This window comes from Monodelphis domestica, chromosome 7, assembly GCF_027887165.1.
Source record: "Monodelphis domestica isolate mMonDom1 chromosome 7, mMonDom1.pri, whole genome shotgun sequence".
Taxonomy (NCBI): domain Eukaryota; kingdom Metazoa; phylum Chordata; class Mammalia; order Didelphimorphia; family Didelphidae; genus Monodelphis; species Monodelphis domestica.
In genome coordinates this window covers 180,246,627-180,390,805 of record NC_077233.1, presented here as the reverse complement: position 1 = coordinate 180,390,805, position 144,179 = coordinate 180,246,627, and the positions used below count along the sequence as shown (strand labels likewise).

General features: G+C 37.4%; 1 protein-coding gene and 2 long non-coding RNA genes across 3 annotated transcripts; 1 reads left to right on the top strand and 2 right to left on the bottom strand.

Annotated features, from left to right (window-relative positions):
* Nucleotides 1–77,360: 77,360 nt before the first annotated feature.
* On the bottom strand, nucleotides 77,361–124,346 carry LOC130455559 (uncharacterized). Its single transcript, XR_008913621.1, has 2 exons — nucleotides 123,657–124,346; nucleotides 77,361–79,897 (listed from the first exon to the last, which is right to left on the bottom strand). It is a non-coding gene; the product is annotated as an uncharacterized LOC130455559 (long non-coding RNA).
* HAPSTR1 (HUWE1 associated protein modifying stress responses) lies at nucleotides 82,975–123,285 on the bottom strand. The gene is made up of 4 exons (XM_001366927.4): nucleotides 122,566–123,285; nucleotides 121,498–121,578; nucleotides 111,659–111,934; nucleotides 82,975–88,551 (listed from the first exon to the last, which is right to left on the bottom strand). Exons 1-4 carry the CDS (start codon nucleotides 122,786–122,788, stop codon nucleotides 88,307–88,309), a joined length of 825 nt encoding a protein of 274 aa, XP_001366964.1. The 5' UTR covers nucleotides 122,789–123,285; the 3' UTR covers nucleotides 82,975–88,306.
* Nucleotides 124,347–127,039: 2,693 nt separating the features above from the next.
* On the top strand, nucleotides 127,040–140,306 carry LOC103106322 (uncharacterized). The gene is made up of 4 exons (XR_001623470.2): nucleotides 127,040–127,131; nucleotides 130,025–130,092; nucleotides 135,718–135,920; nucleotides 139,170–140,306. It is a non-coding gene; the product is annotated as an uncharacterized LOC103106322 (long non-coding RNA).
* Nucleotides 140,307–144,179: the final 3,873 nt, after the last annotated feature.

Below are 144,179 nucleotides of genomic sequence, written 5' to 3'. Positions count from 1 at the left end.
TATTGAGTATTTTTAAAGAAAACAAACTGAAATCTCAAATACATGTAAGGTAGACACAAGATTTATCCTCTCCACAAAAATATATGCAATACATAGGCACTAGATGTGGAAAAGGACCATCATATGAAACACTTTTTTTTTTAAAGAACCCTTACCTTTAATCTTGGAATCAATACTGTATATTGGTTCCCAGGCAGAAGAGCTGTAAGGGTTAGACAATGGGAGTGGTTAAGTGACTTGCCAAGGGTCACAGAGTTAGATAGTTTCCAAGGCTGGATTTGAACCCAGGACCTCACTTCTCTTGGCCTGACTTTCAATCCACTAGCTGCCCCAAATGAAATACTTTTGTTCCATACCAGAATGTTTAGATCTCACAGTGACAATTTTTCTACCAGAGTAGCTCAGAGGCACAATCCCTATATGAGCCACCAAGATCAGGAGTGAAACAAGGATGCCCATTATTACCTCTACTATTTGACATTGTACTAGAAACACTAGCAGTAGCAATTAGAGAAGAAAAAGAAATTGAAGGCATTAAAATTGGCAATGAGGAGACCGAGCTATCATTGTTTGCGGATGATATGATGGTCTACTTAAAGAATCCTAGAGAATCAACCATATGAAAAAGTGTTCTAAATCTCTTATAATCAGTGAGATGCAAATAAAAACAACTCTGAGGTATCATCTCACACCTAGCAGATTGGCTAACATGACAGCAAAGGAAAGTAATGAATGCTGGAGGGGATGTGGCAAAGTAGGGACATTAATTCATTGCTGGTGGAGTTGTGAATTGATCCAACCATTCTGGAGGGCAATTTGGAACTATGCCCAAAGGGCACTAAAAGACTGTCTGCCCTTTGATCCAGCCATAGCACTGCTGGATTTGTACCCCAAAGAGATAATAAGGAAAAAGACTTGTACAAAAATATTCATAGCTGCGCTCTTTGTGGTGGCAAAAAAATTGGAAAATGAGGGGATGCCCAATAATCGGGGAATGACTGAACAAATTGTGGTATATGTTGGTGATGGAATACTATTGTGCTCGAAGGAATAATAAAGTGGAGGAATTCCATGGGGACTGGAACAACCTCCAGGAATTGATGCAAAGTGAGAGGAACAGAACCAGGAAAACATTATACACAGAGACTGATACACTGTGGCACAATCGAATGTAATGGACTTCTCCATTAGTGGCAATGCGGTGACCCTGAACAACTTGGAGGAATCTACAAGAAAAAAACATTATCCACATTCAGAGGAAAAACTGGGAGTAGAAACACTGAAGAAAAACAACTGCTTGACTACATGAGTCGAGGGGATATGGTTGGGGATGTAGACTCTAAATGAAAATCCTAATGCAAACACCATCAACATAGAAATAGGTTCTGATCAAGGAGACAAGTAATACCTAATGAAATTGCATGTCGGCTGCAGGAAGGGTGGCGGAAGGGGGGGGGGGGGGAAATGTGATTCTTGTAACCAAGGAAAAATGTTCTAAACTGACTAAAAAATTTAATTAAAAAAAAAAGAGTTGGATCACAAAAAAAAGAAGCTGTTGAAGGTAAACAGGTTTCTAATCTTAACTCCCCAGGAATTAAAGCTTTTCTCAAAAAGATCTGAGTTCTCAACTTCACTTTCACCAAAAGAATCTATGTGCCCCCCAGTCCGTTCACAAAATAGAGTCATCAGGCATGCCTGCCCCAACTATATCATTAAGGTCACAAAGAGGGGGAAAAAAGAATAGAATCACCATGTGATAAATGGAAATTCCTCCTTTACCAGTATTACAGTGGAGACAGCAGCCACTTCACGTCCAATCATCCAGAGAACGTAGAGTCCAATAATCGATGGAAATTTTTTCTGATGCATCCAGCACCTTCCTCTGTTGTCCCAGCATCCCAGAGCCCTGGATCAAAGTTGGCATGAATTACTTCTCATGCTTTTTCTCAGGCATGCTTTTCACAAAGCCCCATTTGGGGCTTCTTCTGGGGTAATTCTCATAAAACCCTGCAGAGCGATATTAATGGCTTCAGAATATTTATTTTATGGTAAGAGAACTCTTAAGTTTTCACTTCTTCCTGTTGTATAAAAATGGTAGCAAAATGAAAGCGAAGACATCAAGCTCGTGAACAAGTAGGGAGTTGCCTTAATAAGGCCTCAGAAGACCTAGAAATCTTGTCTCTGCTCCCTTGCTACCTCTGTGACCTTAGGTAAGTCACTCAATCTCCCTATACCTCATTTTCTGTATCTGAAAAATGAGGGGGTTGGAGAAAGGAAAGTAGCAAACACAGTAGAGAAGAAAAACAGTAGAGTACCAATAATTTACAGAAGATATTCAAGAAGAGAATCACCAGCAAAACCCAAGGTGTCATATGTCTATATATATAAATGTATAAAGTATGGCTGAATGAGACACCTAGGTAGCACAATTGATAGTTTACTAAACCTGGAGTTAGGAAGACCTGAGTTCAAATCCAGCTTTGTGACCCTGGCCTGGGTAAGTCATAATCCCTATCTGCTTCAATTTTCTTATCTCTAAAATGGGGATAATAATAGCACCCACCTCTCAGAATTTTGGGAAGGCTAAAGTAAGATGATATTTATAAAATACTATGTAAATGGTAGCTATTATTATTATTATTAACTAGAAGAAGCAAATTTGACCTCACAGATAACATTGAAATTTGGTAGGATAAGATTCAAGACTAGACAAAAAAAGAAAAATGAATGAAAGAACTGTGGAAAGGCAATTAAGATATACATATCAGTCAATAAATATATATTAATCACCTACTGCCTGCAATGTACTGTGCTAAGCACTAGGGATATCCCCCCCAAAAAGTAATATGTGTCAAGGAATGCAAGAACATGAAGAAATGGAGGGAATTAAATGGATGGCATTTAGGTGAGGATCTAATGAAAGAGAAAGAGAAGCAATATTATAGGAGGCTTATACTTACAGACTTGGACAGAAAGAGGATTTGTACAAGAAGTTTGGTGCATAGATCACAAATCTAGCACAGAAGCATTATATCATACTGCTGGAACTTCAATTATCCAGACATATGCTGGAATTCTCTCTTTTCAAGGCCAAAAGCAAAGAAGTTGATAAATCAATCACTTGTCCTAATGATAATTTCTTTCTCCAAAAGATAGAAGAAACTATGAGGAAAATGTCTATTTCAAACTCAATTCTGATCAACGAGGATGATCTAGTTACTGAAGTAGAAAATGACAGGAACACCTGACAGGGAAATGACCACTCCATCAAAAGCTTTGTGACAAAATAAATGATAATAAAATTAAGCCATACATAGTCTGATGTGTAACCTATAGTATAGGAAGACAGATTTTAAAGATTACAGAGAAAATATAGATAGGATCCAGTGGCCTAATGTTTTATAAGGGAGATTAGACCAAGAGGGAAAAGAAATTCTCAAGGATGAAGATTCAAAAATGAATGAATAGGGGGTCCTAGGTTCAAATCTGACCTCAGACACTTCCCAGCTGTGTGACCCTGGGCAAGTCACTTAACCCCCATTGCCTAGCCTTTACCACTCTTCTGCCTTGGGACCAATACACAGTATTCACTGCAAGATGGACGGTAAGGGTTTAAAAAATAATGAATGAATAAGGGCAGCTGGGTAGCTCAATGGATTGAGAGCCAGACCTAGAGAGATGAGAGGTCCTAGGTTCAAATCTGGCCTTAGGCACTTCCAAGCAGTGGTAAATTATTTAATCTTCATTGCTAGTCCTTGCCCTTCTATCATAGAATTGATACTAGGAGAGAAGATTAGTATTCAAAAAAGGGAAATTTTTCAAGAAAATTAATAAATAAACTAACAAAGCATTTACTAAATGCTATAACTGAGCACAATAATAAGTGTTAGAGATGCAAGTAGAAAAGCAAGACAGACCTTCATCTATCATACTTATTTCTTTGTTCTAAGGAACTCTAAGGAATGTTTCCCTCCTCCCCATAATACCCAATTAATTGATAACTCTTCCTGCTAAGTGACTACTCACCATCATCTATGGGTGATGAGTCTGCATGGACCACCTCCTCAATAACTATTCACCAGTCAGAGATGTCTTGGGATATCCAATGGAGGAGCTGAATAATGAGCTACTAAATTGTATTTATAGTTCTGAAGGAATGAATTTCCTTATCTTTGATTATCAAGAGGATAATAGATCAACAATATATTGGCTGATGCTAGCCTAATCAATAAATCAATATTACTATCCAGAAACCAGTCTTTTGAAATTTTTGTCACTCCATTTGAGGTTTTCTTGGCAAAGATACTGGAGTGTTTTACTTCTTCCTTCTTAAACTCATTTTACAGATGAGGAACTGAAGCAAACAGGGATTGAAGTGACTTAGCCAGGATCACATAGCTAGTAAGTGTTTGAAGCTATATTTGAACTCATGAACATGAATCTTCATAATTCCAAGCCCAGAGCCCTATCTACTGTACTACCTATTTGTTTAGTACTGTGCCCAGCACTAAGGATACAAAGAAAGAGAAAAAAAAATCCCTGTCCTCAAGGAGCTTGAATTTTAAAGAGAAACAATATGAAAATAGACAAATATATTCCACATATGTAAAACATAGGTACAAGGAAAAGGAACCCAAAAGGGCAGCCTGAAAAAGGTGGTACCTGAGCTGAGACTTGGAGGAAGATAGGGTTTCTAAGATATGGATGCAAGAAGGGAGAGTATTATAGGCTTAAGGAACAGACAATGCAAGGCATCAAGATGGAAGATGGAACATCATGTGTGAAGAAGAGTAAAATGCCAGTATGGATGGATGGATTGAGGCATAAATAGAGATGGAGAAGAGTAAAATGTAAGAAGCCTGGAAAGTCAGGTAGGCACTGTGAAGATGTCCGAAATGTCCAAAAGAGATACTATTACCTAAAGGTAATAAAATGTCACTGGAATTTCTTGAGTAAAGGAAGGTGGGGTGACATAGATCAGTGCTTTTTGAAAATCAGTTCAGTAGCCATGTGGAGGATGTTCTGGAATGTAATCATTTAGCATAGTCATGTAAGCATAGTACCAGGATTGGGCAGCTAGGTGACTCAGTGGATAGAAAGCCAGATCTGAAATTGGAAGGATCTGCATTCAAATCTAGTCTCAAACACTTCCTAGCTGTATGACCCTGGGCAAATCACTTAACCCCCATTGCCTAGCCCTTACTGCTCTTCTGCCTTGGAACCAATACTTAGTATCAATTCTAAGATCAAAGGTAAGGATTTGAGAGAAAGAATAACTAGATGCCTCTGACCAAGCATAAACTGCAACTTGGGATATTGGAAGAATTTTGTGGCTCTAAGCGATCTTTGAAAAAAGAATATGGAAAATAGGAGAGGGATAACAGTACTGATAGAGACAGAAATGGCAAAGCACTTCAGGATCTTTGCCAAGAAAACCCTATAGGAGGTAGTAAAGAGTCAGACATAAAACTGAAACAACTGAGCAACAACAAAAAACAATTCTGAAGAAAGTAATGTATTGTCCCAATTTTCAAAAAAAGAGAGATAATGGTGTATATGACTATTCTAATAACACTTTGTTTTTTCCTATCTCCAGAGTAGGGGCCCTAATTAATAAAAGGCACATAAAAATGAAGACTTTCTCATGGTCACATAACTAACAAATGGCAGAGCTGAGACTCAAGCTTGCTGGTCTTGGACTCAGAAGGTCTTTTTTTTTTTCTTAACCTTTTCCTTCCATCTTAGAATCAATACTAAGTATTGAAGAGTGGCAATGACTAGGCAATTGTGTTAAGTGACTAGTCTAAGGTCATACAGCTAGTAAGTGTTTGAAGTCAAATTTGAACCCAGATCCTGCCGACTCCAGGCCAGATTCAATGTGATACCTAGCTGCCCCACTCAAAAAGTCTTGACTGAAGTCCTACCTCTGCCATCTGTTAGCTATGTGGCCATGAGCAAGTTCACCTCTATAAGATTCTATTTACTCATCTGTAAAATAAGGATAATAATATAAGTATAGCTTAACTCATGAGGCTATTTTTAATAAATTTTATTTAGAGTATTTTCCATGGTTACATGATTCATGATTTTCCCACCCCCTTTCCTCCCTACTCCCAACGCTGACAAGCAGTTCCACTGGGTTATATATATAGATCATTGTTTAAAACCTATTTCCATGTTAATCATATTTTCAGTAGAGTGATCTTTTAACATCAAAACCCTAGTCATATCCATATTGAGCTACATGATTGATCATATGTTTTTTTTTTCTGGGTTTCTGCTCCCACAGTTCTGTCTCTGGGTGTGGATAGCATTGTTTCTCTTAAGACTCTCAGAATAGTCTTGGATCATTGCATTGCTGCTAGTAGAGAAGTTCATTACATTCAATTGTTTCACAGTGTATCAGTCTCTGTGTATAAAGTTCTCCTGGTTCTGCTCCTCTCACTCTGCATCAATTCCTGGAGGTCATTCTAGTTCCCATGGAATTCCTCCAGTTCATCATTCCTTTCAGCACAATAGCATTCCATCATCATTCACAAGATTATTGGAAGAGAAATATTTTGATATAATCATAACTAGTAGATACATATAAATAGCAACTTGCTACATAATTCTTGTTGCGGTTGTTCAGTCATTTCAGTCGTGTATTACTCCCCTTATTTGGGCTTTTCTGGTAAAGATACTAGAGCTGTTTCCCATTTACTTCCCTGGCTCATTTTTTCAGATGAGGAAACTGAGGCAAACAGGGTGAAGTGAGTGTCCAGGGTCACTGCACCTGAGTTCAAATTTGACTCCAGCTATTTAACACATAGACTTATAAACCACATCATATCTCATTTTATTCTCACAGTCCTGGGAGGTAAGTGCTATGAATAATATTCATTTTACATATGAGGAAACTAAGACTGATAAAAGTTAAATAACTTGCTTAGCAATCACACAACTAGTATCTGAGACAGGCTCTAAAATCAAGTCTTTTTGATTTCCAGTTCAGCTCTCTATCCACTAGGCCACCTAGCTGTCTTATAACCATAAAGTGCCATACAAGCATAAGCTTTTAAAGCAAGTCATATGAAAGCAAGAAAGGCCATCAGCCTCTAAGTAATTAAGAACCGTTTAATGAAATCAAAAGCCAAGCATTTCCTGGGACGTCTCTGGCTCAGCTGCCAAGTTATTCATGCAGATGAGCTGGCTAATCGAGAAAGTGTTTCATGAGCTGCACCTAATAGCCCTTCAAATCATTTCATAAAAGTTGTAATGATGTCTACAGTTAAATTCAAGTCACACTGGGAAGGCTATTAGGCTAATCAAAATATAAGGAGAGCTCACCATCTACTATTAATTAATAAATTAGGTGTTTCTGCTGAACCAGCAAAACCAAGCTCAAACCTATGACCTTTTGAAATATTCCAAAAACTCCACACTGCCAACTATTCAAAACTTCAACATACACTTTGTAGACATGACCAAGCTGGCTTTATTTTTAATATAATTTTATTTTTAAAAAAATTTTTCCATGGTTACGTAATTCATGTTCTCTCCCTCCCCTCTTCCCTCCCTGCCCCCAGAGCTGACAAGCAATTTCACTGTACTTTTTTACATGTATTATGACTCAAAACTATTTCCATATTATTCATTTTCATAACAGAGCAATCTTTTAAAACCAAACCACCAACTCATATATCCATTATAAGTGATAAATCATATGTTTTCTTCTGCATTTCTACTCCCACAGTTCTTTCTATCGATGTGAATAGCATTCTTTCTCATAAGTCTCTCCTGATTTTCCTGGATCATTGCATTGCTAATAGTAGCAAAGTCTATTACATTTGATCATCCCACAATGTTTCCATTACTGTGTACAATGTTTTGGTTCTGCTCATTTCATTCTGCCTCAGTTCATGGAGGTCTTTCCAGTTCATAAAGAAATCAAGTAGTTTATTTTTCCTCATTGCACAATAGTATTCCATCACCATCATATACCACCATTTTCAGCCATTCTCCAATCGAGGGACATCCCCTCATTTTCTAATTTTTTTTTTGCCACCACAAAAGTGCAATTATAAATATTTTTGTGCAAACAGATAAATCCCCATTTTTTATCTCTTTGGGGTACAAACCTAGTAGTGGTATTTGCTAGATCAAGGCATTCTTATAAAGTCCTTTGGCAAGATAATTTTATTTATTGATCAAGTAGGTGAAATAGTTCATGTATATATAGTTCTTTGTGATTTAAAAAGTGTTTTGTAGGATTTGAGAGGTGCCAAAAAGATACCCTACCCCAAATGTCTCCCCATCAGTCACTGATTTCTGAAATTTCATTATTAGAGATTCATTCTTTTAGTTGACAGCATATATATGTAACATCTCAAAGCCCTGTAGGATTAATTAGATGCCAAGGTACCAGAAATAGAAATCTAAAGGTTGTTTGGACATTACAATAAGCATGAAATTTTTGTCAATATATCTACTACCTAAATCCAGAAAATTTTTAAATAGGTAATAACTATTAACTATTCATTTTAGTAGTCATAGGAGCCAATAAGACAGCAGATACCCAAAGTTTCCATCCTCAAATATAAATATATTACACAGTAAACTTTGTATCAAGCCTATCTCCTTTCAGGCTCTCTGTGACTTTTTTTCTCTTACACATATAAACATGCATTCGCGCCCGCACACACACACCAACTCTCACAACAATGGGATATCTTTTTTTTCAGTATTAAGTAATTTTTATTTTATTTTTAGTTCTATATTCTCTCTCTCCCCCACTCATTGATAAGACAAAAAAATTAAGAACCCATTATAAATATGAAGTCATACAAAACAAGCTTCCACATTATCTGTGTTCTGGGATAACAAAGAAAGAAAGAAAAAATATACTTCATTCTGTACTTTGGATCCATCACATCTCTATCTGGATATGAACAGCATTTTTCATTATAGATCCTTTGGAATTGTGATGGATCATTGTGTTGATCAGAGTTACTAAGTATTTTCACAGTTAATTATCTTTTTAAAATATTGCTATTAATGTATAAATTGTTCTCCTGGTCCTGCTCACTTAACCTTGCATCACTTCATATGTCTTCTCAAGTTTTTTTAAAACCATTCCCTTCATCATTTCTTACAGTACAATAGTATTTCTTCATATTTATGTATGATAACTTATTCAGTCATTCCCCAATTGATAAGAATCCTTTTAGTTTCCAATTCTTTGCCACAATAAAAAGAGCTGCTATAAATATTTTTGTACATTCATTATTGTCCCTTTCCCTTTGATCTCTTTGAGCCAAAGAGCTACTAACAGTACTGCTGGTCAAAACTTGTGCAAAATTTAATTACTTTTTATACTTTTTCAGCATAGTTTCAAAATGGAGCATCTTATGCATGTCACTCGACCCAAATGCAGAATCTTTTTTTGGTTTTATCTTTAATGGAGAATATATCTATATACAGATATATATATAGATATATATATATACATATAAAGTATATGAGTCTTTAAAGTAGGGGTATGCTAGAACCACTTCAAACCAGCTAGAAGAGAGCTGATTGTTAAATTTTTGCCATGTGCCTCTTCATTTTCCCTCCATTCCCCTTAGTAACTTTATCAATTCCTATGGGGTTAATTATCCTCTCTATGTAGATGACTCATAAATCAAATATAGATACACATAGATAGATAGATAGATAGATAGATAGATAGATAGATAGATAGATAGATAGATAGATAGATAGATAGATAGATAGACAGACAGACAGACAGACAGACAGATAGATAGATAGATAGATAGATAGATAGATAGATAGATAGATAGATCTGAGCTTCAGACATTTTCAGTTATCTGTTGGATATTTCAAACCAGATGTCCTGGAGACATCTCAAATTGATATGCCCAAAACCAAAATCTTTATCTTTTCTCCAAAAGATTCCTCTCTTCCAATCCTTCCATTGAGGGTTCCATCATTTTTCCAGGTTTGCAAGTTCATAATGCGGGCATTATCCTCAACTCCTCACTCTCTCTCATACCACATCTCTGGTCAATTTGAAAGTTATACAAACTTGCCATTTCTACTTCCACATCTCTCATATAAGATTGCTTCCCTCCACTCACACAGTTACAATCACCTGTCATCTAACATTGCAGCAGCCTCCTAAGAGATCTCTTTGCCTCGGTTCTCTCTTCCACTCCAGGTCAACTTACATACAGCTAGCTGCCAAAGTAGTTTTCCTAAAGCACAGATCTGACCCCGTTACCTTGCTACTCAAACTCCAGTGACTCCCAATCACCTCCAGGTTCAAATATAAAATCCTCTTATTTTCAAAGCCCTTCATAATTTTCCCCATACACAACACACATACGCCCCTTTCCCATTTTCTTACATCTTACACCCTCCATTCCCCATGTGTTGTTTGAACCACTGACATTGACTTCTTTGCTATTCTTTGAACAAGGTATTCCATTGCCTGACTCTGGGCATTTTCAATGGCTATCCCCACACTAGGCATACTCTCTTCCTCATCTCCACCTCTTTTATTCCCTGGCTTCCTTCCTTCCTTCCTTCCACTAAAATATTACTTTCTACATGAAGCCTTTTCCAATCCTTCTTAATTCTAGTGCTTTCCCTCTATTATTTCTAATTCATTCTATGTAGAGCTTAATTGGACATAGCTGATTGTTGTCTTCTTCATCACACTGTGTGATCCTTGAGAATGAGAATTTTGTTTTGTCATTCTTTATTTCTCCAGCATGCACAATGCCTGGCACAAAGGAGGTACTTAATAAATGTTTATTGACTGATTGGTTGACTGACAAGATAACAGCATTCAACCAAGACATGACTAGACAAGAAATTATTTCCAAATGATAAATGTTGGAGGGGATGTGGCAAAATTGGGACACTAATACACTGCTGGTGGAGTTGTGAATTGTTCCAATCATTCTGGAAGTGTAATAGATGATATTTGAGGTATATTTTGATGGCTACTAGAAAACTAATGGATCATGTAGTTATCTTCTTTTTTGCCTAACCTCCTCCCTTTTGTACCTCCCTCTTCAGAAGCCTTTCAGCCTCCCCTTCCCTCCCTTTTTCAGTCTCCTTCAAGTCACTCAGTGTGAGCTGTGAGGTTTCAATGAAATAGTTCTTAATCTTCTTTGTCAAACAAGGGGTTTATTTGGGGAAGACAGGACAAGGGTAGAGAATGGAGGTAAGAGGGGTGGGATATCCCTATTCTCCACAGTGAGTGTTAGGTTGGAAGATACTGAGAGAAATGGCAATTCAGTCACTAGCATGAAACAGAGCCAGTCAGAGAGAGATATAAGGACTATTGTCCTTTTCTTCTTTCTTCAAATCAGCCAAGCCACCTCCAACTTGATTATCCCAAGTCCCCGAGATAAAACCCAGCTTCTTTCTTCACATTAGCCAGAAAGCCAAAAACCCAGAAAAAGTCCAGCAGTTGGCTTGGCTCCAAACTGCTTTTCCCGGTCACATTCCAAATGGAATCTTCATTTGACTGACAGCTGATCCATCTCCAGCTTCTGTCCTTTGCATGCATGCCTCTTCTACAGAAGGCAATTTGGAAATATGTCCAAAGGGCTTTAAAAGAATGCCTACCCTTTTACCCCACCATTCCACTGCTGGGTTTGTACCCTAAAGAGATAATAGGGGAAAAAATGTTTAAAAAAAATATTTATAGCCACACTCTTTGTGGTGGCAAAAACTTGGGAAATGGGGGAGTGTCCATTGATTGGGGAATGGCTGAATAAATTGTGGTATATGATGGTGATGGAATATTATTGTGCTAACGTGAATAATGGACTGGAGGAATTCCATGTGAACTGGAATGACCTCCAGGAATTGAAGCAGAACAAAAGGAGCAAAACCAGTGGAACATTGTACACAGAGACCGATACACTGTGGCACATTCGAAAGTAACAGACTTTTCTACCAGTAGCAATGCAATGACTCAGGACAATCTAGAGGAATTTATGAAAAAGAACGCTATCCACATCCAGAGAAAGAACTGTGGAAACAGAAATGCAGAAGAAAAACATATGACCAATCACATAGTTCGATATGGATATGATTAGGGTTTTGATGTTAAAGAATAGTTCTACTGCAAATATGAATAACATGGAAATAGGTTTTGAACCACAATACATGTATAACCTAGTGGAATTGCTTGCCAGCTCTGGAAGGTGGGAGGAAAGAGAAAGGGAATCATGAATCATATAACCATGGGAAAATATTCTAATTTTTTTAATTTTAAAAAAGAACGTATTTCTACCACACATGTTGTAAGACCTTGATGAGAAGGTTATATTGGAAAATAGAAAATCATCATCATGAGAATTCTAGAGCCAAGCCATGTTATGATAGGACTAATTCTCACCTGTACTACTTTTGCATCCTTCCCTCTTGTTTTCCCTTTGTCAAATCAGATTGAATTGGTTGGAACAGTTTTGAGCATTTTTGACCTAAGTGGGGTAGTTTTCAACCAATCAAAACTGTTTTGAATAAGCAAAGCCATATCAGATAGCTGGAACCATTTTCCACTAGGTAAACAAATGTGGAAGAACCAGAATCAATTTTAACTAGACCCTGAGCCAAACAGAACAAAAGTCCAGTGTCATTCTATATTATTGTACCCCATTACCACTCACTTTGCCTAACACCACCTCACCATGGTAGGAAAACATTAAAAAATTCCTTCTGATTAATCATTTGTGGACTATTGCCTTTAGGCTGGAAATATCTGCTTTGCTGAAACTACATAAGAATAACAAGTCCATTCCTCCCAAAGGGAGAATAAGATATGAGATATACCATAAGATTAGGTTTGCCTTCTGAATATCTGAATATCTCCTCAGCCTCCCTGCTCCCTGTGTTTTTCATTGCCACCATTAGTCCCTCTTATAGTGTGAGGCCATGTTCCCAGAAGACCCCAAATAAGCATGCAAGGAGGTGGTTGTCTGATCGATTTGAGCCTACTTTTGCCCCTAAAGAGTACTATGCACAAAATGGCAACATGTAATGGCTTCCTTTGGGCAAAAGTACAGAAAAATCACATGAACTTGTCCATATAGCTTGATAAGAGCTCCGGAAAGTGGACTTTTCAGTAGCCATGACATCAATAGATTTCCAACAGAACTATTTATGAACACTCTTCCTCAAAGAGGAGCTTATGGAAAATATTCCTGAATCCCATCCTCCTCTACTGATACCTCTTTGAGGAAAATGTCCATATCATAGGCAGCATGCTCCCCAAATATAGCCTGCTAGTCCCAAAAAAAGAGATTTCCTGAACAATACCTGTGTTGGGTGTCCCTTATGAATGATCCAAAGTTGGAGAATTCAAGATTAGATATTCTTGAGAAAAGAGATTCATAGAACTGCACCACCTCTTGGAGAAAGATAAGGATTGTCTACATAGTCCCAGCAGCTGGAGGACCAGTGAAGTTGTAAAAGCAAGGGACTTGGACCTTGTCAAATCCTACTATTACTTAAGCATTCAAATGGATCTGACAACATTAATTCTAATTCATAAGTTCCTTCCAATGATGCAGATTGCAACCCATCCTATGAGATGATGGCCCATGCCCTACCTTAAGTTTGCCACAGAGGGATCTGCTTAACATGCTGAAGGCTTTCTTCACTTTCTCCTATCATTCATTGCACTTTGCTATCAATATGTTGTCCTTCCTTCTTTCCACATAATAACTCACATTTTCTTCCTTTCATACTATTTCTTGGTGATTTTCTTTGCTCCTGTTCTTTTCTTGGACTTTTTCATATCCCTCTGAGTAATTGCAGATCCCTTCCAGGAGACTTCACAATAATTCATGCAGTGTAAGCCTTGCTTGCTTTATAGCCCAAACACTTGATCACATACCAGGAAGAGTTCATGGGTTACATGAACATTTTGTAACCGGAATGATGGGGGAAGGGGGAAAAGGGATTCTGGCCTATAAGGGTCCAGTCCTTGGAGCATGTGTAGTGTACTCTTTCTGGTATCAATCTACATGGAGAATCGGTGAGCCTGTTTCCAGAAATGAATAAAGGAGGAACAATTTCAGAACATACACAACCATTTTTGGCTACTGGCTTACTGTGTGAGAATGAAAAAGCCTTTTACTTTTAACTATTGAGCCAGAACTGAATATGCATATTTGGGAAGACATTAAGTGAGTGAATTATATTAGGAGAAAATACTCAACAAGGGCTCATGAGCCCACATATTAGAAAACACCCCACAAACCCTCCATGCACTCCTAAGCCCTTAGGAAGTGAAAGCAGTGCCACATGGTGGACTTGACTTGCCAGTGAGAGTGGTAAGGGGTGGAGAGTGAGAGAATAAATTCATAGCCTGAATGTGCTACATGTGAGCTTATCCAGTATCTCCCCATTATCAGCCAATCAAGTACCATTTGGTACAGTATCAATTGCCAGTTGATTTCTCCTCACTATCAATTAATCAGTTAACATCAATTAGTCTTTTCATAAAGAAAGCAGAAAGCAAGAATTCAAGTACAAAAACATTCCTCCTCCCACCCCCAACCAAGGCACACTCTCCTCTTAATACCTACGTTCCTGTGGAAAGAAAACTCAGACTTAAAGTGATATCTAGTAGACATTCACCCTCAATAAGCTCACTTCTGGTTGTGGCATAATGGATGGATGAGTTGCTCTCTTGTTTATAGAATGAAGTTTCTCAGCTGCTGGTCTGAATCAAACCCACTACCCCACCAAGTTCAGGATGCAACTTCATCTCCCATACTCCATCATACACTTTCAGAAGTTGATTCAATAGACCATCTAGGTCGATATATGGAAAGAGCAAATTGTACATGATCTTAGGACTGAGTCCCTATTGGCCAGTCTTCCTCTTATCCCCATTACAGGTATTTCCTGTTACTACTTATGAACTTCTGAATCCTTTTGAGTACCTTGAGTATTTTCTTACATCTGTTTATGGGGCTCCTGTAAGTGACTTTAATTTCTTCATTTATTTTGATAGGGTGAAATAAGGGCTATCCAATGACTGATACTTATATTGTTACTCTGAATGATTCTATCAAAGCTGGAATCTGTCTTACTATATCTGTGGAAACTTCGGTACAAGCTATCAGCCCAGATTAATCCCAAGTGGAGACATAATTTGGCAAGGAAGAAAACTGGTCCTTTTAGGGGAAATCTACATCCCCTTCCCTTTCTGTCACTCCTATCCTTCCCCATGACAGACATGAGAGCACAGTGCTTTGGAGAACTTGGGCTAAGTTATAATTATATGTCCATTTACTCATTCATTCTGTTGTTCACTCATTCAGCAAATAATAATAAATATTTGATTAATGAATAGTTATGTTACTGAAGACAGATAATATTCTAGTGAGAATTAGTTTATCAAATTAACCAACAGCCTAGAGATATATAAGACTAGGACAGAGAAGCTTTAGTGGGGGTAGGTGGAAAGTCTGCAGCATTAGGCATTGTTGAGAGAGACAAGGATTATAAAATGTCACAAGGGAACAAATAGGATTGCCTCCATTTCTCCTATTTCTTTGCTATCAGCCTAGAAAATTACAAATCCAGACTTCTCCCCTCCAAACTCAACAGCAAAAATACCTCACTGTCCTCTTAGAAAACTGAGAAGTAGAGGAGCCCACTTAAATTAGGAGATAGTGGAGAATAGTAATCCTGTCACTGCACAATTAAGGGTTGGTTTAGTTTACAGTCTAGCCTCTGCAAGAACAAGAGGTTAGAATATGGAAGCAACAGCTGCCAGTAAATCTCTGATATAATTTACATTATGGTTTATAACATTTAGCAGTTTCATTTTCTTGATGGTTTAAAGGTGAAAGACATATAAGTCATGGCTCTCATATCATAGGAAGTAAAATTTGGCATTTTTCAAGGTAGAAATTCAGCCTACCCCCCCAATATTTTTTTATGTTTGATGGACTTGTTTTTAATTAAATAAAACACTGGTTCTTTTCATTAATCTTTAAATAAATATATGCATACTAACTAGAGGGGGTAAAAGAATGAAATTATAATTTAAAATTCTGGTATTGATATAGGTTTTTGACAACTACATGTGACAACTTCAATATTACTTTTTATCCAGCTCCCAAGAATATATACTCTCAAATATAATTTGCTACTATCAGTTGATACCAGTCTTTCATAGAAATTTACACGGTCAGAATAATTCTCCTCACTTTTTTGCCCAACTTTATTAAATACACAAACACACACACTCTACTGTGACCCATTGCCCACAATAGAAAGTTTAGTTTTACATAAACTGTGTTCAAACTCAAGGGCTCCTCCCAAAGTGTCACTGTGGCTCAAGTCACCATCTAGTGTTTCTCCTGGGGGAAAAAAAAATCAAAATATGTTATTGTGTTTAGGTCTCCATCAAAAGGAAAAGTGAACGATTCTTTAGTTCCCACACAAAGACAGGTCTTATTTATCCTTAAAAAAAAAAAGGTAACAACTCTAAAGGACTTGAACTCAGGCCTATATACTGTCAAGACAAATTTTTTTTTTCTTTTCTGATGAGTCCTACCTCATCAGAAACCTACAATCTTCCAAATGTATATTATTTACTAATGTGCCTTCCACATACACACCATGGAAAAACCTGAAGATGCTGGAGAGTCAACTGGCCTCTCCATACAAGTGATCCCTACCTGCCAGGAACATATAAAGCCCTCCTAATTCCCTATAGAAAGAATGAGCTTGGAATTATTCTGTTACTACAGGAAGAGATCGTGGATGTAGATTCCCACCTACTTTTAAGGCAAATTTGGTCTATCCAATTGTGGAGTTTTAAGAAGACTGGCTGAGTGGTTGCTTACAGGCTAGGGGAAAGATTTCATGTTAGATAACTATGAAATTTTATAGCTCCCATCCTGGGCACCCAGAGCTTTGGCACATAGGGAAATATCACTCCTGTTACATTCACTGACTATTATGGCCTATTTAATTATTATAATGGAGATCTTTCAATAAAAAATATCTTAAGAAAGAAATTCACCTACTTGACTACCTACATTGATCAAACTAACCAAATTACTAATTATTAACAATTAGCTACAAGTCCACTCTGTACCTCAAGACATACACAGGAATTTTTTTTAAATGATGAAATATTTAGTCACATTGCTCTCAAGAGCACAAAAAGGTTTGGTATCATTAATGAGTAAAATTTTAATAGCTTTTTCCTCTACATTTCATCCTTTTTCATTTCTATTTTGTGTTTATTTTATAATGTAAATAATACATTAGTATCATAGTACAATATAATATATCATTTATGAGTAAATGAATATATCTCTATTAGGGTGGCATGCTCAAAATACATACATATATATATATATTTTTTTTTTTTTACTGATGGAGATACACAGTCAAAAAATTTAAGGACCACTGATCTAACCCAACTCTCCTTTCTTGTACATAAAAGGAAACTACCTTCCAAATTGGAAATGGACTTCTAAAGTCACACAGTAAAGAAATCAAAGCCTCGAAGTTTAGTCTTTTCAAATGTTATGCCCAGCTCTATGTCATCCCTGTAGTTCCAACAGAAATTTTATTTTATTGTGACTGAAAATAGAGTTACAATCAGGAGAAAGCTTTTTTTTTATTATTCCAAGGAATGAGAAGATCAGAACAGCTAGGTAGCAGAGTAGAGTGCCAAATTTGGAATCAGGAGGACCTGGGTGCAAATCTGATCTTGGACACGTCCTAGCCATGTGATGCTGGTCAAGTCACTTGACCCCATTTATCCAGCCTTTGTTCTTCTGTATTAGAATTGTTACTAGAATAGAAAGAAAGGGTTCAAAGGAAAAAAAGCATGAGAGGATTTCTACTCAATAGTCCAATATGTATGTTCTTTTTAAATTCAATTTTAGAAAAATCTAAACTTGTATATAGATTTATATAGATGCATTGGTAAGTAATTTTTCACACTGCAAAAGGAATTTTTCCCTTTAGACCAAAGAGCCACAGGTGGCTTTATTTTACTGCAGGGTTCCCATTATACATGGAACTCTCTCAGAGCATTCATATTGTGTTCCAATATACATGCAACTTTTCTGGGAACATAGATTGTAAAACAGGAAAAAATATGCCAAGTATAATGAAATATTTATAACAGCATCTTTGGTGATAGCAAAAAAATGCCCTGGAAACAAAGTAGGTGCCCATCTAATTTACACAGTGCATGACATACGGTGGGTGTTGAATGGATGGATCTCATGCTTGACATGGATTAGATTGGATTGGATTGAATGGCTGAAGAAATTACATATATGAATCTGATGGAATACTATTGTGCCATCAGAAATAATGAATGTGAAATATTCAGAGAAAAAATAGAAAACTTTGAAGCATCTAGAGAAACATGAGAACGCTTTTGTGAACTGATGAAAAATCCAGAAAGTGAAAATTATGTCACTCTCATCATTTGATTTGAGGAGCTGTGGAAAGATCCTCTGTCCCAATGTTTGCAGTGCTTGGGCTTCCCTTTCTCAATAACACAATATCTGAAAATAATAATAATAATTGATATCTAAATAGGACTTTGAGAATTACAAAATACTTTATAAATATTAACTCATTGAATCTTCACCATCAAAGCAAAATCAAAGAAAGATAAAATCAAGAGAATAAATGCATATTGACTACAATCATGTAAATAAAAAGAAAAGCAAAAAGCAACTGAACTCCAAGTAAAGACAAAAATTATTTTATGTGTGACAAAACTGGGGTTAAGTGGCTGCTCAAAATTATACACTTAGTTTCTGAGGCTTAATTTGAACTTAAGTCTTTCTGACCAAGGCTCTATCCACTGTTCCATTGACTACCTCTAAATTCATCTAAAAGTCTTTCCTTTGAGTTAACCATTTCCCTATTTAAACTGCTTTTTAAAAATGCATATTTCCCAGCAGGGAGTGAAAATGTCACTAACATTCAATTCATTTCAGCAAATACTTATTATATGTCTTCCATGTGCTAACCTTGGGACTAGACATTGAGAGTAAAAGTTTCTAAGTCAGCAAGTCTATGAAATCAGTTATAAGATTCATTTCCTTTGTAGATAGGAAGTCTAGCAAAAAAAAACAACAAACAAGGGAAGAAATAATATGCAGAAAGGAAGAAAAGGGGGGGAGAGGAGAGGGATTATAAAGACAAACTTTTACTGTTTCTTAACTTTGCACATACGTTGGATAAAACCAACGTTTTGGGAGGCTTGTTGCCAGCTACATATACATATTAAAAAACTGGAATTTCAAACCAAAAAAAAATCAAAGTTCAAGGCAATTGCCACCCCAGCTAAATATTTTTGTTTGTTTTGTTGTAAATTTTCCATATATATTCATTTTGGGGGGAGATCTAAAGGATGCTGGACTAGACAAAACTGAGGTGGCTAGGCCTAAAAAAGAGTTCCTGTGAAAAAATTTCTTTTTCACAGCATGTCCCACAAAATTGATTTTGAGACTATAAGGTCTGCATAAGGGATAAAATAGGAACAAAAAAATTTTATAACCCTAAGTCAGAAAGTTGTCTAGGATAGTAATCTGAAATACAAACACAGACACAAGTTTAAAAGACAGGCTTAATGCCTCCAGGTTCTCATTAACTGATTCCAGAAGAATTTGCCTTCTGAAGGATAAGATTCTGAGAACTGACAGATAGCCGCCCCCCCTTCAAAGAAAAAGATCTCATTCCCACATTCTGATCACTTGATATGTGAAGAGTTTTCCTTCCTTCTAAAAGTGCTGAAGCTTAGGCTCCAGACTCTAGATATTCGTGCCCATTCCTTTAAAGGAAAAGATGAGCAACTCACTTGAGTATTTCAAATGAAACTCATTAGATTGCAGCAACAAGAACAACCCAATAAACAGTGTATCACAACACCCAGGAAATAGCAGCAGAAAGCAAATGTCACACCCAAGGGTGGGCCCTGTAGAATCAGAAGTATGAGTTGTCCCTCATGTGCTTCATGACCATCTATTTTTCCTCCATGTGTGTTCCCTGGCCATATGTGTTTCATATTGTGCACCTGCCAAGCATGATGCCTATGTGTGTTCACTCTCCCAGTAATTGTGTATATCTCTGTAGTTTACTTGCTTAACTTTATAGGATGAGAGGAGGGTAGGAAATATCAGGAAATGTTTCTGGCATAAAAAAGGAAATCAATAAAAACTTTTACATAATAAATAAATGACTAAAAGAAATCCAAAGCATTTATCCATCCATCAAATGAACATATTGGCCTAGATAACCTATAAGGTTCATTTCATCTTGAATTTCACGATTTAGACTCTTCTTTTCCTAAGCAATTCTTGAGTTTGTTCCTAAATGATTCAGGTTTGGGGAGGAAATAGTCTATTGCTACATTTCTAATTAGATTATTTCATTAATGCCCTTATTTTGTGTCCTTCATTAGACAAGTAAAAAGAAACATATGAGTGGAGACTCGTGAGCTATGATTGTAACTTGCTGTGAATCTATAGAGCTCCTTGAATCTAGCGGGGCTTGTGGAAGACAAATGTCTAAGAATGGTTACCTCCATAGAAAAGCTGAGCTTATTCCTACTTACCTTCTCTTCAGAGTTCCCAACCAAAAACGACAGGAGAAGGAAACAGTAGCTTTTCCCCAACTTTTGATGTCCAAAATAGGTTCCCATAGGGTAGGGTCAGAATTGGTGGCTTGAGCCAGGGACGGACTACTTTCTTTATCCAGCTGAGAATATGGTAAGAATCTGGACCCTGGTGGATAGGATTTATTATAGTTGTAACTCCAGGTAATTGGACAGAAACTGGGCTGTCAGTCTCCATTCCCTGGTGCTATATTTCTCAGCTAATAACTATCTTTTAACTGCCAGATGTGGAGACCCTCCCTCCCTCCCAAGCCCTACCTTTGGTGTTGGATAGAGAGAGAAAAGTGAAAGTGTTTACACTCAGAAGGAAACTTTCAAAGCAGATTTTCTAACCCCTGCCTGACAGAATCATTGGTGTCCCTCTGGAGCTAATAAGCTGTGCCTTACAGCAGCCCACCTGAATTCTTAAGAGTGGTCACTCAACAGCTTAAAGTAAAAAAAAAAACATCCAACTCAAAGAAATCTCTGGAATTTTTAAGAGAAATAGTGGGGTGTAGCATAAAAGATATGGAAGGAGGTAAGGCAAGGAATCACAAGATAAAATAAACATCCAGAGCAGGACCAAGAACCTGTGCCAGTAGGTACTATACCCATCTAATCATCTCAGCCTATATAGTACCTAGCCCAGCCATGCAAGTGACACTCATTATTCCAGCCAGTTTGGTAGGGATATAAATGTCCCTTTTACCTTTCCATTTTAATTCTGCTATAGCAAAGTTGATTCAAATTATTCAACACTCTCGCCTCAAACCAAAGCAGTTCTGGATATATATCAATGATGAAAGGATAAGAAGAAAAAACAGTGTAGACAAGTGATGTATTCCAAATTTTCTACTAGATTTTCAGCCAATAGTCATGACCCTGAGGCCATGAATATATCTAAAGACTTATTCTCACACTGCTGCCCTTAGACCCTTGTTGACCCATAGAACCAATGACATGTATATTAGAGGGGGGAACTCAGAGCCCTCTATGTGGGTAAAAGCGCTGTTGCCCCAGCATGAGTTCACTGGAATTCTTTACTAGAAAGCCAGAGGGATGTGGGGCAGGGCTGTCCCTCTCCCCTTTTCCTCACAGTTTGCAGTTTGGGCACTCAGTCTCTAAAAGGTTTGCCATCACTCCCCCAGACCTTCCTAAAAGGTCTCTTTGTCTTTTCTTTGTGTGGATAATGCTTCATTAGATTTTTCCTGGAAGTTTTTAATAAAAAGGATTTTATAAGAACTTTCTCTTATTATCACTCAAAGTGAGTTGGGGGGAGGGGCTATGGTAGCAAAGAAGAGGGAGGAAGAGTCACTAAGCAAATTACAAAAAAAAAAATCAAGAAGTTGATGAGCTAGAAAACTACATATTCCTACTCTTGAAAGGGGGCTTCAGAGTAAACACAATAATTTATGTTCCTTGTAACAGACCATATTATAGTATTATAATCTCTGAAACATGAATTACTGGCATGTGAGGATCTCCTTGGGAACAGACTGTTACATGTCACATCTTCCATCCTCAGTGACATGCTTTTAGTACAAATGACAGCATATATTGTTGAGAGCGAGAGAGAGAACGAGAACAAACACAGGTATGAGCTAAATGGAAAGTCCTTGCCTTGGCTCGAGCTTAGGCAAAGGCCTATACATAACTCTCCTGGGAAAAGGAATCAAATTAGGGAAATTGGTACCCTGGGAAATCCTTGATTGGGAGTGTAGGATGAAGGGCATATTATGCACTCAACAACATCCATTTGGATCATTCTTACAGTTATCCTGGGGGAAGGAGAGGGAGGGTTTGTTTTATTGGCATGAGAATAGTCTGATTTGAGAGCCACTGGGAAACTATGCCAACCCCTGAATCTCTTTTGTTTTATCCTTCTTTCTTGTATATCACAAAAATTGTCTTTATATTGATAGATCTCATTTGGGTAGATCTCATTGGTGCCACAAACTGCTCTGGAGTAAATATCTTATGCCTTAAAATTATTTTTAAAAATCTTCATGTCTTGAAAGATGTTTCAAACATGAAGTATCCAAAATAAATAAAATCTTACTAAAACAGTAGCAGGGTTCAGAACAAAGAACACTTGACTTGAATGTGAGAGACTTGGCTTCATAGTCTCTCATTAACTAAGCCCTGTTACTTTGGCCAAGTCATGTCAGCTCTCTGGGCTGACACTTCCTTATCTATGCCATAGGGTCAATAATACTTGCACTACTTACCTCACAGAGGTAAAGCATTTTGAAAACTCTAAATTGTGAAAGGGGGAAGAGCAATTCCAGACCTCAAATTATACTATAAAGTATAATCATCAAAGTCACTTGGCAGTAGTTAAAAAATAGAAAAGTAGATCAGTAGAACAGACTAGAAAAGGAAGAATCAAAAACTGAAATCAATAATAGTATTTGATAAACCCAAGAACAAATATTACATTGGAATTACTCCTTATTGGACAAGAATTGCTGGGAAAACATCATACAGCATTTAATACAAAAAGCTCAAAAATGAATATGTGATCTGAATTTAAACTATATTATAAAAAATATAAGAAAATCAGATCAGATACTTTTCATAGCAATGGCTAAGAGAAAAATTCTTAACTAAACAAAGGACAGGGTTAATAAAAATGGTTTTTTAAAGATAATTTTGATTAGACAAAAACTGAAAAACTTTCACACAAAGAAAATTAACCCAATAAGGAAAAGAAGGAAATTGATCAAATTTTTAAAATTACATCAGTATCTCTGGTAAGGGTCTGATATTTAAACTATATAGAGAATTAACACAAATATGTAAGACCAAAATCTATTCCCCAATGAGTAAGTGATTCTCAAAAGAAGAATTACAAAATATTAACAAACTTACAAAAACTCTCCAAGTCACTAATAATAAGAGAAATGCAGGTCAAAACAACTCTTAGATTTTCCCTCAAGCCCAGCAAATTGGCAAAGATCACAGAAGCTGGGAATTGTTAATGCTATTTTGTTGAGGTCAGGTATACTAATACATTGTTAGTGGACCTGTGAATTAACCCAACCACCCTGCAAAACCATTTGGAACTATACTAAGAAAATAAATGAAAGTTCCATATATTCTATACCTTTTACTTATTGCCAAAAACATATCTTAAGGAGGTCAAAGAGAGGAAAGTCTCAAATACATACACCAAAATATTTATAGTAGCAATTTTTATAATAGCAAAGAATTAGAAATAAAGTAGATCCTCATTGATAGGGGAATGACCAAACAAAAATTATGGTACATAAATGTAATGGAACATTACTATGCTGTAAGAAATGATGAACATAAAACATTCCAAGAAACATGGAAAGACTTTTATGAAATGAAAAGCAATGTAAGCAGGATCAGAAAACCAATTTATATAATTGACTGCAACAATATGGAAACAACAAAAATAAAAGCCCTAAAACTGAATGCTGGGAAATAATGATAAAACTTAGCCCCCCATAAAGAAATATGAAAATGATCCTTTCTACCTCTCTTCTTTGCAGGATTAGGACACTATAGTATGGAACACTGCATATTAAATCATATTTAATTTATACATTGATTATTTTTGCCTAACTTCTTTGTGGCAGTGAATGACCCTCCAGGAGGAGGAAGAGGGAAAGGATATTAGCAAATGAGGTAATATAAAAAGCAAACAATAGAAATAAAACTTTTCATTTAAAAAAACAAATAAAATAAGTTTGTTTAAATCAATTATCAAGGTGAAATGGAGGGTTACAATGTAACATAATGAATTATATACTACACCACAAATGCAGAAAATGTAAATCCTCTGGCACTTACCAGCAGCTGTGTTTCTTTGGGAAGGTGTCCTAGTCACAGTTTTCTCATCTACAAAACTGAAATAATATCTATACTGCCACCCTTCCGGAATGTTGTGAGGTACAAATGAAAGAATGTATGGAAAGCATTTTGAAAATATTAAAATGATACATTTGTCACTGTTACTATTACTACAGCTATCTTTCACATTATCTTACTTAATTGATTAATCCCTGACATTTGCATAATATGTTATAGTTCAAAAGAGCATCTCCCATGCATTATATCACTTGATCCTAACAACAGCCCTATAAATAAGATAGGGCAAGTATAATTAACCCCATTTAACAGATTAGTAAAATTTGAGTATTAGAGAAACTAAAAGACTTTTTCATGGATATTTGCCTGGCAAGTAGCACAATCACAGATTCCCAGAGCTGGAAGGGAATTTGGAAGTCATTTGATCCACCTTTACCTAAATGATAACTTCTACCACATACTTTATAAATGACCATTTACCTTTTGTTAAAATATGATCAGTAGACCTTTGGGAAGGGAAAGACTTTAAAACCAAGCAAGACTTGAAAGAGTTACAAAATGCAAAATAAATAATCTGGAATACATCAAATTAAAAAGTTTTTGTACAAACAAAACCAATGTAACTAAAATCAGAAGGGTAGCAACAAATTGGGAAACAATCTTCATAAAAACCTCTGACGATGGTTTAATTACTCAAATTTACAAAGAGCTAAATCAATTGTACAAAAAATCAAGCCATTCTCCAATTGATAAATGGGCAAGGGACATGAACAGGCAGTTCTCAACCAAAGAAATAAAAACTATTAATAAGCACATGAAAAAGTGCTCTACATCTCTTATAATCAGAGAGATGCAAATCAAAACAACTCTGAGGTATCACCTCACACCTAGCAGATTGGCTAACATGACAGCAGAGGAAAGCAGTGAATGCTGGAGGGGATGTGGCAAAGGAGGGACACTAATTCATTGCTAGTGGAGTTGTGAATTGATTTCTGGAGGGCAATTTGGAACTATGCACAAAGGGCGATAAAAGAATGTCTGCCCTTTGATCCAGCTATAGCACTGCTGGGTTTGTACCCCAAAGAAATAATAAGGAAAAAGACTTGTACAAGAATATTCATAGCTGCACTCTTTGTGGTGGCCAAAAATTGGAAAACGAGGGGATGCCCATCAATTGGGGAATGGCTGAACAAATTGTGGTATATATGTTGGTGATAGAATACTATTGTGCTAAAAGGAATAATAAAGTAGAGGAATTCCATGGAGACTGGAACAACCTCCAGGAAGTGATGCAGAGTGAGAGGAGCAGAACCAGGAGAACATTGTACACAGAGACTGATACACTGTGGTACAATCGAAGGTGATGGACTTCTCCATTAGTGGCAATGCAATGTTCCCGAACAATCTGCAGGGATCTAAAAAATACTATCCACAAGCAGAGGATAAACTGTGGGAGTAAAAACACCGCTGAAAAGCAACTGATTGACTACAGGGGTTGAGGGGATATGACTGAGGAGAGACTCTAAATGAACACTCTAATGCAAATACCAACAACAGAGAAATGGGTTCGAGTCAAGAACACATGTGATAACCAGTGGAATCGTGTGTCGGCTATGGGAGAGGGAAAGGTGGTGGGAGGGGGGTGGGGAGGAAAGGAAAATGATCTTTGTTTCCAGTGAATAATATTTGGAAATGACCAAATAAAATAATGTTTAAAATTAAAAAAAAAAAAGAAAAGTAGTTGAAAGAATAAACATGGAGAAAGAGAAAAAAAAGCAGAAGGAAACAGACACAAAAAAAAATATGATCAGTGAGGACTCCATTACCTTCTATGGTGCTCCATTCCATATATGAATAGTCCTTATCATTTGAAGTTTCAAATCTAAATTGGACTGTTTGCAACTTCAATTCAAAAAGCATTTTAGTGCCTCCAATATTCCGAGACCTGTCCTAGGTACTGAAGTGTGTGTGTGACATGTGCGCAAAATGTCGAGAGGCAAAAACTGAAGTAGTCCCTGCTCTCAAGGAGTTTACTTTTTCCTGGGAGAAGGCAACATACAAAAATAAGTAAATGCAAAATAACTAGATACACTAACCACTTGGAGACTCAGAATAGACCTTTTACACTAGGTGAAAGTTAGGGGAAGGCTTAGGGTAACTAGATGGCATAGTGGATATAGTACTGGGCTAAGAATCAAGAAGGTTCATCTTCCTGAACTTAAATATAGCTTCAGATACCAGCTATGTGACTCCATGCAAATCATTTAAGCCTGTTTGCCTCAGTTTTATCATCTGTAAAATGATCTGGAGTAGGAATGGCAAAATATTCCAATATCTTTGTCAAGAAAACTCAAAAGTGGTCACATTGTCATGACCAAAAAACAACTAAACAACAAAGGCAAGGCTTGGAGAACAATAGGGATTTTAAGAGGAATAAAGGACAAGAACACTCCAGGTCCAGAGGACTTTTGCAAAGGCACAAAGGTGAAAGATCAAATGCCCAGTACCCAGGAACATATAGCAAATCAGCTTGGCTGGACTATAAAGTGCTTGAGGGAGAATATTATGTAATGAACCTGAAAAGTTAGATTGGAGTCCTTTTGAAGGGTTTTAAAACCCAAACAGAGAAATCTGCATGGAAGCAGTTAGGAACTGAAATTCCTTGAGCAAAGGGATGCTATGGAAATATCAATTGGTCAGATAACTAGAAGACAGATTGGAGAGGGAAGTGACTAGATACAAGGAGACCAATTAAAAGTATTTCAATAGTCTAGATGAAAAAGAAAGCAGAACTTCTACTGGGGCTATGACTATGTGAGTAGAAAAAGGGAACTGACAAATGCAAAAGCTTTTTGTAGAGGCAGATTCAATTAATCATGAGAGGAGGAATATGAGTGAGAACAAAACTAAGGATGATTCCTAAGGTGACAATCCAGGTGATTCCAAGGATGTCAATATCCCTGACAGAAATAGGGGGAATAGGAGAACAATTAAGTCTACATGGGAAGATATTGTCTTAGCCATGTTGAGTTTGAGATACCTATGGGACATATAGGAAGAAATTTTCAACTGTCAGTAGGTGATATTTGGTGAAAGAGGACTGGGAATCTGGAGAACAATGGGGTCTACATATATAGATTTGAGATTCATCTGCATAGAGGTGATAGTTGAGTTGAAAGGATGGGATGAAAAGGTATAGAAGTTGAAAGGGGAGGGAGGAGAAAGGTGGACTCTTCAGGTGTGCACTCCAATGTGCACCCTTTAAGCTATGATTACAGAAGTAGGGGTGAGTTTCCACTATGAGGATTGTTTCCCATTCTCTCAGGGTTGTTTGTCTATTGATTAATGGTTTGTGCCTTTGGGCTTTTTTGTTTTGTTTCATTTTTTATAATTGGGTCTCCCTAACTCAGCAAGGCTTCAAGTGTGGTGGTCACTCATGGGCAAAATACAATTGCTCATAGAACAGAACCTTTGGCCTGCTCCATTTCTGACCTTGGCCAGTTCTCATCCCTCCTTGAGCATCCTTATATTATAAGCATACTGTTCATAAGCAACTGCTTTTAGCCCTATTACAACTCAGAACTCTTGAGTTCAAGTAATCTATCAGTCTCACCCTACCCAGGAGCAAGGATTACATATGTGTAGCACCACATCTAGCCAATTTATGCATTTGTGAGGGAAGAGTCAGTCTGCTGGATCTAGAATAATAAATTTTTCCATGTGTAATGCTCACTGGTCTCACAAGAGTCAAAACCAATTCCTTAGCCTTCTTTGCAATTTTCTAATCCCAGTACTGGCCAGCAATAGACCAATCTGAATTTTAATTTGATAGGCCTATTTGTGATCATTTGAGACCTTAGGAACCAGAGACATCTTCTTTGGGGCCCAAATCTCCAACTTACCTATCTCCCTTGATTGCAATCTCAGGAATATAAGACACTGAGATGGCCCTCTGTCTTTCTTCAATTGTCATTAATATTTCTCTAAACCCAAATGCCTTTCCTGGCCCTATTTATTGCTCCTGCCCAGTCTTCAGAGCTTATTCGTTATAGGTCAGTGTGACTAGGGAAAATAAGAGTTAATAACAGGAATTATAGTGATAATAATAGTAATAGCTCACATATAGATATAGAATGTTTTAATATTTACAAAGTGTTTTACAAATATTGTCTCATTTTGTGCTCATAATTCTAGAAGGTAGCTGCTATTATTATCCTCATCTCACAGAGGAGGGAACTAAAGTAAACAGAAGTTGAGTGATTTGCCCAAAGTCATGTAATGAGTATCTAAAGTTTAAATTTAAGTATATGTAGCTTGTTTTATATATATATATATATATATACATATATATATATATGTATATATATATATATGTATGTATGTATGTGTGTGTATTTGTTTGCATATTGTCTCCTCCATTAGATTGTTAAATCCTTGAGGGCAGAACTATCTTTTGCCTCTTTTTATATCCTTAGCACTTAGCATAGCATTTGGCACACAGGGGCACTTAATAAATGTTTATTGATCTATTGACTCCAGGCCCAGCATACAGGATACATTGTTCCACCTCACTAAAGAATCATCAATCTCAGCAAGATACTGTTCGATAAACCCAAAGACCCCAGCTTTCGGGACAAGAACCCACTATTTGACAAAAACTGTTGGGGAAATTGGAAAACAGTATGGGAGAGATTAGATTTAGATCAAGATCTCATACCCTATACCAAGATAAAGTCAGAATGGGTAAATGACTTAAATATAAAGAAGGAAATCATAAACAAATTAAGTGAACATAGAATAGTACCTGCCAGATCTATGAGAAAGGAAAAAATTTATCAAACAAGAGATAGAGAACATTACAAAATGTAAAATGAATAATTTTTACTACATTAAATTAAAAAGGGTTTATACAAACAAAACCAATGCAACCAGAAATAGAAGGGAAGCAAAAAATGAGGGGGGGATTTTTATAATAAAAACCTCTGAGGTATAATTTCTCAAATTTATAAGAAGTTAAGTCAATTGTACAAAAAAATCAAGCCATTCCCCAATTAACAAATGCTCAAGGGACATGAATAGGCAATTTTCAGATAACAAAATCAAAGCTATCAATAAACAAATGAAAAGGGATTCTAAATCTCTCATAATTAGAGAAATGCAAATCAAAGCAATGCTGAGGTACCACCTCACAGCTAGCAGATTGGCCAATATGACAATAAAGGAAAATAATAAATGTTGGAAGGGTTGTGGCAAAATTGGGACACTAATGCAATGCTGGTGGTCATGAATTGATCCAACCATTCTGGAAGGCAATTTGGAACTATGCCCAAAGGGATTTAAAAGAATGCATACCCTTTGACCCAGAAATACTACTACTAGGTTTGTACCCTAAAGAGATAATGAAAAATGTTTGTCCAAAAATATTCATAGCTGCATTCTTTGTGGTGGCAAAAAAATGGAAAATGAGGGATGTCCCTCAATTGGGGAATGGCTGAACAAATTGTGGCATACGATGGGGATGGAATACTACTGTGCTATAAGGAATGAGGAACTGGAGGATTTCTATATGAACTGGAATGATCTCCAGGAACTGATGCAGAGTGAAATGAGCAGAAGCAAGAGAACATTATACACAAAAAAATTGAAACGCTGTGGAAAAATAAAATGTAAAGGACTTTGCTAATACAAGACAATCCCAAGGGACTTATGAGAAACAATGCTATTATCCATGTCAAGAGAAAGAACAGTAGGAGAAAAAATATAGAAGAAAAACAAATGGCATTTATTTATATGAATATATGATTCGGGGTTTGAATTTTAAAAGATTGCTTTATTGCAAAAATTAATAATATGGAAATAGGTATGAGTGATAACATTTGTATAACCCAGTGGAAGTGCTTATTGAATCTGAGAAGGAGGAGGAAAGAGGAGAGGGAAAGAAAAAAAATATGCAAACAGGGAAAAATATTTTTAAATTTAAAAAAAATTTTAAAGAATCAAGTTTTATTGGATTTATATCTATTGAATTAAGGAGATGGATGAGATGGTTTTACTTATGATATGATTCTGTGATTCAATTCCCCACCTGTGGCCAATTTTTTAATGAATTTGACTTTCCTGCCTGCTGACAAAATAATCTTCTGAGGTTGGCAATGAATATTTCTGATTTTCCCATGGCCCTTGAATATGTAGAGATTATAGTCATTATGGCTGTTAATGGAAATCAAAGCAAGGATCTCCAGCTCAACAAACCCCAAATGATATTTTTCAGTATTGCTTTCAAATATACCTATGTGGAAACAAGGTATGAGGGAAGATGTAAAGAACATCTTCAGTAAAGCTCAATTCAATAACCCTTTGAAGATTTGCTATGGAGCATCCCCAGGATAATTTGAACATGATGAGAGTTAAAGGGAATTTAGGGGCCATAACACAAATAAAAGTGCAAATGTCAAAATCCTGAATGTCAACAAGTCAAAAGAAGGTCAAAAAGACAGACTAATAAATGAATAGGTTTTTTTTTTAAAGACAGATTACCTGGGTAGAGCAAGCTAATCAAATAAAAATGCTAATCCTACCCAAATTAATCTACTATATCAAACTACCAAAAAACTTTTTATAGGATTATAAAAAAATTATAAGAAAGTTCATCTGAGAGAACAAAAGATCAAGAATATCCAGGGAAATAATGGGGAAAAAATGTGAAGGATAGGGGCCCAGCAATACCAGATCTTAAACTGTACTATAAAGCAGTGGTCACCAAAACAATATGGTACTGGCTAAGAGACAGAAGGGTGAATCAATGAAATAGACTAGGGGTAAATGACCTCGGCAAGCTAGTGTTCAATAAACCCAAAGGTCCCAGCTTTTGGGACAAGAACTCTCAATCTGATAAAAAAAATGCTGGGGACCTCCGGGTAATCATGGCTGCAATCTAGACGCCGCACGCTTCCTTTCCCCAGCACCGAACGAAATAGACTACATCAAAGGAGCATAAAATCACCTTTGGAGGAACAAAAGGACTCCCCAGTACCCCACAGAGGCAAAGGTACGTGGGGCTTGAACATTTCCACACTAAAATAAGAAGGAAAAGCTTGCACAGAAAAGTGAACTGAGCCGCCCTTCCCCCACCCCACCTCCCCCACTAAACCAGAGTGAGCTACCTGAGCGCTCACTGGGACAGCGAGTGAGTGGGGAGCGTCTCTGTCTGGGGGGGCACTCCAGGGTCCTTGGGATCTGGGGACTGCCAGGAAAAAACGTCTCAGGGCGCTTTCACTGGAGAATCCAGCGGACCTGGACTTGGGGCGGGCTGCGCTGAACAACGCGCGCTGATTATCTGGGCGGAGCTGAATACCTGGGCTCGGAGGCTGGGAAGAACTAGTCTGAAGCAACCTAAATTCACAGAAAAACCGCTCTTATAACCCAGACCCCAGACCAAAAAGGAAAGGGGAATAAAACCACCAAAGGGATGGCTCACATGGCCCAAAATCAAGCCTCCAGAAAAAAGTGACTATTGAAAACTTTTATGGTGGAAGTGCCCAAGGAAAAGAGGAGAATGAGGAGGAAATCCAAAAAAATTCAGAACACACCTCCCAAAATGGAAACTATCAACAAGCTCTGGAAGATCTCAAACTGGAACTTATCCAAAAGATGGAAACCTTCTGGAAAGAAAAATGGGAGAAAGAGATCAGCTGTCTGACAGATAAGACTGCTCAATTGGAAAAAGAACTCGAAGCATCCAATAGAAGGGCAGACAAGGCTGAAAAGCAAAACCAGTCCCTAATGACCAGAATTAAGCACCTCGAAGAAAGTGAGATGATAAAACAGCAAGAATCAATAAAGCAAACCCAAATAATTAATGAATTGGAAGAAAACATAAAATATCTCACTGAGAAGGTCACGGACCTGGAGAACAGAGGAAGACGAGAAAATCTCCGTATTATCGGTCTCCCAGAAAAACCAGAGGTAAACAACAAATTGGATATTATTCTAGAGGAGATTATAAAAGAAAATTGCCCCCACGTTCTGGAGCAAGGGGGCAAAATAGAAATAGAAAGGATTCATAGAACACCTTCTATACTAAATCCCCAAAAGACAACGCCTAGGAATGTAATTGCCAAATTCAGGAGCTTCCAAGTAAAGGAGAAAATCCTACAAGAAGCCAAGAAGAAGAGCTTCAGATATAAGGGGGCTCCCATAAGGATCACACACGACTTAGCGGCTAACACACTAAGAGACCGCAAAGCATGGAACACGATATTTAGAAAGGCAAGAGAGCTGGGTCTCCAACCAAGAATCAACTACCCAGCAAAACTGACTATATACTTCCAGGGGAAAGTATGGGCATTCAACAAAATAGAAGATTTCCAAGCATTTGCTAAGAAAAGACCAGAGCTCTGTGAAAAGTTCGATATCCAAGCACAGAAAGCAAGAGAAACATGAAAAGGTAAATATGAAAGAAAGGGAAAAGGAGATAAATCTTATCTTTCTCTTTAAGTCAAACTCTCTTCTATAAGGACTACATTTACATCTAATTATATATATTAATATGTGGGGAAAATGTTTTGTGTAACTCTCATAAATTGTATCATCATAAGAGTAGTTAGAAGAAACATGCATAGGGAAAGAATGGGGAATTAAGAAGATTTGGGGAAAGTTGGGGCAAAAAAAGGAAAAGGGAGGGGGGAACCGTGATAATACTAAGATTAACTTCAAGAAATAGGGGGGGAATCAATAGAATAAACTTTCCCATATAAAGATACACATGGGAAGGGGAGGGGAAGAACTCTCATATGAGAAGGAGAGGAAGAGAGCGTGAAGTGGAATTACTTAAACCTTACTCTCAGTGAAATCAAATCTGAGAGGGAAGAACATCTAGATCCAGTGGGATCCTGAATTCTATCTTATCCATTAGGGCAAGAAAGAAAGGAAAATTAAGGAGGGGGAGGGGGGAGGGAGTACAAAAAGGGAGGGAAGGAGAGGGGGGAGGGGAAGGGAGCATAAAAAGGGAGGGGCTAGAAAGGGAAGCATCTCAAGGGAGGGGACTAGGGAGACTGACCTAAAGTAAATCACTGGTTCAAAAGGAGAAAGCTAAAGAAGAAAGGTCAGAACTAGGGGAAGACATCAAAATGCCAGCGAATCCACAAATAACAATCATAACTTTGAACGTGAATGGGATGAACTCACCCATAAAACGCAGACAAATAGCAGATTGGATTAGAACCCAAAACCCTACCATATGTTGTCTTCAAGAAACACATATGAGACGGGTTGACACTCACAAGGTTAGAATTAAAGGTTGGAGTAAGACCTTTTGGGCCTCAACCGATAGAAAGAAGGCAGGAGTTGCAATCATGATATCTGACAAAGCCAAAGTACAAATAGACCTGATCAAAAGGGACAGGGAAGGTAAATATATTCTGCTAAAAGGAAGTATAGACAATGAGGAAATATCACTAATCAACATGTATGCACCAAATGGTATAGCATCCAAATTTTTAATAGAGAAACTAGGAGAATTGAAGGAGGAATTAGACAGTAAAACCATATTAGTGGGAGACTTGAACCAACCACTATCAAATTTAGATAAATCAAATCAAAAAATAAATAAGAAAGAGGTAAAAGAGGTGAATGAAATCTTAGAAAAATTAGAATTAATAGACATATGGAGAAAAATAAATAGGGACAAAAAAGAATACACCTTTTCAGCACCACATGGCACATTCACAAAAATAGATCATACACTAGGTCATAGAAACATGGCACTTAAATGCAGAAAAGCAGAAATATTAACTGCAGCCTTTTCAGATCACAAGGCAATTAAAATATTGATCGGCAAGGGTACATGGAGACCCAAATCAAAAATTAATTGGAAATTAAATAACATGATACTCCAAAATCGGATAGTTAGAGAAGAAATCATAGAAACAATTAACAATTTCGTTGAAGAAAATGACAACGGCGAAACATCCTTTCAAACCTTATGGGATGCAGCCAAGGCAGTACTTAGAGGAAAATTCATATCCCTGAGTGCATATATTAACAAATTAGGAAGGACAGAGACCAAGGAATTGGAAATGCAAATAAAAAAACTTGAGAATGAACAAATTAAAAACCCCCAGAAGAAAACCATACTAGAGATCCTAAAAATTAAGGGAGAAATTAATAAAATAGAAAGTGACAGAACTATTGAGCTAATAAACGAGACTAGAAGCTGGTACTTTGAAAAAACAGACAAAATAGACAAAGTACTGGTTAATTTAATTAAAAAAAGGAAAGAAGAAAGGCAAATTAATAGCATCAAGGATGAAAAGGGGGATCTCACCTCAAATGAAGAGGAAATTAAGGCAATCATTAAAAACTACTTTGCCCAACTATATGGCAATAAATATACCAACCTAGGTGATATGGATGAATATTTACAAAAATATAAATTGCCTAGACTAACAGAAGAAGAAATAGTTTTCTTAAATAATCCCATATCAGAAATTGAAATCCATCAAGCCATCAAAGAACTGCCTAAGAAAAAATCCCCAGGGCCTGATGGATTCACCAGTGAATTCTATCAAACATTCAGAGAACAGTTAACCCCAATATTATACAAACTATTTGACATAATAAGCAAAGAGGGAGTCCTACCAAACTCCTTTTATGACACAAGCATGGTACTAATTCCAAAGCCAGGCAGGCCAAAAACAGAGAAAGAAAACTATAGGCCAATCTCCCTAATGAATATAGATGCAAAAATCTTAAATAGGATACTAGCAAAAAGACTCCAGCAAGTGATTAGAAGGGTCATCCACCATGATCAAGTAGGATTCATACCAGGGATGCAGGGCTGGTTCAACATTAGGAAAACTATCCACATAATTGACCACATCAACAAGCAAACCAACAAGAATCACATGATTATCTCAATAGATGCAGAAAAAGCCTTTGATAAAATACAACACCCATTCCTACTAAAAACACTAGAAAGCATAGGAATAGAAGGGTCATTCCTAAAAATAATAAACAGTATATATCTAAAACCATCAGCTAATATCATCTGCAATGGGGATAAACTAAATCCATTCCCATTAAGATCAGGAGTGAAACAAGGATGCCCATTATCACCTCTATTATTTGACATTGTATTAGAAACACTAGCAGTAGCAATTAGAGAAGAAAAAGAAATTGAAGGCATCAAAATAGGCAAGGAGGAGACCAAATTATCACTCTTTGCAGATGACATGATGGTCTACTTAAAGAATCCTAGAGAGTCAACCAAAAAGCTAATTGAAATAATCAACAACTTTAGCAAAGTTGCAGGATACAAAATAAACCCACATAAGTCATCAGCATTTCTATATAATTCCAACACAGCTCAGCAGCAAGAACTAGAAAGAGAAATCCCATTCAAAATTACCCAAGACAAAATAAAATACTTAGGAATCTATCTCCCGAGACAAACACAGGATCTATATGAACACAACTACAAAACACTTTCCACACAACTAAAACTAGACTTGAACAATTGGAAGAACATTAACTGCTCATGGGTAGGACGAGCCAATATAATAAAAATGACCATCCTACCCAAACTCATCTATCTATTTAGTGCCATACCCATGGAACTTCCAAAATTTTTTTTTACTGACTTAGAAAAAAACATAACAAAGTTCATTTGGAAGAACAAAAGATCAAGGATATCCAGGGAATTAATGAAAAAAAATACAAAGGAAGGGGGTCTTGCAGTCCCAGATCTCAGACTATATTATAAAGCAGCGGTCATCAAAACAATTTGGTACTGGCTAAGAGACAGAAAGGAGGATCAGTGGAATAGACTGGGGGCAAGCAACCTCAGCAAGACAGTATATGACAAACCCAAAGATCCCAGCTTTTGGGACAAAAATCCACTATTTCATAAAAACTGCTGGGAAAATTGGAGGACAGTGTGGGAAAGATTAGGCTTAGATCAACACCTCACACCCTACACCAAGATAAATTCAAAATGGATGAATGACTTGAACATAAAGAAGGAAACTATAAGAAAATTAGGCGAACACAGAATAGTATACATGTCAGACCTTTGGGAAGGGAAATACTTCAAAACCAAGCAAGAATTAGAAAGAATTACAAAATGCAAAATAAATAATCTGGATTACATCAAATTAAAAAGTTTTTGTACAAACAAAACCAATGTAACCAAAATCAGAAGGGTAGCAACAAATTGGGAAACAATCTTCATAAAAACCTCTGACAAGGGTTTAATTACTAAAATTTATAAAGAACTAAATCAATTGTACAAAAAATCAAGCCATTCTCCAATTGACAAATGGGCAAGGGACATGAACAGGCAATTCTCAGCCAAAGAAATCAAAACTATTAATAAGCACATGAAAAAGTGCTCTACATCTCTTATAATCAGAGAGATGCAAATCAAAACAACTCTGAGGTATCATCTCACACCTAGCAGATTGGCTAACATGACAGCTATGCAAAGTAATGAATGCTGGAGGGGATGTGGCAAAGTGGGGACACTAATTCATTGCTGGTGGAGTTGTGAATTGATCCAACCATTCTGGAGGGCAATTTGGAACTATGTCCAAAGGGCGATAAAAGACTGTCTGCCCTTTGATCCAGCCATAGCACTGCTGGGCTTGTACCCCAAAGAGATAATGGACAAAAAGACTTGTACAAAAATATTCATAGCTGCGCTCTTTGTGGTGGCCAAAAATTGGAAAATGAGGGGATGCCCCTCAATTGGGGAATGGCTGAACAAATTGTGGTATATGTTGGTGATGGAATACTATTGTGCTAAAAGGAATAATAAAGTGGAGAAGTTCCATGGAGACTGGAACAACCTCCAGGAAGTAATGCAGAGCGAGAGGAGCAGAACCAGGAAAACATTGTACACAGAGACTGATACATTGTGGTACAATCGAAGGTGATGGACTTCTCCATTAGTATCAATGCAATCCCTGAACAATCTGCAGGGATCTAAAAAAAAAATACTACCCACAAGCAGAGGATAAACTGTGGGAGTAAAAACACCGCTGAAAAGCAACTGCATGACTACAGGGTTGGAGGAGATAAGACTGAGGAGAGACTCTAAATGAACACTATAATGCAAACTCCAACAACAGGGAAATGGGTTCGAGTCAAGAACACATGTGATAACCAGTGGAATCATGCGTCGGCTATGGGAGAGGGAAAGGCGGGGGGGGGAGGGGAGGGGAGGAAAAGAAAACGATCTTTGTTTCCAGTGAATAATGTATGAAAACGACCAAATAAAATAATATTAAAATTAAAAAAAAAATGCTGGGAAAATTGGAAAACAGTATGGGGAAAATTAGGTTTAGATGAACATCTTGCATCCTATATCAAGATAAATTTAAAATGAATAAATGATTTAAATATGAGTGAAATCATAAATAAATTAGGTGAACATAGATTAGTATACTTGTCAGATCTGTGGGAAAGGAAGGAATTTAACACCAAGCAAGAGATAGAGAACATTGCAAACTGTAAAATGAATGACTTTGATTATATCAAATTAAAAAGGTTTTGTACAAACAAAACCAATACAATCAAAATTAGAAGGAAAGCAACAAACTGGGAGAACATTTTTATAACAAAACTCTCTGACAAAGGTTTAATTTCCCCAATATATAAGAAACCAAGACAAATGTAGAAAAAATCAAGCCATTCCCCAATTGACAAATAGTCAAGGGACATGAATAGGCAGTTTATATATGATGAAATCAAAACTATCAATAAATGACATGAAAAAGTGTTCTAAATCCCTCCTGTTAGAGAAATGCAAGATAAAACAACTCTGAGGTACCACCTCACACCTAGAAGGCCAATATGACAGCCAAGGAAAGTAATGAATGATGGAGGGGATATGGCAAAATTGGGACATTAACACACTGCTGGTGGAGTTGTGAATTGGTCCAACCATTCTGGAGGACAATTTGGAACTAAGCCCAAAGGGCTTTAAATGAATTCCTGCCCTTTGATCCAGCCAAACCACTGCTGGGTTTGTGCCCTGTCGTGATAAGAATTTATTTAGTTTTTATTAAGAACATGTTTTAGGTCACAGAAACGGTTTGTCCACACTGTTCCCTTTAAAGAGGGAGAACCTACAGAACTTGCAGAACTTTAAGAGGATTGGGATAAAAGAGAGGCAGTTGGAGCATTCTGTGCCTGTCTCTTGGACTTCCACTTGAGAGTAGGTGGCTGGGTCTTTTCTCTAACAGAAAAATAAGATGTTAATGACTTTAGATACTGTTTATTTGAGAGCAGAGATACATACTAAACTGAGAAGTGTTTTTACTGAGAGCTTTTCCCTGCTTCACCAGAGAGGGAGGAGGGGGGAGCTGAAGAACAGTTTTTATCAACTGAGTGGAGATAGACTGTCAGAGGCCTGTTTTCTTCTTTGACTTCTGAAGAGAAAGAAACTGCTTCTATTTCTCTCTCTTGATGATACACTTTACTTGAGGAGTTTACTTTATATTTAAAGTTCATTGTTGAAGCATAGCTTAGTAAGATAGAAGTTAATTTTTGCTCAGTTAGTGTAAAGTGTACTATCTACCTTGGTAGACAAAGCAGAAGCTCTGTCAGGAGCCAGTTTTGGGGGGGGTTGTGTTATTTAGACAATTGTAGCATTAGGGATTAATAGATAATAATAAATAATAACTTATTCCTAACTCCTATTCCTACTTTTTATTTCCTTTTCCTACCTCAACTAAATAAATTAGGGTTGGATCAAACTGCTTCCTGACATAAATCTACTGCCAGTAAATAATTTAACAACTGATAGCTTCAATTACTATAACAGCTAATCAGTAATAGTTTGGTTATCAATATACCAATTTTAGTTTAGTTTAGTTAGTTTTGTACCCCAAAGAGATAATAAGGAAAAAGACATGTACAAAAATATTCATAGCTGCGATCTGTGAAGTAGCAAAAAAGTGGAAAATGAGAGGATGCCCTTCAGTTGGGGAATGGCTGAACAAATTGTGGTATATGTTGGTGATAGAATACTATTGTGCTCAAAGGAATAATAAAGTGGAGGAATTCCACGGGGACTGGAACGACCTCCAGGAAGTGATGCAGAGCGAAAGGAGCAGAACCAGGAGAACATTGTACACAGAGACTGATATGCTGTGGCACAATGGAATGTAATGGACTTCTCTACTAGCAGCAATGCAATGATCCAGGACAATTCTGAGAGGCTTATGAGAAAGAGCACTATCCACATCCAGAGAAAGAACTGTGGGACCAGAATTGCATTATAAAAATATATGCTCGATCATATAATATGATAGGGATGTGACTAGGGTTTTGATGCTAAAAGATCACTCTACTGCAAATATGAATAACATAGAAATAGGTTTTGAACAATGATACATGTATAACCCAGTGGAACTGCTTTTTGGCTTTGGGAGGGGGTGGAAAGATCGAATGTGGAGGGATTATGAATCATATAACCATGGGAAAATATTCTAAATAAAAAATTAAAAATAAATAAATAAAAGACTAATTCCTAAAGACCTCTATAGTTATCTAAGTGGAAATGAGTGACTGAAATCTGTATCTCCAAAGAGCTAAAGAAAGTTCCTAGGGCCATTGTCTTACTATGACACTGAATCTGTGCTAAAATAGCTTTTAGCAGTGGAATACAATATTAACTCAATGAAGAAGCCATATCACAGATAAAGACCTATAGATGACAGCAGTGAGCTATCTCCACTACCCCAACAGAGACCAGGTCAGCAGAGAGCAGTACAGTAGGAGCATCTGTGAAGGAGCAGCATAGTACCATCACCAAAAGGCAGTCCTGGCTTTGGAGTGTTGGAAGCATGAGTTGTTCTAGCTATCTGTGTTCCTTAGCCATACTCATTTTCTGTGTGTGTGTGATCATACATTTCCATGACTACATGTGATCCTTCTATATGTATCCTTTCATGTATATTCTTTGGTCATAAATAGCTCCTTGCATGTGCCCCTTGCTACAGTGGTAGCTGGGCAACCTGGGGAACAGTATATAACATATATACCTGAGCAAAGTCTTCCTTTTTACTTAATATGCTATACTGTTTGATTAAATGCTTTTTTCTTCCTTATATATAGGCACTATTAAGTTATATATCTCACTGAGGATGAGATGAACTCATCCTCATAAACTATGGATTTGAATAGACACCAACCCTTTAAAGTACCTCAAACTTGTTTGTGGAGGCTCCTGGTGCCATATATAATATTCTAATATAAACCTGAACTTTGGATTAGTCCTACCTAGGAAGTATCCTTCTCTAGGAGAGGTTGATCTAATTCAGGGGTTTTTAACCTATGGTCCATGGACTTCCTTATTTGTTAATAACTGAATTTCAGTATGAGTGGTTTTGTCTGTAATCCTATATGCTTTAGTTTGTGCATTTAAAAACATTATTCTGAAAAAGGTTCTTTTAGAAGACTGCCAAAAGGGTCCATGACACACACAAGAATAATTTTAAAGCCTCCAATCTAATCAGAATCACCCAGGCCCCATACTAAATCAATGGCTAGAAATTATCTATTTCTCCTTTCCTAGTTCCTTCTATGACCTGTTCTATAGTTCATCTTCTCTCCCAAACACTTAATAAACACCTAGCATGAAACAGAGATTGCACATAGAGATTCCTGCCTTCAATTTCAACAAAGTAAATTTTACACTTTCTCTTTATCACTCCCTGACCCTGGGCTGAGATGACCCTGGAGTCTGCTTTGTATGCCAACTGTCAGTTGTGATGAGTTGCTTTCCAAGAGGACTGCTCTTTCAAATCATAGGCACATTTGATTTAGAACCAGAAGGAATGTTAAAGATCATCTAGTCTAAACCTCCTCTTGAATGTGAGGAAATAAAATAAGATGGGAGAGATTCAGTACTTTCTACTACTTATTTCCTTTCTTATAATCATAGTCATAAAATGAAGAGAGGGACAAAAAGTCAGTAAGAGAAACAGAAGGATCACAGATTCATGGACAGCATTTGGTGGTATCTTTTATCTAACAAAGCCAAGAATTCTGTGTGTATTTTTGTGTATGTTGGGGAGAAGAGGAAGGGGAAAGTATTATGATAACACAGTCCTTAACTTAGATTGCAAATTTTATAAAAATGAAATAAAATTTAGATAAAAGATTTGAATAATAAAAAAGTGTTCTCCTTTTAAAGAATATATTATCTGTAGACATCTCAAATGCTGGCAGAGAATACTGAGTAGGAGCACTACTCAAAATGATAAATGAACTAAATTCAACATTATTATGAAAAACTCTGTGTACACATTAAAAAAAGAAGGTCCGGGGTTATATTGGTTTTAAATCAACCCCCAGAAAAATTCATTTCCAATAAATAAAGTTGATTTCTTCTGCAAACAAAACCCTCTTCTTTACTAAGTACTGTCTCAAGTTCCAAGTCTCACAAGAAGTATAAAAACCTTGACCCACATAGGAAAAGGTCTACTATGAGATGGAAGTGACTTTGGATTCTTAAAGACTCTAGTAGCAAAGGGAAAGCTTTGGTAGGCCCCACCAAGCTGTAAAAGCTTGAAGTAATGACATGGTGACATGGCTATTGTCTGAAGCATAGCCTAGGCTAGATAATGAGGGGTTTATCGCCACAAAGTTGGATAGCAGGTAATGATTATTAGAGGGAAGAGAATAGAAACTCATAAAAACTATCGACTAAGATGAAATGAGGCCAGAATTTGCATCAGTTCAGAACAAAGAGTTTATCAACAAAATCAGAAGTTCTTGAAAAGTTGAGGTTTAGTCCAAAATCTAAAATTGTGAACCAGACATTCTTAAAGTTCATTTCTTCCCATATGTGTTGGAATGAATTACAGAATAGTTTGAATTCTAGAAGCTACTACCATTGCTCTTCCTTTCAAATCAGACCAGCCTAGAGGAACCTTCCTGAGAGAAGCTTTGCCACTGAGCTGTGCATTCCCTGAAACTAGGAGTCTTCATCTTCATGACAGTCATTTTCTACCCTGATATCCCTTTTCCCTGTTCTTCTCCCCCTTCCAACTTTTGTCCTGATAATTATAATCAAAACAACACTATCATTGCCTCCAGAAAAGGTATTTCAATAGACTGCCCAATTGTTTCATTAACCATCTTTGATTTCCTAGGTTATAATTCCTTTTTCTGGCTACCACTTCACTAGAGAATATAAGCTCTTTGAGGGCAGGGACTATCTCCTATTTGTATTTCTATCCTCAGTACTCAGCACAGAATTTGACACATAGTAAGCACTTAATAAAACTTTTCATAGTTGATCAATAAGAGCACAGTTCTTTTAAGAATGGGAGGAAGCTCTGCCTAGTACAATCCCCTATATGAATTCCATCAATTTAGGAACATATACAATTATCTTATCACTGCTTCCTTTTGACTTTTTAAGTAGAAAAGAAAATGTTGATTGGCTATTGAGCAAGAACTGGGTGTGCTTGAAAAAGAAACTACACAAGGTGTGGAGCCAAAATGGCAGAGAAGGTGCACAGATCCATGTAATCTCTGCCAAATTGCCCTCCAAACAACTATAATGCCTCAAAATGAATTCTGTAGCAGCATAACCCACAAAAAGACAGAATGAAATAAATTTTCAGCCTAAAACAGCTTAGGACAGCACAAAAGATTTACCACACTACAGTGGAAGAGGAGTGCAAAGCAGCAAGCCAAGGCAGTTCCTTCCATCACAACAGGGTTGGGGGTGGCTGAACCAGGAGCAAAGGCTTCCAGAGCTTTTAGCCAGAGACAGTATTGGAGGTCAGACAATTGCTCAGAAAAATATTACAGGGGTCCCTTTGCTGGCTCTGAGTACAAGACTCTTGTCAGATTGCCTATATGCAGAAATAGACCACAGTCCCGGGTTGTGGTTTCTGGAGGAGGAGGAACCCTAGCACACACCAGCAGTTGTGGCTGCAGGTGAGCAGGAGACTGTGGTCACAGTTCCATGGCAGAAAAGTGTGCTTGTGGTTGCCCACAGACCAGAGCACAGGGCAGGAGAATATTAAGCCCACCTCTCCTTAGATCACATCACTGTTGAAAGAACTGAAAACTAATAGATTCCCAGAACTAGCTCTGAAGGCAGCTGCACAAAAAAACTTGAAGCTTGGAACAGTGCTCCCTTCATCACAGGAAGAGAGCCCAGCTTCAGCATTTTTTTAAATTAAAAGATAAGAAAAAGGCTGAAAAATAAGTGGGAAAAAAGAAACAACCCAGAAAGTTATTTTGGTGACAGGGAAGACCAGAAAACAAACTTGGAAGAAGACAGAAAAGTCAATACTGCTGCATCCAAAACCTCTAAGAAAAACATGAATTGGTCTCAACCCCAAACAAAATTAATAGAGGAGCTCAAAAATGACTTTAGAAATCAAATAAGAAAGGTAGAAGAAAAATTTGAAAAGGAAATGACAATGATAAAGTAAAATCATATAAAAAATCAACATCTTGGTAAAAGAGACACAAAAATACTGAAAAAAAAACAATATATTAAAAAATAAAACAGGGGGAAAGCTGAGTAGCTCAGTGAATTGAAAGCCAGGCCTAGAGATGGGAGGTCCTAGGTTCAAATCTGGTCTCAGATACTTCCCAGCTGTGTGACCCTGGGCAAGTCACTTGACCCCCATTGCCTAGCCCTTACCACTCTTCTGCCTTGGAGCCAATACACAGTATTGACTCCAAGATGGAAGGTTAGGGTTTAAAAAATAAAATATAATAAAATAAAACAGGTCAATTGATAAAAGAGGCACAAAAATCCAACGAAGAGAACTTCCTAAAAAGCAGAATTGGCCAAATTGAAAAAATATATATACAAAAATTTGCAGATGGAAAGAACTTCCTAAAAGACAGAATTGGCCACAAGGAAAAAGAAGTACAAAAATTTGCTGGGGAAAAGAATTTTTTACAAAAATAGAAATGGCCAAATGGAAAAGGATTTATGAAAAGTCACTGAAGAAAATAATGTCTTAAAAGTTAGAACTGGGCAAGTGGAAGCTGATGACTCCATGAGACATAAAGAAACAATCAAAGTCAAAAGAATAAAAAAAAATAGAAGAAAATGTAAACTATCTTATTGGAAAAACAACTGACCTAGAAAATAAATCCAGGAGAGATAATCTTTTAAACTACCTGAAAGTCATGACCAAAAAAAAGAGAGACTTTAGACATCATCTTTCAAGAAATTATCAAGGAAAACTGCCCTCATAATCTAGAATCACAGGGTAAAATAGAAATTGAAAGATTCACTTATCACCTCCAGAAAGTGGTCCCCAAAAGAATATTCCTAGGTATATTCTAGCCAAATTCCAGAATTTACAAAAATCAAGGAGAAAATACTGCAAATGGACAAAAAAGTAACAATTCAAATATCATGGAGTCACAATCAAAATAGCACAAGATTTAACAGCTTCTACATTAAAGAATTGAAGGGTCTGGAATATGATATTTCAGAGGGAAAGGAGCTATGACTTCAACCAAGAATCATTTACCCACCACATGAACCTTACTCTCATCAGAATTGGCTTAAAGAGGGAAGAATGTACACAATCAATTGGGTATAGAAATCTATCTTATCCTAAAGGAAAGTAAGAGGGGAAAGGGATAAAAGAAGATGGAACTGATAGAAAAGAGGGTAAATTCAGGAATATGATGGTCAGAAGCTAAATATTTTGAGGATAGACAGAATGAAAGGAGGAAAGGATAAATATGGGGTAGAGTACACAGTAATACCCAGTAATCATAATTATGAAAAAAATCTACAACTAGTCTAATAAAGGCCTCATTTTTCAATATGAGTGTAGTGTAAAATATTCCCCAAATGAAATGGTCAAAGGATGTAAATAAGCAGTTCTCAGACAAAGCAATTAAACCTCTCTATAGTCATGTGGGAGGAAAAGACTCTAAATCACTATGTACTAGAGAAATTCAAATTAAAATAATTCTGCGGCACTACCTCATACCTATCAGGTTGACAAATTAAGACAGAAAAGGAAAATGGCTAAACTTTGAGGGGTTATAGGAATATTGAGACACTAATGCATTGTTAAGGAAGAGTTGTGAACTGATTCAACTGTTCCAGAAATCAATTTGAAACTATGCCCAAAAGGTTATGAAACAGCACATATCCTTTGATCCAGTAATATTATTACTAGATTTGTATCCCAAAGAAATTTAAAAAAAAAAAGGGAAAGGACCTATGTTCAAAAATATTTAAGAAGCTTTTTTGTGAGGTCAAAGAATTGGAAAGTGAGGGGATACCCACCAACTGGGGAATAGCTAAATTATATTATATTATTGTAATGGAATACTATTGTGCTGTAAGAAATGATGAGCAGGAAGCGCTCCAAAAACCATGGAATGACTTACATGAACTGAAGCAGAGTGAAGTAAACAAAACCAGAGAAAATAGTACACAGTGATAATAATATTGTGTGACGAACAACTGTGGATAATTTAATTATTCTCAACAATACAATGATCTAAAGCAATCCCAAAGGACTCATAAAAAAGAGAAGATAGCATCTTCTACTAGACAAAGAACTGATGGAGTTTGAATCCAAACCAAAGCAAATTTTTTTCACTTTCTTTCTTAACTTTTTTCTTCAACTTTTCATTCATGAAAGGACTAATATGGTAGTGTTTTATTTTAATTTTATTTAACTGATTAAATTAGAGTATTTTTCCAGGATTGCAAAAATCATGTTCTTTTCCTCTCCTCCCCCCAACTCCCTCCCATAGCCAATGCACAATTCCACTGGGTTTTACATATGTCATTGGTCAAGGCCTATTTCCATATTATTGATATTTGCACTAGGGTGATCATTTAGGATCTATAACCCCAATCATATCCCCATTGACCCATGTCATCAAACAGTTGTTTCTCTTTTGTTTTTCTACTCCCACAGATCTTCCTCTGAATGTGGAAAGTGTTCTTTCCCATAAGTCCTTCAGAATTGTCCTGGATCATTGCATTGCTGCTAGTAGAGAAGTCCATTACATTAGATTGTGCCACAGTGTATCCGTCTCTGTGTACAATGTTCTCCTGGTTCTGCTCCTTTCACTCTGCATCAATTCCTGGGGGTCATTCCAGTTTACATGGAATTCCTCCAGTTCATTGTTTCTTTGAGCACAATAGTATTCCATCACTAACAGACATCACAATTTGTTCATCCATTCCCCAATCGGAGGGCATCTTCCCATTTTCCAATTCTTTGCCACCACAAAGAGTATGACTTTAAATATTTGTGTACAAGTCTTTTCCTTATTATCTCTTTGGGGTACAAACCCAGCAATGCTATGGCTGGATCAAAAGGCAGACAGTCTTTTAGCATCCTTTGGGCATAGTTCCAAATTGCCTTCCAGAATGGTTGGATCAATTCACAACTCCACCAGCAAAGCATTAATGTCCCAATTTTGCCACATCCCCTCCAACATTTATTACTTTTTTTGCTTTCATGTTAGCCAATCTGCTAGGTGTGAGGTGGTACCTCAGAGTTATTTTGATTTGCATTTCTCTGATTATAAGAGATTTAGAACACTTTTTCATGTGTTTATTAATGGTTTTGATTTCTTTAACTGAAAATTGCCTATTCATGTCCTTTGCCCATTTATCAATTGGGGAATGGCTTGATTTTTTGTACAACTGATTTAGCTCTGTATAAATTTGAGTAATTAGACCTTTGTCAAAGGTTTTTGTTATGAAGATTTGTCCCCAATTTGTTTCTTCCCTTCTAATTTTAGTTGCATTGGTTTTGTTTGTACAAAACCTTTTTAATTTAATGTAATCAAAATTATTTATTTTACATTTTGAAATTTTTTCTAACTCTTGCTTGATCTTAAAATCTTTCCTTTCCCAAAGATCTGACAAGTATACAATCTATGTTCACCTAATTTACATATAGTTTCCTTCTTTATATTCAAGTCATTCACCCATTCTGAGTTTATCTTGGTGTAAGGTGTTAGAAGTTGATACAAACCCAATCTCTCCCATACTGTTTTCCAATTTTCCCAGCAGTTTTTATCAACTAGTGGATTTTTGACCCAAAAGCTGGGATCTTTGGGTTTATCATAGACTGTCTTGCTGAAGTCACTTACCCTGAGTCTATTCCATTGATCCTCCTTTCCATTGCTTAGCCAGTACCATATTGTTTTGATGACCACTGCTTTATAGTATAGTTTGAGGTCTGGTACTGCTAGGCCACCTTCCTTCACATTTTTTCAATATTTCCCTTGATATTCTTGATTTTTTGTGCTTCCAAATGAACTTTTTTATGGTTTTTTTCTAATTCAGTAAAAAAGTTTCTTGGTAGTTTAATGGGTATGGAACTAAATAAATAATTAGTTTGGGGAGGATTGTCATTTTTATTATGTTAGCTCATCCTAGCCATGAGCAATTAATGTTTTCCAATTATTTAGATCTAGTTTTAATTGTGTGGATGGTGTTTTGTAGTTGTGTTCAAATAGTTCCTGTGTTTGTCTCAGAAGATAGATTCTTAAGTGCTTTATATTGTCTAGAGTGATTTTAAAGAGAATTTCTCTTTCTAACTCTTGCTGCTGAGATGTGTTGGGAATATATGGAAATACTGATGATTTTTGTGGGTTTATTTTGCTAAAGTTGTTGATTATTTCCACCAGCTTTTTGGTGGATTCTCTAGGATTCTTTAAGTAGACCATCATATCATCTGCAAAGAGTGATAGCTTGGTCTCCTCATTACCTATTTTAATACCTTCAATTTCTTTTTCTTTTCTAATTACTACTGCTAGTGTTTCTATCAGATCTAGACAAATCAAACCAAAAAAATAAATAAGAAAGAGGAAAGAACTGTGAGTGAAATCTTAGAAAAATTAGAGTTAATGGATATGTGTAGAAAAATAAATAGGGACAAAAAAGAATACACCTTCTTTTCAGCAGCACATGGTACATTCACAAAGATTGACATAAAAATATATAAATATAAAAATATGGAAAACAAGTGCAAAAAAGCAGAAATAATAAATGCAACCTTCTCAGATCACAATGCAATGAAAATAATAATTAGTAAGGGTACATGGAGAGGCAAATCAAAAATTAATTGGAAATTAAACAATACGATTCTCCAAAATCAGTTAAAGAACAACTCATAGAAACAATTAATAATTTCATTGAATAAAATGATAATGATGAGACATCCTTTCAAAATCTATGGGATGCAACCAAAGTAGTACTCAGTGGGAAATTTATATCCTTGAGTTCATATATTAACAAATTAAGGAGGGCAGAAGTCAAAGAATTGGTTATGCAAATCAAAAAACTTGAAAGGGGATAAATTAAAAATCCCCAGATGAAAACTAAATTGGAGATCCTAAAAATTAAGGGAGAAATTAATGATACCAAAAGTGAAAGAGCTATTGAATTAATAAGACTAGAAGCTGGTACTTTGAAAAAACAAATAAAATAGACAAAATACTTGTCAATCTAATTAAAAAAAGGAAAGAAGAAAACCAAATTAACATTATCCAAGATGAAAAGGGAGACCTCACCTCTAATGAAGAATAAATTAAGGCAATTATTAAAAACAATTTTGCCCAATTATATGGCAATAAATATGGCAGTCTATGTGATATGAGTGAATATTTACAAAAATATAAATTGCCTAGATTAACAGAAGAAGAAATAAAATACTTAACCCCATATCAGAAAACGAAATTGAGCAAGCCATCAAAAAACTCCCTAAGAAAAAATCTCCAGGGCCTGATGGATTGAAATCTATCAAACTTTTAAAGAACAACTAATCCTAATATTATACAAACTATTTGACATAATTTGCAAAAAAGGAGTTCTACCAAATTCCTTTTATGACACAAATATAGTACTGATTCCAAAGCCGGGTAGGTCAAAAACAGAAAGAAAACTATAGACCAATCTCCTTAATGAACATAGATGCAAAAATGTTAAATAGAATACTAGCAAAAAGACTCCAACAAGTGATCACAAGGGTTATTCATTATGATCAGGTAAGATTTATACCAGGAATGCAAGGATGGTTTAATATTAGGAAAACCATCCACATAATTGACCATATCAACAAGCAAACCAATAAATATCACATGATTCTCTCAATAGATGCAGAAAAAGCCTTTGACAAAATACAAAATACTCATTCCTACTGAAAACACTAGAAAGTATAGGAATAGAAGGGTCTTTCATAAGAATAATAAACAGTATATATCTAAAACCGTCAGCAAACATCATCTGCAATGGGGATAAACTAGAAGCCTTCCCAATAAGAACAGGAGTGAAATAAGGATGTCCATTATCACCTCTGTTATTTAACATTGTACATGGTAGGGTTTTACATGATTGCCTGTGTCATACTGCTTACCTTCTCAGCCAAAGGGAAGTGGAGGGATAATTCAAGACTCAAAATTCTTTTTAAAATATTGAAAACTGTTTTTACATGTAATTGGGAATGGTGGTTAAATTAATTTTTTTAAGTATAGGTTACCAGGATAAGATTGTGCACAGTAACAGCAGTGTAATGATGCTTAACCGCGGAAGACTTGGCTATTCTGATTAGAACAATGATCCAAGATCATTCCAAAGGACTCAGAATGGAAAAATGCTATCAACATCCAAAGAACTGATTTGAACTCTAAGTGAAAACTGAAGCATACTTTTTTCACTGACTTTATTTTTCTTGATTTTTTTTTGCAACATGACTAATATAGAAATATGTTTTGCATGATTTAACATGTATAATTGATGTGTTGCTTGCCTTCTCAATGAGTGTTAGGGACGAGAAGGTGGGAGGGAATTTTTAACTCAAATTAAAAACAACAACAAAACCTTATCTTCTGTATTGGCTCCAAGGCAGAAGAATGGTAAAGGCTAGGCAATGGGGGTTAAGTAACTTGTCCAGGGTCACATAGTTAGGAAGTGTCTGAGGCCAGATTTAAACCCAGAACCTCCCATCTCTAGCCCTGACTTTCAATCCACTGAGCCACCTATCTGCCCCTGTGACTCAATTTTTTAAAAAAAATTAATGTTAAAAAAATAAGATTTTTTTAAAAATAAATTAAAAGTATAGGTTAAACACCTGAAGGAAAAAAAGAAAAGGACACTAAGCCAGGCAAAGAAACCCCTCTCTCTCTCCCTAGTAGCAAACTAAGAAAAACTGCTTATCTTTCATTAAGATATTCATTCATTAAGATATCATTTATGTGCTTTTATCATTATTATAGCATGAAGTTCTAGGGGGCATGTGGAAGAGGAGAGCCCTAAGTGGTCCACATTTTGTTTTTGTATGGTGGAAGTTTATCGGCTGACTGTGGATCCAAAAGTCCAGTCTTTTTTGTAAACACCAGCTGTGCAAGCAAAAAAAAAAAAGGGAGGGGGAGGGCTGGAATGCTAGAGGCACATTGTAAACTCTACCCCTGAGTCTGTGTCAATACTGACAGAGACAAATTGTGCATGCCAATCATTTCTGACCACCTAATGAGAAATGTAGAACTCTGTGTACCCATAATGATATGTAACTTAACACAGGGAATAGTGTCCTATGTGTTCAGAAACTAGAGTGAGCTCAGAATGGCCATCTTGAAAACCAGCCAGCTTCCCTATCCTGGGAAAAACTGCTCATCCTATTGCTGTGTGTGAACAAGGTCCCCAGAGGTTGATGTGAGCCCCTCTATTCCTCTTACCCAGTGACAAACACTTGAATGAACTGTTCTTTAAAAAGAGCAAAAAATTGAAAAGTATTATCAACACCAAAAGGATAAAATCAAAGAAAGCTTTCAGATTTCCTTCACATACTCAGTACATTTCCTATATTCAATTAAATATTTTCATGCTATTGCCCCTGTGAAAAGGTGAGTTCCTTGAATCAGAAGCTGTTCTTTGCCTTTCTTTGAATCCCCAGTACTTAACCCAGTGCTCAGCATATACTAAATGTTTGTTGATTGACTGAATGAATCCCTAGTGATCGAAGAACCAGGCTGGATAATAATCAGAGCTAGAATTTATACAGTACCTACTATGTGCCAGGCACAATATTATAAATATTGTATTATTTGATCCTCTCAAGAATCCTGGGTGGTGGAGGCTATTTTACAGTTGAGGAAACTGAGGAAGACAGAAGTTAAGTGACTTTACTTAGAATCAAATAGTAGGTATCTGAGGTCAGATTTGAACTCAGGTATTCCTGATTCAAGATTCATCACTATATCCCTTTTGCTACCTTGCTACCTCAAGTTGGAGGTAAGGAATATTGTGGTCAAAAAGGTTGCTGCCTAAAAAGGGGAAAATGTCTTATATTATCAAAGCATTTTATATTTTGTCTCCATTCAATTCAAAAAGAAGATTCAATAAGACCTTCTCTTCATCACTGACCCTATATTATTTAGCAAGTTGATCAGAAAACAGGACAAAAGGCTAGAGTTTATAAGGCCATGGAATTAGAGGCAGAAAAGTCAACTGGTCCAATCCCTTCATTTCACAGATAAAGAAACTGAGGCCAAGACAGGTTAAATAACTTTCCCAAAGGCACACATGTAATAGTAATGTGTCAAGTCAAGAATTCTAACCAATATTCAATAATCCCATGCTCTTTGTTTCTTGTCTCCTTCACTAGGATGAGATAGTTCAGACTTTGTCTCAGGACACCAAAATTCAAAGATATTAAAGATACTTGCTTTTTAGCAACTGGGGGAGAGGGGGTGTATGACGTTATTTTTAACAAGAATAATTAATTTTATTAGTAAGCTACTACAAAAGGAAAGTTAGTCCAATAGCATAAAAAGTTCAATTTTCCAAAAGTGGTTCAGGGGAATTAGCCCTGGATCAAATCAGAAGGAAGGGGGGGAGGGGGAATTTGCCCACAAGAAGGGGAGGAAACAAATCTTCCTCCAGATAATTCACAAAATAGATGATTCAAAGTTCATTGCAAACTAGTTCTATGCCAGAAATGACCAATCTTGTTCTGGGCTTTGTAGCATCTTAAAAAGGAAAAAAATTAAATAAAGCTATTTTTCACCTTTATCACCCAAAAAAATAAGCTGTTATACTTCTTCCTTTGGGTGATCTACATCCCAAATGAGCTCCTCCCTGGCCCTGCCTAGACACATCCATTCCCTAACACCTTCTCTGTTCCCAATTTTTTTTTACTAAATCAAAAAGTGATACTATAAATATTTTTGTATATGTAGGTCTTTTTAGTATGACTTTGACCTCTTTGGAGTTTATGCCAAGTAGCAGTATCACCAGGTATAAGGATATGCAGTTTACTTTTTTGGATAGAGTCCCAAATTGCTTTCCAAAATGGTTGTGACAATTCAGAGCTCCACCAACAATACATTAGTGTGCCTGTCCTCTTACAACCCCTGCAACGATTGCTATTTGCTCATTTTGTCATTGCCAATCTCAAAAGTGTGAGACTTGATGTGACCAAAGTAATTGGAGCTCCTCCAAAGAATTGATGGCTCAAATGGACTCCATTTCCAGGAAACTTGCTTTATTGTAAGAGAATATAGTAACAAGTGTAGCTAGTACAGTAAGTAATATTATAAGAGAATATAGTAACAAGGGTAGCTAGTACAGTAAGTAGCAATAGGAAGGCAAGGACCTATGATAAGAGGGACTAAAAGGATTAAGAATGGACAGGGATTTTCAGGGATGTCTTTTATTAGCTACTAAGGAAGGGGGTCATTTGTTTGAGTAATTGTTGCCCTGTCTCCAGGGAACTGACATCACTTTACTCATGGTCCACTCTGGTCGGCCTAGCTTCATCCATGGTTCACTCTGTTTGCCCACTGGTTGGCTGGGAGACAAACCACAATATAAAATGAATGCTAAAGATCTGTTAAATACTCTGGGGAGACTTTCAGTCAATTTTTTCTTTTCTGCAGACTGTAAGAAAGACAGTGAGTGGGGAAACTGAGTATTGTTTGAACCTAGTCCTATGTGACTGGAAAACTGAACTAGCTGTGTTTGCTATTCAGAGACCAAGGACCTAGATTATATCTAAAGATTGATGTGAGGAGTTTCCTCATAACTGTGAATCTAAGCAGTTCATATGTCTTATATGAAAGGTAGCCCCATACTAATCAACTAGTTATTGTCTCTATATTCTTTTGATTGGGTACAGTTACTTGGCAGGGCTTATGAGACATTTCAGCCCATATCGAGATTGACTCCCATGTTGTTTTGATTTGTTATTTTAATTATTAGTGACTTGGAGCATTTTTATATAATTGTGTCTTCTATTTCTTCATTTGAAAACTATCTGCTCATTTTCTTTGGCTACTTATCTATTAGTCTTCTTTTATTTCTCACCATCCCCCTTCCTTAGATCCCTTTCCATTATGCCTTATGTTTTTCCCCCTCAAAATAGAAAAAAGTTCTCTGTCCTAGATCTCATTCCCATAGGGCATCCTTTCGCTATGAGATCAGGAGAAAAACAGAAAGAGAAATAGCTCTGAAGCAGAGGTCCTGAATTCAAATTCCTTCCCTGATGCTTACTGCTTGTGACCTTAGAAAGGCCATTTAACCTCAGTAGATCTCATTTTCCTTGTTAATAAAATTGGTTTAGATTAGATGATTTTTAAGGTCTCTTCCAGCTCTAAATCTATGAATGATCCTATGTGCTGTATTAGGCACTATGCTAGGCAACGAAGCGTATACATATACAAAAGCGAGACAATCTTTCATTTAAGGAAGTTACAATCTACTGAGGAGACTGCAACAAATTCATAATTAATAGTTATAGGATATATGCAAATAAATATACAATGAGTGGGGTTGGAGAAGGAGAGGCACTGACAACTGTTCAAATCTGGAAAGTTCTCTGGAAAGAGGTTTCTTGAGGTAACAAAGGGTGGGAATGTTACTTTATATAAACTTATCATTAACCTATGTTAATGTGTTGCATGTCTTAGTATATAATAATAGCTGACATTTTTAGAGCACTTGTGATACATTATCTCATTTGAGACTTACAATAGCCCTATTATAGATTACTCCAGTATTATTGTCCTCATTTAACAAAGCTAGTGTATCAGATGCCAGATTCAAACCCAAGTCTTCTTGACTACATATACAGCAAACTTTCATTGTACCATGCAGACTACAAGGTAGCATGCGGTATTTTTCCAAGAGTAAATGTTAAATTTCCTGGTCTATAGTTCTCAGAATCTACAATAACCTCTATCTCCCTTCCTATTTTTTTAAACAACTAGGATAAAATTTAACTGTTTCAAGTCTTGTATTACTGTATAGTAGAACCACCATTGGAGTTGGAGGACCTTTGTTCAAGACTTGGCTTTACTTCCTCATGTGTAAAAAAGAAGAGCTTAAATTAGACCTCTGTAGTCCCTTCTAGACCTATCATTTTATCTCAGCTCTACCACTTACTAGCTCTGTAATCTTAGAGAGCTCTCTTAATTTTTATGAGACAGTTTCATTATTTGTAATAAGAGGGGAATAATCTATTAAAATCCTTGAAAGATAGTTTAGGGTGAGATCATGAAAGGTTTTAAAAGCCAAATGGAAGAATTTGTATTTCATCCTGCGAGCAATAGGGAACCACTGAAATTTATTAAGTAGGTAAGTGACAGTGCAAATCTATACTTAAGGAAAATCACATTAACAGATATTTATTTAAAGGATAAGTCAGGAAAAGCTTGAAGTAGAAAGACCATTTAGGAGGTCTTTTGCAATAGTTCAGGTGAAATGTAATACGGATTCAAACTAAGATGGTTAGTTGAGAAAGGAATGGATATAAGCGATCATGGTAGAGGGCAGTTAGGTGGCTTAATATATTGAGAGCCAGGCCTAGAGATATGAGAAGTCCTGGGTTCAAATCTGAATTCAGACCTTTCATAGCTTGTAATCCTGGGCAAGTCATTTAATCTCCATTGCCTTGTCCTTACTGCTTTTCTGCCTTGGAACCAGTATTGATTCTAAGATGGAAGGTAAGGGTGTTTGAAAAATGATTATGATGATAGAAATGGCAAGATTTGGCAACTAATTACATATGATGGATGAGGAAAAGCATAGCTAAAGATAATTCTGAGGCTGCAAACCTGGGAGACTAGAAGGATGGTGGCTATTTCTACTAAATAAGAAAGTTCAAAAAAGGTATAGTTCTGTTTGCACATGTTGAGTTTGAAATGTCTACTAAATGATAATTTACTAGCGCTTAAAAGAGAGATTAAGACTGGATATTGAGATCTGAAAATCATTTAGTTGGAGATGATAATTATATCTATGGGAGCTGATGAAATCATCATGTAATAGAATACATGGAAATATAAATATCAAGAAATATCAAGAATATCAAGAAGATCCAGGACAGAGGTAAGTAAGATATACCCACACTTAGGCAGCTTGATATAGAAGATTGTCCAGCAAAGGACTCTGATAAGGAGCAGACTAGTTAGAAGAGAATAAGATCAATGTCACACACACACAAAAAAAGAATATATTCAGGGGAAAAGGTGATCAATAATGTCAAATGTTCTAGCAAGCTCAAGAAGGATAACACCTACCAATCTAGAACTATGCCCAAAGGGCTATAAAACTATATCACAAGAGATTAAAGATAAGGGGAAAGAACCTATTCATACAAAAATATTTTTAGCAGTTTTTTTTGTGGTGGTAAAGAACTGGAAATTGGAGGGATGTCCATTAATTGGAGAAAGGCTAAACAAGTCATGGTATATGCTTGTAATGGAATACTGTAAGAAATTACAAACAAGATGATCACACACAAAAAAAAAAAACCTGGAAAGATTGATGAAAAGTGAAGTGAGCAGAATCAGAAGAATGTTGTACACAGTAACAACAATAATGTTTAACTGTGAGTGATTTAACATTTACCAACAAGGCGAGGATCCAGGACAACTTCAAGGAACTCATGATGAAAAAGGCTATCCACCACGATAGAAGGAATAGATGAAATCTGAATGCAGATGGAAACATACCATTATTCACTTTATTTCCTCCATGAATTTTTCTCTAGCATAAGCAATATATGTCTTCTTTTACAACATGAAGAATGTGGAAATATGTAATATGGAATAATATATGAATAACATATATTATATTACCTGCCTTCTTGGAGAATGGAGAGGAAGAGGGATGGGGGAGAGAACATGGATCATATGCAAAGACCCAGGACAATACCAAAGGACTTATGAGAAAGAACGCTATTCACAGCCAGAGAAAGAACTATGGGAATAGGAACTCAGAAGAAAAACACATAATTGATCACATGGTTTGATGGGCATATGATTGGGGATATTGAATTTAAATTATCATACTATTGTAATTATTAATAATATGGAAATAGATTTTTAACAATGATACATGTAAAACCCAATGGAATTGCTTGTCAGCTCCAGGGAAGGAGGAGAGGAGGGAAAGAACATGAATCATATAACCATGGGAAAATATTCTAAATTAATTAATCAATTAAAAAATAAAAATAAAGGACATAGATTGTGAAATGTCATAAATATCAAAAATTGATTAGACATGTAATCTGGAAAAAAATAAAATTTTTAAATAAGAAAAAAAGGCCATCAGATTTGGCAATTAAGAGACCATTGGGGCAGATCAAAACCTGCTACCTTCCACTTTATTTCCTTCATGAGTTTTTAAAAATTGTATGTGTGATATGAGTCTTCTGTCATGACATGATCAATATGGAAATATGAATTATATGAAAACCCTAGTATAACTTATGTTGAAATATTTACCACCTGGGGCCAAGGAAGGAATGAAGGGAGAAAATCAGAACCCTAAAATGTCAGAAAACAATTGTCAAAAATTGTTTTTAACACAGAAGAAAAACATACGATTGATCATCATATGGTTTGATGGATATATTATTGGGGATATTGACTTTGAATGCTCATTGGCTCCAGGAATGGGGAGGGAAAGAACATGAATCATGTAACCATGGAAAAATATTCTAAATTAATTAATCAATTAAATTTTTTAAGAAATTTGTTTCAAACTGTAAGTGAAAAAAATTAAAAGTCAAGACATAAAAAAGAGATCATTGGGATAGAGCTTTGTGAAACTTAGCATACTATATAAATTTTAGTTATCATCATCATCATCATCATCATTATTATCATCAGGTCAGATCCCTCACGTTGAACTCTAAACTTTAAAGGATATTATATAGGCACAATTAACAACTGAGTATTAACTCAGAACTTTTCACCATTTAATATATTGAAGTTACTTGCATTTATGAGACTAATAAATCAATTGAAAATGCTTCAACTATAGGGGTGAGGGAGGATAAAGTAAGAATCCATGATGACTCTGAAGTATTGAACCTAGACAACTGAAAAGATGGGCATGCTGTTAATAAAAATAGGGAGAAATTAGCAGAGATAGATTTGGGGAAAATTAGTTCTATTTGGGATCAAATGCCTGTGATACATCTAATTGCAGTAAACAACATAAAAATAGATTTCAAGAGAAAGTTTAAGTAAGCTAGATATATAGTTTTAGGAGTCATCTGCATAAAAATGCTAATTACATCCAGGAGATCTGATGAGATCATCAAAACAAGGTGAGTATAAAGAAAGAAGTGAAGGAAGTTATAGATAATATATTGAGATACTTATTGCTAATAAATAGGAACTGAAGCATCAAAGGATACTGAGAAGGAAAGATCAGACAGATACAATGAGAACCAGAAGAAAATAGTGTCATGAAAGTCACTGAAGGAAAAAGCCCTTGGGAGGAAGGTATGATCAACAGTTTCAAATTCTTCAGAGAAATCAAAGAAGACAAGGACTGAAAAAAGTGCAACTGTTGTTTCTATGTTGCTATGACACAGTTAATAATTCAAGTCAATTTTCTTGTTTACTCAAGCAGCATAAACCATCTTATTAATTAATTGATGAAAAAACATACATAAATGACAATTTAAAACTGAGAGAGTCCCTGCCTTAAGAAAGTGGTGATCAAGGATGGGAGCTTGGGTCTGGAGAATCAGAGGTGAGGGTTTAAGGAAGGTAATATGCTACAATAGGATCTAACCCTTGATTGAGGAATTTCTGGATTAAATTCCTAATTTTAATAGATAGATATTGTGTGACCCTGAGAAGATCATTTAACCACTCGATGCCCTAGGTACCTCTTTACAACTAAAGGAGCAGATGTACAGTGGTAAAGGAAATTCTTCACTGGGAGCTCCCTACCCTCAATGAAATCAGTCAAATATATATGAAGCACATATTATGCTTCAAGCCTACCTTTAAGGAGATTATATTCTAATGCAGTTACAAGGAATATACAATAAAGTGTATATAGCAATTCATTGTAGTTTGGTTGTTTTTCAGTCATACCTGTCTCTTTGTGATCCTATCTGAGGTTTTCTTGGCAAGGAATCTGGAATGGCTCACCCTTTCCTTCTCCAGCTCATTTTATACATGAGGAAACTGAGATAAAGAAAGTTAAGTGACTTGCCCAGGGTCACAGAGCTAATGTTGGAGGTTAGATTTGAACTCAGGAAGATGTCTTCCTTACTCCAGGCCTAGAATTCTATCCATTGTCCACCTAGTTGCCCATATACCATTATATGTATTCTTAAATGCTCTCAACAGCTCTTTTAAGTGATCTCAAGAATTCCTCACAGTTCTTCTAAGTTCTCACTTAAGTGACTTTAAATTCTTTCTTAAGTTCTCTCAAACAGTCTCTTAAGTGTTTTTAACACTGTCTAAATGCTTTCAACTTCTCTCTTGAATGCTTTTAAGCATTCTAAGCAGCTCTCTCAGGTACTCTTATGTTCTCTAGGTATTCCCTTAAGTGTTCTTAAGTAGATCTCTTAAATGCTCTTAACAACTCTCTTGAGTACTCTCAGGAGGTTTAGAAGGTTAATACAAAGGGAAATTCTATTAACACGTGCTCTCCACTAGTAATGGTATCTTTGCTTTCATTCTATTAAGAAATCCACTTGGCCTTGGTGGATGAGATGGATGGATGGATGGATGGATGGGATGCAAAGCACTGTCTAATCTCTGGCTAACTAGAGATAATGGGCTAAGTGCATTTATACTTATCAAAAATAGTTCAACCCAGGCAAGATTTCCAAAGATGAATAAATTACTCTCGGAAATTTGGGGCATGGATTTTGAAAGTCAGTTCAGAAGGTGCTATTCTACGTGGGTTGAAATGGGAGAAAGAGCAGGGTAGATGGTCAGTTAGACCAGATAGAAATCTGGCTGGGATTTGCATCCTACAAAAGCAGATAGGAAATTATTATCCTGACTCTATCAATCTGTTCCTGAGATTCATTTCACAAATTATCAGTTTTCCTCTGGTAGAAAGAATAAAAAAGTGCCTTCCCATATTCTTTCCCAACCTCTTGCTTGCTAGGAGTTCTATCTCTGAGATAAAGAAGAGAAGGAAAAGACGTTGACTATATGTCCTACCTTACTGGGGTCTAACAGCAAAAACCCAGGGCCTTCTTACCCAATACTAAGTTCTGGGAAGTTTCCACCTTCAATTGGTAGATTCCAGCCTCTGGGCATTAAGCAGCTGGGAGAGTTTATTAGATTTGCTTCCTTGTTTAACCAAATTGCTTTTTTATTGTCATTTGCTCAAGAAGGCAGCCACTAGAAGGACAAATTGAAACTGATTAAATCAAAGGAAATTTTCAGACTTGTTTTCCAGAAAGAGTAAGTACAGATGGCAACTGCAGAATCCTGTCCCCTACTTGTCATAGGCCCATGCCAGAAACCCTACCAGTACTTACTGCAGTCAGAGGTGCAAACAGAAACAAATATGTCTTCCTAAAGTCCTCAGGTTTCTTCGTTAAGGTCCACTTGTAGCTATTAATTTCCTCTTAAGTCTTCTTTCCTTTCAACTAGACATTCTCTCATCCACCAAAAAAAAAATTAATCCAAAAGCAAATAAAAGTATTACCTGCAAATCAACTGATTATCCATAGCCTTCTCAGTTTCCAGATGAGTCTTACCCTGTCAATGACAGGAACAAACCATGAGAAAGAAGAATAGAGCTAAGCATGGAGATAATGTTAAAAAAAAGTGGTCACAGTCTTTTGGAAATGCCCACTATTTTCACCAAACCAGTTTAAAGACTCCTCGTTTTCTTCCCAAGTACCAGAGTTATGTGAATTTTAGATTTACTCCACCCTGCTAAAAATTTATTTTGAATGCATACTCTAATGCAAAAAGAGGACTGCCCCCAATTGGTTTTTGTCAATGTGCCCAGCAAAACATTGTTTTGCTTTCTCTCTCTTCTATTTCTCTCTCATCTCTAACTATTGCAGTTTCCTCTTAGAAGGTGAAATTTTGTATGCGCCTGTAGTTAGAAGATTTAGAAGTACAAAATGATTATGTTAAGTGATCAGTTGGGGAGACTAGTCCCACAATCATCATCAGGGGGATTGTGAATTTTAGATTTACTCCACTCTGCTTAGTCTTAGAATATTAGCAACTAGTAATGTATACACCCCCTCTTAAGGATTAAGGAGGAAGGTTTATGTCCCTCATATGCTAGTAAGTGACAAATCAGAAACAACTGACTGACCTAGGCCATCCAAAGCCAAGTTTGAGCCACTATTGGTACATTTAAGACACAGGAAATGACATAAAGAACTGCCTTTATATTTCACGTCACTTCCTGTGAGGGAAACTTGGCTGTGGAACTTGACCATGGAGGAGCTCCAGCATGAGAGCTCAGACTGCTTCCCTTAGACTGTCACATGGTGAGTGATAAGACTGACTCCCCTTTCCTTGGCTTTTCTGGAGGTATCAGCCTCTGGAGAGGCCCATCTCTTGGGACTCCCTTTCCCTTGGCTTTCTGGAGTCACTAGCCTCTGAAGATACCCCTCATCTTAGAGGAGGCCTTGTGACTGGAAGCTGTGTTAGATTCAATCCTCTGCCCCCCCCCCCCTTGGCTGAGGCCTCTGAACTCCTGCCTGGCTTAGACCAGGCCAGAACAGTCATCTCTCTCTCTCTCATTCCCTTAATTTCTTCCCTCTGTTATAAATAAACCACCATAAATTCCATTCTGACTTGAGTATTTTCATTGGGATTTAGAATTTAAATCCCTTGCAACCAATTAAAAATATATCCAGTCCAACCCTAAATTTTACCCCTTACAATTGCCTACCAGAACTATTAGCAAGGATTCTTCTCATATTTTCCAAAAAAAAAAAAAAAGGGCTTCTAAACCATGGAGCTTTTGACATGGTTAATAATTACCTTTTAAAAATTATACCCAATAAATGTGACATGCACATATGTTCTGCCTGAAAATGAGGGTGTATTGTCCCTCTTTTCCCTGCAGAGGTTGGAGGATGGGGGTGAGGGGCACCTATGGGTGTGAACTACTGCATCTGCTCTCCAATATTGTCACAGTTTTGTTTGGTTTTGCTGAACTGCTTTATTTCTCTTTAACTTTTTATAATCTTTGTTTCAAGAGAAGGATGATTAGGTAATAATATATTAGGAAATTAATGTTATAGAAGAGATATTAATAAAAATTTAATTTTAAAAAGGGCATATATTTATTGAGTACAGTGGCTTCAAAATACAATTACTTTGGGTACATTCTAGTTTAAAAATAAAGTAATCTATCAAATATCCTGTTTACATAGAAAGATTATGCCTCCAACAATAATAAATCCTAACCATTCATTTAAACTGGCACATACAAACAGGAAATGAAAAAGGATAACACTTATCAGTACCCTGGACAGGGGCAGAGGGGGGTCTGAAAATGGTGAATTGTTAGTACTTTGAAAGGGATAGCACCAAACCTCTCACAGCATAGCTGCATTGTTGCACCATTATAATATTGGAAGGCTGTAGGGGACAGAAATGGAGTTAGAAATTTAAGGAGTAGAATATTTGGACCTCTCTTGCTGGTAATTGGAGACTGAATGCTACTGGGAAGTTTAGGTTGCCTTCATGAAGTGACTGAGATTCATATGGACTTCTTTGGTTTGACACAGGGAGCCTTCAAATCCATCCAGAAAAGAGGAAATCACTCGCTCCTTAACTTCAAAACCTCTTTACTCCTGCCCTAATTCCCTATGTGGAAAATATCAACAATTACATTCCTAATATCAACTTCCACGTCAGGCTTTCCTACTCACAGAACTTTGTAAACTCTGGATGAACAAAAGTTATATTCCTTTCTCCACTTTATGCTATTAGTACAAGAGTAGAAGTAAGAAAATGACAGGATAGGGTAGACTTTTTTCTCATTGCTTCATCTTCCTTCTCTATGGCAGATCATTTTTCTCCAGCCTGTCTTTGGCATTAGGATTTTACTTCTGATTTAGGCCAGGGCTTTGGTCTATCTGAGGAAGACAATTTATCTTGCTGCACTTTCTTTAAGGGATAAGGCCAATGGAAGTGAAAGAAAATCTGTTTTAGTATATCATTACACTACTTAGTTTGCCTGACTCCCATCATAAGACCTTTAAACTGATTTAGTCAATCTCCAAAGGTATCACACTACACAGCAGCCATGCACCAATATTTTAGCTTGATTTGCAGGCTCAATAATTATTTAACAAAAAAAGCTACAAATATAAATTTTTAAGATCTAACACAGCAAGGTGGAAAGGAAAGAACACTAGACTTGGTATCAAAAGATGTAAATTAGTCCTAGCTCTAAACATTATTATTTTAAAGACCTGGACAATGTATTCTTTATCTATAAAATGTAGGTAGTATTAAATATCCCAATGAACTCAGGGGGTTGTTGTGAAAATTAAATGAAAGGAAATATGTGAAAGCACCTTACAACCTGTAGAGCATTGTATTTGCAAAGAGAAGTTATTATTATCTAGTGGTTTGGGATTAACTGATACTGTTCCTTTTCCCTGATCTGCTTTCTCTAACAAAACATTTCTTATTCCATTGTTACACAAGCCTATTCAACCAGAGAATCAAGAGGAAAGAGAGGGCCTCAAAAATAGTACACTTTATTATAAGAGGAAATCACTAGACTACTAAAGTCATGGTTTAGCCACAACTTACAATAAGACCATGGACAAGTCACTAAGTCTCTCTGAATCCTCATTTCTCCATCTGTGAAATGGGATACTTCCTATTTTACCTACTTCATGGAGATATGAAGATATACTATGAAAGTGGAAGTGTATTTCATAAGTGCTGCTTATCATAGTGGCTAGAGAGCTAGTCTCCAACGCAGAAAAACCTGAGTTTAAGTCCTGTCCATGGCCCACACTTATGTGGGGATGTTACATAATCTCGTAGTGATCCAAGCAACATTCTAAAACTCTAAGTTGCAAAGAAGGTACTGATCCTTGCTTGATAGAAGATGTTCCTCATCAGGATCTCCCTTTGCCAATCAGTCATATCTGGGCTTTTCTTTTTTTTTTCCTTTGAATATAAAGTACTACACAAATGATCAAAAAAGTATTATTTATGAAGTAATAAGGTTTCATCAAATAGATTAGACTAACAGTTCTTGGTGGGTTGGATGCAGAAGGTGTTAAAGGAATTAGGACATTAAGGGTCTCAGCTGAAGCTTCCTATACAGTGAAACCTCTGCTTAGAGGTAACCTAGTTACCAGCCAAGCACAAGACCGTCCCCTAACCAGACTCTGCAGGCTGATAGCTCCACTGTAACAAAAGTCTTTGGATTTGCTATTCAGGTAGTCAAACAATTTTCTATATGATCTATAATGATCCCAGGCCAGTCCTATCCTCTTCACCAAAATCTCAAAACTAGAGAAGTCTCAAGGGCAGCTAGGTGACCTTATTGGTCTAAAGATGGAAGATCCTGGGTTCAAATCTGACCTCAGACATTTTCTAGCTATATGACCCTGGATAAGTCACAAAACCCCCATTGCCTAACCTTTAACATTCTTCTGCCTTGGAACTTGAAACTAATACAAAGTATTGCTTCTAAGAAGGAAGGTAAAGATTTTATTTAAAACTATACAAGTCTCTAATATTCATTGAGCCCCAATACCAACATGACTTCTCCTAAAGAGATCTTAGCCCCGTAGACAGTCAGAGAATGGGCCAGCCCAACACGGGGGAGAGCGCCTGGATGACCTTGAAGAGGGATTCTAGGCACCTGGACTAGGCAGAGAGACCTGACGATCCTCTGTCAGCTTCTACATGAGTTCTTCATAAAAATAGCAAGAACTATTGTTATTTGTAAACTGCTGAAAGTTGTCTGGAGACATCCTTTTCTCCTTCACATAAACAGCACAAAGCACATACAGCGAAGAGGCCTGGCTGGAGTGATAACTAAGACATCACTGCCCTCTGCTGCCCAACAGTGGCGTGCTCCAAGTGACTGGCCATGAAACCTTATCCTGCCCTGCCCTGCTTTGGTAGAATTCACTCTCAGCTTGTCCAATTATGTCCCTAACCATTTCCTGAAGGGCCCCCTCCACAGTTGCATTCATTGTTTGTTCATTATCTTCCATCCCATCCTCCAGGGTAAACATAAGGTCCTTTGGTTCACAGACTACAGAGACACCCCTTTACCCCGTGAAGTCTCACACCTTGCAGTATTATTGCCCCCAGAACCTCAGAGCCATATGCTCCTCTCCTGCAGAGCGAGGGAGAGAAGAAAACATAGATGAAAGGTAAAGAGTAAGCCCCTCTACCTCACTAGCATCCTCCAGCTCTCCTCCATTGCCATCTTTATCCCTGTCACCAAACAGCCTTGACAAAGTGCCTATTAAAGGACTTGTGAATAGACCAGCCATTTTGGAAAGCTATTTGGAACTCTATCCCAAAAGTCCTTAAACTGTGCAAACCCCTCGACCCAGCAATATCACTACTAGGCCTATACCAAAACAAAGAAAAAATATCTATACCTAAAAAAATACTAATAGCCACTCGTTTTTGTTGCATCAAAGAACTGAAAACAAAGAGGGTATCCAACAATTTTGTAATGGTTGAATAAATTATGTTATATAGATAGAATAGGATATTACCGATCTACAAGAAATGACAAAAGAGATTATTTCAGAGAAACCTGGGGAAACTTGTGTAACCCAGGGCAAGGGATGGATTGGTCAAAAAGCATTCTTCCACTTTGGGAAGAGAGGAAACCAAAGAGAGATCAGTCCTTGGGGATGAGGGTAGGGGATAGACACAAAGGTAATTTGGCCACAAAGGGAACCAAAACAGAGATGAGAGAGAGAGAGATCAGAGACATAGGTAGAGATAGATAGATGAGAGATAAACAGATAGATAGTCACAAAGAGACAGACAGATAGATGGATGAATAAAACAAAACAAAGGCAAGCTGTGTTTGGGAGAAGAAAAGCAAAGGAAGTGGTAGAAATGGCAGCAGGGATGGTGGAGACCTGGATGAAGAGGAAGAAGTAATGCAATTTATTCCTCTGTGTCACTTTTAATAATATTTTTTTATATTTGATATAGATTTGATAATATAGTTCATCATAACTATCTCCATTGAGAATAATGCCTACCTACTGGCTTGACTGAACTTTTCCAGGTCCAAACATATCAGCCATGGTCTTACTCCCAGTTTGCTCCACTTTGGTTCTCCATCTTCTTACCCTGCTCCCTACTTTGGCCTATCTCACAAAAAGAGTCCCTTGATGCACAAGCCCAGTAAAGCAGCCTTAGCTCTGTCCTCTGTTCAGATTCCTCAGCTTCTCCTGTTGCTTGCCAGAACAATCCCAACCACAACCCAGGCCACCATTCCATTTAGTCAGCTGACTTCCTCCTAACCTAACAAGTCACCTCTACTCCAGCCTTTGATTCCTACATATTCATCTTAGATGCCTGACTGCCCAAAATTCTCATTGAGCTAATTCTCAACCCTCTAAGGGATTTCTAGGATATGGCTAATTTTTGAAAAATGCTGCTTTCAATAAATTCACTACTCTTTCTAAGAGGATCCATGAAGAAAAGAAATGCCACCTGGATCTCTGATGGACTGATCTCAGGACCTCTGTCCTCATTCCAGGATGAAATTATAGCTATTATTAGAAAATCTACTCCATGTCCATCTCCTAACCCCAATCTAGGCATCTTACCTAGGTGAAAAATGCTATGTTTCTTTAGAGATATTATTTGAGATGTGGACCACCCTCGGCATCTCCATGGGCCCAAAGCGAGTATAACATCTAGAGTTTTATGCTCAAAAATTTTAGAAATCAAGGGTGGGTATGAGAAGACTGGATTCCTTTGGAGAGAAGTATAGGATAATAGGCAAACTGATTAACCTGATGTCCAGAAACTTGATTTCAAATTTCTTCTCAGATACTAATTTGCCTTGCTACTTTGGTTAGTCATTTAATCTCTCCAAATCTTAAATTTTATCATATTTAAAATTAGAATGATAAATGCTCAACCTACAACAAGGTTGTCATGAAAAATGTTTCATAAATCTTAAAATCCTATAAAAACATGAGTCATTATTATTCTAGACCAGAACACTGGTCTAAATTCAGGATTTGAGATTAAAGTTCAGGGATTGGGGTAAGAAATGGTTAGCCTATCACCAAATAGTACAATCTAGTAAGAGAGATTCATAACCACAGAGATAACAATAGAACAAGAAGAGTAAAAATTGAAGGTGGTTAGGGACATCACATTTTAAAGAATTTACTTGGAGGTATACCAGAACTGTTCCCATCAATAAGGAGTGAAAAAGATGGTATCTTTACCATGTCTACTCAGCACACCCATCTCTAATCAATTAAGTAGAAAGAATATTCAGATTCAGAGCTATAATAAAGAATTCCAGGACCTGGGGAAATTTTCTTTGAGAGGAAAAGAGAGTGACAAATGCTCCCAAGGCTTTTGCTGGAGCAGTGAGCCCTTGCCATCATTACCACTGATCCCAGACATTAAACATGGACTAGGAGCATGATTCAGGTATATCACGCTTTCAAGAACAGTTTTACTGGCAGTGACAGAGAATTGAACACTAAGAGAGAGGCATAATGGCAATAGGACTCTTCCAAGGGGGTAGGGTTGGGAAGGAGAGGCTCAGGCCAGCAGAATACTATATTGAGAAGAAAACATACATCCACCCAACATTAGCACCCTGAGTCACAGATCCAGTTGCCCCACAGTAATTCCATATTCCTTTCACTCCATACAGAATTAATATAGCCTTCCTTTGGTCCTCTCTATTCTTGTTAGATGTTTTTTAAAAAGAACTTTCTGTCCCTTTGGCTCCTCTTTGGGGATACATGGAATGAAAAAGTCCCTGCTATATGATTGAATCAGAAAGTGCCAATGCCCCAGGACATAATGTCTTCTTGGAAGATAGTAGGGATGCTGGTTTTTCACCCCTTCTCCTAACTCAATCTTTACACTGTCATTGTCATTTTTCGTCATGTGGACTAGACTCAGCTCTATTGTTCCCAACAGTATGTAGGAATTCTCCACTATGTCCATGCAAACAGATTAAAATCCATCTATTCATCATTACCTGTAGCCCATTGTTGTTCCACAAGGTAGAAAGCCAGAAACACCATTTGCTACAAACAGAGGGGTGCTTTCCCAAGCAGATGGTCAACCTTAGTCCTAGAGAAATATTTGGACTATGACCACAGTAAGAGAGAGAGAGAGAGAGAGAGAGAGAGAGAGAGAGAGAGAGAGAGAGAGAGAGAGAGAGAGAGAGAGAGAGAGAGAGAGAGAGAGATGCGGGAAGGGAGGGAGAGAGTTCTGGACATCATGTTTTAGAAAAAGATATTGGCAAACTGAAGCATGTCCAGAGACAGGCTGCCAGGGCAGTGAGAGGCCATGCTATCATACAAGAATTGGCTGACAATAAAAATTTTGGTTAGAGAAAAGAAGGCTTTAGGGAACATGATACTGTAATGGGTGGTCGCCAAAAATTGTAATTAACCATTAAATCACAAGACTGTTAATAGAGAGATTTATTAGTAAGAAAAAGAAAATAAGAGAGAAATATAGAAAGGAGGTGAAGAATTTCTTAGCCTAATAATCCAGAGTCTAAAAACTCAGTGTCTGTCTCTGAATCTCAGCCTCAGAAAATAACCCCCCAGCTTCCTGCTGGGTCTCATCTTATAAGTCCTCACTATACCCACTAGCTCTCCTAAATCACCCCTAAGGAACCAATCACAGTTCCTCAATTAGCCTGACACCACTTAGGGGGGCAGTACCTGTGGGATCAATTCCCTGGTTGCTGAATGACCCAAATTCAAAACAAATGGAAGGAAAGTTTAAATCTCTGATTGATCAAATCAAAATACACATTCCATTCTCACAATCACTGTGACTCTGTTGGGAGATGAGCATGTTGAAAATTCAGTTGAGGGTCTTGGGAGAATAACACATGCCTAGTCTCCCCAGTGAATCATTTCAAATAATCAATGCATATCTCTAAGGATTCTCCCACTAAAGATGTATAAAACATTGCGCTTTTTAAGGAGAAATTACAGCAACCTGGGAACAAGAGGGAAATTTTTAAAAAACAATAATTAATAGATGCATTGACAAAAAGCCAATTGGGGGCATTCCCCTTTGGCATAAGAATTTACATTTAGAATAAATGTATTCAACCTCCTTCAGTTCAATTCATTCTGGATCTCTTGATGCAGCATATGGTTTCTGCAGGCATCTCCATGGCACCCTCTTCAAAAAATCACCTTCCTGATTCTAGGCACTGGTAAGGCTCTTCTCCTAAAATTCCTCCAAAAGATTTTCAAACTCTTGATTTTAGGACAACCATACAATTAAAACCATACAATACCTATCTTCAAAAATGTGAGGGGTGGGGGCAGCTGGATAGCTCAGTGGATTGAAATCCAGGCCTAGGGATGGGAGGTCCTAGGTTCAAATTTGCCCTCAGACACTTCCCAGTTGTGTGACCCTGGGCAAGTCACTTGATCCCCATTGCCTAGCCCTTACCACTCTTCTGCCTTAGAGCCAATATACAATATTGACTCCAAGACGGAAGGTAAGGGTTTAAAAAAAATTTTTTTAATGTGAAGGACTATAATATAAAAGACTAGGTTTGTTCTAGTTGGTCTGAGCTGACCTAAGCAATGAGTAAAATTTGCTGAAAGGCTGACTTGTTCAAGTCAGGAAAGACTTCTTAAAGCAAACCAGAAAGGTTTTGCGTAGGATGTAGTGAGGTCTCCATCACTGGAGTTCATCAAGCAGTGGCTAATTTGTTATTGTAGAAGGGGGTTTTGTTGAGATATAGTTTGTGTTAGATGGTCTCTAAGGTCCTATCTGACAGAGATTTTATGATCTTAGGTGGAAAATCTCTCTTATTGGAATTCCTAAGTTTGAGGCAGTTTAAGGACTTACCACTCACACATGGTCCCTGAGCTGACACAGAATATGCCTTAATGATGGTAAAGGTGATGGTGATCTAATCGGGAAGGGAGAACAGGACAGAGTGATTTCTCATCAAAGTTCAGTCTGTCATCTACCATAACTCACAGACATGTCTCATCTTACTGGGGAGACAGATTTATCATTTCAGATATAGCATCTGTTTTTAGTAACAGCCTAATTTCTCTCAGGCCTGTGTTTTCTGCTTGGTTTCTAAAGAGTGATAATTCTATAAAATCACAAATAGGTAGAATGTCTAGGGAATGGAGGTTCTGGATAATTTAACTTTCTAGTTAGTAACTAATGCTTAACGAGAAACTCCTTTTCATTTCAAGACTTTTTGGAAAATTTCCTAAAGTCCGAGTCAAAGCTCTTCATAATTTAGTCCCTACTCTAACCTTTCCAGGCTTCTTATACTTTATTCCTTGACACATACTCTTTGATGCTATGGCATCTCCCTCTCCACCACCCCACCCTCCACTGCTTCCTTCAAGTCTTAACTAAAATCTCATCTTTTACAGGAAGTCTTTCTCATCCTTCTTAACTCTAATGTCTTCCTCCTTTTAATTATTGCTTATTTTCCATATATAGCTTATCTGTACATATTTGATAGTTCTTACCTGCTAGACTGTGAGCTCCTTGAAGGCAGCAACTGTCTTTGTTTTTGTATTCTCAATGCTTAGCACATAGATGCTTAATAAAAGTTTATTGATTGCCCCTAGTACCCTTTCTAGCTTTGGTACATAGCATCAGATGACCATATTAGAACCACTGATGACCAAGTCTCAACTATTGTCTTGAAGATAAGTTTTCATTGTCCAGGACTGTGCATAAGTGAAAAAGGTGAAATAATCATGGGAAATCTCCAGATGTTATTTTATTGAATTGCTATTGCCCCATGATAACAGGTGGCATATCATAGTGGATAGAGAGCTATCCCAAAATCCTGAAATCTGGATTTAAATCCACTCTCCAACACTCCAACACTGACTATGTGCTCAACAAATCACTTTACCTCTCAGTGTTGTAGAACTATAAATTGCTGAGGAATGGCCTGCATTGTTAGGAGAGGGTTCTCTCATCTGGGAGTTCTCTTTATCAATGAAATCCCAAGTCCAGCTCTTAACCCTACCTTCCAAATCCCTGCTATCATCCCATCTTCTTGATATCTCTTTTAAAAGTGGAGAGCAGAATGAAAATTCTGATTAAAGATTCGGGTTAGTTGTGCTGGCTCATATTTGCTCAGTGCTTTATATTTTGAAAAGCTCCTTTCCTCATTATTTTAGGTGATCCTCAGAACAACTTGTAAAGTAGGTAGGGCTGGGATTACTATTTCCATTTTACAGTTATAGAAATGAAATCTCAGAGAAGTTGAATCCAAGACTAAACAGGTAGCAAATGGCTCTACAGGATTAGGACCCAGGACTCAATGACTCCTAGTCCAGTTTGCTTCCACAAAGATCACCTTCAGGCACAGTACTTCCTCAGAGGCATTGTGTATGGAGACCTGGGCACCTGCCGTGCCTCTCCTACTAACATGGCAATTCTAGGCTGGGAATAGTTCATGCTGAGCACGGAGACGGATAGTGTGAAGTCTTTGGTAGGTATTCCAAAGTCTTACAGGACTGGTTTTTGCATTGTTTTCATTTTGAACTAGGAATCGTGTCTCTCACTCTGGTAGCAAACATTCCTCCTCAGCCCAGTCACCCGCACCACCACTAGTTCCGATTCTCATTGACAAAAAATGAAGATTCTCTCTGAACGTTCTGGCTTAGAAGACTAAAGTCTGGGGGAGCCAGCGTGGCGCGGAGGGAGAAGAATGATAACTTGAGAGATAAGCTACGACTGGTCTTCCCGTCCAACAAAACAACTTGGGGCATTCCTGGCTCCCATCTATCCCTGGCTCTGAGAAGTAAGAGGCGAGGCTCTTCTTTACTACAAACTCTAGGTGGCACTAGGGCATCAGTAATTCTCAATCAGACAGCAGCCTAGAGCTGGAAAATACCCCAGAACTAAGCCAAGAGTGCTTAACTTTTTCTGTAGTCATAGATTCCTTTGGGCAGTCTGGTGAATCCTATCGATGGACTACCCTTCTCGGAATAATGTTGTCAAATATATAAAATATAGTATCGCCAAAGAAACCAATTATATTAAAATGCAGTTTTAAAAAATCATTTTAAGTCAGTTTGTGGACCCCAGACTATGAACTCCTGATGGAGAGCAGCCCCCTCATGTTGCAGATGAGGAAAATGAGAACCACAGAGATTGACTGCCAGTCAGGTCCCCACCTAAGACCCTCTGCCCTTGCCCCTTAAGTGGGCAAAGGACAAGGCTCTATCTGGAAGGAAGGGAAAAAATTGGGTGAAGAAAGGCTTAAAGCAGAAACATCTGTCACTCCACCGACTGCTCAATAGGAAAGGGAAAAAGACTTCTGAGCATCCCTCCCTACACAATCTCACCCAGGGGAGAAGCAGTGCCAACACACCAGAGAATACTTCTACCCAATAGCTCATAGCAAATTTCCACAGGTGCCAGCCTATTAGAAACTTAGTGGCTCTCTTTCTTCAAAAGAAATTGCAAAGAATAAAGGCAAGGTGGAATGCTAGAAGAGCCTGGATTTGGAATCAAGGGAATTGAGTTCACATCCTGGATTCTGCAGAGAAACAGAACCCAAGAAGGCAGCCTTAGAGTCGGGAAGGCTCGATGCCCAGTCCCTGGTACATACTAGCTGTGTACCCTGGAGCAAGTCTTTTGGCTTCTTGGTGTGCCAAGGAAGGCCCCTTGGTTGGCTTTAGGAATAGGGCTCTGCCCATGTAGTAATATTCCAAAGCTGTCAGGAAGGTCCCCCAAGTCCTGGCTTGCTGATATCTCTCCAAAGAGCCAAAACTAGAACTTGAGTCACTTCGTGGCCAGGTGCCTGGGGCAGAACCTCAGACGAGTAGCCACTCCTTAAACATGTTTGAAATCCTTCCTTTTAATGACCCTCCCAGAAGAAATCTTATGTCCGACTGTCCTTGGTATTGTCTTGGCACTGGAGTGGTTTGCCATTTCCCTCTCCAGGGTCACACACCTACTAAGTATTTGAATCTTGTGGCCGCTGCGCCACCTACCTGAGGGGCCGTCTAGTCCCATACCCTCCCCGTGCCCGTGGGGAAGCGAAGGCCCAGGAAAGTGAAGTGACTTGCCAACGGCTGCACACAGAGCAGAACTAGAATCTGAACTCGGTTCCTAAGTCAACATTCACAGCACCTCAGTGCCTTCCTCACCATCTCCAAGTCCTGCCTTTGCAATCTCACCCATCCCGTTCTCCCGAGGTTTAAGGCAGAGACTAAAGCTGGTTTGAGCCAAGCGAGATGTTGTGTCACAGGACCAGGGTCTCTGGGCAGTGCTGCTCCACGCGGAAGCCAGATTTCCCTTCTTTCTGGCGGGCTAGTCAAATCTTGTAGGGTTTCTTGTCCACCCTATCTTCCTATCAGCGCTCCCGGAGGACAGAATTCCGTCGCTGCTCACTTTTTGTGTCTTTGGCACTTACAGGGCCTTCTGCAAAGAAGCGACTTTGTTTGTGCAACGAATGAAATTCTTCCTCACACCCCGGCCTCGTCTTCCTCCTCCTCCACAGTTGCAGAAGGCAGGTTAGGGGAAAGCTAGTCAACGCGTATTTTTTAAAAGACCAGCGTGGCCAGGCTCCATGCCAGGGGCACGATGGGTGGCTGAGGGTGAACCAGAAGCCCTCAGCAACGTCCCCTCCGGCCGACATCCCCGGCTTGTTTCCCGGAAGCAGAAGGCGAGATTTGTGTTCAGGCCGGCCTCCCAGACTGAGGTGTGAGCGGCCCCGAGGGGAAGGTAAGGGGAGCAAAAAGGGGCGCTGCGAGGCGAGGGGTAGAGCCGCCAGCGACTGGAGCCATCCCGAGGAATCCCGGCATGGCCAGGGCAAATTTGGCTGACGTGGAAAGAGGGCACAAGCCGGCAACGGGGTCCCACGTCAGGGGTACAGGAGCCGGGGCATGGGAAGCCGGAAGAGACCTGAAGGATCATCCATAATGTGGGACATGGCCTCCCCCAGCCCGAGGCAGAGCTTTGGCCACAAGGCAGGCCTGCGCCATCACAGCCTGGCATCCTTTGCTGGCCCAGGGAACAAGCTCTTGGATCTTCTTCCTGGATGGGGTGAGGACACTAAGAGCTCATGTGGGTTTGTTTTCCTCAAAAAGGACAGGGGTGGGTGTGTGGGTGTGTGGATGTGTCGGGGAAATGGATTTTTGTTCATTGAAACAAATTAAATGTGTATTTTGGTGGCTCAGTGGATAGAGGGCCAGGCCCGAGTTCAAATGTGGCCTCAGATCCTTGGTCCCTCGCTAGCTGTGTGATCTTAGGCAAGTCACTTAAGCCCCAGTGCCTAGCCCTTACCACTCTCTGCCTTGGAAGAGATCATTTAGTATCTATTCTAAGACAGAAGGTAAGGGTTTTAAAAAAAGAAAAGAAAAAAAAACATGTAGAAGAGAGGAGCAGCCACATCCTCTTAAAGGAAAGAAGGAAGGAGGTGGCGAGTTAGAATGCAAAGCTTCTGTCCCTTCCCATCCAGCATCCTACAGAGAAGTTGTACCGGCTCCCAAGCCCCGCCTCCCGTGGGTGGGGCCTCAGGAGAATCCCTGCCCTGCAGGCAGCATCTTTAAGGCCTTGAGGGGTGTGGTCAGTCCCAGCTCACAGCACCACACAGGAAGTGAGTCAGCATGAGCACAATCCAGCTCCCCGCCTAGGGGTGCCCCCGGGCCCAACCCCACGGACACACAGACACACGGGCATGGACCCACACAGACATGCGCAAACACACACACAGACACACGGGCATGGACCCACACAGACATGCGCAAACACACACACAGACACACGGGCATGGACCCACACAGACATGCGCAAACACACAGACACAGGGGCATGGACACACAGACATGCACAAACACACACACAGACACAGGGGCATGGACACACAGACATGCGCAAACACACACACAGACACAGGGGCATGGACACACAGACATGCGCAAACACACACACAGACACAGGCAGACACTGAGACACAAAAACAGCTACACAGAGGCACACACAGACACACAGACCTCTTAATGAATGCACACTACTCAGGGGAAGGTCACAGACTTGGCCCAAGAATGACACTTCTACAGCCCCACTCCGCAGTCAATCTTGCATCAGTGCGGCTGATCCTGGTCGCCATGCCACTAGCCGACATGACAGGGTTCTTCCTATGGGTGACCAGGTGGCACATACAGAGGCCAGGCCCGATGTCAGGAAGGCTCCTCTTCCTGGTTTCAGATCTGCATTGGGACACTTCCTGGTGATGGGACCCTGGGCTGGTCACAACCCAGTTTGTCCAGTTCCTTACCTATAAAATGAGCTAGAAAAGGACACAGCAGCAAACCACTTTAATATGTTTGCCAAGAAAACCCCAAGTGGGGCCACAGAGAGTCAGGCACTAGATCCTCACAACCATGCTATTATCCCCATTTTACAGATTAGAAAACTGAGGCAGTCAATAAAGGGATTGCCCGGGCACACAGCTAATTAGGGTCTGAGACCGAATTTGAAATCAGATCTTCTAGATTCTAGGCCCAGATTTCCATCAGCACATCCCCCACTTCCTGGCTGCCATCACAAAATCTTTAGTAAAAAAGGAAGTGAATGGGGCGCAGGGTGGCTCAGTGGGAAGGCCACAGGAGGAAGGTGGTGACCCTTCTCTGGGCAACATTCCCAAGCCCCATTCCTTCTTACTGCTGGTTCTTGTTGTTCCTCCCAATATCATGATGAAGAAGGGGTTTGGAATTAGAAGACCCACATTCAAGCCCCGCCTCTGCCACTTCCTGGGGAGTCACTTCACACGGATTTCCTCATTTGTAAAACACGGGGGTAATCGCTCTTGCACTGTCTGCCTCACAGGAAAATAAAAGGTGTTTCCAAGTTTTGCAACCATAAAGCACTACGTGTACGTGTGTCATCACAACTATGCCGTCATAAACATGATTTAACAAAGAACTCATCCCTCCTCCTCTAAAAATGAAAAATCTGACTGAGGTGACGATGGAGAACAATTACGGAAAATAAGCTCTTCCCCATTCCTCGGGTCTAAAATGATGAATCACCATCTCTGGCTTAGGAAACACCAACAGGCCAGTGATGTAGAACAGAAATAACACATGGAAAGAAAAGAAACAAGCGTTTATTATGGCCCTGTCGTGTGCCTTACAAAGAGGATCCCATTTGATCCTCACAACCACCCTGGGAACTGCGGGGCTATTATAATCCCCACTTTGTCGATGAGGAAACTGAAGCCGAGACTTGCCCAGCATCCCATCATCAATGTCTGAGGGCAGATTTGAACACGGATCTTCCCAAGTCAGGGCTCAGCTCTTGGTGTGGCCGTATCTGGAGAGCCTCCCAAGTGACTCCTCTTCATTCCTGGAATGCTGTCACTTCTGGGAGGAAGGCTTCCTAGATCCCTCCCCAGGCCCGCATCACCCGGGCTTGGGCAACACACACACCCCCTCTGTCTCCCGCCCTCCCTCTCAGCAGTAATGCCATTTGCTGGTCCTCGAAGCTCCCAGGGCAGGAACTTCCTCCTAATGATGTCCAGATGGCACCTAATTCATGTGGGAGCGCCTGAGGCTCAGCGAGGCCCTTGGACATCAGGACAGGCCGGGCCCTCTGCCCGCTCCGCCAGACACTGGCCTTGCTCAGCTGGGCCGGGGCCAGGCTACTTCTCCCTCCTGCAATGCCACTGGCCCCGGGAGCTCATCCATTGTGGCAGTGGCACGCTCCCGGGCTGCACCCTGGCCGAGGCTCCACGGGGGTAACCGGGAGATCTCAGACCATCAGCATGAGACGGGACACGGAGCACCGAGCTCCCGGACTGACTTCCAGGGAGGCTGGAATGTTCGGCCCGGCCAGTGCAGGAGCCCTTTGGCTCGGAGGCCGGTGCTTCCAGTTCTTCCCCAGGAGGCCCCCACTGGCCTGGGGCAGAGAACAGGGCGCTGCCTTTAGAGCCCTCCTGTTCCTTTCGGATTTCAGGGTCAGAGGACCTCCACGAGCTAGCCCTTGGACGGGGAATCTTCTACACTGGGCAGAAAGGGCTCGGGGGCCTTTGGCCCTTTGAAAGTCATCATGAAAGGGGGCCGGCGGAGGGGAGCACAGGGCAGCCATCATTTGAGCCGAGTCCTGAAGGAGATAAGACCTGGGACATTCCAGGCACGAGGTGCATGGAGAAGCAGAGATGGAGTACTGTGTGGGAACAAGAAGGCCTGGAAGGAGACCGCGTATAGTGAGCTCAAAAAGAAGGGCAGGAGGTGGCTCAGTTCAAATCTGACCAGATATGTTGTGCGACCCTGGACAAGTCACTTAACCCCAACTGCCTAGTCCTTACCACTGTTCTGCTTTGGAAGTGACATTTAGTATTAATTCTAAGAAAGAAAGTGAGGGTTTAAACAAAGTAATAATGATGGGAAGGGAGTCGGGATCAAATGATGGTTTATTTAATGCCAGAACCTTCTATTTGACACAGTCATTGCCGACGTTCATTGAGTAGGGCCAGGACAAGATCAGGCCTGTGCTTTAGGAAAGTCCCTCTAGCAAGTGTGTGGAGGGTGACTGGAGCAAGGAGACTGGAGCAGGCCAGTAGCAGGCAGTTTATTACAATATTCCAAATAGTCCAGAAGAGGGTCTGAACTGCCGTGGCGGCTCGGGGGAGGGAGACTGAGAGTGAGGAAAACACTAGTGGGGTGAGCCTGGGTGACTGGCATGATTTTGCCCTCCAAAGAAAAGGAAAGTTTGGAAGACAGAGGGTTGGAAGGAGAAAGACACAAGTGTGATTTGAATATACCAAATTGTAGGTGTCGCTCAGACATCCGGGCCTTCTAACAGACAGCTCTCGAGAGCCCAGGCTTAGAGGCAGGCCTCAGTCAACTGCCTAGAGAACCTTCTACAATGTCCCCCTTGGACAAAAATCTCTCCATTTATCGAACACTTGGCTTAGCACATTACTAATGCAACCACATCATGTGGATTGAAGCTTTGTGCATCTTCTCCCCCAGGTGCAGGAGGACCCAGGATAGTGTTCTACCCCTAGAGAACCCTAGTAAACGCTGGTGCCTTTGCTTGCTGAGCTGGATCCTTACAGAGAAAGTCCTGCTAACGGGGCTGCCCTCCGGAGACCCGAAGATGGGCTGTGAGAGCAGCAGGTAGTGTGCGAAGATTCCCATCTGCCATCCTCACTTCCTTCTCCCACTCATGTGCTACCAGGGTTCACAGAGGATTAAGAAAAAGCAGCCTGGTCACCTGTCCCTAGCAAAATTTTATTCCTAGGTCCCCTCTTTGCAGGCTGGGTTCTAGAGGGAAGCCGCCCACAAGCTTAAAGAACTAGGGTTAATCTCCCCAAAGTTTGCTTATAGGTTCTCTTTATTTCTTTAAGAAACTCCCTTAAGCTATCTAACCCATTTGGGATCCTTTCCCTTCCCAAGATACCCTGAACTGCCACAGCTCCCCACAAATCCAGTTCCGAGTGAAAGCAATTAAAGGTGCTCCCACTCCAAGAAGGAACTAACGGGCATTATGAGCCTCTAAGACCAGTTATGCCCCCAGGAGACCTACCACCTACCTCACATTCCTATCACTCACCACTCAGCAATACTACCAGGCCTGCAAATTCTACCACCAACTATTCTTGAATATAATCAAGTTTCCAGCTGTTATCTTTTTAATGGTCTCAAAATTCCAATTTTCTAGGCTCAGGGTTCCCTATACCCCAATGTGTAATTAACTTCATCACAATCACAAAATCACTAACAGTTTTAGTTCCAGGCATCTGGGGCCAATGTACTTCAAAAATACAATTTGTGTTTTTTTTTTTAAATTATGTCTTCTCAGTCATGTTCCCTCCTTGAGATTATTTCCCAATTTATATGTAAAATAGTAACTAATTAGCTGACAGGTGGGCCTTAGTAGTAGGCATACCATGCCTTGGACAATGACTCTAGGCCACTGATGGCAAACCTCTTAGAGACAAGAGTACCAGGCCCCACCACCACCACATGCTGGGAATACCCTGCCTCCCCGCTCTTTACCCCACACAGGGTATAGAGAAAGCACTTCTATTGGGCTGATGGATGGAGGTGGAGAGAAGCGGAGGAGAGTGGCCCCAGCACTACACTCCCCTCCACCTCTGCCACCAGTGAAGCCACCCCACCCCACCTCCTGTGTGCTCTCATTAGGCTGCTGGGTAGAGATGGGGAGACATGGTGCAGAGGGGGAGGGAAACCCCTCACCCAAGTCTCTCTGCCTAGTAACAAACTCTGGGTAGGGGGGGGAAGAGTGGCACATGACCATAGAGAGAGCTCTGCATGCCATCTTTGGCACCTGTGCCACAGGTTCACTGTCACTACCCTAGGCAATTCACTTAATCTCTATTTGCTTCAATTTAGTTGTGAGGATTAAACAAGGTATTTGTAAAGGCTTAAACACAAAACCTGGAAAGTCAGTTCTAGGTTAAATGCTAATTAAGAAAAGCACTTGGTAAACAACAAAGCACTACATAAACGTTAGCTATCTTTATTAACTACCTTTCAAGACCCAGCTCATACCACCAGTCTCCACCAAGTCTTCCTTTCTCTACCCAAGGATTTTTCTCATCAGAACTAAGACTGAAAAGATTATCATATAACCTCAGATTGTATTCTTTTCCTATATTTATGCTTCCTTTCCCTAACTAGGACTGTAAACTTCTTGTGGGCAGGGAACATGCTTTATTTGACTAAAAGGACAGATATTAGTCAATAAAGGTTTTTTGGCAAATGGTCCCTGGTTCCCCAAAGGAGACTACCTAGATAATGGACTTGGCTCTTGGGTCAAGGTAGAATCTTGAAAGACTCAAAACCTGTTGCTGTGATAACCTAGTATGGTGCAGAATGCTGGAATTGTATCCCCACTATATTACTCACTATCCATGTAACTGTGGGCAGGTCAGTCACTTCTCTGGGTTATCTGTGTCTTCATCTGTAACATAAGGAGAATGGATTATATGATAGTTAATAGCAAAAAAAAAAAAAAAAGCACTGCATAGACCTCTGTTCCAATCATGATTCTTTCACTTAGCAGAGTGGGACCATGGGCAAGGCACTTCTGGATCTGAACTATAAAATAAAGAAGCTGAATTAGATATTCTCATGGTACTTTCTAGTCCCAGATCTATGATCTCATGAACTCAAACCTATGCACCTATGATCCTACCTCACCCAGAATAGTTTAATAGAGGTTAGTGTCAACTCAATGCAATAAATTCCTAAAGACAGAATTAGAGTAAGCAATAGGCCCAAGTCCAACCCGGGCAATGACTAGTAAAAGGTTTCAAGGCAGCATACGGATGGGGTTTTACTTAAACCATTGCATATATGGGAGTAAATGGCTTAATCTTTCTGGTCTCGTTTCCTCAGCTGCTTTAAGGGAATCTGGACTAGTCTCTTCCAGGTATAAACTCTATGAGCCTATTTGGACCACAATGAACATTATAATATATGGTATTTGATGTGCTATTGCCCTTGGCACAGGTGTCCCCAAATAGCAAACCACCAAGTAGGATAATTGGGGAGGCGGAGGAGAGTAGGAGCTAAGTGACCTCTCAGATCTCATTTCCAGAAATAATTAGAGATAAGATCATAAGATTTAGAGCCGAGTCTTTTCATTCTTTTTTTTAAAACCCTTACCTTCCATACTAGAATCATTACTATGTATTGGTTCTAAGGCAGAAGAGTGGTAAGGGCTAGGCAATGGGGGTCAAGTGACTTGTCCAGGGTCACACAGCTAGGAAGTACCTAAGGCCATATTTGAACCCAGGACCTCCAATCTCTGGGCCTGGCTCTCAATCCACTGAGCTACCCAGCTGCCTGTAGGGTTTTAAGTGACTTGCATGAGGTCTGACAGATGGCAAATAGATCCAGGATTTGAATCTAGATCTTCAGATTCCAATGGTCTTTCCACTATGTCAGTTTATCTGCAAAGGATTGAAGGCTCACAATACAAAGAAAGGATAAGGAGGGGAATACAAGTCCAACTTTAAAAACTCACTGAAGAAATGCTGGTAGCCCAGTTAGAAGAAACTAAAACAAATTCATTTTGTCCACAATGTTAAAAAAAACATGAGTTTTGTTTTTCCCCACCTTTTATTCTGATGCCTCAATTATCATCTCCATAAATGGATGAATCATCTCATAGCCAGGAAAACAAGTCTCAGTGGCTTGGGGGCGGGGGTGGCGGGGGAGATGGCAGAAGGTAGAAGGTAGAAAAAAAGGAGTGACTGTGCTAAAAAAGCAAGAGGACTAGTTTGGTTATTAACTATGGGTTAAAAAGGCAAAATTCACAAGCTGCCCTGTCAATTCCAATGACTGCAAAAGCGTGACAGCTCATTATTAGTCAACTAGACTTCTTATTTTCTAAGGGATATGAAGAGATGGCCCATCATTCCTCATTCTTCCCCTAAGATCACTGAGAAGCACTAAAAAGTCTCACAATACCCTTTCAAAAAGATAACATTCAACTATATTAATAGAAACTTCTTGAAAATGTTAAAAATTACTTTAAAGCAGAGCACCCAAATGGAGAAGGGTCAAATGGCCAGGTGTTTCTTAGCATCTCAAATATTTTCAGAGGCAGAATAAAAAAGACATTAAGTCCAGTCTCATTTCATAAATGAAGACACTAAGAAAAATAATGTTCACAAAGTTACAGTAGTAAATAGAAGATCTAGAAATTGGACTTGGTTAGGTTATAACTCTACCTCTCCTTTCAACACTCAGAACACTACCCATAAGGTCTCTTTCAGTTGTTCCTGTGGACTTAAGAGTATACCAGCAATGATTGAAGCAAGACTGGTTGCCTTCCTCTGGCAAGTCTCCAGTTTAATCAATAAATGTCCTTCCCAAAATGTGGCACTCAAAATCAAGCATAATACTTGACATGAACCATGCAAGGAGAATATTGATCATCCCTTTTTTCAGGGGCATTACCTTTCTTAACACAGCCTGAGGTTGCTTTAGTTTTGTTGACTGCCTTATATCTAGTCATAATCAGGCCACCAAATCCCCTCAGATCTTTTTCACTTCAATTACTTATCTAGCATTGCCTCCCTCATCTTATACTTGTAAATTTTTGAATTCAAATATAAAACTACATTTTATCCCTATTACATTTCATACTATTTGGTGTGATTTGGTGATGTTTTGGTCTATAAGAATCTCCTGGAATACTTTGAATTGGAAAAACAATCCATTAGCTATTCTTCCCTAGTCTGTGTTATATGCAAAAATTTTAAGTATGTATTTGTCTTTATTTAAATCACTGATAAAATATCAAACAGCATTGTCAAGCATTGAGAGATCCAATACTAGACTTCTTTCCAAGTTGATATGGAAGTATTGAGGATGGCCATTCAACCAGTACCAAATCCATCTAATTTAATACCTAGCCTATATCTCTCCAGCTGAAAACTGACTAGGTGGTACATATGTTTTAAGACAAATCTTTCACAGTGGTCTCGCTAGGAATATTTTTAGATTTTATTCCAGGAAGAATCACAGACCAATGGCAAAATACGACCTTTGTAAAATCACTTACTGCTGAGGGTCCACTTTCTCATCTATAAAAGAATAAGTGGGACTAGATGACTAGAATTTCCTAAGTTCTCACATTCTACAATTCTAATTTAATTCTACTTTACCTCAAAGTAAAAAGTATTAAGTAGTAGTGCTCTTCAACAAAATAGTTCTTTTCCAGTCTAATGAAATAGCCTCACTGCAGCATCTATATTAATAATTCTTCACATACAGCTGTAGAATTCAAAAGATAAAGTTTCTTAGTCAATGTAAAGGCCAAAACTGCTTATTGCAACAGAGTTCCATGCAACTAGTCAGGAACTTTAACAAGTAGAAAGAAACATTAGTAATCCCCCTTATATAGAAACTTTTAAAATTCAAAGTCTTGCTACAGGTTTCAAAAAGGTTATGGATAACTTAAACTACCTACCACTGAAAGTAATATAAATCAGTTAACTTGTGAGAAACCAGTAGTTGAGGTTCTAGTTCATTTTCCAAATTAATCGCATTTATTAAGTTACAGTATACGCATTTATTTATTACAACAAACTCTCACAGAGGATAGAATCCTAAAAAAGTGCAACTTGAAACAATGCCTCCAGTTACAGATGTTCTTCTATTAGCAGGCATACAATTAGCATATATGGGAACACTAAAGTATTAAAAGAAAGGGATGAGGGGCTCTAAACTGGCCCCTACTAGACCAGATAGAAAATAGCTTTTCTTTGGAAAATGCCTCATGACCACACCAACCCACCTCTGATTCACCAGTTCATCCTGTTCCAGAAAGCATAGTGACAGATATGAATAATATTTTAAGATCATAGATCTAGGGCTGAAAAGGAACTTCACAGGCTAATCCAACCAAGTCATTTTACAAATGAAGAAACTGAGGCCTGGGGACATTGGGTAAACTTGTGCAAAGTCAAAAAGGTATTATACATCAAGAGGAATTTTAAACCAGATCCTCTAACTTCAGAGCCAGTGCTCTTCCCTCTGTACCATGCCTAAAGACAGCAAGGGGCATAAAAATACTGGCTCCCCACTCAAAAGTATTTCTCTCACAGACCAATGATTGGTTTTTAAAAATAGCAGTATGATATAAAAAGGGCATCAGACCAGACTAGGATATATAAGACACAAGTTCTAGTTTCTTGGCTTTGGAGTCTTGGCTCTATCACTCACTTGCTATTAACTTGTGGGGTCACACTCCTGTAAATGAAGGAATTGTACAAAATAACCTCCCTTTTTGCTTTAACAGATTTATCTTTTAAGTTAAATTCTACTTCTTCACAGACAAATGACACCTTGCTCAAAGCTATAGGAGTGAAAATTTTCATACTAAATTTTTATGGGAGGGAAAGGATTTTATATGGGGGCAAGGTGGGAAGGAAGAGAAGCAGGGTATTTGGTAAGAACAAATCTAAGCAGAAAGTTGGCAGAATGGAGAGAAGGAGCAGGGGAGAGTTAAGCACCAGGAAGTAGAAGTGCCTTCCCTGCCTCCTAGATTTTGTCAGGATTGGGTTGTCTCAACTTAACCCCTGAAAAAATGTGGAGTATGGAAAGTTGTACTATAATATCAAGTGCACATAAATTGATTTAAGAACAATGATTGGGATTATTACCTAGCAGTACTATGTGCAATTAAAAAAATACACTAGCGCAATCCCTGCAAGTGGCACATATATTTGTAATACCACAAATTAACATTATGTGGTATTTTATTATTCATTTTGTTAAACACTTCTCAATTACATTTTAGTCTGGTTCAGACTACATTCATTTAACCTCTACACTAGGGGAGCTTGCGATTTAAAAGAAATGTTTCTCCAAGTTTAGAAAAGTAATCATTCCTACCACTGCCAAAAAGTTGAGGGCATTAATGTAGATTGTAAGAAACTACCACTGAAATTGGGAGGGGTGGCAAACAACTGAAATGGGAGCAAGTTGCAACTGCCAGAGGTAACTGGCAAGTAAAGAACCCTTCTTGAGGCAGCATTAGCCAAGGAGAAATGACTAGGAAATCAAGAAACCTAAGGTTTTTTTATCTCAGCTCTATCAATAAGGGACTGTGTGACCTTGGGCAAATTAAGGCCAGAGGTTACCATCCCTACAAAAAAAGCCAGTGAAAAGTGACAATCTGTTAACCTCAAGTAAAAATATTTTAAAAGTTTGTACTCAACTGTATCTATAACTACAAAGTGTCAACTTCCTGTTCAATATTACTTTCCAAACTTAAAGCTGCTGTTTAGATTCTAAATGATCACTTTCTTGGCATTTTTGTTTTCAATACATAATGCTGTTCAATAATTTTTAATCCTCAAGTAAGGCTTTGCTCACTGCTCCTTATTCAAAGAACAGTGACTCCTCAATAATGTTAAATATCAAACCTCTAACCATATTCTCTTTACTCTGATTTTCTAAAATGAGTGCCTTATTAAAAGAATAGTGACTCCTCAATTGTGTTAAATATCAAACCTCCAACCATCTCTTTACTCTGATTTTCTAAATTAAGTGCCTTATTCAAATAACAGTGACTCCTCACAATTGTGTTAAATATCAAACCTCCAACCATATTCTTACTCTGATTTTCTAAAATAAGTGTCTACACTCGCCCCCATTTAAGTCATTTCATGGCATTTTCACTTTTACCCCACTATGAAGTTCATTAAATCTTCAAATTAAATCTTAACTATCTTTTTCTTATCCCAAGAAAATAGTACTTTAAAAATTTTCCATAGCTCTTTGGCTTTTAGATATTCAAATTACACACCTTGAATATGCAAATCTAGGCATAAAAAAAAAATCACCAAAAACTTTGATCAATAAATTCTATTAGCCTGGCATAACTTAACAGACTTTGGTTTCCTTTAGGAATTAACTACATTTGTTCATTATATCAATTAATGATCCAAGTATGATGGTCCAAAACAAAACTAAAGACAGGCCCCAATGTTTTGTTTTGTTTTGTTTTGTTAAATATTTATTAAGTTTATGATTTAAAGTGTATATATATTATACTCATTGGGTAAACCACATTTAAGAATTTGACTGCAAGACTTCAGTTTCAGCCAAATGAGTTTTCCACTAAATGTTTTATTTCTTAAGACATTATGATTTTAAGTTTTTAATATTTAGCTAAACTCAGGTCACTGTAGTCTAGGATGTACTGAACCCATTCATGCCAAGGTCTGTCTACAGGGAAACAGAATTGATCAACTGTGAGGGTTAAAAGACCAAAGGATCAAGCAAGGTAAAAAAACGGTTCTGGTTTCCCAAAATAAATCAATTAAGCTCAATGTACACTGTTCTTAGAAGACCAAAAAATAATGTCTTTTAAGAGCTTTTTTTTTTAAAAAATCACACACAAAGGCAATCTTCCATGATTTGCTTTGAAACTGGCACAAAAAAGGCTTCAAAACCCTACGTGCTAAACCTATTTTTCCTTTTTAAGAAATTATTCCCCATTCTGTTCATAGGGAACAGTGCATCTTAAACGTTTACTTTGTATATGGGTAGCAAATGGGAAGGCTGGGGCATGAGAGTAGGAAAAGGGAAAGGAAATTTAGGTGACAAGGAACATTTGAGATTAAATGAAATTGAAAAAAAAGTAGCCAATATTAAAGTTTAAAAAAGTTTAATGGAGCCTGTCAGGCTTATAAATTGTGTTCTGGCAGACATTAAGACCTGCTTTCTCTTACCAAAGAAAATGGCACAAGTTTATCAAAATTTGACAATTTAGTGTAAAGGGTACTAGGACTAAGGTTCAGAGCACCAACTTAAACAAAAAAAAAATTGTTATTCAACTTGGAAAAGAGGAGCTAGAACAAAAGTACATAAGGGATGGATTAAATCAATGTGTTCTACTACCTCAAGCTCCAGAAGCATAGGAGCACCATCCACTCTTAGCATCACATCAATACACCCCAGCATTCAGTTTACAAGCAATAGAAAAACAAAGATGATCTTAGATGCATTTCTTTGTGAATTCTTATTAAGTGGAAGGCTGGGGAAAGTGTTCATAATACATAGGCATTTTCCGTTTCAGGTTAAATATGACAGAGCACTATAATTCCACCTGCGGCTGTATTCCTTACAAGAGACAGTGAAAGTATGTGTGTGTATTTGTGTGTGTACATCTGTATTATGTGTATGTGTGTATAAGTCATTCTGCAAAAGTGGACGATTTTTAAAATCATGCCTAAATTTTGTCTTAGAATGGATTTTCATTTCAAGCTCAAGCACGAAAAGTAAGGTTAAAAAAAAAAAAGAGTCCAGAATCTCAGTTCATTCCAAACTTGCAAAATTCCATTCACGTCCTTCTAGTCCAATGAGTATTAGGGTCAACTTTAGCCAAATTTCATTTAAGTCTTCACAAGACTATTTTAAGTAACAAAGTGGTTCAATAAACTGCAAACTTTAGCTAAGTGCTATAATTAATTATTGGAAAATCCCTACATTGATTTGCAATAGTCTTGAGATAAAAATAGTAAATAACTGATAAAGGGCAAGGAAACACTCTTATCTTTGTCCTACGTGATGTAAGAATGCCATTTAGTAAATTACAGCGGCTGGCAGGCTTACATTAAGTTCTTCATCTAAAGAACACTACATGTGGTTCAAGATATTAGAAGATGAAGATAAAACATGCTTCAAAACATTGTAGCTATAAGAGGTTTTACATTTGTCCAGAAGTCTTCTGGAAAGAACTTTTGTTTAGGTCTACCTAACAATTATAGAACCTGTATGAGATTCCATTTTTTAAGAATGATATTCCAATTGGTTTCCCCTCCCCCCCCTTTTATTTAAACAGTGATCATATCTTGTTCATTAGCAGGCAAAAATGCATACCTTTACCCTCCACCCAACCCAAAGTAACACCTGCCACAAACATGGGCATTCATGAGAAATGTAAAACTGGATATATAGTTGCATACGATACCTACCCCTTCACTAATACTGAACCCAAAAGGAAGCCTATTCTCAAATTTCAAGACCTCTCTAAATTTAGGTCACTCAGAGTGTAGTCTGCAGTGCTTACACTTACCACAAGGACAGTACCGGCATGTAAATAAGTACATTATATCATTTCAAAACTGAAAATTTTAAAGTCTATGAGGTTAATTGGGGAAAAGTTTAATATTGCTACTTTTAGAGCACTAAAACACACAAAGTGAATCCAATAAAGATCCTTGTATTGATTCAATATTAAGTATTAATTGCATGACCATCATAGCACCTCTTTACATTATCACACAATCACCAGAATTATCAACTGCTTTTAAAACTAAAAAGGGCACAGTCCAATATTTATAACTTGCACACTGTTACTATATAGAAACTAGGTGCATGGTACAGTGCTGCGAAAATGGAAGCCTGCAGATTTGACAAATATGCCAAGTCATGTTTTAGACAATTTCAGTCAACTGGCAAATACTGTTGAAGCAAAATACTCAACACAGCAGGAAATAAAGGACAAAAAAGCATTCTATAACCAAATAAACATCTGATATTTCCTTTCCCTTTAAGAATACAAGTAAGGTCACTTTTAGCCTTGGAACGGATACATGTTTGCCTATGATGATCTTGCTAACTACTACACAATATCTGATGTCCTCTGCTAGGATTATAGTTTAAGAAAGCCATAGTTACAAGAGGCATCTACTGTAATACCTAAAACTTCCTTTATGGCAATCATTATTGAATTCACTTGTCTTAAACAGTGAACAAGGGAAGATGGCCTCCTGTTTCCTTTTCAATAGTATGTTGAGGATCAAGTGGCTTTCAAGCAGCATGGTGGGTTTGAAAATTTTGCAGTTTAGATCATTCTGTTGCGTTTATGAGTTGGTGAGTCTGTAATGACATCGCCACATTGGGCTGAGGTACGCTTTCTAGTTCCACCATTGTCCAAGTGGAGTGCCATTTCTTCTGATATGAAAGTGTTCAAATCCACATCATGGAGTCCATTTCTCCTTCGACTAGCATTCGATCCACTGCTTACATGAGTAGGAGAGCCTGGAGTACTTGAACGAACGCTTATACTAGCCATTGCGCCACTAAGACCTAGGAAAAAAAGAAAAAGTTTTAAAAATTGCTCAGTAATGTTATAAAACATAACACTTAAATTTTCCATTCTAACACAGTACAAAACAATGATATTACTGCTAAATTTTAGTTTTTGTAAAAAAGCCAATCATAGGTAATATAGGAAAGGATTTCTAGCAGGGCATACCAATGTAGGCTGGCAGCCTGGGACGGTGCAAGATCAAAATTCCAAAGTCCATGGCAGCTCCTCAGTTGGTTTCTTCAATGAGACCATTAGGCACACCTTCTAGTCTGATTAGCTTGAGAAAAAAGAGTTTCCCAAATGTCTTAGAATCCTGACCCAGCCAAGGTCTGTAGAATTTTGATATTGCATCATATCCCAGGCTGCCAACCTGTATTGCTATGCCCTGCTAGAAATCCTTTATATTTTATTTTATTAGTGTTATCTTCTGTTACCCTTCCCTGAAACCTTTCCCTAAAACCCTATAACAGTTAATATAACAGGAGCTGACTATGAAAAAATTCATTTCAGATTATTAAATATATAACATTACATTATAATATGTATTTCTTTTGATATGTACTATCATTTTAATCAGGTCTGGATTGGCTGATTCCAAATCTTATTTTTAGACTTAACACATCTCTAGAGCCCAACCCAACAACTGTGGGAACCCTAAGGACTAAAAATTAACCAACTAATCTGACTGTACTGGGTTCCCTACCCCCAGCCTGACTTTGATTTAAAAAAAAAAAAAGCCTTTCTGGATTTTGGTTTAAGGTTCTAGAAAATTCATCAACAGTCCTGTTTTACTTCCAGATGTAAAAAGTAAAAAGATTTTATTATAGCAGTTAAAGCCATATTTGAGGAACTGTTTCTACTGGGTTCTCTTCTCAAAGTCAAGCCTCACTCCTAATTATAGGGCCCTTGCAGAGTTATCTAAAATTTGTTACACTAACCATATGTAATTAAACATTTCTAAGACCAACAAACTAAGAAAGTTTTACATTTTTGTATTTATAAACATTTTATTGAAAATACCACATTCAGATTCAACATATTCATTAAGCACCAACTATGTACAAAGGTACTATTCTAGATGCAAGACACAAAAAATGAAAAACACATCAAAAATTTTATAATCCAATTAGGGATGAGAAATAGTGCTAAAACAAGGAACCAAACAAAGTACTTAAAAGTAACATGAGAAAAGATTATTTTCAGTTTTGAAGAAAGGTAAAGAGAGGTGTCAAGGAAGGTTTCATGGAAAAGGTAGCACCTGAAACCAATACTGAAATAATTTTGATGGACAAGATTTAATAAGACTGGCATAAGGAAACATGAAATTCATTGAGGTAGGTGTAGGCAGAGTGAGTTCAGAGACCAACCACAATTCTGGGTTGGCTACAATAACAGATAAGAGAACATAGGACACAAAGCTAAAAAGGTATTCTGGAACCAGGTTAAATAGTGCTTTAAATGACAGCTAAGATAGTGTTTTTTTCTTATAAACAAATCAAAGGCTTCCTCTGAGAAAGCTAATAAATATTTTTCTGAAGGATAAATTGACCATCACAAAGACTGAAGACAGGAAGCCTATAAACTGGGACAGAGACAGTGAATGGGGAAAAAATACAGAAGATACTATGGGAGGTCCTGTTGATTCTATAGGACAGTGTTAGCAAACCTTTTAGAGATTACATGTCCAAACTGTACCTTCAAAGTTGCCTGTGAGCATTGGTCTGCTGGACAGAGGGGCAGGGCATGCAAAAAATGTCCTCAGGCGCAGTGGAGAAAGGGAAGGGAGTAGCCCCCTCTAGCACACCAGGGCACATATGCCACATCTTCACCAACACTGCTATAGGATCTACTATGGGGCTGTACAAAGTGAGAGGAAGAGTTCAAAATATAGAGATCTATATCTGAGTGACTACACAAAATGGTCATGGCAAATAGAGAAACGAGAAAAAATATATTTGGAATCTCAGGGAGATGATCTCAGTATTAAACATGCTAAATTTAAGGGTACCAATGAGATATGCTAATAGTTTGGCAGGGCTGGAACTCAGTAGTGTTTGGTTTTAGCTATTATATAGAATTGAGAATCCAAGGCAGAAATGGTAATTAAAGTCAAGGGGATGAATAAAATTCCCAAGACAGAAAATAACACAAATTAGAATGATTAAATAAGCATAGTTGTTAATGGAACTTGTGGAAGGCACAGAATGTTTTATGGGACTATCAGATACATTTTTCAACATTAGGTGTCTTAGTTTTGTCTGGTTTTAGCTGTTATAAGGGAGAGTGCATGGGAAAGAGGGAGGATTAAATAAAGAGCAAATTCAGAAGCATTGATAAAACTTTTTTAAAAAGTACTGAGAGGGAAGCATTAAAGAAAAGGAGGGAAGGACAGATAAAAAGGTCCCAGGAGGAAAGAAGAGGTCAAAGAGCACAAGAGTAAAGGTTAGCCTTGGTCAAGGAGAGCTATCTAATTCTTCTAGAAGAGAAAAAAATGATTGAAAATAAATTTTGAGGTAATAAGAGAAGGAAGAGGGAGCTGACAAAAGATGTCTTTAATATTTTTAGTCAAGTAAAAGGCAAAAAAAAATATCTACATAGGCAAAGTAGAATGGGAATAGAGGTAAGAACAGGAGGCTTAAAGAACTAGTCCTCTTATAAATTAAGAAAACTGATACAAGAGTGAAGTACCCAAAGTTATACAGTTAAAAAGTAGCAGAGCTGGGACTCAAACAGTTCAGGAAAAATAGAAAGAAAAAAAGCTAGAGGGGTAGGGGGTGTGAGGGAAAATCTGAGAGGTGGAGGGAAATAAATTGTTGAAATGGATACCTTCAAGGTTAAGACTAAAGGAAGAAGTGAAACTAAAACAGTGTTGACAGGGAAAACAATGATGGAAAGATCAAGAGAATAGTATAAAAAAGTTAAAGGGAAGTGCCTATGAGAACAGAGGGGCAGTAAATTGTGGTCAGAAAGGAGCTTCACAACTTCAAATCATTTGACTTTAAAGGTGTGATCAGAATGGAGATGAAGTTCATGAGAATGCAAAAGTACAACCAGGATGTGAAAAATAATCAAAGCAAATGAATACTGAAGTCATCAATGATGAAAGGAGTTAGAATGGAGGTAAAAGAATTCAAAACATTAAAAAAGAGAATCAATTAAACATTTTTAAAAGGGAGGAGTGAAAGTATGAGTGTTGGACAAATCAATAGATGGCAACAAGAATCAAGACTAAATGCAAGCAAAAGCATTTGATTGTCTCCACAAATAAATGAATAAAATAATTATATTCCATCTTTTAAGTAAAAAATAATAATAATGCAAGCATAGTGGAATGAAGGTGTGAAGTTGTTAAATTGTAGTGGCCATGCAATGGTATAGAAAAGGCAGTTAAGGAGAAAAGAATACACAAACTCCTCATAGATCCAGAGTTGGAAGGATCCCAAAGTGAACCTCTAGTCCAACTCCCTCATTTTTCAGATAAGTAAACTGAGGCTACAAGTTAAATAGCTTGTCCATGGTCATATAGTTAAGAGGTATCAGTCAAATTAAAATCAAGTATTCTTCACACTTAAGTCCAGTATGCTATCCACATTATTCACTTTCTGCTGATCCTACAAAACAAGGACCATGAGAACAGAGACCAGCATTGAAGTCTTTAGGAAAAGGGACTACTTACCTCTTAAAGGTAGAGAGGGTTTTTGTTAAACATTCAGCAATTTAAAGTGAAATTAAGTTTAACTGTGCAAAATAGAAGACTTTTTAATGTTTAAAAAAAAAAGCCAGGAAGCCAAAATGAAAGACAGAAATTTTAAGAATATGAATATACTGAAAACAAATAGCCACGATGGATTATTACTAACTATTCTATGTCTAAATTTTGCCTGTTTTCCAAGGACTTTAAAATACTCTGGGTCCCATAGTATCTGATTTCCCACTTTTGTCCAACAAATATCTTCCAATCTCCCCCAGACTCTTCTTCCCCCACACATACACCATCCTCATTTCCCATCTACTGAAATAACTCTTCTTTTCCTATCCCCCACCTAAAATCCTACCATTTTTCTTCTCAAAACCCAGCTGAAATTCAAGCTTCCTCTATCCCGGATTAAAAACCCCTCTCTCCCCTACAATCCTATCAAACTGTCAGTATCATATTGTTCAGAATTTAATTACTGTTTCTAATTGGTTTGAAGTTCTTCTTTCTCCAACATGTCATGTTTCTCAAGGATAAGAATCATTTCTCATATCCCTCCAGAATCTAACATAATAATAACACTTACATACTAACTGAAATAACTTAACTTTTGCATAAAATGCAAAAAATTAATTTTGAGTAAATAACAATAATAAGCATTTAACAAAGAACTCTAGAGGTTGGCAAAATAATTTTTAAATCTTATCTCATTTGGTCACAAATAACTCATTTCATTCTCACAACTCTAGAAGATACAATGGTTAAATGACTTGCCTAGAGTCATACAATCAAAGCTATTTTGTAAACACATTCTGAAACAAACATGGCCATCGTATATTGAAATACACATTGTAATTGGCATTCATAGTCCCTTTGGACTTATTAATCACAGAATAAAGACAACCTCATGCCCAGGCCCAAAGTTTCCCCACCACAATACACACAAACCTCCCACCTCCCCCCCACCCCCTGTACAACACAGGAGAGGCGGTCAGGCAGCATTTGTATCTAGACACAACACCATATGCCCATAATTATCTTTATATAACAAAAATTATAAAAATGCTTTCCTGAGCATGTTTGTCCACAGAACATTTTTATACTTGAAATATGAGGAAACTCGCAACACAGGGGAGGGAGGTTTGAAAACATGGAACATCCTCAGAAATAATTCAAATGAGAGGAAAAGAAATTTCAAGAAAAAATTGAGGGTACTGTCATATTGAAAAACACTTCAGGCAAGCAAAAATTTTAGTGCCCAATAACTTCATGTTCTAGAATTTATCACTAGATTTTAAGTTTCTCATGTAGTAACTATTCACGTGAAAATACTTTGAGAAATATTGCTTTAATATTTACTATTTACTATTCCAACATTTCATTTGCTTTTTGATCACTTCAGTTCCTTTATGTGACTTAAGACACCATTCAAACTTATTGTCAAGTGGATGGTTTTAATATCAGTTTGAATATTTGCATGGAAGACTTATAGCAGACTAAAGTTCATCCTATCATGATGACATTGGAAAATATTACATTTCCTGTTATTTAATATTATGGTGTTTTTTTTAACGTAAAAGTCCACTTAAAGAAAAGTTTTAATAGAGCTTATGAACCTTATGACTTACTTAACCTCTACATTGTAGCTATTAGATATTTGAAGTAATATCAAGATCTTTTCCAACTATCTGAACAAGAGCTGGATACACAATTTTGTTACAGAGAAAACTCATCTGCCTTTAAAGATATCTTGATGACATTTAACATATCCAATCCTCAACTGGGAATCATTTATTCTAACAATGAAATTTCCTGTCTTGTTTTCCAATAGTTTACACCCACCTCCTTCTATCATAAAAAGAACATAAATTTTCTTAAATATCAACTATAAAAAAAGAAAATGTTTTTTAATGACCCAAACTTTTATTTTTAAAAACAATGAAACATCTTCTAGAGAAGCTGTTTTGGGAAATATTGAACCCAAACCATAGAAGTTATCAAGCCAAATCAAATCCACACAAACTGAAATATTTACTATTTCAGAAGTAAAATCATGACAGATTAAGAAGAAATTAGGGAGCACAATAACTTATAAGAAGTAGGCTGAAGGTTTTGAAGTAGCAATGTTTGCTATGGAGTCAATGGGGGGCTGAAAAATAAAAGTCTATGCTTTAATAACTAATCATTTTAACTTTGAAAACTAACAGGTTTTTAGGAGGCTAAGATGCTAACAATAAAACAAAATTAAATTTGGAGATCCATTTAATATGCTCGAGATTAAATGGTTAAAGATAAATTAAGAGAAAGTTTATCTAACAAAAATTATTTTCAAGCTAAATTCGTATTTCTGGCAAGCCAAAGAATCAAGTAGATATTTATAGTAAAAGAGATCTTTTTAAAAATCAGATTATTTAGGTTTAAATTTAAGTATATGCATTTACCATCCTGAAAATTTAAGTAAAAAGTCAGACTTAAAATTTAATGTTGTTAACTTAGCAACATCAATGAAATAGTTGATTCCATAACCTATTTACTCTGCCAGATCTAACAACTGATTTCAATGAGACAGTAATTCTCCTGTAACTTTGTAACACCTAAGTACTGAACTATGCAAATTAGAGCTCATGAGGAAAGAATACAGGCTATAATGAGAAAACAAAGAGAGCTTCATAAAGCTAGTATTCATGCCAGTCATTTTTGTTGTTCTACTGTTCTGCCAGGTCTTAGAGATCCCAACTCTAGGAAGCAACAATTTTAAATCTTCACAACTTTATCAAAAATGATTTATATGTCATATCTGGCAAAGCACAAGTGTCAATTTCTCCTTTTTGAAATGTTATTCCAACAAACAAAAAATCATTCTCAACAAGGAATATAATTTCTGAAATTATATTAATTTCTACAAAAGCATCTTAAATGTGCCAGAAGAACTCATATTTTGTAAAAATTCTTCCCCTACAGAGTACAGTGTACTATGGTCTCATTTCTCCTTTTTTCTCCACCTCACTCCCCTGTAATTTTACAATAGTATTCAGCAGCACCTGTGATTTTGAAACAAATGGAAATTAGATATTTTCATATTAGTTACCTTATTCTCAATTAAATTTCCAACATGACATGCCCACGGCCTTGTCAAAGGTCCACAAGGTTTAATGTGCCTATTTATTTAAGCAAAAACACTTTTTGTTTTATTTAATTGAGATAATTGTTTAAAGCATACAAAATTTTTATATCTGATTACTGTCAAACTGTTTCCTTCATAATCCTACGTACGTAAAATTCATTTAAAAATATCATTCTGAGGATTCTAGAAACTGCTTACCCAAGGAGTCCATATCACAAAGAGTTTAAGAACACCCGTCTTAACAGAGTTGCATGGAGCGCTGAGAAATTAAATGACTTGCCTGGCTCCAAAGCTTCTCATTCTCCATTTTATCACACTGCCCCCTCTCCTGTCTAATGACCCTACCACCTCAAAAATAGTATAGACATCAATTTGGTAGAATAGAGAGAACAAAAGAATATATGCTTTTCCTCTTCTGTGTCACTTTCCAGCAACATGTTGGTAAAGGTGAAAATCATCCAGAGAAAGGGAATAGGCTTAGCAAAAGGTGTGGGGATCAAGACAGATTTCAGTAAAACCATGATAATTATCCCACAAGAATCTGAAGAGTTATCAAATGGAAGAGGAATTAGATTTGTCTACTTGGTCCCAAAGGGAAGAGCTAGGAACAATGACAAAAGAAATTAGGAAAAATTTAAGGAAATTTTTCAGAATTAAAAATTATTCAAAAATGAAAAGGTAAAAAAAGGAAGGAGGGAAAGGGTTTCCCTATCACTAGAGGTTTTCAAGCAGAAGCCATAAAATAATTTACTTTTTATGTTCTACAGGCTGGACTAGTTAACCTCTGCAGAACTCCCTTCCAAATCTAGTAGTCTGTGTCAGTTGGTTATTAAGAACTAAACAGAGTACATACATACAAGACTAAGCACATGACTACTTACAGAACACTTTCACCCCATTTTTAGCTTTTTAATAACAGAAAAGTACTTACTTTTTATCCCTTTAAATATAATAATCATTAATTCCTAGCAGGAACTCAAATAACCTAAACTTATATAAGAGTAAGAAAATTAAAATTTTTCACTTTTTAATGATCCTGATGGCTTTAGTGGTGATTGTACTGTAAAGGCTACTTTTTTTTTAAGACAATTTTACAAATACAAGCTTTTAGAAAAGCCCTTGTTTTTAAAAATTAATAAAATTTTAAGCAACTAAAGTTGTGTTGGTGCATTAATTTATTTTAATTCCAAAGTTCATTAACACTACTATTCCATGATTCTTTATAGTTAGACCAATTATTTAGTAGTATGCAGGCTACCAATTTTCTTCAATAAGAAAAATAAAAATGGAATAAAAGTATATAGAACTTGGGCCTCAGACACTTCCCAGCTGTGTGACCCTGGGCAAGTCACTTGACCCCCATTGCCTAGCCCTTACCACTCTTCTGCCTTGAAGCCAATACACAGTAATGACTCCAAGACAGAAGGTAAGGGTTTAAAAAAAAAAAGTATATAGAACTTAGAAAAAATATATAAGCATCCACAGGTCAATTCCAATTAAGTTTTGATACATGCAAAAATTTTCCTTGGCACTAGTAGTAAAATAAGTTGTTGTTTTTTTTTTTAATTTTCATTAGCTTACAGACTTGACAATAACATTTTAACCATGTGAACTTACAATTTTTCAATTTTTTTCTTAATGAAAGTGAAGGAATAACAGGAAGAAAACAAAAGAAAGAGAACTGCGCACAAATACTAAATTGATAAGTTAAAAATCTAATAGTAATTGCTCAAGTTTGCTGAGCTATCAAAAAAATAGCCTTAAGTGCCAAGGACTCCATTAAAGTACTCTTCCTTCTATTAGCTATGTTACTCTCTAGACTACTTTTAGTTTCCTAAACCCCATGATGGGTCCCAAACACTTTTTGCTACCACATATCCTCTTATTCTAGCCATTACCCACCCCCCCAACTATACTTCTATGTAACTTAAAATATACCATCTAATTGATAAGCAATACACTTACTTCTCTCTTCCATCAGCATTACACTACTGGACACACATGCCATAGAAAATAGCCAGGCAAGAATCGCAACCTTGATGAAAAAAGGAAAACCTAAATGATTCAAATTGCCTGGAATCAAAGTATTTGAAAATCAGGACACCACCAAACTCTGGGTCAGGTATCATCCTAAGGTTATCAGAACACCTGTCCTAGGATATCAAAAAAAAACTTTCCATAGGATTAATCAGACAGGAAGTTGGTAGCCATCATCAAATTACGATTCCTGTTAAAATTAGTGCTATCAGTTCTATTCTCCTACTCAATTTATCCTAAGAGTAAGGAGTTTACCAAGTGCAAGTAGCCCTAGCATTGAGAAGTGAAACAAGGATCTGTTAGTTTTCCAAAAGCAAAAGACAAGACACTAGTAGAGTAAGGAAATGGAGAACTTATTCATCATATGAACTATTATCCAATGCATGTGACTGAGAAATGTCAGATGTATACTGTTTAAATAATGTAATTTCTCTACCAAGAAGTCTAAAAGTATAAGCTAGATATCAAGTAGGATCAGAGAATAATTTTTTTATGACTGTTTAATCATTTAATCATTTAATCAAATCCAAACCACTTCCTTTACAGAAGAGATAAGACTTTGAGACTCAAAGAGAGGTTAAGTGACATGCTTCAGTGATATAAGTAGTAAAATGTCAGAATTCAAATTTGAAATCAGGTACTCCTATTCCCATTTTGGCATTCTTTCCACTGCACAATGCTAACTGCCCAACCATCCTTCCAAATTCCTTTACTGTCTTAAAAAAAATCTAAGCAAAAGAAAAAAATTAATACAGAGCACTAAGCTGCAGAAATCAAGGTTCAAAACAAAATCCTATAACCCTTACTCTAAAAAATAACTTCCTTAATAATTTGCTGTTGTTTTGATTCTCTAACCAAGAAACTAGTTGTGGTTGAAATTTAAAATATCATATTGGTAACAATTACATTGTTCTGACAACTGAATTTTCAAAATTGAATTCAATATTCAATTATATTTTTAAAATATATAAAAGAATTTAAAACAGAGGGAAAAGGAACAAATCTGTAATGAAGACTATTTCTACATTTCATTAAAGATCCTTCTGAATAAGTTAATCAAGCACTGAAATTCAGGTGACCAGTGATTTCCCTCCTCCCTGAAGTTTAGGTTTCAATAGATCCAGCTAGAGGAGTCATCAAAGTAGATCCCTAACGTTAACCTATGTCTAGTACTTTGAGAGCTCAAGGTACTGGGATAACAAACATAAAATGGCCATGAACCAGAACAAAATGTCACTCCTTCCATTTCAATTAAGACTAGGGAGAAACTATTAGGTGCCATGGTGACAGTATCTGGAATGTGTTCCCTTTGCTAAGAAGTATTATATGCTAAATAAGTTAGGCTGAAAATGAGTAGGCTTAATTTGACTTAAAACCACAGAAGCAGCACAGTAAAGCAGGAGTACTAGAATTGGAGTCAAGAGATCGAGGTATATGCTATTTAACCCCTCTGAGCTTCAGTTTCCTCACCCATAAAATAAGAATAACACACTGCATATAGTGCATACTTGCACGAGAAGTTGAAAGGAAGGCACTTGGCAAACTATAAAGTGTTATATAAAACTTATCTAATTCCTGTGTACATAATAAATTCAACCATCTAATCTCTGAATCGGCTGAACTCAATAAAGAAGCCTGTCAATTTTTCTGTGAATCTAGAGCTTTTCTAAATGAATGAATACAAATACCACCAGAAAAAGTCATACTTTAAACTTATTAGCTAGTACTTTTTTTTTTTTAAACCCTTACCTTCTGTCTTGGAGTCAATACTGTGTATTGGCTCCAAGGCAGAAGAGTAGTAAGGGCTAGGCAATGGGGATCAAGTGACTTGCCCAGGGTCACACAGCTGGGAAGTATCTGAGATCAAATTTGAACCTAGGACCTCCGGTCTCTAGGCCTGGTTCTCAATCCACTGAGCTACCCAGCTGCCCCCATTAGCTAGTACTTTAACTAATAGCATAGTGGGATTATAGTTGATAGCCAGTTGAGACCAGAACAGCACAAAAGGCTGGAAAAAGATAGGCCTGCATAAAAATGCTACTCCACATCATAGTACAGGGACAAACTGAGATCTAAAGTTTATGCCAACAAAGTTACAGCAAGTTAAAATGACTGAAGATTTAAGTATAGTGGGAAAAAATTCTGTCTACTGTTAAAAGACCAGCCCAGTTAAAGACAGAGAGGATCACAATTAGAAGGTAGATCACTAGGGGCTGAAGTTTGAGACTTCTAATGACCACTTCCCCTTCTAGAGTGGTCCTCCCAAAAAATATTAAATACAAATTGTCCTTCATCCAGGCATAGTTCCTTTCCCACTTTTCAGAGGGAACAGAATAGAAAAAAAGTATGGAAAATATACCAAGACTCACAGAACTCACAGAACCTGTGTAAGATCAATGAGTTGTCATACAACTAACTGGAGAAACTATAATTTTCATTATAAATGAAAGCTGAAGAAACTTTACTGATACTCTTCAGAAAAGTGAAAAACTCGGTAATGTGCCCCAAAGCAACAAAAACATTGCAAATATTTATAAATAATGAAAAACTATCTATGAAAATAATCATAGTTTATAAATCAAATTCCATGAGAAGGAATGAAGAGAAATTTGATTTAAAAAAACCTTAAACTTCATGCTAGATACTTGGGCACTTCAAGAAGACAGTGAAAATTATTGGAAAATAAGATTCAGCAGCAAAAAAGTCTCAGCCCTATTCACTATGAATACTTTCTTCAGAAAGAGACCAAAAGCAGTAGACATTAAAAAGTTTTACTGTTTAGGTGTAGTCAAATTAGTCACTTAAGAAATCAGTTTCTATATGTACCAATTCAACCACTTATAACAAAAGTTAAATTATCAAGTCAGAAAAGAGATAAAGATGAAAAAATAATGGGTACAAATACATCAGCTCTAAAGCAAAGTATTAAAATGAGTCAATTCTGAAAAACTGGAAATGGACAAAATAAAAACTTTAGCTAGCACCATTTTATTTTGTTTTGTTTTTTTAAAACTCTTACCTGATACACTAATAACAACTCTAAGGCAGAAGGCAGGCTAGAAATCAGGGTTAAGTGACTTGATCATCATCACATAACTAGGAAACATCTGAGGCCAGATTTAAATGTATGTCCTCACAACTCCAAGCCTGGTGCTCTATATATTGAGGCACCTAGCTACCCCAATTATCACTTAATAGATTTTAAGTGGTTGCCAAAACAAGAGATCAGAAACAGTTTCAACTGACATGAATTCCATGCTAAGAGAAAAGCCAACACTGCCAAATGCAACAAATGTTTAGGAGTGGGAGTGGTTCCTGGACCTGAGGATCATGAAATTTTTTTTAAATATTTTGAGACCCGCATTTCAATATAATTGGTTTCCTCTGTATTCCTATGTTTTTCATTTTGTCCACTTAAAAAATTAGTCTGAGAAAAAGGGTCCATAGCTATGCTTCACCAAAATAAAATGGACCTATGACATGCCAAAAAGTTAAGAACTTTTATACTGGGTCACAGTATAATAATGATGGCATTGAAGATTATAATGAGAAGCAGGATTTATGACAAAAAAAAAAAACAGCAGAAAGTATGAGAAAAATCAGACTTCAAGAAAGACCCTGGTCGGAAATGATCCCTAGAGCATTTGCAAATAAAATGTCAACAGCCGAGAAACAAATAAATCTGTTGGCATCTTTATCTTGACCTATTTTCATTAGCATCAAGAGTGGAAACAGCACAATTGCATTCTACCACCTCAGCAGCCAATGTGATCAGAGGAAATGTCATTTAAAAGATGAAATAAGGGAAAATTTGTTCCAAAACATAATTTTGTATTTAGTAACATCTAAATGTAATTAGAACAAATCCAGATTAGAGGCAACACATTTTCTAAGGCATTCTCAGCTCAAAGACATATAAAAATGAATGAAAATCCATAATTATAGAACATTGTCAATGAAGATACTTCACCCCCTAAAAGGACAAAGAAAACAGAAAATACTTGAACATCAGTTACAAATTCAGGGAGGGCATGCTTAGTTAAAACATGAAGGGAACAATAGGTATGATTTTATAAATGGCTTTCTATAGCAGATTTTTTAAACAACCCTCACCTTCTATCTTAGAATCAATACTGCGTAAGGGCTGGTTAAGTGAGGTTAAATCAAGGGTTAAGTGACTTGCCTGGGTCACACAACTAGGAGGAGTATCTGAAGCCAGATTTGACCTCCCATCTCTAGGTCTGGCTCTGAATCCACTGAACCACCTAGCTGTCCCCTATTGCAGATATCTTTAAGGTCATAAAACTAAGGTGTGAGAACCTAAGATTGCCATGATTAGAAAAGCACTATTAAAGTTTAAAGTCAACAAAATGTAGCTTTCAAGACTGTTCTTCAAGCAAGGTATAGAACAGGAAGAAATGAAAATACTTGATTAATTGGCCTCTCAGGTCCTTCTATCTCTAGATTCTAAGATCCTTTGATTAATAGGTACATAAGGTGTTCACCTTTAGCTTGGAAAATATCCTGGACACTATCCAAATAGTTTTATTGTTGGGGGGTATTTACTAAACACTACAAAAGCTTCTCACTGAAACCCACAGAAAAACAAGAGGAATCTGACCATCCAAAGAGGATAAAAAATTCATATTGCCTAGACTACACAAGTACCTGAATGTGCAATTCTTGAATTACAGGATCTGGATGGGACTAGCTATCATCTATAGTCCATAGCCCCTCATTTTATAAACAAATGTTTAAGCTGAAGTTGAAGATGAAGAAGAAAAAGAAAGGAAAAGTCACTTCAAGTTGTCAAAACTCAAATCCAGCTCCTATCTACCAAGCCAACATTAAATTTGATGCACAGGAATTGCAAATGACCCAGAATTAGAGGAAAAATTGGGCAAAAGAACAGACTTGCAATCATGATACTATACGGTGATGCCACATGGTTAAATCATAGATGATTATGATCTTGCAAGAATCAAAAAGCATAAGTAACCCAAAGAGCAATGGCAAGTTTTAAAAGTAAACAATGCTTAGATTTCTGACTTTTGTGTGTTTCTAATTCACATATAAAATATATATTATCATTAAGCATGGGTGTAGCAATAATGGGGGAAAACATCAACAGCCTGTGAGTCAGAAAGGCAGTTATGTGTTAGATGCATCTTTTATGAAGGACTTAAAGACAAGAAAGGCACAAGTTGAAAAAGCATGGAAAGGTCTTTGATCTTAATGCATACATCAGCTGATGAAAAATAGAAAATTAAAATATTTAATTAGAAGTAATTTCTCTCCAACTATACTCTCATTTGCTATAACCTTGAAATTATGAAACATTCAAGTACTTGCTATGTGCTAACACTTTGATAAGTGCTAAGGATACAAATAGTCCCTGCTCTCAAAAAGCTCACATTCTAAAGGAAGAAATAATACACATGAAAGGTTTTATCTGCAAGGTGCTGTGAGGGTAGCTAAAATCTTATTCCTTTACAATTCTTTTAATTTCTTATTATTCTGAGATTTTTTCTTTAGAGAACTAAAAGCTCAATACCAAGTCTAAATGTCCCTCTGAAAAATCTCTTAAATATATCAGATCATACTTTGAAAGCAGAAATTAAGTAACTTATAGGAATTTTCTACAAGAGTCTAGCAATCTAAAAATATTACTGATGAGTTGACCAAGTATAATTAGAGACATACATAAAATTACCTAAGTTTGTCCTTTGACCCTCCACTTACCCCTTATTCCTTTTCTCTTTTGTAAACCTGTTGTAATTTCTCTATCCTATATACTTATTTTTGCTCCTAGCTGGATTTTGATTAATCCTATTCTCTTCTAAACTTATAATTAAGGTAGTAACTGCTACAGGCTAGTCTCAGATTTGCCACTTTTTGAGGAAAGTACTGCATATGATATTCAAACCTGCAAACTGCTTTTTAAATTATATCCTTTTCAAATATATGCATTTGAACAAATCACTAATAATCAGAAGTGCAAATAAATTAAAGCAAGTTTTATCTCACACCTATCAGATCAACAAAGTTGACCAAAAAAAAAAAAGTCTGTAGAGCCAAGGGGGGGTGGGGGGTATATTTGATGCACAGATGGAGCTATTAATTGGTCATTCACTCTGGAAAGCAATTTGGAACTATGCCCCAGAAGTTATTAAACTATGTATATCTTTGACTCAATAATACCACTACTATGCCTCAGTCCCAACAAGATAAAAGAAAAAGAAAAACAAGGTCCTACTATAAGGTACAGAAATACTTATACCAGTTCTTTTGTAGTGGCAAAGAACCAAAGGGGAGTGTGACCACTCAGTAGGAGTATAGCTTAACAAATTATGACAAATAAACGTGATAGAACATTATAGTGCTCTAAGAAATGAAGAAACAGCTTTCAGAAACCTAGGAAAGAACTGATTCAGTGAGCAGAGCCAAGGAAATGATTAATTTCCTTGTAATTAATTGTAAAAACAATCTTAGAAGCTTTAAGATTCCGATCAATGCAATGATCAATCGTGACTCTTAGAGGATTAATGATAAAAAAAAAAGTCCCACCTCCTGATCGGAGAGTTGACGGGATTACATACATTCTGAAATTTAAAAATTGAGGCTTAACTTTTTTTTTATATGGCCAATATGAGAATTTATTTTGCTTAACAATGCAACTTATTTGTTATAAGAGTTGAGTTGGGTTTTTAGGGGGGTAAAGGGGGTAAGGACTGATTGACAGAAAAAATAAATGGCTAGGATGTCAACTTCCAAAGATTCGTCATTTCATTTGTGTAAGTAATCCTAAACAACAGATATGGCAAACCCTCTAATACTTTAGTGGACAGTCTTGATACAACCTGCTGGAAGCCACTAGCAGTCTCTAATAAGGTCATCTCCTTTACTATACAAATACCAACTATTTTCTACATCAGGGTAAAGAAACATGGTTCTGAATGATATATTTATTACTGAGTACATATTATGTTACAAGGCATTTTTGCATAGTACAAATCTATAGACACATGATTCTACTGTTGAAAGGAGGGATATTTATCCCAAATGAAAGGCATTATCAAAAAGACCATAACTCCATTCAAGACCATTGGAAATCCTGACCCAAAAAGAGTGATACATCCATGTTTGTATTTACCAATGTGGTAGACTAATCTCTAAACATGTGGATAAACAAACATAAAACTAGGAGAATGGATAATCATAAGCAACTATACTTTAGTTTTATTCTACAAAGAAAGAATCTGGCATTTCCCTAGTACAGAAAACTTTCATACAAAATTCCTGGAGAAATTACCTTCTATAATGATGATGTCCCTATCAAATTGCTGAATTATTAGTCTTTTGTGTGAAAATGAAAACTTTAGAAAAATTACCACATATTTATTCTCTCCCCCTTTCTTCCCTCTTCCAAAACAGTCCTGCCTTGCTTCGGTGAGAAAAGAAACAGTGATGACTAGTGTGCAAGCATCTAGTTCCTGATCCAATAATACCTGTAGCAGTTTTCATTAATTTGAAATTATAACACTTCACCACTTCACACTTGTACCACCCCCGATTACTAAATAACAATAATGACTCAGAGCAGCAGAAATCAGTTAATTGGCATCTATCTAGATCTCCTATCCCCTCTTCCTTCAGCAATTCATCCTTGCTTGGGGGAAAAAAATGCTTGATTTTATAAAGGAGATGACTTTGCAAATAATGATTGAAAGGCAATGCTCACATTTAACAACCTGTATCTTTTGTAATAGCTAGCATTTGTGTAGTGCTTTTAAGATTTGCAAAGCATTTACAAATCTCATTGTATCCTCAGAGCACATCTAGGACAGTTAAGTGCTATTATCCTCATTTTACAAATGAGGAAACTGAGGCAGAAGTTTAAATTACTTGCCCAGGGTCCCACAGCTAATGTGAGACACACTATGAACTCAGAACTTCCTAACTCCAAGTTCAATGATTCATCCACTCACTTTCTTTCAGATGAATCAACACTGCTGCTATTACACAAATGCTGACCCCAATATTTCATAAGACTGGAAATATAGGAAACCAGGATGACAACCCAAAGAAGATATAAAGTTCAAGTTTTAGGGTAAAAAGTAGAAAACTGACTCTTTTATTCTACTCATTTTGTCCATTCCAGTGGTCTCCAAAATTTTTTTGAACATGCATCCAATATTTATAAAATTATATACATGTACTATTGTATTACTATGAACATTATTGAATTAATGCTATGGAACTTATTTTAAGTGTGAGATAAAGAACAAATAATATTCGATACTAGAGCCAAGAAAGGCCTCTGGAATAGAGAGTGACATGATAAAGCTTGTTCTTTAGCAATATCAATTTGGCTGCTATTTGGAAAATGGATTTAAGTGGAGAGAAATGTGATACAAGCTATTTAGGTCTAGGCTGGGGAGAAATGTAATACAAGTCAATTAGGAGGTTCTAGGTTATAAGTGGTTTCTTATTCATCTTCAAAGGGAACCAATGATGTCACAGGGTGATGTTTTGATTTATGAGTGAACTGAATTTAAGTGAGGTTCTCTTAACATATATATGAATGGAGAGGTGATACAATTCAAAAAAAACAAGGAGATAGAAATGCCAAGACTTGGCAACTGATTGGATATGAGATGAAGAATGAAGTCAAGAATGACAGCAAGACTGTAAGTCCTGAGTGAACAGAAAAAGAAAACTATGGTGGTGATCTCACAAGACCAAGGGTTTAGAAAAGCAAGGAGAGGTTTGGGCAGGAAAATTTTAAATCAGCAATGCAAATGATCACATGTCTATGTCTTAACATCCTGCATGATTTACTGTCAAACATAAAAGAAAGGTGTATAGAGGGGGGAAAAAAGGGATTTTACTCACTTACCAGCTACAAGACAATCTGCCAAATATGATGTGGGGCCTTAACAGGAAGTGGGAAATGTTGCCTGATTGCTTATAACACAGGACAACAATGGGAAGAGTTTGGAGTAAGATTGGCTGAATGATGACTGGTAAAGAAAGTGAAGTCATTGTGTTGAAGATGAACTCATAATTGATTTGGATGAGCTAGATGAGAAGCACAACCCATTTCCCTCCTCCCATCTTCAAATTAAATAATTATCCATTCAGGGTTCATGGCACCACAGCCCCACTTTGGAAACCACTAGTCTATTCCAGACAAGTATAAAGCATTACATCTTGAAGAAACTTCAGCTAATTGTATGCTTGTTAATACAATGGGGTAGGGAAAAGAGATGAGAGGAAAACACTTTTTATTATTTCTTCTTAAAATGGGAGAAGCAGTGAGAGTAAAATACAGTTCCTTACAGTACTTAATAACAATCCCTCGAAATATAAGCTTAATACTTATTAAATCAAGACACAAAGAAAAAAACAAAATGAACCTTAAAAAAGCATTTTGATTACAGGTCGATTTTAGTTTGTAGAAACCATCCCAATGCACAGACATCATATATCCTTTAGCTCTTAGAATTATTTAGAACTCATTGCCTTCAACCCACCTAATTTTAGATTGCATATCAATTTAGACATTAACTAAAGGGAAAAACTTCAGATATTAAACATCTAGGGGGAAAAAGTTTGGCTAGGCAAATTAAGCATAAACAGGTTTTTAGGCAGAAAGTTTAGTCTATTTCTGAGATTAACTTCAAAAATTTTAAACCATTTTAACCATTTTTTACAATGTACTATTTACAAATTAACTGGTTCATTAAAGGGGAACAAATAAAATCTAAGTGATACACTTAGCTATTAGTTTGAGTTACTATAAACATAAACATAGTAAAATAGCATTAAAAATTATTTTTCTGTAATTATTTCCACAAATTACCCTGGTTTCCCTCCTAACATTACCTGTTTAGTGAACACATTCATAATAATATGTAAAAATAATGGTTCTATCCAAGGGATATTATTTTATCGTCAGTAAGGAAGTTGACAAAATCATATCACCTAAAATAAGGGTGGAAAAAATAGGGAATAACATTCCACTAAAATTAATTTAAGACCCCCTTTACATTATCCTTTCTTATTTCAACCTTTAGGAATCCCCTGATTTACTTTAGCTCAGACATTTTCCAAATGAAGCCTTTACTGATCCAGTCAGTTATTAATGCCACTGATCCAGTCAGTTATTAATGCCAATTTATTTTGTACATATTGTGTACATACACACACAAAAATCTTCCCTCTCCCTCCAGAAGAATGTAAGCTCCTTGAAGAGCATGTTTCACTTTTGACTTTTTTATCTCCAGGGGGCAGAATAACACCTGACACAAAGCAGGTAATTAATAAACATTTACTGACCAATTTTATAGCTAGGGGCAATTATTGTTTTGCAGAGCTTCATGAATTTTCAGAGGAAAAAAGGAAAATGTCAAGTCCTCCAGTAAGTTCTCTGATTTTTTTTCCTCCTCACCTACAAATGCATGTTTATAAGTCCTAAATATAAATAGCAGAAATACCTGAAAATTCTTATCAAAAGTATCACCTTTATAATCCTTATCTGTAAAGCAAGGATATTCAAACAGATGGCCTCTAAGGTCCCCTCTAGCCCTAGGTATATTGTCCTATAAGAATCTAAGGTAAATAGATGCTGAAATTGAAACAATCTGAGTAAACAACAGTACATGTTTATAGAAGCAACAGTGATTTAAAGAAATCTAGCTGTAAAGAGAATATAGCTTTATTACTAAAAAAAAAAAAGCACTTTGCCATATGGATACCACAATGTAGTGGTTTTTCAGGGAGAGGGAGAGGGAGAGAATGAATATGGGGCAGCTAAGTGGCTCAGTAGATAAGAGGGCTAGGCCTCAAGATAGGAGGTCATGAGTGCAAATCTGACCTCAAGACACTTCCTAGCTGTCACCCTGAGCAAGTCGCTTAACCTCAATCACCTAGCCCTTACTGCTCACATTTAGTATCAATTCTAAAAAAGAATTTTTTTTTTAAGTTAAAGGAATCGCATGGTTTAGACAGGAGAGACCAGAAACTCCTCAGACTATAAGTTCCTTCTTATTAAAGTCTTTCAAAAGCAAAGACTCTTGTCAAGTATATTACAAAGCAAAATCTCTACTGTTTCTTTCACGACTGAGATATTGTAACATTCGAAAGCTTGAAAGCCATGAAGTTTTTAAAAATTCTTTTAAAATCTCATGCTATTTGTTAAATTGTCTTCATATGGTGCTATGACCATAAGGATCACCTACAATATTTATCTGAATCCTTTGAACTTAAAAGTTTTAGTGTTAAAGTATAAACAATCTACCAATATTACATCTTTCTATTAGCTTAGTCACTTATTTGATATTCCAGTCGTTTTTCTTTTAAGAAAGGCCTGCCTTACATATTAAACCTAAACAAAATTACTGATTTCAACTTCTTAATATAGAAAAGTCTACTTCCCAATTTTTAGTCAACATAGGTATTATACAACTTCAAAGAATTCTGCTCAGTGAAGCTTTGAGTTCCTCTAGAGATCAGTGATGGTGAACCTTTTAAAGATGGCATGCCCAAACTGCGCCCTCAAGCCATCTGTGAGCCCTCCATGCATTCCAAGACAGGGGAAGAAGTGTTCATATTGCGCTCTTGGGCAGAGTTGGGGCATGTGAAAAATGTCCTCAGATGCTGTGGAGAGAGGGAACAGAGCAGCCCCTTCTTCGCCAACAAGTAGATCAGCGTTTCTCAACCTCTCAATTTGTAGCAATGAGAATACATAATGCATATCAGGTATTTACATTCCGAATCATAACTGTAGCAAAATTACAGTTTTGAAGTAGCCACCAAAATAATTTTTTGGTTTGAGGTCACTGCAACATGAGGAACTGTATTGCGGGGTCACAGCATAAGAAAGGTTGAGAACCACTACTCTAGATAGTTTTGTTTTCAGAAGACATTAAGTTGAATAAATCAAGCCACCAAATCATACAGGCCATCCTAAGAAACATGATCACTTAATAAAATAATCTAATAATACAAGAAAAATGAAATGTATGAAAAAATGCCTCTTTTCCAGATTATAACATGTATGTAGATGAACACACTATTTTGTTCATCAGTAAAGGAATCTAAGGATACTCCCCCTTCAGATGGACATTAAATTGTATTCAGATTTAAATAGAACAAGCATTTTACTGGATGCATTTAAGAAAATGAGCAGTGTTTTCAACAATTTCAATCTGGACTCTTGCCTTTATACTTCACTCCCCTTTAGGCACTCTATGATCCAGATACACTGGCCTATTTGTTGCTTTTTACAAAGGACACTCCATCTCTGTCTTTAAGCTGACTGCTCCTTATGCCAAGAATGCTCTGCTTCCTCACCCCCAAACTGTTTCCCTAGTGTCCTTCAAGATTCAACTCAAATCCTTACATATGGACAAAGTTTCTACCTCTCCATCAAACCTGACCCTCCCCAGCTATTAGTACCTTCCCTATCCCAATTTTCATTTAATTTTTCCATCCACTGGGTATACATAAATATAGTACACCTAATTATTTACACACTTGAGCTCACTGTGAGGGCAAGAGCTATTTTTGCTTTTATTTGTGAGCTCTAGTTTAGCATAGTGCCTAACAAATAGCAAGTATGCTTTCTGACATATAATTTCATCTTTTAAAAAATATCTTCCTGATGATACTTGTGAAATCTCCAAAGAATCAAAATTACAGGTAACCAAAGGACAATATAAATAACATGCTGGAATGCTGGACCTGAGTTGGCTGAAGAATATTAGCAATTATGATTTACATGCAAGAAGTGGTATAAGTTAAATTCTGTAGGTAATTATAAAAAAGGAAATGGAACCAGACCTATGGTGGTGTAAGAAAACAGAAAATATCAATTAAAACATTTTTTTAAAAGAAGATTGGCTGGTCTTATATTGCGCACCAGTGATAATGGATAAATAGCACAAATTCTGGACTAGTAACCCAAAATATGCAATAAAACCAAGCACAATATTAAATCTTGCTATTCTGAGGATTTGTTGGAAGATATGGATGAGAGCACTCATGCAATTACGTATGGGTTATGATGTTATCCACATCTATAAGAGCCTAAATGTAAGTATGAGTAAACATAGTATAGTGACAAAGAACACTGCCACCAGAAGAATTAGCTTTGTATCACAGTTCTGCTATTTACTGTGTGGATATGGCATTGTTAAGTCATCTAACTTTTTTGAACCTGTTTCTTCATCTGTATATCAGGAATAATACTTGCACCAAGTTCTAATTGGGGGAGAAAAGGGGAAGTACTATGTAAACATTAAAGTTCTTCAACATTATTACATATTAACTATTAGAATAAATGATATACTCTACCTGCCCCCCAAAAAAGGCTTTTCAATGAGCTGTATTTCTGAAAGCAATTATTGAGCCAAAATGCCTTTGGTTCATATTCATTTCAGTCAGGGAAAAGTGAAATGGATATAGCCTGATGGGGCCCCTAACATTCCAAATGATGTCAAAAGTAATAATTCAATTCTGGCCTCAGATACTTCTAGCTGTATGACCATGGACAAGTCACTTAACCGCAACTGCCTACCCCTTTCCACCCTAATGCCTTGGAATCAATTCTTATTAATTCTAAGAAGGTATGGATTAAAAAAAAAACTAGAGGGAGAGTAAATAAAGTAAAATTCATTCATAATTCCCATCTCTAGTTGGTCATAAGCTCATCATCACTACAGATTTTTTTAAATGGTACTTTTAAAGCGACTTGCAAAGAAATTTATCCACATTCTACTGCTTCACTGAATCCTTACAAATGAGTTGTAATTAGATAGGCCACGATAATTATAAATGTTACATGTTCTTAGTAATAAAGAATAATCATCATGTATGAGGTAAGCAAATCCAATTGATTGTGAAGAACACTGTGAATTTAAGAATATCATTTTCATTGCCTACCAACACATACTTGGCACAGATTTATCTCAAAACAGCATTTGGGATATCAGAAAATTTGGACTAAATAGCAATCTTAGAATATGTTTACCTAACTTCTTGGTTAGCCTCATATATATATGTATGTATATGTACATACATATATATATATTTCTAATAACACCTACCAATGTTATTATACCAATAACACCTTAACTGTAATAGAAAAAATAGACAGCATGCCTAAATTCAACTATGAACATGAAAAGAAGTCCAAACAAGTCATAATCATTTTTAGCAGAAAAATGTTTTTAAAAAGCTTTACCATGCAGAGCTATGGCTTCACGGAAGGGTTGCAAATCAGTCTCTACAGATGAGCTAGTTTCTGTTGAAGTAGCTCGGTTAGGGGATACTACAGTTAGTCTTGGGGGAGCTCTAGAGTTTCGTGGAGGAGGAACTTTTCCACAGAGGAAGCTGATCAAGTCTTCTCTACGAATAGTTCTTCTGCGTTTTTTAACCCATGCTAACACATCCTTATTGCGTCGCTGATAGCCAATTTGAATTCCTAGATCAAAACTTCGTTGATGGGCATCCACGCTTTCTGTTAAATTAAAAAAAAAATTATCAGTTTTTTTTTTTAAATGTTTCCAAAGTAGAACTTTTACAAACAGCACAGACCCAAGAAACTGGGAATGGTTTCAATATAATCAAAGAAAGAATTTCTTTTAAACTTATAAAAAGTTAGTGTTAAACTGACTTGGAAATATCATACATAATATTTTACCTAACTCCAAATCTTAAGCTATATGCTAAAGCAATTAGATGCAGATCTAAAATAGCAAGTTTTTCAAAACTTATATGAAATCAGATGTTTACATTTTAAATTACAATGCCATTTTAGAAATTCATTCCCACAGGACTTAGTAGATCTAATAAAAAAGCATATGCAACACAGCAAGTCTTAATAGTACATTTTAAAACTATTTTTAAAGGTTATAAAATGTTTAAAAACTTCAGGAAGAAATAAAAAACTTTATATCACTCATGTATTCCAGGGTACATTGCAGTTATGTCAGGAGTCCCAGACTCTAGTACAAACTACTTCTAATATCTATAGATTTAAAAACCTAGAATCTTGTACTAAAATTTGTCACAGCACCTTCTCACTTTATCGCACTTTTCCACTTCAAAATAAAATGAACCCTGTTAATCTATAAACCCTGGTGCAGTTGCTCTAATGACAAATACTATAAAATCTTAAAGAGTCACTGGGGGAAGAGGGAGTTGTTCCTGGCTTCATATTTGCCTCTAACATTCCCTAGCTATGTGTGACCCTGGGGGAGTCACTTTACCTCAATTTCCTAGCACTTACCATGGAACCTTAGCCCATGGAACTGACACAGGATTAATTCTAAGAAAGCAAGTATAAGGGTTTAGAAAAATCACTGTAGCTTGTTTCCAAATCTTGGTAGTAAATCAACAATGCATTTCTAATCATTTGTAAATAAAGCATATTCCTTATTCCTGGCCTTTTTATAAAGAAAAGAATTCTTTCATAAAATGGGGGAAAAAAGTTCTTCAATTTATTTTATTCTTCCTCTGCAGTGTCAAATCTTGTGTGCTTTTAATCTAGGCACATCTTTGGAAGAAAAAGTCAGCTCTTTGAAACAATGACTGACTAGCTATAGTCTCAAATAATAGAAAGTAATTCCATTATTATAATGAATCCCAAACTAAATAAAAAATAAAAATTTGGCAACATGGAAAATAAGACTGGGACATATATCACTCAATAACAAAAACAAAACAAAAAATTTCTCCCATTATGAGTTAGATTCTTATTAGATACAATGAACAAAATGCAAAATTGTTCCATAGTCACTCAACTATATAATTTCGCTTGATTTTGTTACAAGTGGGATTCATATAGTGGTTGTGGAGTCAGGATGCATATCTGGAAATAACTGATATAAATACAAATGGCATGAATCTAAGTAACAAAACTATTAAAAGACAGAATTACAAAAATAACGTGCAAAAATTCTTTTAAATATTAGCTAGATCAGGAAAAGAGAATAATTTATATATTTTTAAAATGTAAATAGTTGCAACTGTATGGTTTTAACCCTTTTGTTTTAATTTATTGGGTTTGCTCAAAATAAAATTTTACTTTTAAAAAAATGGGATTTTTTTCTGTACACTTTAAGAGCTCAATTACAAATTTCCACACAACTCTGAATAATTTAATCTACTGGTTTAATTAAACCTAAAAAAATATCATATTCAATTATATTTCCACTAAGAATACAAGAGAAAATAGACTTAAATCTAATAGCAAGAAGAGCCAAATAACATACACTTTTTCATAATTGACAAAGGAAGTTACTTCCAGCCCTATGATTAGGGAAAAGGTAAGTAGCCATAAAAAAAAAAAGTGAAATTCTAAGAAACCTCATTGGCTTCATAGCACCTCCTCTCTTTTGACTTCTAGCATATTAAAGAAAGAGAAAGTCATTGACTCAAAGCAGTCAAGAAGTTCAAGTCTAAGCTAAAAAAAAACCTTTTAAGTCATGTTGATGAATTAGACTAGTCTAAATCCTACCTCACTCTTCATTCTCTAGCTAAGCATTCTTTAATAGCCAAGGACAAAAGATAATTTAGAAAGGATATATTTTAAGTGGAACTGAATGGAAGCAAGACTCTTTTCAAATTACAACATTCTAGTAATAAAAGGCAGAGAAATACAAATTTAAGCAACAAAGATAATACAAAACAAATACACAACAAGCTTGGACAGTTCAAAATATAAGATAAATAGGCAAGGAAATATATAAATTCAAATCACAGAAAAATGAAAAGTCACAGCAAAAACGAAAAGCAAAAAATTAAGACAAACCAAAGTGAGAATAACTAAGAAAAAGTGGCTAAAGACAATGACATTTGTTGATTCTAGGCTAATGAATTTTATTTTGATGGGAGAACATAAAGTGACAAGTCAAATTTTTCAATAAAGATCACAGGCAAAAAATCATGCAGATTTTAAGATGTGATTTTAAAAATCTTATGCTGCTTATAGCTATGTATTAATTTTGAACTCTTGCTGGTACACTTATGTAGGTCAGTCACTTCAGCTCAGAAATTTGTTGTAAGACCTTACTATCTTCACTTACAATATGGAGGCTGGGCAAAGAGACTTTAGAAAATAGAACTCAATGTTTTGTAAATAAAGTTTCAGAAATGCAGCATACAAAAACATGCAGTCAGCTATGTTTAAGATGTTCAAGTGCATGCTTTTATATTTCTGGGATGACAACCATTAAGCTGTGTACCATTAAATTAATACACAGTGTTGCAAAGATAGCCTACTTCCAAAGATTCTCCAATTTCAGTCATTTCCCTAAGCAGTGATTCAAATGCATGGGAGAGAAATAAAAACTTTTAAAATTCATTAATGATCTGTTTGAAAATAATGTTATTTTTCTTATCTTATTCATTTTAGATAGCATGGCAATGCTTATTTGTGACTTTAGATGGACTAAAACTAATACAAAATTTTCTCTTTATTAAGAGACCTCAACTACCTACAAGAAAAGCCCAGTAACACATTTATATTGTACAGTAAGATTTATCTCGTTTTTCTCACAAGAACCCTGTGGGATACATAGTTTAACATTATCATCATTTTGCAGATGAGGAAACTAAGGGTTAGAGGAATTACATGGACTAACTTTGAAGGACATTTCTCTATGTGTTAAAGACAGCATTTTAATCTAAGTCTTTAAATTCTAAATTCAGTAATTTTAACCAATTCAGGATCCAATAATACAATGAACCCTTATAATAAAGGATCAACTTCAACAGTTACATCCTACTTCATATCTCTGAATGCCTCAAACAAACTGTAACTCCTAATCTCTAAATCTGACAGTTCTTAAGGCTCCTACCAATAAGTACATCCATGGAGGGGAGTATTAGTATCAAAGGGTAAATTGGAGCCAGCTGGAACAGGCTACTATTGTTACATTTTCAGTGTGAGCACTTACTCAGAAATGAGCAAATGCTACAAATCAGGGCTTGATTTGTTTTGTTGATTGTCTAGATTTAAATCATGAAGAAAACATATTATGCAGATTAAACGGATATATTATTTCCCAAAGTGACAATTGTTAAAAACATTTACTAGCAAGCAAGCCACTATTGGTATCCAAAACTACTTCCTAAGGCCAAAGTCCAAGTATCATAAAGACATTTAAACTTCATATAACCAGTCTTTTCTTACTAAAAATAAATGTTGTCTCATAGAACAGACACTTCAGATCAGCTACAGTCTACATTTCAATGCAAGTTTTAGGTATATAGTTCTATTATAATTTGAAAATTAGATATTATTTAAAGACTAAATGTTACAGCATTTCAGGTTATTTTTGTTTGATCGGAAGTCTTCCAAGTTCACCAATATCAGAACCACAGCCCAAAGTCAACAAATGTAATCATTGCAAAACATTATTAAAATCATACAACTAACTAGCTGTCTACAAAGAACAAAAAACTTTTCAGATTCATCTCACATAAGCGTTTGCTACCTGGCCTGATCCAAGTGTGAAATAACCATAAAGAAAAAAATTAAAAACTAAAGAAAACTGTCTTTAAGGAGTTCCTTTCAAGGCAAAAATCACCTACATCTATGGAATATTATAAATGTTTTCAAATACTACCTAGTATATTAATTTATATAATTAGACATCAATTTTTAAAAAACTTAAAATTAGGGAATAGTGCAAAGAAGGCTGAAGAAGTTAAGAAGCTCTAGATTCATTTCAAACCTTGTCTCCAACCCAGATATGTGACCATGGAGAGAAGTCACTCAACCTCTTTCAGTGTCATCAGGCAATCTAAAACCATATTACAAACAAGTAGCCAGATACACATACATCCATCAGAGAAATTCCTGCATAGATTAAAAGTCAGAACTAACATCCATAATGCCACCTAGAAATATTCCAAGAGCTGAATTAGCACTTCTAGAATATACTAACAAAATTAAAATCTGTAAGTTTTCATTCTTTGACATACTCAAAAATCCTCAACAACACAACAAATGATAGCATTTTAGAAACAAGAAAAACAATCCAGGAGCAGTATATTGAGAGTATCCAGTGGCTCCATAGAGCAACAGGCCTGGAGTTGAGAGGACCTGAGTTCAAATCTGACCTTTGACACTTCCTACTTGTGTAACCTTGGGCAAATCACATACCCAATTACCTAGCCCTTGCTACTCTTCTGTCTTAGAAATGATACTAAGAAGGTGTGGGTTGAAAAGGATAGAATACAAATTGTGATTAATATAAGGAATTTAAAGTAAACATCTAAATGGTCCAATGAAAAAGTGAACTTATAACAAAACAAAAACATTCAAAAATCTGATTTGGGTAAAAAATGTTTCAGTTATTTTGACAATAGCTTAATGTATGGGTTTGATTTCAAAGAGCTTTTTTGAGTAGTAGAGAGCCCAGGCACTAGAACCCAGATCTCCTGACTCCCGACACTAATGCCTCAATAATAACTCATGTCTCATTACCACTGAGCTCTTTCTTCACAGGAATAAATAAGGAAGCAAAGGCCCAGAGTTACATATCATGGCCAGACTTCACTATCAGTTCTCTTGATTCCAAGTCTACTTACTACCTTGTTGCCTCTCAATAAAAACAGTGTTACTATGGAAGTGGTAAATAAAACAAGAATATTAAATAGCATGCAGAACGTAAGACTTTAGAACATCACTTTTCATCAAATTCAAAAGATTAAGGCCCAGGAATAAAGAAAAAAAAACTGCTACAAAACAATGTTAACTAATTAAAATATCTTATCCACAAAATAGATGGATGAGGCTTTTTCTTTAATTTTATTCCTAGATTTTCTGAGGAAGACACAAATGCATCAAAAAAAACTCAAGAGTGCTTTCATGAATACTAGGTTAAAAGCTGTCTGAAACAAAGTCTTAAAGTTAACTAGCAATATCACTTGAATGGTAATAATTTATTAATCTATTATTTTAAAGAGGGATGAAAGATTTTATTAACTATCTAGTCTTCATAAAGTTTTGATGACCTAATCTCCATTAAGAATGCACCCTCCTCTGACCTTCAGAATCTTAACGTCCTCTAGTTGACTTCTCCATATAAAGGCCACAAAATGGACAGTGATTCAAAAAAGAAAAAAAAAACATGTACAACAAAAACATTTCCCAAGAAATGTTCCTGACCACTAGCCCTAAAAATGCTACTATAGTCTGTACTACTGGAATGTTTAGCACTTTGAAAAAAGGAAGGTATGAAAAGATGAAAAGGCATAGAATGAAGAATAGAACAAAGATGTTTCTTTGAGGTTGGAGTTAGGAGTTCAAATAAAAAACTAATGCTTATAAATGGAATATATAAAAACTAATACAATTCAACTAAAACACTAGTCAAAGAGAGAATTTTTTTAACAACTCTTAAGATGCACTAACTTGACTATTTGCACCAACTACAATATTATACTATTTACGAGCAGTTTGGGCTACATAAATGCTAACAAGTCAGTCATGGTGTAATGGAAAGAAAAGTCTGATGATGCAAAAGTGAAAGAACCCTCAAAAAGTTAGAACCCTAGCTCTACTAATTAAGTAGTCCCAAGCATTCAAGATCACAAATTTTGAGCTTTAAAATGAACCTCAGCAACTCTAGTCCAACTACCTTATTTTACAATTAAGGAAACTGAGTACAAGGTAAGTTAATTGTGTCAAAGTTTGAATTTGAACCCAAGCCTCCTGAATCTGGAGTTAGAGTTCTTTCCAATGTACCATGCTCTCTGACCATCTCTAAATTATAGGATCCTATGAACCTATAGGCACATCTAACACAATCACTACAAGGTAATTCCCTCAAAATACTAAGCAGTAGTAGTAGATAGGATTCAAAAAAAATGGAAAACTAAGAAAAACAGCCCCAAAATAAACTACAACAGAATTGGAAGAAATATTAGATAAAACTTAATGAGAAGTTTCTTTGGATCAGAAGTTAGCAGCTAGAGCCATTTACTGTTGCCACACAAACCCCTTTCCCCAAAACCACTTCAAAGCCAGAGTCAGTTAATTTTTTTTTTTAAAGCCCTAAAAGCAGAGGGTGGGCAAGGATTGAAAAAGTACCCTAAGCTTTTTTTTATCTAATTGAGTTCCCTAAAATTTTATGAAAGGGGCTGAGGGGCACCTCAAATAAAGAATTTAAATCACTATTTATGATCAGGGTCAATTCTCCAGCAATTAAGCTAGGGACCAATGGGAACACCTTCCCACCTTCCCCAGAGGACAGAAGTAACAGATGGGAGCCCCCCTTCCCTAGAGAAAAATCATCTCATTAACACAACTGATAAAAGAAGGCTCAAAAGATAGGAAGAATTACTTTAACCTTTAAAAGAAGATAATGTTAAATATGGAAGGAATGCTTTTGGACCAAAAGCTTCAAACTTTGCAAACACAATCAGTCAGCAAATCAAGTGGTTGAACTTGCAACCAAAAGGCCCTTAAAAAGGGGCCCTTAGGGTTTAAGTTCATCTTGCCAGTAGAGCTCATTTTAGATTTGAAAGAGTTCCCCCAAAATTCCCAAAATGTGCCATTCTTAATTTACTGAATATAATAATACAGCTTAACAATTCCTAATATTAAAGCAGTGGTTTTTCTAAGTGTAGTCTGGGGAATCCTGAAATTCCCCAAACCCTTTTATAGAAAATCCTCAAAGTAAAAACTATTTTCATAAAAATACTAGGATGTTTTAATTTCTAACATGGTATTTAGATAGAAATAATCAACATACACAAAAGTCTAAGCATATGAAAGGACCCTGAGACCAAAAAGGTTGAGAAGTACTATATATTCTTAAATAATTTAAGATAATTAAATAATAGAATTCTTAAATATAAATAATTCTTAATATAATTCTTAAATAATTTAAGAATTATATATTACTTCTTTTATTTGATATCTATACTTCCACTTCAATATTGAAAATAATTTGTTTACATGATAATGCTACAACACAGTATAGTGGAAAAAGCATTAGAGTCAAAAAGTCTAGGTTCAAATCCTCTCTGTGCTATGTGGCCTTAGAAAAATCCTCTCTGTGCTATGTGGCCTTAGAAAAGTCACTCTCACTGTGTGCTTGTTTCCGCACTGACAAAATAATAGCTATAGTTCTTTCCAATTCTTAATCCATTGCTACTAAGTAAGAAATTGCACTATCAAAATTCTTTTAAATTGTATTTAAATAATGACCTTAGGGATGAGAAGCAAATGGAAAGAATACTGCATCTGAAGCCAGTTCTGCCACTTTATTACCAGTATAACAATGACAATGAGTAAGTTACAAACTCTGGGACTCCTCAAATGTAAAATGAGAAGTTTGCACTAGACCCTGAGGATCCCTTCCATTCCTAAATCTATGATCCTTTGATCTTTTTAATTTTAAGAATGAGATACAAAAAAAAAAGAAAAAAAATTCTGCTTCTAATATTAAAGGATGGTCAAAATTTTTTTTCAAAGAACTTCATGCATTTTAAAAGTAAAAAAAAAAGGATGACAAATGATAGTTCATAAATTTCAAATACAGCAACATCCATTTACATTAAAGTAAAATGTTTAATCCTATTCACAAGCCGAATCCCTTATTACCTAAAAGCTTACTCATACTCACTTCAGAATTTACAGGATTAATAAATGTACTGAAAATATGTTTTTTGACTAAAAAAAAAATTCCTCCTTTGCTAAATTTCCAGTGGTTATAGAGACCACTCTAAAATGGCTCTTCCTATAAGAGCACTCAAGAAATTAGGAATTATTTCAATTTGCATCCAGCAACCAAGAATTTCAGATGCATTATCATTAAGTTACATTTTCATTAATTTCTCATTTTTCTTTTTAGTACTGATACCTCAGTTTAGGACATGTATTTAAGTAATACAACTGCACTTCTAAAATATTTTATAATTCAGACCATGCACAAACTCTGGCCTGTCTTTTTCCAACCAGTGTCATTGGGTTTTCATTATTAACTTCTTTAAAGTTAAAAGTCATCCTTAATTTTTTCTGTGTTCTTTTAAATTACCACATTGACAGTCAAATAAACATGGCATTTAGACATTCAATGCACCATTTATTATCTGTCTCAACCACTAGCAGACAAAATAAATGCTTCTTAAGAACACATCAATCTTTTAGACAGAAAAGGAAACTAGAATGAACAACTCAAAGAGAAAAAATAAATACCTTTACCTAAAGAATACTGCTTTTGCCTACTCATTCCTATAACTCCCATGTAATCCTAAACTGTGGAAACAAGAAACAGCTAGACATCACTAGCCATACAAAGAAACCCCATTACTGCTGTAAGCTATTCTGTCTTTTAAAATCAAGTAGTTTACTTCCTAAACCTTCTTTGGGATAAATGAATGTCTAATCACCTGGCTTATAAATATTTTCAACCAAAGAATATATTCCTTATTTTCAAAATCAGTGCGGTATAAAATGCAATGCTTCATTGCCAAAGAAGCTGAACAACAGTTGTGAATGACCCATGGAGAGGTTTTGATGTCATCAAAAAAAAGAAGTTCATTATGCAAAGTCACCAACATCAAAATATGGTCAGTGGAAAGAACAGACGCCTGCCAAAAGTTTACTATCAGGTATGAAGTAGTCTAAAAAAGTAAATTTTAACTTATTAGAGAATATTAGGATCCACTACTAACCACCAAAATGCTCAAACCTGAGGTGTTTTAAAGCACTAAACGCTCAAATTGTGAATCTTAAATCTAGATATAGCTGAGCAATCATCTGATGTTTTTGAATAAGACAGCTACAAGTGTTGTTCCCATTGTGACCAATGGGCAAAAAACTGTTTTGCTTCCTGTATTCCTCATCTACAGTGCAATACTTCATGATATTTAATTAGAATACAAGAATATTTTGAGATTTAAGGTCAGTTAGTCATTTAATCAATTATTCTAGAAACTGTAAACAATCTCCTGCCCACAACAGAGGCAAAAAGAAGCTCCCTAACACCAACTTTAGAAATCCACTACAGTGTTACAGACTACTTATCCTTAAGCCTGAAAAGGGGCATAAGTCATCTTTACCTTTGTAGAGGTTGGTAACGGCAGTGGCTGCATTTTGGAAGGGAACCCAGAGGGAAAGTCCTTGCTGTTGACACACTCGATCTAAGGAACAGACACACACAGAGAAAAAATAAGATTTTGGAGTCAGTCACTCTGAACGGCCATGTTAGCTTTCGCCATTTTGTTCAGAGGTTTAGAGCCTTACAGACCGTGGGAAGGCCGGTCGCTGACCCCCACATCTCAAGCCCTCCAGGCCAGGGCCACAGGCCGCAAGGCCGCAGCAGAGTAAACCTCCCAAGCTCGACCTCGAGCAGCGGCCCCTCCCTCGGCTGCGGCTCCGGGATCCCCGGGCACAATAGAGCCAGCCCTTCCTTCGCCATTTTGTTGATACCGCCGCAGCCGCGGCCTCCTCCTCCCCTTTTCCTAGATTTGGCAGCGGTCTTGGTGGCGGTGTCTGACCCAGGCAAAGCGGAGGAGGACCCGGCTTCCGGGCCCGGCCTGGGATAACCCGACGCCCACCGTCCTACTCCGCCCCTGCCCACACCCACCCGACACCCGTCAGCTTTTCACACCACCCCAAGAAGGGCATGCAATCTCGGGCGGGCGCCCCCCAGGGTGAGACCCCTGAGAAGCTCGCGGCCCAGAGCGCTTCCCATGCCCCCGAGCCCAGGGCCCCTCCCCGCCTCCCCCCACCACGGGCCCAGCTTCGCCATCTTGGGTAAGGGAGGAGGGAGTTCTGAGGCTGGGAGACCCGCCGGTCCCGTCCCCGGAAGGCAAGGCTTCCCCACCCCAACACAGCCCCACCCCTCGGGTCCTTACCTGAAACGGGGCGGAGACCCGCCCTCCTTCCCTCTCCCCCCATATCGCCCCTCTGGGAGCTCCCCCTCCCCCACCTCCGGGGAGGCCAGGGTCAGGAGGGGGAGCCGGGGGCGACTCCGCCCCACCGCCCGGGCCCCGGGGCCGGTCCCGTAGCTGAGGCGCCACCTTCCGCCATTTTGTGTCTCCAGTCTGCTTTTTTTTTTGGAGGGGGGGGCAGAGAGGAAGGTCTTTGGGGTTCGGAAGGGCACCCCCTACCCCACGGCCCCTCACCTTTGTAAAGCTGGGCCACGGCAGTGGCCGAGTTCTGGAAGAGGTGCCACAGCTTCTGCTGCTTGTGCTCGGGCTGCGCAGCGGCCGCCTCTTCTTGCAGCTCTGGGGGCAGCTGCTCCTCCTGCTCGGCCTCGGCCAGGCACTGCCGCTCCCACTTGGTGAACCAATGCTCGGGCCCGTGCTCCTGGATCTCGGATTCGCCTTCCTCCTTCTTATCCTCCATCCTCCTCCTTCCTCTCCCCTTCTTCTTCCTCCTCTTCCTCCTCGTCGTCCTCGTCGTCTGGCGAGCTGGCGGCGGGGCCCAGCGGCCGGCTGCTCTCTCTCCCCTCCACCCCGGGGCCTCCTTCACCTCCCCACCCCCCAGGCCCCGAGCTCACCACACACCCCACCCCCTCAGCCCCAGCCTGGCCCGCCGGAGGGCCGGGCTACTGCCCGCCAACCGCCGCCGCGCTCGGGCCGCCGCCGGGGAGATGAGCCCTACAACTGCCGCTGCCTCTTCTCCCCCACACGGCCCGCCGGGCCCGCTCCTACCGCCCCCCCATGGCGCCGCGGCCACCTCGGAGCCGCCGCTCTCAGCCGGCTCCCCCACGCCCCTCGCTCACAGTCCCTGCCTGCGCCACGGAGCCCACACTGAGAACTGAGGAACGCGGCGGCGGCGGCGACGGCCGCTTCGCTTCCCCTCGTCTCCTTCCTCCCCCCGCCCCGCGCCCCCCTCCCCCGCCCACATGCTGACAGGAGAAGGTGCCGCCCACCTTCCCCCCTCCCCTTCTTCGGGGCCCTCCCGCTCTCGGGTCCCCATTGGCTGGCCTTGACTCATTCCGCGCCCCGGCCCACCCGATTCCTAGAGGTGATTGGTGCAGAAGAGTGTCTGTCGTGACGTAGATGAGCTTGGGAGAGGGGAGGAGGGTGGCGGAGAGGAAATGTCATAAAGGGTGAAGAGCGCAGGAGGGAGTGGGGGGGAAGAGGGTGAAGAAGCAGAAGGAGGAGTCAAGAGTGGTTGCATCCGCAAAAAAAAAAGGGGGTGGCTAGAAGTATTGGATGCGCATGCGTGTTTATCGTTTGCCCGAAGCAGGCTGGCCCCAGTCTCTTACCCTTAGCTGTGGGGCTAGAGCCAAGGGAGTCACGTGTTTCGGTGCAGGAGCCGCGCCCGGCTGGGACCTCCTCGCAAGGAGGACCGGTTTTATCCCGTATCACTGGATCCCCGGGCGCAAACCGATCTCTACCCATGGGTACCCGGTTGCATCACGTCCCCCTTTGCGTATATCATTGTTTATTCCCTCTACCCTCCACTAACACGAGAGCAATACCCGCAACAACCCTGTAGCGCCCAGCGATATGAATGTACATCAGCGAACACGCTTAGGTGACCCGTCTAATAGTGAATCACCGAACGAGTGTTAGTGGAAGCACAGAATCTTTTAGAGTTGAAGAAGAACTTGAGGATTATGGAATGTGATGTCCCATCCAGGTGCAAAACAAACCCTTCTACACGCGTCCTCGCTTAATCATGCACCCCACGCCACACCAGCTACACGGAATTGACCAACAGCTGTAATTGTTTGGTGTTTTAAGTTCTATTTGTAGAGCAAAGGTCTGGCTCCTGTAATTTCCATCCACTGATCCTACTCCTGCCCTCTTGGACCAAACAAAATTTAATTCACCATTTATTAAGCATTTAATGTCCAAGGCATTCGATGGCTAGGCTTTGGGGACGTGAAGATTTAAAAAAAAAAAAAAAAACTTGCGGCCAGTGCCCTCAAGAAATATAGGATATTACTAAAAAGTGAAGATCCTTGATTTAGGATTGAAAGGTATACAAAGGAAAGGTCCACACAACGGGTTCTTTAAATATTTGAAGGGGAAAAAAATGGGGGGGGGGGAGCGGACAGCAAAGAACGATTCACTGAAGAAGTGATGCCTAAGCTTTTCTTAAGAAAAGGGTTTCCACCTGAAAAGTGGAGATGAGGGAATGCATTACAGATATGGAAATAGCAGAAGGTGGGAAATGACATATCAAGAAAAACTTGGCTAGAATGTGAAGTGTGACAGGGAGTCATGTGAAATAATAAGGAAGCCCAGAAATGCAAGGTTGAAGAGTGTGCATTATTCTAGAGAAGGAGTTTTTACATTTTTTATATGTTCTGAATCCCTTCACCTGAATCTAGTGAAGTCTTTGGAGCCTTTCTCAGATTATTTTTAAATGCATAAAATAAAATATATAGGATTTTAAAAGGAAACCAGAGGAGTGAAAATAAATGACTTTTCCTGTCCAAATTACAGACCCCCTAAGGTTCATGGACCCCAGATTAAGTTTTAGAAACAATATAGAGCCACTAAAGATTTTTGAGCAGGGAGTAATGAAGTCAGACTATGAATTGGGAAAGTTATTTTGGCACCTGTGTGAAGGACAGATTGGAGAGAGGAAGGACTGGAAAGCAAGAACATTGCTAGGTTATTACCATTGCCTAGGCAAGCGGTAAGGATTTCAATCAAATTCATGTTGGTATGAATGGAAAGAAAAGGAGAGATATGAGAAAATGGGATAAGCAAGATTTGGTGATTGGCTGATGGAGTGTGGAAATGAGGTAGAGGAGAAGAAAAAAACAATATAATTCCAAGGCTTAGAGCTTGGCCTAGCTACTGAGGGAATGAGTTCCTGTCAGGTGGAGCTGTCCAAGAGGCAACTGGAACTGGAAGCAATTAGGGGTCGGGATAAGACTAGCTATAGAATCCAAGATACAAGAGCAACCCAATAGCAAAGAACCAGGAGAATGAAATGGTTAACTGTCAAATGCTGTAGAAAGTTTCAAAATGAAGATACCTGAGGAAAAGGGCATAGGATTAAGATACTGACTTTTGAAAGAGTAACGTCAGTAAAAGTGTCAATGGCCAGAATATTAAGGAGTAAGGAAGTAGAGACAACAAATGGAGGCTGCTCTTTCTAGTAGTTTAGTAGTGAATGAGAGGATACCGGTCTATTTTTGAGGAGATAGCAGGAACACAAGAAGGCTTTTGTGTTTTTGGTTTTTTAAGGATGAAATGGATAAAGTAGATAGGGAAAGATGAGTTAGGAGTAGCTTGATAAGAGTAAATGTAATTCTTCTACAAGGTAGCCCCCCTGAAAATTAAATACAGCTATTATGACCAAGCCTTGTAAACTTCCTTTTATTAGGCAAAAAGCTGTTGCATATGCTATCATTTGCCCAGAGGAGAGAGATTGTTAACAAGGCAGATGCAATTCTTTGACTATAGTTTTATTATAAACGTATTACATCATATTATATTATATTATACTATATTATACTATAGTATAGTTTTATTGACTTTTCATGGTTTATTTTTTCCTTCTACTGGTAATTGTTGCAAATTTCAAATGTTTGATCTAAAAAATCTAAGATTAAGGCCCCCTCAAGGTGGCTGTGAGGATCACAGTGAGATTGATATGTAAAGTGCTTTATAAATCTTTCTGAATGTTAGCTCTCAGGTATGAGTTTCAGAAAAAGCTTAAGATGAGAAGTCTGATGGGATCTTAGAATAGGTATGTGTTTTGTTTTGTTTTTTAAACCCTTACCTTCTGTCTAGGAATCAATACTATGTATTGGCTCCAAGGCAGAAGAGTGGTAAGGGCTAGGCAATGGGGGTCAAGGGACTTGCCCAGGGTCACACAGCTGGGAAGTGTCTGAGGCCAGATTTGAACCTAGGACCTCCCATCTCTAGGCCTGGCTCTCAATCCACTGAGCTACCCAGTTGCCCCCAGGTATGTGTTCTTAAATGGAGTTAGGATACCATGTATCCCCAAGCGTTCTCCTGTCCCTACTCTCTTATTTCCTGGAATTCACCTTGTTTTACTAATAAGTAGTATGCTAAAGTAGAGCACTAGTCTGAGACCTGGATTAGAAACCCAGTTCTCCACTTGCTCTCCTTATCACCTTTAGAAGTCATTTAACTGGGTTCAAATCAAGAACACATGTGATAGATACCCAGTGGAATCGCCTGTTGGCTATGGGATAGGTGGGGGAAGGAAAAGAAAATGATCTTTGTCTCCAATGAATAATGTTCGGAAATGACCAAATAAAATAACGTTAAAAAAAAAAAGAAGTCATTTAACTAATCTGGGCTTCACTTTTCTCATTTGTAGAACTGAGTTTAAACTAGATGGATTCTAAGGTTCCTTCCAGCTCTGACAGTCTCTGATTCTTCACAGATGGTTCCCCACTTCCATTCTAACCCTTTGCCTAACTATCATATGCTCTTTATAATATCTCCATTCAAAGGTTGATCACACTGAACTGCATGTTTTTTTTTTAATCATATCTTAAAAATAGTAGAGATTATATTAGGGACATCACAACACTGGCTGTGGTGTCAGAGGAGCTGGATTCAAATACTGCCTCTGATGCAGTGTAACCTTGTGTGATCTACCTACTTGTGTAATTTTGAACACATCATTTAACCTCCTAAGCCTCACTTTCCTCATCTGTTAAATGAGGGTGTTGGACTAAATAGCCCTTGAGGTGCCTTCCAGCTCTAGAGCTGTCTTACCAGGTATCAATTGGAAGGCAGAAGGTATGGGTTTCAAAAAAAAGTAGATAAGAATTATAAATAAATAAGACATTTTAAAGTTGGTTGGTTTTTTGTTTTTTAAGAGAACTCATTTAAACATTGGAGCTCATCACATTAGGTTGTTGCCCAAAATAAGTAGTACATTCTGGGAATGGTGGCCTAAAGATTTACAGAATCTACTTATTCTGCAGGGTTTGAGTGTTCACACATGCTCCCACACTGATTCAATTAGATTACTTTCTATGGGACTGAATCTATCTTTGAGAATGAGGCATCTTCATCTAAAGAAAATCTACTAAAAATCTCAAATGACTACAAGTCATTTTCAAAGAACCTGAGAATATAGTTTGCTGCATTACAATGACACCAATAGTTTATTCTCTTCTCCATGAATGTGACTAAAGTTTTATTCATGAAACTCCTTTAACAAACAAAACAAAGCCCTTACTACCTTCTGCTTTAGAAAAGCAATTCTGTGTTTTGGTTCCAAGACAGAAGAGCAATAAAGGGTTAAGTGCTTGTCCAGGGTCAAACAACTAGGGTGTATCAGAGGTCACATTTGAATCCAGATCCTCCAGACTCCCAGACCTGGCTCTTAATCCACTGAGCCACCTAGTTGCCCTGAATCTCCCTTTTTAAAGAATTTTCTTCCTTCTAATTTCTTTCTTCCCAAGCCATATGTATTCTATATGGTCCATATCCAACTTTATGCACTGTCTTATTAATTGTACTTCCACAATATCTCTCCTTCTCTCCACCCATAAGTCTACCACTCTAGTGTAGAGCCCCCTCCCCAGTCTAGTTAGACCCTTTTCTCAGTTTAATCAAGTGTCAGCTGGACTATTAATCAGTATTTCAGTAAACATTGAGTATGTGCTTGCTGGGAATATGAGGAAAAGTAAAAGACAATCCCTGACTTTAATAATGCCACTCTGTGAGGTAGGTTGGTACAAGTCTTACTCTCCTCACTTGACAGATGAGGAAACTGGTGTGTAGAGGTTGAAGTACCTTGACCATGATTATAAAGCTAGTGAGTGACTGAGGTAGATAAGATTTGAACTCGGGTGTCCTGACTCCAACACCACTATTCTTTCCATCAGGCCTAGCTGCCTCTGCTCCTAGGTAATAGTCTTCAAATTGATTTCCCTAGTTTCAGGCTCTCTTGTTGGAAATCCATGCTCTACACAGCTGTTAAAACAATCTTAAGTCATAAATCTGACTCTATCTTTCCCCTCCTCATAAATCACCAGTTGCTCCCTATTGTCTTCAGGATAAAATACAAAATCCTTTACCCAGCTCTTGAGGCCTTCCACATCTGGATCTATAATACCTTTTCAGTTTTTAGTGCCCTCACCCTCCTCAATTTATCAAATTACAACCCATTGTTAAAGGATCATGTAAATACTTATCTGGGTGAAGGCTGCTACTCTGTCCCCCTTCCCCGGTAAAATCTGTTTCTTTAGGGCAGGTACTATTTTTAGTTTTGTGAACATAGTAGGTATTTAATTAATACTAGTTGAATTGAATTAAACTGAATGAACTCAGCTACTAGCTATTCTTGGAATTCAATTCCATCTCCAGTCACTTTGCTTTTGCACAGGCTATCTATCCTTTATGCCTGGAATTCATTTCACATTTATTTCTAACTCTCAGAATCCTTATCAACCAGCAAGGTTCAAATTCAGTGAGTACCATCTCTTCCATGAAATCTATTCTAATCCTCCACAGTTAGTGCTAAGTTTTGTCTTCTAATACCTATTCTAGGTCCTTAACAAATTCTTACTGATTGAGTATATTTAAATATTTGTGAACATGTCATATCATACAGTTTAATGTAAACAAAATGATGGCAATGCTATTTCATTTTTGTTTTTATATTATACCAGCACTAACACATTTCCTTGAAAACAGCATGCAATTGACATATCTTTCTTGAATTGGGATGAGTTGAATTGAATTTTTCAACAAATCTATATTAAATTACCTATTATATCCTGAAGAGTCAGGAGACAAAGAGCCACTCTTGATGTCAGGAAGGCTGGGTTTCAAATAAACCCTGCCTCTGAGTCATACTACCTGTACTGCCCATGGCAAATTACTTATCAGTTTTCCAGAAAGCTCTCTATAATTGTTGATCTCAATCAGTGGACGTTTTCCCACTGGGAATTCCTAATCCCATCTCCAGTCTTCCTTACTTGGTCTTCCTCACCTGCCTTCCCCACTCCACCCCCCAAAAATATGCAAAGCACTGACCTAGGTGCTAAGGATACAAACACAGAAGGAAAATCATGTCTGCCCTTAAGAAGATTACATTTTAGGAAGGGGAAGACAGAGGATATAATTTGTACAGTTATCAGTAAATACAATGTAGTTAAACTATATAAAAGTAATAAATAAGGGCAGAAGAAAGGAAGAGAGGGCTAACTAGAGTGCTAACTAGTGACAACTAATACTGAAAAGATGGCACCCAGCTATGGCACCTAGCAAGAAAACTAAAGGGATTACTAGGTGGTACAGTGGATAGATAGAATGCCAGACCTAGAGTCAGCAAGATTCAACTTCCTGAGTTCAAATCTGGCCTTAGATACTTCCTAGCTGTGTGACCCTGGGCAAGTCATTTAACCCTGTTTGCCTCAGTTTCCTTATCTGGAAAATGAGCTGGAAAAAATGGGGTCAAGAAGAGTCAGACATGACTGAACAACAACAACAATGTCCTTTGTTGTTCTCAATATATGATTTCCTATGAGTAGTGAACCATTCACTTCCATGCCCTAGATTTGTCATTTTTATCTTTCCTCTGGATTGTGCCAATCAAAATCTTAACTTTTTCAGAAATAGTCCTACTTGTCCCTGAGGGAATAGGTGCTAAAAAAGATTATTATTTTCTGCTGGTAAGGTTTCCACTGGATGGCACAGTGCATATAATACCAAGACTGGTGTCAGGAAGACCTTAAGTCACCTTGGGTAAGTCACCTCTTTTTCCTAAGCCTCAGCTTCCCCATCTGTAAAATAAAGACAATAATACTTTTATTACTACCCCACCTTTCAAGGCAGGTATGAGGAAACTAGGATGTTGGATTTAGAGGTGGAAGGGGCATTAGAAGATATTTATCTAGGAATAGCTAGATAATACAGTGGATAGAGCATGTAAGACCTGGGTTCAAATCTGTCCTCAGACACTAGCTGTGTAGCCCTGGGCAAATTCCTTAACCCTGTTTGCCTCAGCTTCCTCATCTTAAAATAAGCTGGAGAAGGAAATGGTACACCACTCCAGAATCTTTGCCAGGAAAACCCTTAATGAAGCTACAGAGTCTGATTGAAAGAACTCAATAACAACAACAAAAGAATATTACAAGGAAGAGGTAAGGAGGGAAGGCACTCCAAGTGTGAAGTACATACTGTGTAGAGACACAGAGGTGGGGCACATTCATGGAACATCATGTACCAGAGACAATTAGCAGTTTAGTTGGACTATAGAAAGGAGTATATGAAAGGAAGTTATATGAAATTACTAAAAAGGTAAATGGGAACCAAATGGCAAAAGGCCTGAGGAGTTTATGTATTATTCTAGAGGCAAGAGGGAACTACTGAAGATTTCTAAATAAAGGGGTGATTTGGTCAGATCTGCATTTCGGGAATTATAATTTGGCAGCAGTTTGGAGGAGAGATTGGGGAAGAGAAAAGGTGGAAGTAGAAAGACCAGTTAGGAGGTCATGGCAATCATTCATACAAGAAGTCATATAAGCCTAATTAATCCAGGATAGACACCAAGTGAGTAAAGAGAAGGGATTGATAAGAGATTTGGAAGCAGGATTAAAAAGACATGGCAACTAATTGAAAGTCATTGATAACTCCAAAAGAAAGAAACACGATTGAAGGACTGGTACCTTAAAAAAAAACCTGTATACAAATTAAAATATTTAGCTGTAAACTGAATAAAGAAGTCTGAGCATTCTTCTTTATGAGGCATTTCATTGGGATCATCATTATTTACACAGAAAATAAAATAATTATAACTATTAGTCATTCCATATATCTCAACACTAAGTAATTTCCTTTAGGCTGACCAGTAATACATATTTATACTTACCTCAATCTTCAAAATACTTGAAACACTATTAGATGTTCCATATTTTTAATGGCACAAGAAAACCTTATAATGGCGTGGGGTTCCTTAGTTCTTAGTCTCAGCTTTCAAGTAACATCCCAGGAATACTGCTTTTGGATCCCCCAAAGCAAAAGAAGCTTTCAGCAGTGTTGGAAAACACAAGGGAATTGAATTTGCTTTTTTTTTCTCCCAGAGCTATGACAAAAAAATGACACTCCCCATCTTTCAAGGCCCAATTGATCTCTGTCATTCATGAAATCTCCCTGACTACTTCCAGTCCAAAGATCTCTTCTTTCTTTCAATTCTTTGCCTTTATTGTATGTACTACTCATTTCAGAGGTAATTGTGTCTCTTGAATTGTTATGCAGTTTTTTATATATTTGTTTATTGCTTATGTATTGGGACTGCACATATGATCTCATATGAGTTCATTGAAATTCTCAGGAAAAGGAACTCCTTCAACCAGTATGTCAATAATAGCTCTTCAGTTCATTTATGAAATTGCTGTAAAGCAGCACCAAGTGGTTAAATTACTTACCCAACCTAACCCAGTGAATATGTACCAGTTGTTGCTCAGTCATTTCAATTGGATCTGACTCTTTATGACCCCACTTGGGGTTTTCTTGGCTGAGATACTGGAGTGCTTTGCCATTTCTTTCTCCAGCTCATTTTACAGATGAGGAAACCGAGGCAAACAGGGGTAAGTGACTTGCCCAGGGTCATCCAGCTAGTAAACATCTGAGTCTGGATTTGAACTAAGGTCTTCCTGACTCCAGGTTAGGCACTCTATTCACTGTGCTTCCTAGCTGCCCCACAGTATGTATCTGAGGCAGGACTTACCCACGTCTTTCTAGTTTTAAGGCTGTGTTCTATCAAGTAAGCCAAGTTGCCACCTGCATCTTGGGGTTCTCCCTAAATGGATAGTAACTCCTTTAGTTCAGAGATTATGTGTTATGCTCTATGCTATTTGTACATAGAACAGGACTAAACAAATAGCAGAAACTCAAAGTAGCAGTATGGCACAGTACTGAGCATAAAAAAGGCATAATGCATTTGGGGTTAGAGGATCTGCATTTGAATCTCAGATTTGCCACTGTGAGATCCTGGGTAAATCATTTAACTCTCTAGGATTGTTTCTTCGTCTGTAAAATAGCATTATTATACTACTTTTATACGAGACTTTTTTTAACCCTTAACCTTCCACCTTAGAATCAATACTGTGTATTGGTTCCAAGGCAGAAGAGTGGTAAGGGCTAAGCAATGGAAGGGTTATCCCAGGGTCACACAACTGGGAAGTGCCTGAGATCACATTTGAACCCAGGACCTTCTGTTTCTAGGTCTGGCTCTCAATCCACTGAGCTACCCAGCTGCCTCTAGACAAGAGAGTTTTAGTCTGAGGTCCACTGACCCACACCACCACACTTAGAAAGAACTCAAAGGGTCTGTGAACTTAGATGGGGCGGGAGGAGGAATTGTGAGGGGTTTTTCAATGTAACTGTTTTTACTTGTACTCCTATGAATGATTATTGCATATATTTTAAAACATTAGGGGCAGCTAGGTAGTACAGAAGATAGAGTGCCAAGCCTGGAGTTGGGAGGACCTAGGTTCAGTTCTGGCTGCAGACACTACCTAGCTAGCTGTGTGACCCTAGGAAAGTCACTTAACCCCAACTCCCTAGTCTTTGCCACTCTTCTGTCTTAGAATTGATACTAAGATAGAATGTAAGGGTTAATAAAATAACATTATCCAGAGGCTTCTCCAGGCTGCCAAATGATGTCCTTTGATGTCATTTCCCATTCTAAATGTTTAAGGACCTAGGTTCCAATACTGCATATGACACTTAATACTATTGTAATCTTGAGTAAGTACTATGTAACGAGTAAGTAATATGTAACTTCCCTCAGTTTCCTTATCTGTAAAAATGAAAGAATTGGATGATTCTAGAGGACTGGTGATAAGCATGCTACCCAACTCTTAACAGAGAAGTAATAGCCTCAGGACACTGATTGAGATATATTTTTTGGATATAGCCAAGGTAAGATATTGTTTTGCTAAACTGTGCATATTTGTTACAAGAATTATTTTCTACCCATCCTCCCTACTCCAGGAGGATAAGAAGTAGAAGAGGAAAAAAATATTTTTCTTAATATGAAAAAATAATTTTTAAAAATATGCTAAAGTAGGGGCAACTAGGTAACTTAGTAGATTGAGAGACAGGCCTAGAGACAAGAGGTCCTGTGTTCAAATATGAACTCAGACACTTCCTGGTTATGTGACTCTAGGCAAGTCACTTAACACTCCTTGCCTAGCCCATACTGCTAAAACACAGCATTGATTCTAAAACAAAAGACAAAGGTTTATTAAAATATATATATGCTAAAATTAAGGAAGGAAGGAAGGAAGGAAGGAAGGAAGGAAGGAAGGAAGGAAGGAAGGAAGGAAGGAAGGAAGGAAGGAAGGAAGGAAGGAAGGAAGGAAGGAAGGAAGGAAGGAAGGAAGGAAGGAAGGAAGGAAGGAAGAAAGGAAGGAAGGAAGGAATTTGGACAAACTACTTTTTAAGGATACTTCCAGTTCTAGATTTATGATTCTATGAATATTTACTACCTGTGTTACTCTGAACAGGTACATCATCAACTGTCTAGGCCTTAGTTTCCTGATCTGAAAAATGGGGAGGGGGGCAACAGTGAAATATATGGTACCTTTCTACCTCTAGATCTATATATGGCCTTATAGTCCTAAACCGTATCAGTCCCTATGATAATAAATGTTTTTTTAAGAAAGAAAAGTTGGAAAATTATGCTTTTAGTCTGGGGATAAGCAGTTCCCAAGTTATCACAGTAATAATATCTTCCCAGTTTTTGTCTTCATCCACTGTTCATTCATAAGCCATATCCATTAAAATGAAGGCTTCCTTCTGTTCAAGGAAAACATCCTCATACCCAAAATTGTTACACCCTCAGTAAATATACTCTATAACTGACTGCAAGTTGCTACTTGCTTTCCAACAACATATAGGATATAAGTTTGCTGTTAAATCATGACTGAAATCTGGATGGTGAATCATATGCAAATTCATTTTTAGTAAGCCTGTCTACAATCTTTCCTGAGCAGTACAATCTATGGTTTTGTACTCCTGGAATTCTGATTTGTATTGGCTTGTATAGGATCTGTAATTGGAGAAAACTAGGTTGAAGTTTGGGATCTCATGTTTACAATTTATGTGCCCTTGGGTAAATCACACTATTTCTCTCGGTCTCAATTTCTTCATCTATAAAATGAGAAGGTTGGACTAAATGTCCTCTTAGGTCCCTTATTGCTCTAAACCTATGATCCGAAGATCACTTCTACTAAAATTTATTCAAACTGACAAATCAGTAGGAAGAAATCTGAATTCTTGCTGATCCTCATACATAGCACTCCCATTTCTTCCACTGGCTTTCTCTCACACCTGAAATGTCCCTTCTCACCTCCATTTCCTGGCTTCCCTGACTTCCTTTATGACTCAGTTCAAATGCTATTGTTACTTAGTTGTTTTTCAGCTGCATCCAGCTCTTCATGACCCCATTTGGGGTTTTCTTGGCAGAAGTACTGAAGTAGTTTGCCATTTCCTTCTCCAGCTCATTTTCCAAATGAAGAAACTGAGGCAAACAGGGTGAAGTGACTTGCTCAGTTAATAAGTGTCTGAAGCCAGATTTGAAATCAGGAAGCTGAGTCTTCCTGACTCTAGGTCCAACACTCATCTATTGCACCACCTTGCTTGTCCTAGAAATGTAATTTTCTGCAAAAAGCCTTTTCCCTAATTTCTGACTGCTGCTGTTTCTGTTTCTATTTCTACTGCCTTCTTTCTGAGGTTATTTTCTCCCCATTAGAATGTGAGCTCCTTAAGGACCACAAAAATGTTTTTGCCACATAGTTCCTGGCACCTAGTAAACAATCATGCTATCTACTGAATGAGGCTTCTGCTCAGGAAAACCTCAAACTTGGGGTAGCATTATAAATCTGGATGGAGTACAGTAGGATCTTATTTTATGGAAACTCAACACACATGAATTCAGTTATAGCAATCGAAAGAAATTAAGGCAGAAAAATATGTAACACTTTTAAATTATATGCTCAATCTGATCCATCTTCACCCCCAATCTCATTCTCACTCTGAGAAGTATAAATGTGAGTCATTACATTGTTTTACACCAAATATTAGCCCCTGCATTAGTCTTTGTCCAGAGTTCAAGCTTATAACAAGTCATGTCTACATCAGAGAAGTGCTTATCTTTATTTCATTAATGCTATGTAGTTATTAATAATGGCCCCAAAGTATGAATGTTGATGCTGCCCCTTTGATAAACCTAGGTCATAAAGAGCTGAGTTATGTTCATATAAAAATATTTATTAAATAATGGGATTTGCTATGATGTATGATTTTCAGCAAAGGGTCTTAAATTATCCGGGTCATAAAATGTGGTCCTATTCTACTCTACAGGGCCATGGGGAAAGGTGGAGCTCACCTGAGAGGGAAAGAAAATTGTCTCATCTATTTGGGGCTCCTGAACATCTTTATATCTTCTGCATTTTCACTGGAGTAGCTCTCTTTGCAATGCTTCTGCATGATGACAAGTAACATCACTATGAACACTGAGACATTTATGCTAAGTTCTTGAAGGCTCAGAATTGAATTTGTTGAAGGTGGGTTTTTTCCATTCTTCTGAGGATTCCAAGTTATAAAAGGGGCCTTTTCTTGCCACATCCTTAAAAACAAGGCAGACATTTTCTATTTGGAGATGCCAGGCATTAAAATAGAATAAACAAGACATTACCTCTTCCTGAACAAACACTTTTTACTTTATTTCTATCCCCGGAATACTGAAATACCAATATCAGAGCCTAGTTTGAAACATTTTTAGGACTTGGTCATTCCAAGTTGCTCTGTAATCTGATTATTTTCAAAAGGAACCTGTCCAGTTTTTCCTGCCTTTTTTAGCAAATACACATTACAGAAAGAAGTTTGGAGGACTCATACTTCCCAAGTCAATCACACAAAATATATGAGGTTGAGCAGGTCATATGAAGGATTGTTTGATAATTAAATTTAAATTGCCTAAACTATGCAGCATACTTTGCACTTGGTTACACCATGTTTTGATTCCTTTCCTGACTAATCTGGTGACTGTCCATATTTGCTCAGATAGGCTAAACTTGGATATACATTTATTTTGCCTACTGTCTTCTCACTGAGTGACCTTGGTCAAGTTACTTTACTTCCCATGACTTCAGGGTCTTTATTTGTACAAAAGCCATGAGGGAGGAAATGGAATGAGAATGCAAGGAAACCACAAGTAGGTCACTTTGCCTGGGACATAGAGTATAAAAGAGAGTAATGGGTAATTACAAACTTTTCAGCTAGCACAAGTACAGAACAATATTTAGACTGTCCTTTTTCATTCTAGAATGCAAATGAGAAATACTTCCCTTGATTCATGGGTCCCCAATCAATTGAACAGGATTTTCCTAGCAATCCCAAAGCTATACTTAGTGGATATCCACAATCAATATTATGTCTCCCTTTTTTTCTAAAACCCTAACCTTTCATCTTTGAATCAATTCTAAGTATTGGTTCCAAGGCAGAAGAGCAGTAAAGGCTAGGCACTTTGGGGATAAGTGACTTGCCCAGGGACACAGAGCTAAAAAGTATTTGAGGTCAAATTTGAACCCAGGACCTCCTGGTGCTCTACCCATTGAGTCACCTAGCTGCCTCTAATACTGTCTATCCAGCTATCTCTAAATGACCCCTGAGGTTCCTTCCAGCTCTAGATCTATGATAGAAAGAACGAAACAAAATTATATACAATATCCAGTCTTGGTTCCATAAGACCAGCGATAAAAGCAATTCTATCTCTCTGAAGCTCAACAAGATTTTTAGCTGAGATGGGGAATGGCCCCCTTCTTTGATCTGATAAGGGATTTGATTATCAATAGTAGCCCAGGAGCAGCTAAGTGAGTCTGTGGAGAAAGACCTAAGCCTAGAGATGTGAGGTACAGGGTTCTAATCCAATCTCCCAGACTTCTAGCTCTGTTGTCCTGGGCAACTCACTTATGCCCAATTGCTTAGCTCTCACTGCTCTTCTGCCTTGGAACCAATATCTAGTATCATTTCTAAGACAGAAGATGAAGGTTTTTAAAAATAGTACCCCTTCTATCACTGACAGCAGCACTATGCTTGGGTTCCACACCTCCCCACTCCAAACAAGGCTGTGATCAATTGAAAAAAGTGTTTCTTCCAAAAGTTGGGCACCCTAATGATGAATTGTTTATAAACAATCTTCATATTGCCATTTTACAAGTCATGTTAACTCCATAGCTAGCACAAACATGGCATCCTCTATTGTCACCCCATAAAATACATGAATAGATCCACAAAGTACCATATTACCCAACTTAAAGATGTATTTGTTGCCTAATAATATCTACCACCTCCATTTGACAAAAAGCAATTCTGCTCTGTACGGTAACTTCTTAAAAGATGCAGATCTGAAAACCAAATTACATTTTGAATGCAATAAGGGAATTTGCAGTTTAAAGCAATCCTAACATAAACTGTTTTCATAAAATGAAGAGTATGTTTGTAATACAACTAATTACCACTAATTTTCCTGGCTTTGCAAATAGGGATTTGCATATAACATTTTTCCTCAAATCAAAGCCCACCTTAACAGGAATTAGTTTTCTAGCCTCGTCCCATTATACATTTCCAAAATCCTTTTTCTTCATTTCATTTTTCAGCCTGGTCTTGTGATCTCATTAGTGCAAGGAACTCCCAGTAAAGAAACTGTCTTTCTACCAGTAAGACAACTTGCTGTCTTAGGATTTAAGTGACTTGGGAGCAGCTGGGTGACTCAGTGGATAGAGAGCCAGACCTGGAGATAGGAGGTCCTGGGTTAAAATCTGACTCCAACACTTCCTAACTGTGTGACCCTGAGCAAATCACTTAACCCCAGCTGCTTGGTCATTATCTTCTAACTTGGAACTGATACTGAATATTGATTCTCAGACAGCAAGTAAGGTTTTTTTGGGTTTTTTTGTTTGTTTGTTTTTAAGTTAAATGACTTGCCTAGGGTGACACAGCCAGTATGTATCATTAGAAAGACTTAAGCTCAGGTCTTCCTAAATCATCTATTTGCTCCGCCACATACTGTCTCTCCCATAACTCACCCCATCCCACTTTTAAAGAGAATTCCAAGACAACAAACAACATTTACATAATCTCCTGAAAGTCACTATGATGGAATTTGAGACATATGCTTAAAAAAAACAGCAAAAAACAACAAAGACAGAGTCCACTACTTAATCAGCTCTCAGCTAGGCTAAGATAAATCTCATCTAAGCTAAATAGTAAGAACATTAAAAAGAAGTGATTAAGGGAGGCATTGTCCATTATTCTGCCTATGAAGACATAAGAAAAAAGAAAAAAATATTTCACCAGAGATATATTTGTTCAAATACAAAATTTTGACTTTGTAAAGAAGGAAAAATAATACATATTATTAGAGGGTATTCACAATAACAGTTCAGATTCATATTGTGCTTTCAAGTTACAAAATACATGAATCATGTAATTTGTATATTCCCTATTACCCTGAAGTAGGTTTTCCCATTATCATCATCCATGTCCTAGGGCCAGGTAGGTGGCACAATGGATAGATAGTGCCCTGGGCTTAGGGTCAGGAAGACCTGAATTCACATCTTGCTTCAGATTGTCTGTGTGACCTTATCCAAGTCTCTTAAATACTGTTTTCCTCAAATTCTTCAACTATTAAATAGGGCAAATAAAATCACCTACCTCCCAATTGAGAGGATCAAATAAAATAATATTTGTAAAGTACCTGGCTCATAGCTGGCACTTGATAAATGCTTATTTCCTCTCTTTCTATTTTATAGATGAGAAAACTAAGGCTAAGAAAGAAGTCTCTTAGTCAAGATCAAAGGACTAATAAGTGACAGAACTGTGACTTGGATAGAGGTCTTCTGACAACATTTTCCACCACATATCTGGGAAGGACTATTGAAGCAGGGTTTTAATGAATACCTCAAAACATCTCTGATGTACTCACTGAGAGTATTCTCTCTATTGAGGAACCTAGCACTTCTAGTGGATAGTTTCTTAAATTGCTTTGGGGGGTGGGGAGGGCATCTCACTTGAGGATTAATCTCCCAGTGATGAAGCCTCTTTGCCCCTAGCTCTGCTGTTCTTCAGTTCATAGCTGGTACCTCAGTCCTTTCCAGCTATGTAGAACCTGCCGGAGAATGTGTTCCACTGGCTCAGCCTTTGAGAATTCAGGGTCACCACCAGGCCACAATGATGCAATGATGAGAAGAAATTGCCCTGAATTTGTTGGACAGCCTTCCCATTAGCCTTTGACCAAAACAGCTTGTCTTTGTATTCACTGACCCCTAAGATTACAGTGAGCAATTCCATAGTTTTCAGTAGGTAGTAATGTTTGGCATGTGACAAATTCCCTGCATATCTTCATCCACTTGGTGAATTGAAAATCCACAATGGGACCTTTATTTGATCTCCTTTGAAAAGAAAACAGTACTTTCCAAATGCAGAAAAACACCGCATGGGTCATTCATTATTTTTTTTGAGTTATTCAAGATTAAATGAAGACTTGCTCCCTATGTAAAGAGAATGGAATATATATGTGTAGGTAGAAGCAATGTAGATGGATATTAACTATGCCCCAACAAGTATAGCTAGCTCATAGACAATAAGGTAGCCTTTGGATCTATAGCAAGGAATTTAGATTTAAGTGGATCATCTGTACTTAGTCAAATAAGGAAAGATTTTAAACGTTCTTCACAGCTGATCTAAAGATTATAACTTCACTATGATTGTCTTTATATACCTGATCTATATATTGAAGAAATCAGCAATGTTTTAGGAGAAAAAAAACCACAGTTATCTAGTTCATTAAGTTGATAAGCAAAATGAGCTCAGCAGCTTAAATGGATTTGGTTTTGAAGTGAACAAGAAGGTGATTTCTATTGTCATAATGAAATTGTTTTTAATTGATGACTAAAACACTGAGATAATCAGGATTGTTGTTTTTTCCCAAATAAGTAAGTCATCAGAACAACTTTAATGTTTCTATTTTTTTATTTTACCAATTACATGTAATAATAATTTTCCACATAAATTTTCTGAAGTAATAAGACCCAAATTGCCTTCCTTTCTTCCTTCCCTCCCCCATTCCAGAGATGATAAGAAATTTGATCTGGGTTATACATGTATTATCATGCAAAACATATTTCCATGTTGTTCGTTATTGTAAGAGAATACACGTATAAAAAACCAAAACCCCAAAATAAAAACCCAAATAAACTAATGTGAAAAACGGTTTGCTTTGATCTATATTCCAACTCCAAGAGTTCTCTCTCTGGAAGTGGATAACATTCTTTGTCATAAGTCCTTCAGAATTTTCTTAGATCAGTGATGGTAAACCTATGGCATAGGTGCCAAAGATGTCACACAGAGTGTTCTCTGTGGGCACGTGGTCGCTCCCTGCCCCACTGTCCCACCTTTCACACAACCACCACCACCCCTGCCCTGCCAAGAGTTTGTTACTAGAAAAGCAGGACAACTCTGGCAGAGCTGCTTCCCTCCCCCTCTCCACCATGCCTGATGACATTTTTTCACATCACCCGCCCCTCTGCCCAGCAGCCCAATGGGAGCACTTCTCTCTCTCCTATGTGGGGTAAAGAGGGAAGGGTCACTGCACATGGTCTTGGGGGGTGGGGCACAGCATTCTGTCTCTAGTCTAAATGGTTTTCCATCACTGTTCTAGATCATTGTATTGCTCAGAGTAGCAAAGTCTATCACAGTTGATTATCCCACAATATTGCTATTGTTTCTATTTTATCTTAACAATGTTTCTCTACTGGAAAAATTATATTACATTGCTATTTGAACATGTTATAATATACTTTCACAAGAACATATAATATGAATCTGTGTCTTTTATCAAAAAGAAAGATAAAATAAGATCATTCTTTTGCAGTAGGTAACCCACTCTGGAAACTTTTTTCTATTATTCTATTGATGTGTTCCTTAGGAAAACAATTCATTTTTGTTATATTTATGGAACAAATTATAATAAATATGCTTATCAAAGAAAAACAAATTCTCACAATAGCTATGCCCAAAGAATACTAAAGTAAACCATCTCCTCTATGAAATTTTCTCTAGCGAAAGCAATATATCTCTTATTTCAGGGAAATATGTATTATATGAAAACATATGTACAGCCTATATAATATTATCTGCTTTCTTGGAGAGAGGGAAGGGATGGAAGGGAGGAAGATGTGGGGGGAGAATGAGACATAGATTTTTGGACTTAATATTTCTTTGTGCAATAGAATGGGAACTAAAGGATTTTTTTAAAATTAACAATCCTTTTCCAAAGTCTGTGAAGCAAAGGATGGAAAATATTAAAATGATAATCACAAAGCCTAAGCAAATAGGGGATTGGTCTGAATGGAGATTGACATGGTAGTTTCCTGAATCCCAGACCTGCTACACTGCTAACCAAGGGGATTCAAGGATTTTTTTTAAAAGGATCCTTTTATTCTCTCTGATAATGTTTTCAGATGTAACAGATAAAAAAGTGAGAAGCAGGAAACTAAGTAGCAGGTGACATGTGTAAACTCCATAAAAGGTTGACTGCTGACTTGAGTTTTCATTTAGGAATTACATAGCTGAATTCCTTGGCGACCTTAAATTGATATATATCAGTCTTTTAAAGTGATTTCCTTGTCACACATGTTTGTGCCACATGATAAACCAGACTAAGAATAGAAATCAGGAATTCTATTCTTAGTATGTTGCTCTAACCACTCACCCTTATTTCTTTCTCTTCTAATTGCAAATACCATACCTTTGACATTATTCAAAAAGGAAAATTGGAGCCATTTTCCTTCATTATGAAATAGGCCTTCCTCCACAGGTGACTTAATCAAACATTAATTAAAATGCACATCCTAAAAGAAGAGTCAAGGCACCTTTAGGTTGGCTTTTCACAATACAGATGTTTTTGAACCTTTGGCCCAAAGCCACCTTTTTTTTCTTGTAGCTTAGAGATAGTATTAAAGGTAATTAACCTGACTCTACCATACCTTAAAAAGCCATGAGTGGACAAATAAAGTTAGAAGAACTATAAAAACAACTCTAGGGGGAAAAAGTTATAGGATAGTTTTTGAGTTGACATTCAGTTCTAAAATAATAATAATAATTTAAAATTAAACATTTTTAACATTTAAATTTAGTCAAAATAAAACACCTCTTAGCCTCAGTTTCCTAATCTATAAAACAAAGGATAATAATAACACCAACCTCAGAATGTTATTGTGAGGATCAAATAAAAACTATGTAAATTTCCTTGCAAACCTTAAAGCACTACATAAGTGTCTGTTATGATCACTGTTATGTTAGTATAATACTTCAGAGTTTACAATGGTATTTTCCCATATCATTTAATGAAGGTAATGTAGTAAAGAAGGAAAGACCTCTGGGCTTGAAGTCAGAAGACCCAGGTATGCGTCCAGATTCTGGCATTAGCTGTTTATATGACCTTGGACTCAACCTCTCAGAGTTTGGTTTCTTCACCTGTGAAATGGGGATAATGATATTTTATGAACTACCTTAAATTTAAATTTTTAAATTGTTAATTTAAAAAAATCCTTTAGTTCCCATTCTATTGTACAAAGAAATATTAAGTCCAAAAATGGGGAAAGTGGTATGTAAATGTGAGTTTTTGTTATTACCTTGTGAGATATGCAAAACAGATTGTATTATTGTTTGACAGGTTGGAAAATATAGATCAAAGTGTTTTAAATGGCCTACTCATGGTTCAAATGATCAGTGTAGTCACTCTTGGACTCATTTTCCAAACAGGGTTTCCCCAAGGAACATGAGAATATGGCCTTAAAGGTTCTGCTTCCGTAAGACCGAGGATTGACTGTAATGTATATTAATACAGGATAGGCTTTGTTTTACAAAAAAGAAAATGAACAAATAAAAAACTCATGGTCATATATCCATGAACATTTAAGACAATCCCCCTTGTTTCTCCAATGAGATCTGCCTGTGGTTCCTGAAGAGAGGAGAGAACAGAGATGACTCCTCTATGAATATCCTCTCTCCTATCTGCATCTCTAAGTTCTGATGCCTGTCTTTCCTTCAGCAAAGTCTCTTTTTTAAAGGCTAAGCTAAAGGGTATTCCCCAATTGTCATAATTTAATTGATCAGCTATAATATTTTGTCAGTGAGCAAATAAACTCTAGGTAAGGGCACTTTCCATAACTATCTTGGTCCAGAAAACCTCTCTGGTCTTCTATAACTAGTTCTTTTTTATAAAAGAACTCTATCTCAGGCAACACCATCCCCCTTCTGCTTGGTACCCTTTTCTTTTTATGGAATCTTCTGTCCCAAGAACATTTCAAATTAATGTAGCCAAATGTGATTGTGATAGAATACTACTACACCATCAGAAATAATGAGCAGGCTAATTAAAAAAAAGAAAAAACAGAACTTGGAAAGACCTACATGAAAATATAAAGGTAAAACAAGCAGAACCAAAAGAATATTAGATACAGCAACTGAAAAAGTTTAAATAATAACTTGTGTATGTCTATCTCCAGAGAAAGAAATGATAAATAGAAATAATCAAGGTATAGTTTCATATATACATATATCTTTTTGTCAAGTGTTGTCTTCTATAGGCATGGTTGAATTTGCATTGCATCTGAAGTTTTCAGTTCCCCCTGTAAATTCCTGGGGACTCCAAGGTCATAGTCACTCACACTTGGGTGTGTCAGCCTGCGGAGACAATGACTCAGTGTACTTATGAAAAGAGACTGCTTCTATCTTGAACTACAAAGTTCTGACTCTTC

What these genes read in the sequence shown, in the direction of transcription:
- HAPSTR1 (XM_001366927.4), bottom strand. Translation starts at nt 122,788, where the DNA reads ATGGAGGATAAGAAGGAGGAAGGCGAATCCGAGATCCAGGAGCACGGG. An exon ending in CGTTACCAACCTCTACAAAG is followed by an intron (nt 111,935 to 121,497) that starts GTAAAGATGACT and finishes TTAATTTAACAG; the next exon opens with AAAGCGTGGATGCCCATCAA. An exon ending in TGAAGCCATAGCTCTGCATG is followed by an intron (nt 88,552 to 111,658) that starts GTAAAGCTTTTT and finishes TTTTTTTCCTAG; the next exon opens with GTCTTAGTGGCGCAATGGCT.